The 144,179-nt window shown below is 42.5% G+C and overlaps 2 protein-coding genes across 2 annotated transcripts; both read right to left on the reverse strand.

The window, feature by feature from the left end:
• Window positions 1-20,713: 20,713 nt before the first annotated feature.
• Window positions 20,714-54,507, reverse strand: LOC147463806 (uncharacterized). Its single transcript, XM_086491245.1, has 3 exons — window positions 53,529-54,507; window positions 21,767-21,864; window positions 20,714-21,679 (listed from the first exon to the last, which is right to left on the reverse strand). Exons 1-3 carry the CDS (start codon window positions 53,676-53,678, stop codon window positions 21,094-21,096), a joined length of 834 nt encoding a protein of 277 aa, XP_086347371.1. The 5' UTR covers window positions 53,679-54,507; the 3' UTR covers window positions 20,714-21,093.
• Window positions 54,508-88,847: 34,340 nt separating this feature from the next.
• On the reverse strand, window positions 88,848-130,512 carry LOC147463807 (uncharacterized protein YJL213W-like). The gene is made up of 6 exons (XM_086491253.1): window positions 130,086-130,512; window positions 129,378-129,584; window positions 90,081-90,356; window positions 89,859-89,993; window positions 89,559-89,687; window positions 88,848-89,477 (listed from the first exon to the last, which is right to left on the reverse strand). Exons 1-6 carry the CDS (start codon window positions 130,287-130,289, stop codon window positions 89,076-89,078), a joined length of 1,353 nt encoding a protein of 450 aa, XP_086347379.1. The 5' UTR covers window positions 130,290-130,512; the 3' UTR covers window positions 88,848-89,075.
• Between the last annotated feature and the right edge of the window lie 13,667 nt (window positions 130,513-144,179).

Below are 144,179 nucleotides of genomic sequence, written 5' to 3' on the forward strand. Positions count from 1 at the left end.
CAGGTTGAAACTAGACGAGTAAGTGTAGTTAGAAACCAATTAGCATCCCTATATGAGATAAATAAGTCGCTCACAAGCTACATACTTGTGCTTTGGGGGACATCAAACAAAAAGTTTTGTCTCCTAAAAGGGCTACTTTTCTTCCTCATTTGAATAAGGGAATAGGTGCTTGATGATGCTTGCAAGGCGCATAGAAACTGTAGATATAGAAAAGATCCACCGTTAGATGCCTTGACCACCTTGCATGCAGGGAGATGCAATAGGTAAAAGAGCGTTATCACTTTCTGTCACTTGATTCTTTAATTTGCAGCAACAGCTCTCTCTCTCTCTCTCTCTCTTTCTCTCTCTCTCTCTCTCTCTCTCTCTCTCTCTCTCTCTCTCTCTCTCTCTCTCTCTCTCTCTCTCTCTCTCTCTCTCTCTCTCTCTCTCTCCATTTTCTCATTAGAAGCTGATGCAGAGATGATCTTCTCTATTGCCCCCGAGGGAAGCTGGGTAGGAGTAGTAGAGAGGAGCTTGGTGCGCCGATGATTTTGAGGCATAAAAGGTGTATATTAAAAGAAAGGGCCACGGTGAAGGGAGCCCACTATGATGATGCCTTGACCACCTTGCATGCGGGGAGATGCAGCAGGTAAAAATGCATTGTCACCTTCTGTCTTCTCTTGAAGGGACAAACCGGTATTTTCAAAGCTTGCCGTGGACCTCCATGTGGACTAAAGAGGCACGGTGGTTTCTTGATATAACAAATAAATGGTCGACATTTGTTTCTCCTTCCAAGAATGAGATGAGGACCCCTTCGTAGTTGCGTGGTACCAATCCCCACCATTGGCAAGCTATACACCCCAGCTCAAGGATAGCAATGTTTTTGCAGATATGGGAAGAGGGCTTTAGTGAGAGCCCACTTGGCACCGACAGCTTTTGCTTTGCCAATGGCTACGCTTCCATTGCCTTCATCTTCACCTTTGGAAAAAAAATGGGGGGCCTATCTTCTGCGCGCTCGCAGAGATGATGGGGGGCTCCAACCCTCCCTTTTTCTCTGAAGTTTTACACTTGTCCAAAGTGTATTGTGTCTTCTATTGTTGTAACCATGTTTATCTCTACTCATACTCTTGTCATATCCTGTAGAGTATTCTATGAATACTAGCACTATCTATTCAGTTTACTATAAGAAGAGAATGGGAGTGGTGCTTATTCAACATCCTACATTTGTTGCATGTGTGGTGTGAACAAGTGTTGTGTGTTTGCCAATGTGAAAGGTCACGCACACACAAACATCATTTGAAGCGCCATCAAGATGCAAGCATCGATGATTGCATTTGGAGAGATGCCCTCACTCGTTACCTATTGAAAATAGCACGGAACTCTTCTTTTCTTTGCCACTTGTCTAGCCAAGCAATACCAAACACGCTTCGTTCATTATAAGAAAAATTCATCTAAAACAATTTTTGAGTACATGAAGAGGGCAAAATATCCAAATTCCTAAGAAAAAACGCGGATGAGCGAGGGGCTCTTGCCCACCTTTTTCCCCCCCAAAAAATCAGATATATTGACCTCTTTACGTACTCAAAATATCCAAGTTACTAGAGGAAAAAGGGGGGCAAGAGCCCCCCAAGCATCCACACGCACACGGATAATTGGGGGCTCTTGTTCCCCTTTTTTTTTTCAAAAATTTGGATATTTTGGCCTCTTCAAGTACTCAATATATTTTAAAAAGATCCAATTTTCATGAATATTTTGTTAACTTTAGTAATTAGTCAAAATATGAGAGAAGAGCAGTGAGCGCTCTCTCATCATTTGCGCACGCGCAAAGGAATGAGGTGCTCTAGCCCCCTCGATTCTTTTTCAAAATTTTGGATTTATACCATCCTACGGGGGCCTCGATGGAGCTTGTGTTGTTTTTTTTTTTTTTTTAATGTATTCTATCATCGAATGGGCCTCAATGGAGATTTTGCATCAGAAAAAAGAGGGGGAGGAGCTAGAGCCTCCCCATTGTCCGCGCGAGCACTGATGGTCAAAAGGCTCTAAACCCCCCCTCCTTTTATTTCTAATGCTTCCTCCACAAAGCTGTGATGGCTATCAAAGAAAGTAATTTTTTTCTTTTTTCTTTTTGTAAACACTCTCCCTCAATCCACTATGCATGCCATATTTTTGTGAAATAAAAGGAAAGGGTAATCAAATCGCTTGGTCCCCCTTGTTTTTCACAAAAAAATGGTGCCTTTAACCAGAGAGAGAGAGAGAGAGAGAGAGAGAGAGAGAGAGAGAGATCTACCCGGACTAGATAGCAGTGTGAGAGGGGCAGACGGTAGTGGGATCGCCCAATGAGAGAGAACACTGACAACAAGAGAGGGATGAATGGACCGTCCAACAGGAAAGGAAGGTGGTGGGCATTCCCACATGCTTATGATAGAGTGAAAGGAAGGTGGTGGGCATTCCCACATGCTTATGATAGAGTGAACTGATAGCTAGGCACTACAAATTCTCTTGCCATTTTAGGGTATGTTCACATCACACCCCTCGATCATGGCAGGCCTAGCATGACTCACAAATGATGTAGATGCGATCACATATTTCCTAGAGGGAGATGGTTTTGTAGTGATTGTCAATGAAGGCAATGAGAGGATATTTCATATTGTATTCTTGCGTTCATAGAGTTGAGATTGGTGCTTCAAGAGTTGACTATGGATGTCCATGGTGATACCTACATAATGATGCCTATAGACACACACACACACACACACACACACACACACACAGATCTCCTCAGATCTGATTAGCAATGTGAGAGGGGCAGACAGTAGTGGGATCACCCAACGAGAGAGAACATCGATGACAAGAGAGAAGGATGAATAAGTCTCCCAACAGGAGAGAAAGATGGTGGGCATTCCCCCATGCTTATGATAGAGTGGGTTGGTAGTTGGGCACTCCACCTTCTCTCACCATTTTAGGGTACGATCCCCTCCATCACGGCGGAGCTGGCATGGCCCTTTGATGATGTAGATTTACTCACAGATATCCTGGAGGGAGATAATTTGTAGTGGTTTCCTGGAGGTCCCTTTTTACACGAGTGAAAGAAGATAAAATGATGCATTCTTTCATGGTCATTTGGACAAGTCAGCATGGGCTATCTTGCTAGTGAAGGTAAATCTAAAATAACTTGTCACTATTGTGAGAAAACTATCACTTGCTCAAATGTTGCACATGCATGATCTATTATGTGATGCCAAAGGATACCACAATGACATGTTTGGTGATCCATCTTGGGGAGGAGGCCATAATGTTCAGTTAGATACTAGGAGGACAACCCTTGAATAGGTGTATAGTCTTGTCAGCGCAATTCTAAAGATTGACAAAGAGGGTCCTAGAAAAGTACATATGCTAGTTGCTTCGACAAATGTTATTCCAATATTTGACTAAAGAAGATGATTTGGAATCGATTGATGTTGAGCTTAACCATTTTCTTGAAAAAATGATGCCACTTGTTTAGAATAGGGGATTCAAAAGAATTGTGTAATATGAGCAAGCTAAACAAGGTCAAGTTGTTGGTGATGGATATGACAATATACTAATGCTGCAAAAGAGTTATGATTTTCTATTCTTCCATGGAAGTCATTTTTTTGGTTTTTCTTGGTCAGGGTGGACCCAATGATAACTATTACTTGTTCAAAATGTCCTCCGAAGGACTTGCTTTGGGAGTTGGAACTAGTCAATAGAATGAGGCGAATAAAAAGTACATATCTGGGTTAGCAGTGAAAATTGCTATTGAGGTAGACATGTTTAAATAGATTTGTTGTCAAAAGCTATTAACTTGGCTCTTAATGTGGAGAAGAAGAAAGATGGACATCCACTCCACAGTGATCAACCAACTAACACTAATCGTAACAAGAGAGTCTTTTCTCTCCTAACTTTGACATGAACAAGAACCAAAGTTGTACCTTCTTTAAGAGACGTAGATTTGACAATTCCGCTACACCTTCTCAACCCCATGGCAACAACAACCACCACATGCAATAGAGGGGCAACCCAATAATCGATGCCCTAATCAACCTTCGAACAATAATACAAAGGTGAAATATTTTAAATGTTTTCTGTTTGGCCACTATGCACATAAGTGCCCAAACAATGTTGCTAAGAGCAATGGTCATTCCAGTGCCCAAACCAATGAAGTCGCATGCAATCCCAATGTAAGGTCTCTGACCCCAACCAAAAAGAGCACCCTTGTACCATGAAATGATCATAATGGAAAAAGTTACTATTTTTAGCAGTTTTCCGAATTCTGTCAGTGCCATGATGTTTAAAATGTTATAAAGCTTCAAAATGTGAATTAAAATAATTTTTGTGAAAATTTTCCAAATATAGTAAGTTTTTGGTCACCCGACCCGTCCAGTCTCGACCGTCTCGAAAATCTGCAACCGTACCCCGAATTTGAAAAAAATGCATTTTCGGACCGCGAGGGCTACTAAATATGGCAGGTACTCGGGCCAGTACGCCTTAGTTAGAGCTTCGTATGGAAATTTACGGCATCAAAATCCGCTTCGTATGACCCGTTTTAGCCTAGAACCAAATTTCCTAAAAATTGTCCGGGGAGGTACCCGGGGCCCGGAACTGTGTGGGAACAGGTCCCAGCCCACTCCAGACCTGCTTTAGCAGCTAGGGGGCGCCCTCTTGCTTTGTGGGAGTCTTGGGGAAGCTGCCAAGCCTGCAACTCAGTGTGAGAGTCAGTTTACCAAGCCAACCTGACACTTGGTGGGTAGGGGAACTGAACTTGCCAATGCAGAGACTGAGTACTCACTCAGATGCTTATAGCAGCACAAATCGATTTTCAGCTTGTAGGAGCCTATTTAAAGACCTTCACACACACACACACACACACACACACACACATATATGCTCACACACACACATTGCATACTCACACACCTACACTCTGGGAAGGTGCTGCCGGCACACCCACAGCTTTTGAAGGAGAAGCAAGGAGGGAGGTGCTGCCGAAATTCCCATCTTGAGGATTCATTGCATCAGAAATTTAAGAGGATTCTCAGCCCCTAATCACGGTAATTATGGTTTAATTACCGCTCTTCTTAATCTCATCATTACCCACTCATAATTCTTGTCTACTATGCCTACTTTTAGCTATAATTCTCTATAGCTGCTCTTTAAATTTTCATAGCTATACTTCAGTACATAATTATCATTCATTTAGTTAATTTATTCAGCCATTCATCATCCTTAATCAAGGATTAATGCATGATTAGGAAAAATTCTCTCTCTAGGAGGTATAGTCAATAAATTGTCAGCTAGTAATAGTGTAGATTTGTCAGAATTCAATCTTTCACTACTCAATAGTGTTGTAATTAAATTATATTTAATCTTCTCTCACATTTAGATGTGATTAAGGCTGAAAATTAATCCGTCATTAGTCCAATAAGAAGAAGGTTTTTCCATCACACATGCTGCGGTCACTTTGCACCTTCATATTGCTCTAGGAAAATGAATGAGCTTGCTTACTTCATATCTTTCGTGAATCAATTAGAAAAACTCTGAATTTCTTAATCATCTAAGCCAAGTAATTAACCTTAGAGTCGTTCCCATAAGGTGGATACAGAATTACCCTTAAAATTGCTAGGGCAAAAAGGGAAAAATCTAACCTCGTGCATAAGGAAGAGTCTTTAATAAATCTAATCCGTCGATTGGTTTGTCATGTTACTCTCGGACCTTAGCTTTTTTTTTCAAGTCTATCATTTAAGTAGTGAGAAAAATGGCCCCGGTTAAGAGAACTCGCTTCGGTGGAGCCCACGACCGCGAGGCGGGAACCAGCAATGTCAACGGAAAAGGAAAGGCTCCCATGGACGAGCAAATACCGGCCTTCTCACGGGCTATTGACGAAGAAATGGAAGAGGTAGGTCCCAATTTCTATTCAAGCTGTTTAATTAACATTGCATACGATTAGTTAGGAATGAACATATCCCCGAACATGTTGGAGAAATCCGACAGAAACCTCGGCATTGAATGCATAGTACATTTAAATATAAAGTAGGAAAGAAATGATTGATGGGTATGCTGTTTGCAAGAGGAAAGAATGTCTGCTAGGGAAAATTTAGCTCGACATGTTCATTTTATTTCCAAAGTTGAATCAGTCCTGACCCCCCCTACTGATCACAGGGGGCAGAGTTCCTGGTTAAGGGCTCTTGAATCCACGTCTGCTGGTTAAGCGGTGGATACCCACGACTTGCTTTCTATACGGTGGGAACCCACGTCTGCTGGTTAAGCAGTGGGAATGTCCATGTCGTGCTTTCTATGCGATGGACATACCTAGTTGTATGGGCAGCTAGGCGACAACGGGAGGAGTAAACTCTCGCTGGAGGGGGGATGTTGTACCTCCAGAACATTGGAATTTTAATGAATAAGTTTGAGTAGAATTTTACTAGAATACTGTCTTGGTGTTGTTTGCAATTCTGGTTGAAGGGCTGTCTTAACGAACAATGTGCTTCGGAATTAAAAAAGGAATGTTTATGTTGAACAACCTTTGTGGTAGTGATTAGGTCACGCAAGGAAGTGTGAGTGTGGGGGTGGAAAGTGGGGGCTTGGCTCAGGTTGCCAATGCCTACGAGATGGGTGGACCCGATTGGTCGGGAACTCTCTGTCCCCATAGTGCTTACTCGATATTAGTATTACTCATTGCCCCTAGAGCGGCGAATCCTCGAGAGTACGTGCCTCTGAAACATGGGAAAAAAGGCACTCGGGTTTTCTCTCCTCTTGGAAGGTGGGTCTTAGGATCGTTAGATAGTTCAAGTACGCTTTCCCTGCGAGGTGGAGCTAGATCTCGTTGCTAGTAGGCTCGAACTCGACTCACTTTGTGATGAGAGATCGTCCGCTAGTTGAATCCTAATCCATTTTGTTTGCTTCCGCTATAGATCTAGTGGCCACCAGGTTTACCATCAGATCCGTTGTTGATACGACGGGGTGGGGACCTCACACCTGGTATCAGAGCTATAGGTTTACGAACTGGAAAATGATGTTGTTTGAAATTTTAAAAACTACGGGATTGTAGGATAGCTCGTACTCAAAGCTTGAGCATGGTGTTTCCCAGAATAATGACATTGGATTTGTCTAGTGGATTGTGTCCTGAGTGATGTTAAAGAGTTTTACTCGTTGAGCTTGTCGGGATTCAGTGGGTTCCACATGATGTTTTTTTTGAGAAGTCGTTGGTGCGACTAGTGCTGCGGGCAGGTAGCCTGTTGATGCACATAAAGTTATAAGTATGGATCAAAGCTCTCGAGTAAAGTTTTTACCATTATTTATCGGACAATTTTGGATGTATTCAATGGAATTTAAATGGTGGAATGGAAAAAATCCTTTGTGATAGATGTACAGATTAAGTAGGCTGGTTAAGCCCAAAAGTTAAATTTCTTCTTGAGTATGGAAAAGCTTAGGTTCATTTGAGTAGAGTGCTATAGTAATGAGTTTTATACCATTGGATAGGCACCGCCTGCTGCTCTCTACTCGGCAGCGCAAGAGAAGAAGCTCCTCCTTAAACAAGCTCAGCCTCCAACCTTTAAAGGCGAAGGGGCAAATGTGGAAAGAGATGCAGAAGTATGGATGGAGGCTATGGATGACTATTTCGAAGCTGCGAGAACTCAACCCGATAACCAAACCATGCTTGCAATGTTCCGCTTGTCTGGTGATGTCAAGATCTGGTGGAAACAACATTGCAGGGACTTGGATATCAAGGGATCTTCCCAGTCATGGGAAGACATCAAGGCTGCTGTGATGGAGCGTTACTTACCACCCGCCTATAAAACCTTGAAGATGAACGAGTTCTTTTCCCTTCGGCAGCTGACTTCATCTGTCGAAGAATATTATTCAAAGTTTGTCACTCTTCGGAGATATGCTCCTAAGATGACATTGGAACAACAGGTAGCACGGTTCTGCCAAGGACTCATCGACCCCCTGAACAACCGACTAGAAGCTCTCAGGCCAGTAACTTTGCAAGATGCCTTGCTAAGGGCCAAACCATTAGCTAAAGAGATTCAGAGGACTACCCAAGATAGTGAATACTATTTTTCAAAGAGGGCCAGGACAGAAAACTGGAGTAATAGACCAATCAACCCTGCATACAACCATCGTCCGGTAGTAGCTACCACGACAGCTACCGAGTTTCCCAATATAAGATGCTTTGAGTGCCAGGAGTATGGACATTACAAAAGTCGATGTCCAAAAAGGATCTCCCAAACATCCGATGCTAATAATGTACCTCTGAACATCAACGGGCGAGGTCAACCAAACGGAAGAGGAGGCCGAGGAAGAGGAAACATAAGACAAGGAAGTAGAGCTTTTGCTAATGCCGTAGTGAGACAACCAACTGTGGGTGATGAAGCTGATGAGAGAGCAGCAATGTATGATGCAACTGCTAATCCTAGTGAGCAATAAATCAAGCACCAGAATCTCATCAAAGTTCAGCAGAATAAGACAAAGGATATCTTTACTTTAGACAAAGGATATATGTACCTAAGTAGTTAGCATAGAGTTTATCCAGATGTATTCTTGAGATGAGAACATCTCAAATTTCTCACGTTGGGGAGGTTGTAAGGTCTCTGACCCCAACCAAAAAGAGCACCCTTGTACCATGAAATGATCATAATGGAAAAAGTTACTATTTTTAGCAGTTTTCCGAATTCTGTCAGTGCCATGATGTTTAAAATGTTATAAAGCTTCAAAATGTGAATTAAAATAATTTTTGTGAAAATTTTCCAAATATAGTAAGTTTTTGGTCACCCGACTCGTCCAGTCTCGACCGTCTCGAAAATCTGCAACCGTACCCCGAATTTGAAAAAAATGCATTTTCGGACCGCGAGGGCTACTAAATATGGCAGGTACTCGGGCCAGTACGCCTTAGTTAGAGCTTCGTATGGAAATTTACGGCATCAAAATCCGCTTCGTATGACCCGTTTTAGCCTAGAACCAAATTTCCTAAAAATTGTCCGGGGAGGTACCGGGGGCCCGGAACTGTGTGGGAACAGGTCCCAGCCCACTCCAGACCTGCTTTAGCAGCTAGGGGGCGCCCTCTTGCTTTGTGGGAGTCTTGGGGAAGCTGCCAAGCCTGCAACTCAGTGTGAGAGTCAGTTTACCAAGCCAACCTGACACTTGGTGGGTAGGGGAACTGAACTTGCCAATGCAGAGACTGAGTGCTCACTCAGATGCTTATAGCAGCACAAATCGATTTTCAGCTTGTAGGAGCCTATTTAAAGACCTGCACACACACACACACACACACACACACACACATATATGCTCACACACACACATTGCATACTCACACACCTACACTCTGGGAAGGTGCTGCCGGCACACCCACAGCTTTTGAAGGAGAAGCAAGGAGGGAGGTGCTGCCGAAATTCCCATCTTGAGGATTCATTGCATCAGAAATTTAAGAGGATTCTCAGCCCCTAATCACGGTAATTATGGTTTAATTACCGCTCTTCTTAATCTCATCATTACCCACTCATAATTCTTGTCTACTATGCCTACTTTTAGCTATAATTCTCTATAGCTGCTCTTTAAATTTTCATAGCTATACTTCAGTACATAATTATCATTCATTTAGTTAATTTATTCAGCCATTCATCATCCTTAATCAAGGATTAATGCATGATTAGGAAAAATTCTCTCTCTAGGAGGTATAGTCAATAAATTGTCAGCTAGTAATAGTGTAGATTTGTCAGAATTCAATCTTTCACTACTCAATAGTGTTGTAATTAAATTATACTTAATCTTCTCTCACATTTAGATGTGATTAAGGCTGAAAATTAATCCGTCATTAGTCCAATAAGAAGAAGGTTTTTCCATCACACATGCTGCGGTCACTTTGCACCTTCATATTGCTCTAGGAAAATGAATGAGCTTGCTTACTTCATATCTTTCGTGAATCAATTAGAAAAACTCTGAATTTCTTAATCATCTAAGCCAAGTAATTAACCTTAGAGTCGTTCCCATAAGGTGGATACAGAATTACCCTTAAAATTGCTAGGGCAAAAAGGGAAAAATCTAACCTCGTGCATAAGGAAGAGTCTTTAATAAATCTAATCCGTCGATTGGTTTGTCATGTTACTCTCGGACCTTAGCTTTTTTTTTCAAGTCTATCATTTAAGTAGTGAGAAAAATGGCCCCGGTTAAGAGAACTCGCTTCGGTGGAGCCCACGACCGCGAGGCGGGAACCAGCAATGTCAACGGAAAAGGAAAGGCTCCCATGGACGAGCAAATACCGGCCTTCTCACGGGCTATTGACGAAGAAATGGAAGAGGTAGGTCCCAATTTCTATTCAAGCTGTTTAATTAACATTGCATACGATTAGTTAGGAATGAACATATCCCCGAACATGTTGGAGAAATCCGACAGAAACCTCGGCATTGAATGCATAGTACATTTAAATATAAAGTAGGAAAGAAATGATTGATGGGTATGCTGTTTGCAAGAGGAAAGAATGTCTGCTAGGGAAAATTTAGCTCGACATGTTCATTTTATTTCCAATGTTGAATCAGTCCTGACCCCCCCTACTGATCACAGGGGGCAGAGTTCCTGGTTAAGGGCTCTTGAATCCACGTCTGCTGGTTAAGCGGTGGATACCCACGACTTGCTTTCTATGCGGTGGGAACCCACGTCTGCTGGTTAAGCGGTGGGAATGTCTATGTCGTGCTTTCTATGCGGTGGACATACCTAGTTGTATGGGCAGCTAGGCGACAACGGGAGGAGTAAAATCTCGTTGGAGGGGGGATGTTGTACCTCCAGAACATTGGAATTTTAATGAATAAGTTTGAGTAGAATTTTTACTAGAATACTGTCTTGGTGTTGTTTGCAATTCTGGTTGAAGGGCTGTCTTAACGAACAATGTGCTTCGGAATTAAAAAAGGAATGTTTATGTTGAACAACCTTTGTGGTAGTGATTAGGTCACGCAAGGAAGTGTGAGTGTGGGGGTGGAAAGTGGAGGCTTGGCTCAGGTTGCCAATGCCTACGAGATGGGTGGTCCCGATTGGTCGGGAACTCTCTGTCCCCATAGTGCTTACTCGATATTAGTATTACTCATTGCGCCTAGAGCGGCAAATCCTCGAGAGTACGTGCCTCTGAAACATGGGGAAAAAGGCACTCGGGTTTTCTCTCCTCTTGGAAGGTGGGTCTTAGGATCGTTAAATAGTTCAAGTACGCTTTCCCTACGAGGTGGAGCTAGATCTCGTTGCTAGTAGGCTCGAACTCGACTCACTTTGTGATGAGAGATCGTCCGCTAGTTGAATCCTAATCCATTTTGTTTGCTTCCGCTATAGATCTAGTGGCCACCAGGTTTACCATCAGATCCGTTGTTGATACGACGGGGTGGGGACCTCACACCCAACCAATGACCATTCAACAACAACCGCTCAAATGGTGGACAAGTTAACTTGATCGAAGATGCTATTCTCGATGATAATGAAGAAGTCAATTACAATGAAGTCTATGATCCAAGTATCATGCAAATGAAAATTCTTCTCTAGGTATTCCTATAACTCCACTCAAAGTGAAAGGCACTGTTAAGAGTGAAGATATCACAATTCTCTTAGATGATGATAGTAGCTATGATTTTATCTATGCACGATTGGCACAACAAATTTCTCTCTCTTGATTCTCTTCACCTCACAAAGTAAAGACTATCTTTAATAATCGATGTTCTAATTGTAAAACTCAAGTTGCTGTTGAAGTTTGCATTGGTGAATTTTTACATATGCGTACATATCTTGTCGCACCACTGCATGATATTGATATGATTTTGGGGATGCCTTTTGGACATGAATTAACCCACCAATCAATTACAAAACGTGATCTTTGACTCCCACCCTTGAAAACAAAACCTACTCTATCCAAGAAAACTTGGAATATCAAAAACTTCCACTACTTTCTCACACTCAAGACAAATGAGAAATTCGAAAGAAAGGAAAAACATAACCTAGTGCTTGTAAATCAACTCTCTACTCAAACTGAAAGTCCTTATCACCTTACACACTATGACTTTATCTCATAGTTTAAAGATTATTTCATGCATGATTTGCCTCGTGGAATTCCAACTTTGTACCGTGAAGACCATAAAATTGATACTATCCCAGGCAGTGAATCTCTTTGCAGAGCATCCTATCATGTAAGCCCAATCGTACATAGGAAGATACAAAACCAAATAACAGATTTACTTGATCGAGGATTTATTAGACCCAGTAGTTCACCATACGGAGCTCCAATACTTCTTGTTAAGAAAAAAAACGGAACCTTTCGTATGTGGATTGACTGCAGGGCTTTAAACAAGATCACCATTAAGAATAGGTTTCCTATTCCCAGAGTCGATGATCTATTAGACAACTTAAAAGGGTCAAACATTTCAAGAAAAATTGACCTTAAATTGGGATACCATCAAGTTAAAATATTTAAGAAGTTTACAAAACTACATTCAAAACACGAAAAGGACACTATGAAATTCTTGTCATGCCATTTGGTCTGACAAATGCACCAGCCACTTTCACTCTATGACGAACATAATTTTTATTCACCATCAAGATTTTGTGATTGTATTTTTTTATGAAATTCTCATACTCAGTAAATCTCAGCAAGAACATAAGCAACATTTAACTGTGTCTTTGACCTTCTTTCACAAAAGCATCTATACCTAAACCCCAAAAAGAGTTCATTTTTTCAATCTAAAATTGAGTATTTGGGACACATTGTATCCGAAAAGGGAATACATGTAGACCCCAAGAAAATTGAAGCTATTCAATCATGGCTTAGACCCAAAAGCCTCCATGAGCTATATAGTTATTACAAGAGGTTTGTTCATAATTTTCTTATAAATCTCATTACTTGACTCTCCACTTAAAGAAAAACACTCTATATGCATTGACCGATTTACAAGGAAGCTCATTCATTCCACTCAAGAATGCTTTGACTAATGCACTTGTGTTCAATTCACTGACTTTAATCGACCATTGTTTGTTGTAGCCTGTGATGCTAGTGAAAAAGATATTGGTGTAGTTCTTATGTAAGATAACCATCCACTCGTATTTGAAAGTCATAAATTTAAACCCTTTGAATTTAAGTTTTGTACATATGACAAAGAATTGATTGTTGTAGTGTATGTTTTGAAAATTCAAAAAACCAGTAAACAGATAAGAAATTAAGCCTTTTACACCCTCTCCCCATTATCGAGAGACCTTAGGAACACATTTTTGTGGATTTTATTATTGGTTTTCCACTCACTGTTCACAAGTATGTTATGATTTGGATTGTTATTGATCGTTTTGCTAAACAAGCATACTTCATTCCATGCACAAAAACTTACACAATACATCAAGTTGCACTCATTTTTCTAAGCTATCTTTCCTCGTCATGGTTTCACAAAGGTAATCATATCTTATAGAGACTCCATATTTTGTAGTGCTTTTTGGACAAGGTTTTGAAAATCTTGATACTATACTTTATTTAACTTTTTCTTTCCATCCTGAGTCTAATGATCAAACAGATTTCACTAATCACACCATCATTGATTTATTGAAAGTTTATGTGTCTTCTCAACCAAAGAAATGGGATGATTACCTGCATGTTTTACAGTTTTTTTATAAAAATACTACTCCTGTGCTACAGGGAAATCTCCTTTTGAGATTGTGTATGGTAACTCTCTTCCTACTCCTGCTTCACGTTTTTCTAACATTATGCCTCCTATACAGATACTTTTATTGTAAATTCTCATGCCATTTATGAAAATGTTAATTTTGCTATCAGCATTCACAAGAACTTTACACTAAGGATGGCAATAAGCACCACAAAGCACATGGATTTAATGAAGGTGATTATGTTATGCTCTGAATTGAAAAGAGACGAATCAGTAATGTTGATACAAATGTTTTTGTAAAGCTTGCTTCTTTTTTTTATGTTTCATTTAAGATTTGAGCTATAATAAATAATGTCATATTTTGGTTAGACTTACCTTCATACAGGCACATTCACATTGCATTTCACATTAGTCTATTACAACCCTTTCAAGGACCTCTACCTACACATCATATATGAGGATCCACCTACACTTGTAGATCAAGAAGAGTAACTCATTTTTTTACCAAATAGTTGATCATGAGACCACCACCACACACACTGGCATGGTTTGCAGCCATTCTGTTTTGACTTTTAAAGGCCACCCTAAAGAATATGCTAAATGGATACCTGTTTTTTTTTTTCAAAACTTTCCAAATATTCTCCACACTTTTTATTACTCACGGTCTAGATGATTCTCTATTGAGTAATTGAGGATTCTATCCCTAGTGGGAGGGATGTTATGAGTTTGGACACCCTCAGGTTGTATGGGATTATCATTACAATTACGTAGCTAGCTTGTAATAGTTAATTATGATGATGTCTTTTTATTTTTACTAATAAGGAGATTAATATGGTGTAGATTGAAATTTTAGGAATTGAGGAGAAAGCACCACATAATATCTTTTGCCCATTTCTTATTTGCATAGTGTTTTAGTTATTGTTTCCAATATGATTTCATTGTATATATCTAGTGAGAACGCATCCTATAATGGACCATGCAAGAAGTGACAGCCACCATTCATGGACTAAAGTGTAAAGAGGGGCCTCAAATACTACCTAAAATAGATTCCATAATAAAATTAAATACTCAACTCCACAAAAGGTGCCGTGGAGTTTGGGGGACTAAGATTTTAAGCCATTCTTGTGCAAGGTTCTTCTCTCTCACTCTTATGTTAAGCTGTGTGTGCAAAAATTCTGTCTACATCTCTTCCTCTTACATGCATTCATTATCTAGTCTATTCTATGTGTATGTGTGTGTATGGTGTCCTTGTCTAGTTGTGTGTACTTGGGTTTTGGGAGAGATGGTGAGAGGTTGATGGTTATGTGTGTGAGGAAAGATTGAATAATTCAACCTTCCGTTCTCCCGCTCTCCCAACACAGCTTGGTATCTTTGTAAGGTTCCTCAAATAGAAATTTCTAGAGAAACCAATAATTGTTACTTATATTTTGAAAGTTTTTGTGAGTTGCATCCACAACTTCAAAACGGTCGCTATATTCTTAACTTGTCTTGGATCACAACATTGGCTTCATGTGGTTCTTGGGTGTGAGGTTATCCTCCTCAATGAAGTTCTGATTGAGGCTATTTAGCACAATACAATGACACTGAATGTTAATATGTGCAACAAAATGGTGTGGTCCTCATCTACAAGCTAGTCACATTTCTCTCATGAACTAGCTTTAAGTGCCTTTAGTGCACACAAAATTAAGCACACCCCTTGCATGATTGTATCCATGTTTCTAAATTCATCATACCCTAGGATGTTTTCGTTGTCTTTGACACAAAAAGCTTATACAAAATTACCTTTGTTCATGCCATAATATTTGAAATTAGCCATCCAAATGGCATGCTTTACTCTTCAACAACTTTGTCCTTTTGATGTGCCTCTCCTAACTTCATGATAGATGAAATTTCGGTCAGTGAATAATTTTGACATTGCAAATTGTTAAGTTGATTGGAATGGAGATTTTCCTCAAGAACCATGGTAGTTTCCATTGCTAAGTAGTGGAAGGATACCTTGTAATTTAGACACTGTGGAGCCATAGGAGGCCACACTATTTTGCTTGTAGAAGTTGTCATACTCAATGATAGGCATAGAGGAAGAAAAAATTGATAAATACATGTTTAGTAGCTATTGTCGCCATCAAAGTATCAATGACATCTACACCAAAATCTCACTAAAATCCTATGGAATCTTGCATCATTGTCAGCAATGCTTTTAAAAGCTCACTCGAGGATTTCAAAGCTTGAAACGAAACGATCACCAAATAATCACACTCATGGCTGAGCACCTCAAATGCAACTCTACATGCAAACTCTCTAGTTAGGCTAGCGCTCCTCAACAATGGCACCAAAAAAAGGTCATGCCCTCCTTGATGCACCTATCCCCTAAATCATCAATCTGGTTCTCTTTCTTGCCTAGTGCTTGGAGGCTACCATACTTGAGTATGAGGGTCTGCGATGCACATATAGTGCAACAATTTCTCGATCTAGCTACACAACTCAACAATAGTGCATCTATGGTAAAGATATCCCTTCTCGATCCCTCCCACTCAATCTATAATCCAACATCCAAAGAAAATGTGCACTCTTATCAATCAAGCATGGAATGTTTAAACAAGCGCATGCACACATTCAAGAGAAAACACATACAAGCAATGGAGAGAGTACTTCTTTCTACACACACAAACATGCACATAGTGTCACAAGAAGATGCAATGCACGAAAGAAAGAGTATATACACTCTATAGAAAATAGAAGAAAGTAGCTAAGGTGATAGGCTCTTCATTACCTTAACATGGTACAAACCAAGCTTGCAAGCTATGGAAGCTTTAATTTGCTTCCAAGGAGAGGAAAGCTCTTGATTAAAGATTGGGTAAAAAACATGCTACAAAGTGGCCCCTTTTTAAACTAGTTGTTTGGCCGATGCCTAAACTAGCTAGTTGCCAATGCCTAAACTAGCTAGTTGCCGATGCCTAAACTAGCTAGTTTAGGCATAACTTTAGGCATCGGCCAAACAAGCTAGTTACAACATAAATTAGGAGCTTAGGAGATACAAATTGGATCTCATATTAGCCCAAACTTCCATATAAACATCACATCACAACCAAAACCACCATTTGACCACTTGGGAAAGATTACAATTAATATGTGCAATGTTTCCCATAACACCTTTTCTCTATGTATTTACAGCTGTTAGCTCTAATCAAGGCACAAACTTGTATGCTTGCTCTACTCCCTATCCTCATGCCAAAAAACTATTACTTGACCACATTGGGCATCTTCACATTTTTTACTTTCACCAACTTGTCGCTTTGACTATGTCTTTAACCTTCCTGCAACACTTTTTAAAAATGGGTCCAATGGGGTTCCAAATAAAGCATTTAGATTCCTTCTAGCCATATTAGGCCTTGGTGCTCCACTTTGACCATCCTTATTCCATTTTATCATGATCGACCAAAACCTTCACATTGGCATGTGAGTCACCGCACAATGATGTACGCATGCTATGTTCTAATGATACTCTATCAAATTAAATAAGTCTAGGGTGAGAGCTCCCTAGAATGCATGCTATTCGCTAAGTTACAACCCTCTTACCATGAACGAGTCCATTGCCACAATGTACATGCATAGAAAGAGTAATTCCTACAAGGTACTATGTCTCCTAGAAGTTAATAAAGGCTCTTATAGGAAAAAATGCACCTTGATATAATAAGCTCCTATGAAGCGTCAAAGATCCAATAGTGGGGACTAACCTTATAGTTAACCTCTACTAACTTCACAAAAAATATCTAATAACTACTCATAGTAGGCTATGTTCTCATACACACAACCCTAGCGCTAATATTCTTAGAAAATCTTCCTTTAGAGATAGTTCAGTGAGACCCTTAGCAAAAATATGCTCCCTAAAAGATCACCCTTTTGGTTAATGCGAGTAGTGGCATCATAACTATGTTGAACATAGGAGGGAAAAAAGCACCCTATGATTGATTGTTGCTCTCCTTCAAAGCTCCCAAAAGGATCAGTAATTACAACCAAGGTCAATTGACACACAACACAGAATCTACAAAATAGCATCTACAAGACAAGACCCTCTTGTTTTACATTTTTTGTCCATATCCTCGCCAATTATTTTTCAAAGTTACAAGATTACTTTCATGAAAGTTTTTGTATCTAGTCCTCGACCTTATAGTGGACTTGATGAAGCTATCACCTTCATAATCATTGACTCTGAAGCGAGACTTGAATTGTAAAAGGATATTGAACCTATTATTTTATTATCTTTCAACATTGTAGACTTCCAAAAGGCATTTGCACAACCTTGTTTGTTTTTTAAGATATAAGGAATGTTAGTCTAAACACATGTGAAACCCCCTCGAGGCTTAGTGGCTAAGTTGACAACCACCTCATGACAATGTGGTAAAACAAACGTGAAGGCAACATTGCTAGCACCAAAAATGACAACTCACCATGTGGTACATCACAAGCACAAATGCCTCAATCACAAGTACCCAACATGGTAGTGTGTAGGTGCTCAAGCAAGGCCAAAAAGCCCAATGTGCAGCCATATCCAAGGGCCCGCTCCACCTCTCCAAGAAAAGGTAGGGGAGTTTTTGACGTGAAACATTATCATACCCAAATGTAGCCTCTTGTCTTAACTCTTGTTGTGTTTAGATCTCGATAAAAGTGACCACAAGCTCTACTTTCTAACAAGCTCCCAAATTTATATCAGAAAAACTACAACACGCATGCACATTGGTGTCCTTTGAAAGCTCGTGGAAAGCACAATCTCCACACACAAGCTACTTCGCAAACGCTCGCATAGGAGGTTTATTATAATGGCTAAAACTAAGACATCAATAACAAGTAGATACAATAATCATAGATGCAATGCAGACCGGGTGAATCAAACTGAAGAACAACCTTTGATGCTAATTGTTGGTGATCCTGTGGTTAGGGTTTAGTCCTCTAGGATACTAGATATAAACAAAGAACAAGGAGGCAATGATCATTAAAGAATAAACACAATGTTTTGTTCAAAAGAAATATTACAATGAGAGCACCCAACACCCATGGTGCTAATGATGCACGAATCACCTTGAGAGTGGTGGATAGAAGTTTATTAGGCTTCAACCCTTTGAAAGTTACCAAAATACCCCTCTAATTTGTGGAAATTTCAAAAATTCCCAAAATACCCCTGGTTGCGAGGTTAAATTTCTCCAAAGTTATAAAATTTGTAGCTTTTCATAAGAAGATTGATTGTCTATCAATACAAGATGCTAAATCTAGAATTTGAGTAGATTATGTAGGCTTCGAAGATGAATTGCTTCATTATTTTCAGACATAATTGCTTGTTTTGCAAGGTAGCTTGTGACAAATTACATGCTAAGCACTCACAAATGGATCGCAATTGTAAAAAAGGAATGAAGATTAGAAAATCTTGAACAATCAAGGTCCACAAATTGGTCAAGCATGGATATCAAACTAGGTGAATTTTGCAAAAGATAAACCAGTTTTTTTAGCAATATATCCAAACGGAGCATTTTTTGCACATTGATATCAAGGACCCTGAATTAAAGCAGATCCTAGAGTTAACATTTAGATTTTGTTTATGAATGTGTCCCTTTGTCTACGTCTGCCTAGAGTTGACATGCATGTGGATACCTACCATAGTTCTTGCAAGTCCTTACAGAAACAGCGCATGTATACATTCTCGTTCTTTACCTTGTATTCTCTCAATACAAGTCAAAAAAAAAAAAAAAAAGTCTTCAAAGGAACTCCGAAGTCGAAACGAGCCCATACTATCCGAGAAAAGTCAAAAGAAAAAAAAGTGTCAAAGCATGTATTCACTCATATCCTTTGTCTCATATTTTTAGGAACAAATCAAAGCAAGGGGTGTAAGTTTACAAGGAAAATAGGCAATGAAATCTGTGTTGAACTCCAAATTCCAAAAGAACTCACACCATCCAAGGAATTCAGAAAAAGGAGTCATCCTTAAAGCAGGATTGTGCACCTTCAACATGTTTCCAAGTTGCTTTCAGCAAGTGCTTTTAAGCCCCAAATAGCCGGTGAAATGATAAGACGTAGTATCTACACGGTTCACCACGTGCTGCAAGTCCTGTCATGAATTGGCCTGTTCCAGAAATGGAGAGATGGAGATGGAGAGAACCTAAGATTATGCATCTTGGAGGACTGTGCCAGCTACCTCCCCCCCCTTACTATTGTCCCTGGTCTTCCTTTTTTCCAAAGTGCAAATATGATGTTTACTACTAAACATGAAACTTGGAGATGCTAGACTATTAATGCATAAATCTTGGAGATGCTGACCACATTCTTGACAGCCTGCATTTATGTAGGCAAGACAATATTCTGGAGTCATTTGGGCAAATTCTCCATTTTCAAGGGTTATCTGGCAAACTCATTCACTGTGGTAACTTGAAAAATGAGAGAGCAGGTGCCTCCTCTCTTTCTCTGAACATTCAGTACATGTGATAATTCTTGATTCCTGCCGTTAACCACATAAAGCGACCAAAGGTCGCCAATGATCATCCACATACAGAAGAGCAAACCTGCTATGTCAGATTCTGAAGTGTGACGCTTGCTTCTATGGTGTAGAAACTCTGAACTCTTCAGGGAAAGCTAGTCAGCCTTGGTATCCAGTGGTTTGGTGCAGCAAAGTACATTGGCCTGAATTATGGTTATCGCTGATCCAATACGTCCCTGGATTCACTATTGCAGGTGATTGATGTGGGCAATTCAGCTGCTTGACTACTATGCAATCAAGGAATCAAGTTTCCAAGAAACCAGCAGCCTCCACCAGCATCAAGCTTTCAAAATTGTATCGAGTCACTTTATGTACAGCAGCTGACACATTTGCCTTCAATCTGCGAGGGCCGGCGGGCATTCTGCAATCATTTGCAAAATCTGTTCCCTTGTAAACTTCACATCATATGGTCCCCCATTATTTGAACAATCTAATGGCAGCTTGGTAAAAAGCAATGACCTAGATCTGCAACTCAACAGATATAAATAGACAGAATGCCAGCTCCTCCGTGATTAGCTTAAGATTTTCAGCCTCACACTTCACGCAGCTACAGTGAGGTTTGTCACTTTTACAACACTGCAGCAAAAGCTTCAAATTACCCATACACAAAGCACCTGCTGATTTACAATGAGAGTCTGTTTCGATTTGACCAAATCGGAGATTTCCTAGCAAGGCCACAAACTAGACACTGAAAACCAACAAATGAATATATGGTACATGACAGATCTTGAGCAGCAAGACCTCACCACATCTCTCTACCGTTACAAGAGGTTTGTGACAGACATACTAACATCGTCCACAACTCTACACATGGAAAGCAAACTAACCAGTTGTTTGGGTTTTGTAGGCCATGACACCACTAACAGAAATCTTTTTTCATGGCAAGACATGAGCAGAAGAATTGTCGATTGTTCAACTGCCAGCTATTGCACTACGAGAAGAAGATTTGTTGATAGTTCAAGCGCCTGATTGGGCTCCAGTTGCTGCTACATTCATGGAAGATACACCAGCTTTGCTAACAATGCCGTCATTCGAAGTGTTATGCACAGATCCGTGATGGTAAACATCATGCGAACCAGGTGATAAACCTGATCCTTCCTGATGACATGCATCATCTGACACCACAGTCACTCTATGCTCCAAAAGTTGCTGCCTATCCCCTGGCTGAAGCTCATTTCCAGGAAGCGCCTGAGAATCTTGTGGACTCGAATTTGATGATTCTCCCGCAACCACAGTCCACGCTGGGTTGTTCTTAGAAATCCCAATTGGCATGCCAGTTGGTACACTAAGGTAATTCCTTGGTTGTTCAAATAGATGATCAGGAAGGGCCCCTGGTACAAACCGGACCTTTGCCACAAGACTTATTAGAGGACCTGCCATGTGACTCCATTCTGAAAAAACTTGCAAGGAGATTCGACAAACAGGACATGTGTGATGTTGCCGCAGCCACAAGTCAATGCAAGAAATGTGAAAGGCATGGCCACACCTTGGTAAAATTCGCAGAATCTCCTTCTCCTTATAATCACTGAGGCAGATTGTGCACCTTCTCAATCCACACGATCAGGGTTAGGAACGATGAGATGTGTGTTGTTGTTAGAAGTGCTCTCTTAACTAAGTTATAGAAACTTACATGTTATCCTCACTAGAAGTAAATATATGCTGGTTATATTTGATCGTTGGAAAGCAAGTTACCACTGAAGGCTCCAAGCCATTTATGCTCCGTTCCACCTAAAGATAGCCATGCAACAATTTAGCATTGTTCCACTTGAAATAACACGCCGGCATAATAAATTGTTGCCATGCTCTGCACATTTGATACAGCGTTCAGCTACAAACACTGGCACATTAATCAACCTGAAGTTGGAAGGATGACAGGTACCATCTAAGCGCCGTAATTACTATATACATGCCTTGAAAGTTCCTAGCTCTAGAGTCACAAGGAAACGAGGGGACGGGGGTACGCCAACCCCAGGTTGGGGACAGAGGGGGACTGCATGAGACAGATGGATGGCCTGGAAAACAGTCGGGACACGCAGGGGGTATATCCCAGGGATGCGTCCCGGGTGGGAGAAGGTGAGAGCCACCTCTCAGACACACACACATCAAAGCAGGGAATATGCATGCAAAAACAAAAAACAGAATAAACAAAACAAACAACACACTAGACAAAACCCACAATGGAAAAAGATATTCCGCAAAGAGACCAAGCGCCATACAAGGGCACTGAAGCAAACAAGTTGCAGTCAGCCAGGGTCGAGGCTCGCCGCGAGGGAATGACCGGCCCACAACTGGGAAAAAGCAGCAAGCAAACACTAACATGGGAAGACCTTACAAGGGGGTGGCTGCTACAGTGGAAGCAAAAGAGAGGCGACTTCGAGGGTGGAGCTACTGCAGGCCAGAAACAAGGGGAAACTGTCGAAGGTTCAAAAGGCCACTCGGTATGTACTATATGCCCAAAGTGTGAGCTCCACATGCTGGGTAAAAAACGATGCCAAGGCCCAACAGTAGGGGGGAGGCAAGTAGAACCCATTCAACATTGCACTCTGAGCAGGCAGCTGTGGGCGATGACGACAGGCAACCGCAACTGGGGCAAACAACTCTAACGACAGGTGGGGGGAGGCGAGCAGCCACACGGCAAACATTGCGGCCAATATGGCGAGGCCGTGTAGCGTACAATCTCGAGCAAGGCGCCGCAGGAAGACCATTGTTGCTAAATTAGCTTTATCTGAAGGAAATAAAATTCTAAATGAATTATTGGATTTATAAGTGAGAGGGCTTTCTAGATTCAGACACCAGGAAAATAAATCTAAATGAATTATTGAAATTATAAGTGAGAGGGTTTCTCACTTGAGACATCCGAGTGCAGAGTAATGATGGGAGCACTCTGAAAGAGAATATCTGTAGGGCCACAAGAACGGGCACTTCTGATGCGTCGTATCAGATGGATGACAAGAAGCATCGAGAAAAAGTATTTGACCATCTGGAACGGACATCTCTGATATGTCATGGGATGTGTGATACAAAGCATCACGAAGGAGATTGTACCGTAAGTTCGGTGAGAAAGGTCTAGGTGATGGGTATTCCTGATGCGTCAAAGGTGGATGATGGGAGCGTCGGAAAGGGGATATTCCACACTCAGAAGGTATTCTGAATGGAGTTAGCTGTGCACAAGAAATGAGCAAGCACTTGAATGAAGATGGGTTTAGAGGAAACTTTGAGAAGATTTAGTTGCTTTCTAAGAAAGCCGGTTGCTTTTTGAGAAAGCAGATGCTTTCCCGTAAAGGAGTATATGTTCGCATTGCATCTATTCACAAGACTGCATCTAGGGATGCCTGGGTTATGATTATGTAAGCATTGTTTTCAGTTTATAAGGTTTTATTGAGTTTTTTGCAGGTTCATGTCATTTTTAAAAGTGGTTGGCCACCCACTTACCACAAGCCAAAAGCAAGGCACCCCCTTTCTCTCTCTTTAGGAAAATGTGATCTCCCTCTCCGTACTCTGGGCGCCCCCTTCTCTGCCGTATTCTTGCCAGGTAGGCCTTCACTATTCCTACCGGCTGCCAGAAGTTATAAAAGCGGTCTCTCTCACTCACAAGCCAATACTAAAGATTGTGACATGCTCCCACAGATTTAAACCGTCAAGATGATGCTGCGGACCCCCATGGCTGCCCCAAATGTACCGGATGTCAACAAGGCCAAGTAGGCAAGTTCCATCGTGAAGAATGGGAGTAGATCCACGGATCGGAGAGTGGTAGACTCTCGAGCTGAAATGAGGGAGTTGAGATTCCCAAGCACTTCGCATCAAAGAAAGCAAAGTTGCTGCTAAGACTTTCTACGGAAGAGGACTCTTGAATTAGAGTCGGAAAAAGAGCTATAATGCCATGCCCGGAGTCTGGAAGGTTAGATCCTCAGGCAGAACCCGGATGTAAACTGTAACGAGTGTCACAAACGGGAGCGCATAACAATATAAAATACATTCGGATAAATAGACTTTATCACTTAGTACTGAAGCCAAAGGATATAGAGAGAAATAGAGAGAGAGAGAGAGAGAGAGAGAGAGAGAGAGAGAGAGAGAGAGAGAGAGAGAGAGAGAGAGAGAGAGAGAGAGAGAGAGAGAGAGAGAGAGAGAGAGAGAGAGAGTGAGAAGATCGACACAACACTGGGAACCAAAAGATGGGCTGGTCCCCCCCCGTAATAGTATCTTTATTATTGAGGAGAAGTCTATACAAGCACTTGAACCGAACGTATTACCACGTTCGTTCTAGAATAAGACTTGATGGTTCCTGGAAGCCTTAGCTTCCGATTCCTAGGGCAAAACCCTATTCCAAGGAACTTCCGTTCCTTATTCCAAATCCTTGAGAACCAAGGTTCTCGCCTCTGGATCACACCTTCCAGACTCAAGGCATGGCATCCCTGCAACTCTTTTCCGACTCTGTTTCCAGAGTCTTGTTCCTGCAGAATAACTCCGCTTTCTTGGACACGAAGTCCTTCCCTTGGGAATTTCAACTTCCGCATCACATCTCGAGAGTCTACCTCTCTTCAATCCGTGGATCTGCTTCCCAAACTTGGGTACGAAACCCTTGGGCTGATCTGGCTCTAGTTCCTCAGAGCGCTTTTCTCTTGCAAAGGCTCATACCTTCCTCTGCTCCTACTCCCTCACTAAGAGGAAGTACACCTGCAAACAAATACTCAGAGTTCATAACATGAAAATCGTTACCTTCAAAGTCTCGACGCTCGAAACGCAACTCCGTTCTCGAAAAGCAATTCCCCGGAAGAGATCTCTCCATAGAAAATCCTCTCTTCCAATCCTACACACAAAAGAGGTGTTCTCGGGTTCCTTCTCGTAAATCAGCCCCGTCTACGAAGTTTATGGGCTGAAAACAGAGAAAAACAGCAACTTCTCGCGATGAAGACACGCTCCGTAGGCACTTCTTCGCGAGGGAACTCGCGCACTGAGTCTTGGCGGCATCTGGTACACTTGGGGCAGCCATGGGCATCACCGGCAACGTCTTCTTTACGGCTGAAATCTCCTCCTTGCAAAGATTGGTCTTCCTTCTGAGTGAGGGCATGTGATACTTTTATAGCTACTAGCCACAAGCACGAATAGCTGCTTGCGTAGAGATCGCGGCCGTTTTTTTTTTTTTTTCAAAAAAAAAAAATCTACGTTCTGCCAGAAAAAGAGAGAGAGAAAACGTTGGCTATCTGTTGCCTTATTTATCAGATGGCTGCCCACTTATTAAATGGGCAGCCGGCATATTTTAAAAATAGTCTGAACCTGCCCAAAAACTCAATAAAACTTTATAAGTTAAAAACAATGCTTTCACACCGTTTCCCAAGCGTCCCTGGATGCAATCACACGCACAATTGCAATGCAAACATAAACTTCCTCGCGGGAAAGCATTTGCTTTCCCGAAAAGCAATCCGCTTTCTCAGAAAGCATCTGTTTTTTCCTCAAAGTTTCCTTTGAACCCATCTTCATTCAAGTGCTTGTTTTTTCCTTGTGCACAATTCGAACACAGTTCGGAATTTCCTCCCGACTATGGATATTCCCTTTCCGATGCACCCATCACCCACCTTGTGACGCATCAAGAATACCCATCACCTAGTCCTTTCTTACCGAACTTACGGTACAATCTCCTTCACGATGCTCTATGTCACCCATCCTATGACGCATCAGAGATGTCTGTTCCCGGATGGTCGGATACTTCTTTCCGATGCTCCCTGTCACCCATCCGATGTGATGCATCAGAAGTACCCGTTCCTGGTGGCCTTACAGATATTCCCGTTCTCAGTGTTCACGTCATTACTTTAAATGACGCACTAGGAATACTCTGTACTCGGATGTCTCCAGTGAGAAAAGCCCTCTCACTTAAAATTCCAATAATTCATTTACAATTATTTTTTCCTTGGTGTTCCAAGCGAGAAAACCCTCTCACTTATAAATCCTATAATTCATTTTAGAATTATTTTTCTATAAGATAAGCCAATTTAGCAACATCCCTCTCACTTATAAACAGTTGTCCTCAATTGTAGAGGTCCAACTGAACTGCCGGGGAGAAATCGAAAAAATTCCAAATCTCGCTCAATGGTGAGTTGAGCTGGTCCTTTCTCAGAAGAGAACTTAAAAAATAAATTAAACAAAAATTCAATAATTCAATACTTACCTTACCGGTTCATGTCCTTCCTCTAGTACCTCGAGGATATCCTTCACCAATCATTCAAACTTACGAGCCGTGGAAGAACTCGTCATTCGCGTCTTTCCAACAGATCGAACGTTTCCTCATTCGAGAGTCTGTTAATTCTCAATCCGAGAAGAATAATCCTCCTAGCAATCAATCTAGGTATCTGTCCTTGCACATAATCCTGCGCTGTTAGTCCAGATGGTATTAAACCTCTTGTGTCCTCCCACATAGGGAATGCCCAAGTCATAGAGCATTAAGCTCGATGTCTTTCATTCACAATTTGCGATCACCTTAAAGAAAGTTCTTGTTCCAGGCCGTCGCTCAACGTAGGCGGACGGTTCCAGTCCGAAGATTCCTTGTGCACGACAGCACTTTCTTCCAATCGTTTCCTCCTGCGAGTTATTACCACCAGCAATGATTTCCCGACGCCCATTAGCGTCTCTTCCTTACAAAATCATAAAAAATGATTCACCTTGCGAGCATCAATGACGATTTGCAAAACCTCAGGCAGATAGGATTCTAGCCATAGCATTTTCTGAACGTACGTTCAAACCCGGTTCACAATAGAGCGAACCCTCTTTGATTCTTAGGGATGTTCTCCCATGTGTGGTTAAGGTAATTCTTACCATTTTAAAACGGTTGGCGACTTATATTCTTACGAACAGAATAGTTCGAATTTATTCCAGCAGCGTGTAAATGCTACTTGACCTGCTCATGGAGAAACATATACCGCAACCAAAAGTTGCTACTGTAATGGTAAAAGCACATAGCGTACTCAATGATCAACGACCATCAGAAAACCTCTTCTCCGTAGAGAAACTCAAATTCCTTCTACCAAACACATCTCAAATAGAGATTCTCGTGTCGGAATATCCTTGCGCGCAAAAAGACGCCCAAGAGAGTATAACAAACTCTCGTCTAATTCCTTGGCATAGTTCTGCATCTTCGTGTGTTATCCATGTACTCAAAAGTGTACATAATTCTTACGCTGTGTTGAGTTTCAATGAACCTGGGATTACCTTCCCTTCGTAAGATCATTAGAGCGAAGACGCTCAACCTGACGATCTCTTGGCTCAATCTTAGAGCAAAACCCGCTCATCAAATAATCTAGGATTTCAATCCTTGGATTCCTCGAGCACAGGCCGTAGTTGTCACTTGTTCCTTCCCTCGTAAAGAGAGTGTTCATTCACTTGTGCGAAAAGCACTACCATGTCTTCCATGACCGGGTAGGGGGTGTGGGCTTAAAGAGTATTCAAGCTTGATGAAAGCTTTTCTTTGCTAGAAAGCTCAGAATGGTTCCTTCATAATTTTCCTACCCGCAGTAGCAAGTAATCTATTCGGGAATTACCGGATACTAGATCAATAGTTGACCTTCCGGCTAGTTAAGCAAACCAATTCATCTCAGAAAACAATGTTTCTGTTTGATCCTGCTCTCATAAACACTCGAGAGTGGTAGTCCCGGTTAGACATAACCATATCTTGTGCAAAAGAGCAAGCAAGCACAATGCACTTTATGATTTCCTCAAAGATGTAACTTTGATTGAAAACCTGTCCTCTCACTTAAAGTTCGAGGGTCTTCTATTCAAGAACTCAGGAGTTAGATTGAATTCCCTTACTCCAAACTTTCTGTGTTCAATGTTTCCCGTCCCACCACGGGGATTGGATTCTATGTACACTAACGTGTACACTTTCAGCTTTGTACTGCTAACTCCACCATCTGTTGCAAAGTATCTTGCAGATGCATTTACAAAATTCGGACAAAAGTCCTTCGTTAAATTTGTTTATCTTTCCTTCCTCAGAGAGGATCGAGAGTCGAGCTACCTTGGCAAGAGTGAACCACTACTTGCTTTGACTCACTCGTGTTCCTATTGGGCAAACCCATCCTAATTTTCTTGGATGCCTTCCTCAAAGTGTAGAGGAAAAAAATTTGTCGAAAAATTCAGCCTTGAATTGAATCCAAGTCTTGTTGTAAGTTCCTTGCAGAGCTTTGGTATACCACCAAATACTTGCAATCCCCTTGAGGTGTTTAATCACATGCCTCATCTTCGACGCTTTTTCCGAAATTGCCGTTTGCAAAGGCAACTTCAAACTTGTCGAATCAAAGCGGTAGCTTTCGGGGCATCTTCCCTTCCGTCAAAAGTATTAAACTTGACTGGAAGTGTTCCTAGGTCTAGAGACCTTCATATCCTTCCCGGAATGACGCGATCCTAAGATCGACAAAATACTGGGGACCAAAAGATGGGCTGGTCCCCCCCCCCCGTAATAGTATCTTTATTACTGAGGAGAAGTCTATACAAGCACTTGAACCGAACGTATTACCACGTTCGTTCTAGAATAAGACTTGATGGTTCCTGGAAGCCTTAGCTTCCGATTCCTAGGGCAAAACCCTATTCCAAGGAACTTCCGTTCCTTATTCCAAATCCTTGAGAACCAAGGTTCTCGCCTCTGGATCGCACCTTCCAGACTCAAGGCATGGCATCCCTGCAACGCTTTTCCGACTCTGTTTCCAGAGTCCTGTTCCTGCAGAATAACTCCGCTTTCTTGGACACGAAGTCCTCCCCTTGGGAATTTCAACTTCCGGATCACATCTCGAGAGTCTACCTCTCTTCAATCCGTGGATCTGCTTCCCAAACTTGGGTACAAAACCCTTGGGCTGATCTGGCTCTAGTTCCTCAGAGCGCTTTTCTCTTGCAGAGGCTCATACCTTCCTCTGCTCCTACTCCCTCACTAAGAGGAAGTACACCTGCAAACAAATACTCAGAGTTCATAACATGAAAATCGTTACCTTCAAAGTCTCGACGCTCGAAACGCAACTTCGTTCTCGAAAAGCAATTCCCCGGAAGAGATCTCTCCATAGAAAATCCTCTCTTCCAATCCTACACACAAAAGAGGTGTGTTCTCGGGTTCCTTCTCGTAAATCAGCCCCGTCTACGACGTTTATGGGCTGAAAACAGAGAAAAACAGCAACTTCTCGCGATGAAGACACGCTCCGTAGGCACTTCTTCGCGAGGGAACTCGCGCACTGAGTCTTGGCGACATCTGGTACACTTGGGGCAGCCATGGGCATCACCGGCAACGTCTTCTTTACGGCTGAAATCTGTAGCAGCATCTCCTCCTTGCAAAGATTGGTCTTCCTTCTGAGTGAGGGCATGTGATACTTTTATAGCTACTAGCCACAAGCACGAATAGCTGCTCGCGTAGAGATCGCGGCCGGTTTTTTTTTTTTCAAAAAAAAAAATTTCTACGTTCTGCCAGAAAAAGAGAGAGAAAAAACGCTAGCTGATCTGTTGCCTTATTTATCAGATGGCTGCCCACTTATTAAATGGGTGGCGGCGTATTTTAAAAATAGTCTGAACCTGCCCAAAAACTCAATAAAACTTTATAAGTTAAAAACAATGCTTTCACACCACTTCCCAGGCGTCCCTGGATGCAATCACACGCACAATTGCAATGCAAACATAAACTTCCTCGTGGGAAAGCATTTGCTTTCCTGAAAAGCAATCCGCTTTCTCAGAAAGCATCTGTTTTTTCCTCAAAGCTTCCTCTGAACCCATCTTCATTCAAGTGCTTGTTTTTTCCTTGTGCACAATTCTAACACAGTTCGGAATTTCCTCCCGACTATGGATATTCCCTTTCCGATGCACCCATCACCCACCTTGTGACGCATCAAGAATACCCATCACCTAGTCCTTTCCTACCGAACTTACGGTACAATCTCCTTCACGATGCTCTATGTCACCCATCCTATGACGCATCAGAGATGTCCGTTCCCGGATGGTCGGCTACTTCTTTCCGATGCTCCCTGTCACCCATCCGATGTGATGCATCAGAAGTACCCGTTCCTGGTGGCCTTACAGATATTCCCGTTCTCAGTGTTCACGTCATTACTTTAAATGACGCACTAGGAATACTCTGTACTCGGATGTCTCCAGTGAGAAAAGCCCTCTCACTTAAAATTCCAATAATTCATTTAGAATTATTTTTTCCTTGGTGTTCCAAGCGAGAAAACCCTCTCACTTATAAATCCTATAATTCATTTTAGAATTATTTTTCTATGAGATAAAGCCAATTTAGCAACAACGAGACACCTCATAACCAAACGCATCACAAATAACATCATCTAGGAAGTGCAAAGATCGAAGAGTTCGATAGACAGAAAGATGGAGCAAAAAGACCATGACTATACGACGTACGTTCAAGCGTGGCTTATAAGGCGAGTCAAGGCGCTACAGAAAGGTGAGCATTGAGAGCTCAAAGAAAATATAAGAGTCGAAGCTCGAGTCAAGACTCGCCACTAGGGACTCAAGAGCTCAATACATAGATGCCAAAATGCCAAAATGCCAAAATGAAACATGTCAAGGCTCAAGGACCAGAAGAGCCAGTAGCCTACCAGCTTGTAGTGGTGGCGTGGAGATCATGGATGTCATCCCAATCCTCGTCTGCATCATCCTCCTCATGCAAAACTTCTGTAGATCCACATTTGTCCCCAAGTACCTCTGTCTCTGCCTCCATCTTCAACTATAGAAAGGGTTCTGATACTTTGGATGCAATCTTGCAAAGCATACGCAAGTTTGCACTCACAAATACAAGATCATTTTCTTTCTCCACGGCAAGTCGGTTTCTCTTCCTGGATGCAAGGTGGTTGTAAACACTCCACAATTGCTCCAAGCAAGAGGGGCTAACCGCTTGGCTGAGGATGCAGATAGCGAGTCGTTGAAGCTGTGGGCCATCTGAGCCATAGTCCTGCCACCACAAAACTGAGGAGACCTCGGTGCCATCAACTTGGGCATCGGCAAGCCCAAATGATCCTCGCATATGCCTGTACATAGCAAGCTGATCCTTGATTTTGTGGCATTCTTCTCGATTAGGGTGAAACATACTCAAGACCTCGTTCCTTTGCTTGATCACCTCCCCATCATGCTCCTGTCTTGTACCTTGAAACTCTGGATCCAGCACAAAGGCCGCACCATGGAGAGGATAAACATAGGAGTCCCATTTGCTCTGACAAAGCTAGATAATCTCCTCAAACCTGTCTGCATCTGGCTCAAGTGTTTGGAGGACCTCCACCATCCAATCCATGGCCTCATAAACCTTGCCAATGCAACGTTGCATGCCATCAACTACTCGAAGCACGCGGAGTACAGGCTGCACCATTTTGTCTATAGTCTTCAATGACTCCCAAAACTGGAGATCCTCTTACTTGTCTGCACATAAGATCCCTACGACTGCACCTGCATAGGATGAGGAAGTGTACTCCATACTGATGAGGGTCTGCCGCACTGCACTCTGACATTCGCATAGGCGATGAACCATTACATAGTTGTAGGCAAAGCGGGTCTCACAATACTTCAAGAGAACCTTGCCCCCTGTCCGCTTCAAGAATGCAACACGAAGGAGATTATGATTGTTGATGAAGGACACTAGCTGGAAAGCATCTGTAATGAGTGGCTCTATCCAAGATAGACGCCCTACATCCTTTAAAAGGTTGTTAAGGAAATATGCCAGACAAAATGACACTTTGATGCGGGGATACATGCCCTCCAAAATGGCGCCAGCTGTCCTGTTTGATGGCTCCTCATATGTGACAAGCTGCAACACCACCTCTCGGCCAATGATCTCTATGGTGGACACCCACTCTCCCAGAAGCACTTCGACAGATTTCCCCGATCTATGGCATCATGTGAGTGGGCAAAGTACATCTCTCCTTTGCAATAAGCCACGAGCCCGGATGGATCTCCTCCTAGTGTCGCTCGATCCATCTGCAATGAGTGTCACTCCATACTTGGCCCATTGTCGCTTCATGTTTACGGCTTCCATCTCCACAACGGCCTTCTCTCTATCAAGATTAGTAGTACGGAGGGCCTCGGAAGTGGGTGGCACGTAGCGTGGCCCGTATTCCCCAATCCGTGTGCACGTGGCCTTGAAGTAGTCCGACCTATACATGTCACAAAGGTTGTAAGGAAAAGGTAAGACTCAAGAGTCAAAAGTCAAGACAATGTTGAATGGACAATGGACATACTAGTTATGAACATGTTATGTTTGAGAACTTGGAACTTACCGAGCCTTTATGGAAGGTATATGGTCGTGATAAAAGAAGTGGGCAACGGAGGCATCCACATACTCCTCCCTTTTTGGATCCCATGATGCATCTAGAGTTCGTTGACGATGGGTTGGAAGAGAGGGGGAAGTCGTTTGAAATGACATTTGAGCCGCCGCACTACTTCCTCCAACGGAAGCTTGCGAATGAGTGGTAGAAGAAGGAAAAACCAAGTGATTGGGGTCAATGGCTTGCCGCTTGGGTCGATCATTTGCTTTGGCTCTCATAATGGCATCCTTGATCTCAAGCTCCTTCCTCTTCTCGGCGGTCACATTCTTGCAATGCCTCACTTGCTCCCCCACTATGTGAAGGAGGTGTGCTCGAACCTTGCTTGTCCCGAATTTGCGGTGGAAGCCACATAGCTTGCACGTCCATGATCATGCACCGCCGTCTTTGCCTAAGACTTCGGAATGCACCTCATCCCACCATGAAGGCTCATCCTTCTTGCCCCTCTTAACAACCGAGGGACCTTCATGTGAAGCGAAATCTTGTGCCGTATTGATGGCACTTGAGGCTTGAGCCTTGAGACTCGAAACTCGAGAAAGAGGGATGTTTGATGAAGGGATGGAGCTTGAGAGAGGGATGCGATGGAATCGTGGAGGGAGGGAGCTTGCGAGAGGGAGCTTGAGTCTTGAGAGCTTGTGGCTTCAAGCTTGAGAGAGAGGGTGAGAGTGGCTTCAAGGCTCAAGCTTGAGAGTGAGGGATATGGTCAAGTGGGGTGAGGGTGAGCTTTTAGACAAAAAAAGGAACACCATCCCCCCCCGGAAGTCTTGCAAGTTGAAACTTGAAGTTCAAGTTTGAACCACCCCCAAATGGCCTAGCAAAACGGCTCCAACAGCCTGCCCGTTTTTTAAAATTCAAATTTAAAAATCTGCCACCAATTCCCCCCAGCCGTTCACCTGTCACGTTCCGCTTCCGGAACATTTCGCCGTTCCCGTCCCCATTTCGACAAGTCAAGCCAGCTGGAACGCCGTTTCGATACAGAAAGGGGCCGTTCCCTGTGGTCCTTGTTACTATGGCTAGAAGCCTCAAGGTTTGTAGAGCCAGAACAGCCAGCGTTTTCAGCCTTCTCTCCATCAATGTTCTCAACCTTTAGCACCAGCGTTTTCATCTAGAACAGCCAGGAGATTTCAGCCCGTCGTTGCCCTCAGTGAACGCATTCAACCTTAGCCTCGTCATGGTTGCAGATTCGAGCCATCAACATCGCTAGCAATTTCAGCATTCAGTCATAGCTTCGCCGTCAACATTGTCATCGTGGTTGTCGTCGTCGACATAGAACCCATTAGTACCTCGTCGTCGTCGTTGTCAAAGAACCCCTCAATACTTCGTCGTCCTCCTCATCGTCGTCGACATAGAACCCATAAGTACCTCGTCGTCGACATAGAACCCATCAGTACCTCGTCATTGTAATTGTTGTCGACATGAAACCTAGCAATACCTCATCGTCGTCGTCGACATAGAACCCATCAGTACCTCGTCGTCGTCGCCATTGTCGTCGACATAGAACCCATCGGTACCTCGTTGTCGTCATCGTCGTCATTGACACAAAACCCATTAGTACCTCAGCAGTACCCTGCAATACCCCAGTATGCGCAGTACCCTTCACGTACTCAATAGTACCCAGCATCAGTAGCATCAATACCCATCTGCATCAACATCTCAGCATTTAGCATCATTGTATCAGCATTCTGCAAGAATAAAGAAAGTGGCACTTGAGTGTTTGGGACCCAACATTCAATGTCATCTCTTTTCTCTATCTCTCTCTCTCTTTCATTCAATTTAGTTTAGTTCTTTCAAGTGAATTAAAGTGTCTCTTTTGTTTGTGCGGAGTAGTAGACCCAAGCTAAATCCATAAACACCTCCACTGCACCTGACATTGGTATCAGAGCTTTGTGCGTGCTTCGGCTTTGTGGACTCAAGGGAAGAACCACCAAGAACCCAAAGAACCCAAGAAACACCAAGAACCCAAGCAGAACCAAGAACCCAAAGAACCTCTCCCCGATTTTTTTCCTGAAAGAATCTTCGAGTTCCGATCATGGACTTATTAGCTCCCATCTTCATTGCCATGTCTTTGAAGGAAGATCGACAGTTGATACATGACAATCCAGATCGAGTACCAAGATCTACTTGCCTCTTATGCCGATATGGAAGGAGTTGAAGATAGGATTTCTAACCCTCTTTTGCATTAGCATTCGCATGTAGCGTGCATCCACTTCCGTCCACAAGAAACCCTTGGGAATAAATCCAAGCATCCTTACCTTTCAGCTTCACCCACAATGTTTTCACGACACGAGTATTCGTGTAAGGTGCAACGGAAGTGAATGTTGAACTTTGCTCAAGATGAGTGCTCCGAACTGTGCTCAAGGGTTCCTTTTACTTACAGAAGGGAGAGCCTTCCGTTCCTTTAGTGAGAGAGTGCAATGGGCACAAACAAAGTGAATGGACACTGTGAGTGAAGATGTTGAGACTGAGAGATAGAGAGAGAAGAGAATACGACACCAGGGAAGTTGTCAAACCCTCCTCTAAGGGCCCCACTCTCTATGGCGAGAGCGGTCTACTTATGATTGCACAAATCTCTACAATGCTTGGACTTGCCGACGATGTCGACGACGACGAGACGGGCTGAAATCTGAGAACTCTAATGGCTGAAATCTGCAAATCTTTATCTGCTGAATGACTCTACCTCGGTGACGATGTCGATGACGACAATGCGACGACGACGCGTTGAAAACGCAGATGCTGAAATCTGCATTCTCCGGGCTGAAACTGTAAACCTTGATGAATCTCACCGTGCGGCGGGAAGGTGAGATCTGCGAGGTTTGGGGGTTCTACTGCGATGCTTGACTGCTGAAAACTGAAAACGCTGGTGTTCTTGATGTCCTTGTCGGGAAGGTTTGCAAAAACGCTGCGGTTGATCTGCAAACAAAAAACGCTAGGGGCTGAAATCTGTCCTTGCTGATGGAACTGCTAACGCTAGGGCTGATCTGCTATCTACTGTCGCCAGGAATCTGCAAGTGCAAAAATGCTGGCTGATCTGGTGCAAAAACGCTAGGCCTTCTGCAATGTTGAAAACGCTAGAGTTGTCGCGGGGGTTGGTCTTGCTGAGAAGTTGCCTGTTGAGCAAGGTGCTCCTGCTGCCTCTTCTGCCAAAAAGTGCTAGCGCTAGGTTTCTACTTATACAAACTTAGCAAAATTGCCCTACCTACTTTACAACAAAAGTCACTTACAAATAATAAGTGAAAAATGTCAAAAATAGGGAAATAGGTCTATGCACTGTAAAAATGCTACTAATGGGATCTGACTGGAATCTGATTGTCATGCTGTGTGCAACCAGAGGATATGCATCTAATCTAAGTGTCTGGACATGCACACTCTGCGAACAGACTCACAAAAGTGCCAGATCACTTCATATTCTAGACCGACTTGACTGAACTAAACCCTGGTCATGTTGTAGCTTGTCCACAGACACATAGGGTTGGATGTGTCACGTAACATCTCCTCCTTTTCAAAGTGAGGTACTGGTACCGAACTGTATGGCGTCGAGGGAGATTGCCAACAAATCCGGAACCCTCGAAAGGACTCTTCGCCGGCCCACTCTGAGGTGTGGGTCGTGCGATACTTGAACTTCATAAAGGTCTGCAACGCTTGCTTCTTTGGGCCGCACCGAAAGCGACACAAAGTGTGTTGTGGCTCCTTCAATGCTTCAACTTCGTCGAGAGTCATGCGTCTACCTGCTTCAAGAATCTCCGAGGATGAAAATTCTTGAAACCACTTCCAACACAAAAACATGAACATACCCATTCCATGTAAAGTGACTGAAAAAAATCTCGTCTTTCGAAAAAACTGTGCATGCAATGCAGATGAACAAAGTGACAAAGTGCCAAACCGTTCATCAAACACACGCAAACCATGAGGTCGAATCTCTACTTTCTGATCTAAATCAATCAACTGTGGCAAATCACAATGGAAATGCCCATGCTTGATTCTCAATCTTTCTTGTGCCTTTTCTGATACTATGTCATGCCAAGGAAGAGACATGGAATGTGACTTCTTTGAATGCATACTTTTCAGCTTTTCATGAACAATCCGCATACATTCGTGCTCATTCATGAGTGAAACGTGCTCAACGTACAATATGTCATGCCTAGAAAAAGGGATCACATAAAGACACTGACTAAGATACAGGAAACAATCGCAAATGAAACACTCGTACAATGAATGTTGACTAATCATTCGTACAAATAATACTTCCTGTAAGGGTTCTTTGAACCTAGGCTCGAGAGCCAAGATCGGTTCATCGTGTTTGATCGAATCTACCTGGGGGGGGGGGGGGGGGGGGGTTGTGCTGTGGACCTTGACTCGAAAGCAAAGATCGATTCTTCGTGATTGATCGAATCTGCAACAAAGTTAGCTTCGCTAGAAAAAGCATCAACTAAACCATCATTCTTGTGAACAATAACATCATCGTCATGCAAATCATCATGCTCGTGAGAAACCACATCTTGATCATCATGCAAATCATCATGGTGTCATTCAAATCATCATGCAAATCCTGTGTGTCATGCTAGGGAGAAGAAGAGACTAAGAGTCTCCTTTTCCCGAATCTCTTTAATCTTCGCCTACACATTAGAAATGAGAGAGGAAGAATGAACAACATGCTTGCGATCCAATTCTGTTTTTCTTTCTGAATACTTGCAATCAAATTCTTTGGCCTCCAAGCGTAATTGCTCGCGCTCACGCTCCATGGCTGGCATTCTTGCTTCGTGCCATGTTGTCATCATGTCCATCATCGTCTTGCACCAAGCCGCCATAGGATCTGGTGCAATCCTTGGCGTAGATGGGAAAAAGGGAGAGTCAGAAAAACCTCCTGGTGGGGAAAATTCTTCTTCGCCTCTCTCAAGCTCATCACCTCCATGCGAAGTATCCATTCCGCTTTGGGTGATGACCATCCCCTGAAGTCTTTGGTTCTTAAGTTCACGAGGAACTTGGGTTCTTGGGGGTCTTGAGGTTCTTGAGGTTCTTCTTTCGCTTGTAATATGTGTTAGAGAAGGATCTTCTCTTCACCCGAGTTCTGCTCTTTTCCACGGGCGCACCACTTGGCGGCCTTGCGCTCACACCAAGGTTGCTTTTTCCCACCTCACGTCGATTGGCCGGCCGCTAAGTGCACGGTCCGCTCTCAATGAGTGAAAAGAGGCACAAGGGAGGACTGGACAAGCCCTTCTTTCTTGGGTTTCTTGTCACTCTTCAAAAACACGATTAGGAATTGGCACGGCCAAGAGGACTTGGGTTACGTGCGACCGCAACAAGCAAAAAAAATTTCTTGTGGTTCTTTCCTTGAGTGATACAGAACACTGCCAAAGCTTTGATACCAATGTAAGGTGCAACGGAAGTGAATGTTGAACTTTGCTCATGATGAGTGCTCCGAACTTTCTCAAGGGTTCCTTTTACTTAGGAAGGGAGAGCCTTCCGTTCCTTTAGTGAGAGAGTGCAATGGGCACAAACAAAGTGAATGGACACTGTGAGTGAAGGTGTTGCGACTGAAAGATAGAGAGAGAAGAGAATACGACACCAGGGAAGTTGTCAAACCCTCCTCCAAGGGCCCCACCCTCTATGGCGAGACCGGTCTACTTATGATTGCATAAATCTCTATAATGCTTAGACTTGCCGACGATGTCGACGACGACGAGACGGGCTGAAATATGAGAACTCTAATGGCTGAAATTTGCAAATCTTTATCTATTGAATTCTGACTCAATGTTGGTGACGATGTCGATGACGACGATGCGACGACGACGTGCTGAAAACGCAGATGCTGAAATCTGCGTTTTCTGGGCTGAAACTGTAAACCTTGATGAATCTCACCGTGCGCGAGGATCTGCTGCAGGAAGGTGAGATCTGCGAAGTTTGGGGGTTCTACTGCGATGCTTGACTGCTGAAAACTGAAAACGCTGGTGTTCTTGATGTCCTTGTCGCGAAGGTCTGCAAACAAAAAACGCTAGGGACTGAAATCTGTCCTTGCTGATGGAACTGCTAACGCTAGGGCTGATGTGCTTTTCGGGGAAATCTGCTAACGCTAGGGCTGATCTGCTATCTACTGTCGCCAAGAATCTGCAAGTGCAAAAACGCTGGCTGATCTGGTGCAAAAACGCTAGGCCTTCTGCAATGCTGAAAACGCTAGAGTTGTCGCGGTGGGGGTTGGTCTTGCTGAGAAATTGCCTGTTGAGCAAAGTGCTCCTGCTGCCTCTTCTTCCAGAAAGTGCTAGCGCTAGGTTTCTACTTATACAAACTTAGCAAAATTGCCCTACCTACTTTCCAACAAAAGTCACTTAAAAATAATAAGTGAAAAATGTCAAAAATAGGGAAAATAGGTCTATGCACTGTAAAAATGCTACTGATGGGATCTGATTGGAATCTGATGGTCAGTCATGTTGTGTGCAACCAGAGGATATGCATCTAATCTAAGTGTCTAGACATGCACGGTCTGCGAACAGACTCACAAAAGTGCCAGATCACTTCCTATTCTAGATTGGCTTGACTGAACTGAACCCTGGTCATGTTGTAGCTTGTCCATGGACACATAGGGTTGGATGTGTCACGTGACAATTCGAGTGGTCGTAATTGCTCACAAGGCACAGTCAACACAAAGGCTGGTATTCTGCGACAGGAGTAAGGCTACCTAGCAACTCATATGGTCGGTGTTTACATCACAACAATAACTACATCCGCAATATCCACCCGTTTGGAGGAGTTTTCATTGGTTATGCATCCACAAGCATTAGAAGCAGTCAGCATCAAAATTCCTAAAAGAATCCAAAGATAGAGGTTCGGCAGTTGTGCCTCGCCTTTAACAAGGGGGGATGTCACGTGTGCACTTCACTTGCGCTACGTGGACATGCTTCTGCTACAGTCTAGCGTCAGTCTTAGCTTAGGACCTAGCCTGGTACCTTTGTGAGCCTCTAGTAGGACGTGCATGCCCAGGCAGGTCATAGTTGCATACCCTCTCCTGCACATGACAGCATTTTCGGCATATAGGTGTTAAGATCTTTGAGACAGATCGATATGTTGAAAACATAGATGAAATGTATAAGAAAACCAAAGTTGCCTCGGAGAAGACTCAAGCAAAGCAAAAAAGGACTGCTGGTCGCCTGTTGTGTATTACTGTTTTCACCTCATGATTGGATACTTTTCCGATTTGAGAAGGCGACGTTAAAGAAGATGAAGGGCAAGGAAAGGTTATTTTCGAAGCTCAGCATGCGTTACTATGGGCCTTTTCAAGTGCTTGATAAGATCAACAATGTTGCTTACAGGTTGAAATTGCCTCACGCTTGGAAGATTCATAATGCGTTTCAAGTAAGTCTTCTAAGACCCTTCGTGGGTGATGTGCCAGAAGATATGCTAAATGAGGACTAGCCAGAACTTGATGAAATTTTAGTTCCAGAGCAAATTTTGGCACATAAGGAAAGAATAGTTAAGGGACAGGTTGAAAGACGCTATTTGGTGAAGTTCAAGAACTATCCACCTATGGATGCAAAGTGGATGGAAGAGCATGAGCTGTCAAAGTCACCAAATGTATTGCAGCTTTACCTTGAGGCCTTTGGGTTACAGCCTACCTATGTCCCAACACAACGTGTGCAAAGGAGGGGTAATGACAGAGATAGTATATCAAATATACATATGGATTCAATGTAATAGAAGTGTGCATTGCTCTTTAAGTGTTAAACGTATAATGTTCATTTCTATCATAGATGGAAATGACAAAAGTATGAAGGTCTCATTAAGTCATTTGTATCTATGTCTTATCATCTTTCTTGCGCATAAATGTGATGATAAAAGAGTGCTGACAACACAAGATCGTCAATGGCATGTATGTATGGTATGCAATCGAGGACGTTTGCGATTTCAAGAGGGGGGTATGTCACGAGGACGTGGCAACTGCTAACCTTAGTTGTTGGTTTCTTTCCGATGATTTTCGTTTAATTCTTGCGACCCTCTTTTTGAAGTTGCAAATGGCCGAACATTGCATGGCCACTGTGAAACAGTAGTTTCACCAGCAGACGGGAAGTTGGTCGACATCGGAATTCGAGTAGTAAAAGCGTGTCTAGGTTCAGTTCAAAGTCATTTAGGCCCCCTCGCCACACTAATACGTTGTGGATACTAGGAAATTAACTCAATGGAGGCACAGTGCCAAGGTGGGGTCACCCAAAGAAAATCACTTGAGAACTGGTCTACGTTGCATTTTTAGATATGGTCCCAATGGTGAGAGATGGTCAGATGACCAGTGAGAGTCCAGTGGAAGCATCTCCTAAAATATAGGTAACTACTATTTTGGGCCATAAAATCTGTTCGCGTCATTAGCTCCAAAATGACATGAGGAACATTTTATTGCTCTACTGCAAAGTCAGCTGACGCACCAGTTGAGATATTTTTAATCTGAAGGTCCAATGCGGGAAAAAGTGCCATGTGGCGGCTCCAGAGCGACTTGCCAAGCTTGCATAAAGAGGGGACGCCCATTTCAAGAGAGAGCTGATTTTTTATCATTAAGTGACTACAGAGTGTGTGAATAGTTGGTGCAGGTGATGAAGCTTCAACGAAAAGCTTGCCTTCTCCCTTGCTCTATGTAGCGCGATGATTCCGCTCTCACGCACCTCTCTCCCCTTTTGAATACAAAAACGTGATGCCCCGCTCGAGGGCTATTCATTTGTATGTACAGTTGTGTGGATTCATGCGCGATAGCTAAGGCAAGAGCCTCTTGCACACGTGCTGAATTAGCTAGTTGCTTATCCCCCCCGCAAATACAGGTGAAGTTGGAGAGATTTCACGCGAGAAATCTCATCCGATTCTGAGGGCAAGTAGCCCTACAGGTGCAGGAGCTCAAGGACTTGCTACGGATGCGACTAGCTCGCAAAAAGAAGCCCAAAACAGACAAATACAGCCTGCTGTGTATTTTTGCAGGTTTAGGGTTTCGGCCCTAAACGGTCCCTAATACCCCCAAGAGGTCCGGGGACACGAGGGGACCCATGTGCAGGTGTTCTGGCGCATTTTCAGGGCAGAAAACAGAGAATTCAGCCTGCAGATTCTCACCAGGTTTTGCGAAGTGTTTGTATGCGTCGGGAAAGTCACCTGTTGTGTGAGGGTACTGTCTGTGAACCGTCCTAGTACAGTTATGATGCCGAAATCGGGCCAGATCATGTCATTTTCAGCCCAGATTATGCGGGGCAGCTCGTAGGAGATCATTTTTCCTCTTGAAATATATTAAGGGATGCCAGTTTTTGGGGCTTACAGGTTGTCGGCGTCTGTTCGGAGCATTCTAGCTTCCAAGCCGTGTGCGCTTTGAAGTGTTAATTCCAGTTACAGGTTTTTATTTGCAAAGGTTCTCTATGTATTAAAATAAAGTAAAGTTTCGGGTGAAAGCCTACGTCTACCGCCCTATGGGCCAATTACATCCTAGATCAAAGAAGATAAGTGCTTTATGGCCACAAATCTTTCCAAAGGATCTACATAATTCCTTGGAAGCATTGGGTACAAAAATTCTATAGATATCTGGAACAAGTCCTACTGAGGTTTTGGCTTTCTTGGAAGAGGTTGCTCTGGAGTTTTATCACCTTTGAGGGGGCAGAGATAGGAAATGTGCCCCGTGTGAAAACATTCGAAGCATCTGACTTCTTGTTGCAAAGTTCCTCGTTGGCGGGTAGTCAAGCGAGATGGTGCAGGTTGAGTCAAGGTGTCGCGAGAATCTGGAGAATTTGCGCGTGGTTGTCGAGGATTTTGTGTATTTGTCAGTTGGTCATTAGTTGTAAATCTTAGTCTTTCCTTCATGAGTTTGTAGCCAACGGCAGCATGCTCCATGAGATCTTGGATTGTCAAGACTTGCTTTGACAAACAATATTCCTATAGTGAGTGGCAATGGCAGCCCAATGGTGTAGCTCTCACACTGTCCTCCAAAATTATAAGCTTGAAGAAAGACACCAAGAGACAGGTGTCTAAAAACCTTTTGGTTGGTCTTCCATAGCCTCCGTGGCCAACATTTTCAAGTTACCCCATTCTGCCAAGCTGTACTTCAAACATGGAGGTCATATAGCTTCGGGCACAAATATCCTTGAAGCTTGGCAAGCCCTTGGAGTGTGAAGCTTGGTAGCTATAAAACTCCACCACTACATAGAATTGTCTTTGAGGAAAGAGGCGGCTCGAGAGATTTTTGATTCTTCGTGTAGTTGCCCAATGCATAGATATTGTCGAACTATTGCAAGAACTGTAAAGATTCCTTCCAATATTTCACTCCGAAAAAAGTGAATTTTACCATAGATCCACCATCCTTGAAGTCCTTGGGCTGATCTGGTGCAAGTCTAAGAGGTGGATAATCGGGGTAGGCATATGGGCTACAATTGTTATATCCAAGTGGCGGAGAGGGAGGTGGTGGCAAAGGAGGTGGCAGTAAGTAAGACTCAAAGTTCAACCATGTTTATGAAAACTCCCCCAATCGGAATATAAGAATGTCAATTGTCAAGAAAAGGCCCCTGCACTTTCTGGTACTAAAAGGGGAAAAGACTAAGGCAACAAAGGTGGCAACACGTAGTTTAAAAATTGCTGAAAGTTCTACAAAATCGGAAGGTTCTAGTGAGGATGATTCGAGAGTATGTCGCATAGTTCGTCGAGGAGGAACTACAAAACTCTGTAGAATCAAGAACCATCTTTCATGTTTGTTCCGATGAGGATCGATGTGCTCGTCAAAAGCAAAAATACTTGAAGATCTGATTCCACTGTAATAGGACAGCACCGCATGCCAACTAAAACGACCAGACTAGAAGAGACTTTTAGCGCTTTAAACAACACACACACACACACACACACACACACACACAGAGAGAGAGAGAGAGAGAGGATCCACATGATAAGACACGGAGTGGCGAAGTTCCACTTTCAGAGCACTGGCCCAAAAACCCTAGTACCCCTTTTGGTATTTCTTTATATTGCTTCACAAAGGTACAATTGTTGCAGGACTCGGTCTTTGCTTCCACACATTTGGAATGCCATATTGAGTCCCCCAAAGGCTCATATTTAAAGGCCCCTGGCCTCAAAAGCATTTGACATGAAAAGCTATGCTCCAAAAGCAACTTCTGTGAAAAGCATATGCCCAAAAGGCTGCTTCCACAAAACGCGGCCATGCGTACAGCTTGCCATGTCAACAGTACAATAAAACACGTTGGTCTCTACATGCTGCCACATTAGCACTTTTTAGGGTCTTCTCTCAAGACCAAGGTTGTCAAATGTTGGGGTTTTGATGTCCTAACTCCCTAGGGGTTGCAACGTCGCCAACTTATGACAACGGGCCTTCCAAACGTTCCACAAGATGATGCTAACTATCGTGTAAAATATCTGGTCTTTGAACTATGAATCACCCTATCTGGCCACCACAAATATTGTGCTCAAAGTGGCTCGATAATATCCATTTGTTGTCACCATGAACACCGAATCCAAGTGACAAAGGAGGCACGGTAGAACCATTGCAACCCAAGTGACAAACCCAAATTGAACACGAGATTTGCTCAGCAAATTGCACACTCTCTCCAAGTGCCATAGGAGGTAGGGTAGAACCATAATCAATGATAGGGGGACTCATCAATCTGAAGTATACATCTGAAACATGTGGACTAATGTCCCATGAATGCAACCCACGCTCCGACACGTAATCGAAATAAGAGATCCGCCTAGCTATATGCAAATCCTCGAGTGCTGACAAGTACTATTTCAAAAATGCATGCAACAAACCCTAACTCTACAACAAAGTAGGCCACTCTCTCTACTACCTCACTAGAGCAATGAGCCCAATCCTGACTATATAATTAAAAAAAAGACAATATAAAGTCCCGACTCCCACCATGCCCTATCGAAAGCTATTGCCACTTGTAACAGACTTGGACACTCCAAGTCAAGAATCAACCGTGACAGCACCAAATAACCACTTCAAAACAAGTCACAAATCACAATAGATGTACACTGGCCCGGCGGAGTTCCGTGCCTAGAGATATTGGCCCCAAAGACTGGCGCCCCTTTCACTATTTCTTTTTATATTAATCATATCAAAGTACAAGAGAGTGGCTAAGGTTTCACTCTCAGACTCTGCGTCCAGATGCTCTAAGAAGTGAAGCCCTCACCACTAATTTAAAGGTTACAAGGGATTCCCAAAAGCAGAGCCCCAAAAGCTTCAAATCAAAAGCAATTGCTCTCTCTCTCTCACAGAGACTCAAAACTTGAAAGCAAAAGCATTCATTCTCTCTCTCTTTCTCATTGCGTAGAGAAAAAGAAAGATTCACGTCGCTCATCATTTAAATAATTTTATTTTATTTTTTTTAACCTCCGCGATTTCCAAAAATTAGGGTTTGCAGGAAGTTTTAGGGTTTTTGGCAGAAATTAGGGTTTTTGTTGTCCACCACGTCATCACTTTGTGACATACCCCCCTCTTGAAAGCATTGTAATCGATCGCGATTACACCTGCAAAACCGACAAAAGCCATAAACCGTCTTAGCAGACACTGACTGTTAGTACCTACGTACTAGGAACACACATCTAGCACATGTACAAAATCGACAGTCACATCACAGGACATCACATGACATTCAACATTCATTCAGATCTTAGAGCATGATTTATCAGCAATGTAGCTAGCAATCACATCTAGGTCCAAAGGGACCTCATCGATGTCCGATTGACTAACCCCTATTGCAACCATGTCTATTCCAGATCAAGTAGACCAAAATGCTGCAATCATTTCGTCTATCAGTTCTTGCACTCAAAAGAAGTGAAGAAACAAATCAGTATCATTATCAGGAATTCCATTTCATAAAGTCATCCAGCAGAATACTGTCAGCTATCAGTATCCCTGAAGCTCAAAGAGACATCAGTGACTTTAGTATCCAAATCGAGGCATATGTTGACAAGGGAGCGGAGTGACTCCCCTCTTGTGCATCCCACTGCACCAGATCTCCGGCCAAGCTGAATTCTGGGTTTTGTTTGGAGTAGACTATGCTAAACCAAAACATCGAGGTAAAGTTTCACAATCCGAGGAGTATCTGCTAGGTCCTCCTCCTCCATCCACTTCGCATCAAATGCAGGAAAGCTCTTGAACTTAACCAAGAACCGCCTTCGGACTTTACCTTTCTTCGTATCGTTATGTGCCAAAATCTGTTCAGGAACAAGGATCTCCTCGTTTTCTTCCACTTCGAGTTGCTCATCAGGCTCCCCATCATCAAGCACATCACCCTTCACAGGTTTCAAGAGACTCACATGCAATGCATTGTGAATCCTCCAAGTATCTGGCAGTTTCAATCGGAAGGAGACATCATTTATCTTGTCAGTGATCTGGAAAGGTCCGTAGTATCGCATACTAAGCTTTGGAAAAAGCCTCTACTTTCCCTTTTTCTTTTGTTGGCATGCCTTCTCAAAACGTAAGAGCACCCAATCATCCTCCTTCAATTTCAAGTCGCGACGATGGCGATCCACTGCCTTTTTCTATCGTTCTTGAGACTCCTGCAAAGTCGCGCGAACCTTGGCAAAAGCCATATCCAAATCTCGCGAATATTCATCCGCTTCAAATATCTAATCTTTCGTGCTCAGGAAGGATGGAACCTTCGCAGCACTTTCAACAATCTCACATGGCGTCTTCCCCGTCGAAGAGTGTATCGTGTTATTGTAGGCAAATTCCACCAAAGGTAAGTTCTTTTCTCATTGTGTCTTCTGATCCGCGATACAAGACTTCAATAAATCTAAAATCACTGAATTGACAATCTCGAATTGCCCGTCAGTCTGCAAGTGGAACAATGACGAGAACTGCAACTACGTGCCAATGTTCTCCCAAATTGCCTTCCAAAACAAACTCATAAATCTGGGGTCTCTATCGGAGACAATCGTCTCAGACGTAACATGCAATCGGAAAATCATCGTGATCATTTTGTGTTCTCGAGAGATAAAAAATGAAATCCATTTCAATACTTTTCCAGGGGCGGGTGGGTATGAGTAAAGGCTTTAACAATCCCTATGCCTTCCTATATCTGTGTTGTCATCTCCGGCCTAGAGAACAATCGGCTCTCGTAAGCAATGACATGGCCTTCTTGCATCAAGACCGCACCCAGACTACGACCACAAGCATCACAATATACTTCAAATGACTTTGCAAGTCCGGCAAAGTCAAAACTGGTCCCGTAGTCAATTTCTCTTTCAATGTATGAAAGGCAGTCACTTCTGTATATCCCCACGAGAAAGGGACTCCTTTCTGTGTCAAGATATGCAAAGGGGAAGCAACCTCTGCAAACTTTCATATGAACCGCCTGTAGTACGAACATAGTCCCAAGAAGCTTCTAACTTCATGGACATTCCTCAAATCGGGCCAATCACGGATAGTCTCTATCTTGGCCGGGTCCATTTGCACTCCTGTTGCCTGCTGACACAATGTGTCCCAAAAAGTGTATCTCTGGTAGGAAAAATTCACTTTTCTTTGCATTAATCACTAACGTGTGATCTCGTAATGCCTGAAAGACTTGAAGCAGATGATCTCTGTGTTCTGCCTCATTCTTGGATAAAACAATGACGTTGTCAAAGAAAGTGCCAACAAATAGCCTGTACTCTCGAAAAAATCTTGTCCATCATCCAGTTAAATGTCGCAAGAGCATTGGTTAAGCCAAAAGGCATCACCAAAAACTCAAATAACCCAAAAGTCGTCCGAAAAGCTGTCTTGTAGACGTCTTCCGACGCGATTCGCATCTAATGATATCCACTCTTCAGATCAATCCTGCTAAAGCACGAGGATCCCTGTAACCTATCGAGTATATCATCGATCCTAGGAATCGGAAATCTGTTCTTGATGGTGATTTTGTTGAGAGCTCTATAATCAATGCACATTCTGCAAGATCCGTCTTTCTTCAAATCCAACAACAGTGGAGAGCAATACGGTGAAGTACTATGCTGGACTAGACCCTTTTCCAAGAGGTCTTTCAGTGGGTTTATAATCTTTTCATTTTGTACTCGGCTCACACGGTAAGGTGGCCGATTCGGTGGCGTGCTTCTAGGTATCAGATCAATGGTTTGATCTTCAGGTTCTCTAAAAAGCAATCGGCATGAGTGTGGAGAAAAATCTTGGCGTTCTTTTGATCAGATCAAAACATATTCAACCTTTATCCATCGTTCAGTTCTCTCCCAAAAGAATGAGTAAGAAATTGAAGTTCATCAAGTACAATCTCTAAGCCCTTCATTTATCAAAGTCGCTTTCTCGGCCCGGTAGTCAACCACGGCGTAGTTCTTGTGGTACCATGGGATCCTGAGTAGAACGTCACTCGTGTGCCTTGAACACCCTTGTCATTGCAAACGAAGTTTGCCAATGCTCGGTGTAATGGCAACATCCCATCCGGATGCCAGTCGAACTACCTCCGCCTGTGGCGTCAGTCTGTCGGGCATAATTTCCAAATCGAGACGCCAATTCCAAGTGAAAAGAACTTGGCCTTGGCTCCTTCAAAAGAGCCTCCTGATCCTTCACTTTGCCCCAAAAGCGGCAAAGTTTGTACTTTCATTCATTAGATTCGGTGCAGGTTCCACGCCATGTGGTACCGGTTCTATTTTTCTATCTGCTTTTTCTGCCACGTTCCTCAGCTGCTCTCGAACTTTCAGGCTTGTCGTCGTTCTTATCATTCTGTTCTTTCTGTGCCTTTTTAGGGCACTTCGCAGAGATATGTCCATGTTCCCCGCATCCAAAGCACTTCCCCTCTCTAATGAAGCGAGCTCTCTCCTCAGGAGTAAGCTTGGGTCGTGCATCCTTTTTCTCTGGGTTGCTCTTTTTCTTTGTACTTTCATTCCCAAAAATCTGTTCAGCTCGTTGTGTCATGGCCTCATCTGTGGGGTAGGTCAGACTGCCAGAGTGAATGGCAAAGCCCCGCTTCGCATGACTCATCAACTCCTGAATAGAAGCTGACTTCGGTTCCAAGCAGTGATCTCGGATCTCTGTAGGTAGGCCCAAGGTAAACCGCTCAATCTGTTCGGGTAGAAAAGAGCTCCAGAATCTTTCACAATAAGCATTGATTGTATCTTTCTTGGTCATCCGAAGATTGTTCCAAGCAGCTCGTACATCTCGTTCATATTCTTGCGTCAACCAAGAAGAAATAAAAAGCTTCTTAAATTTCAACCATTTAACTGGCGCAGTCTTGTTTAAAAGAAGAGTGGACCACCAAGTACGAGCATTCCCCTTAAAGTAAGAGGTAGCTCTCCGAATCTTGGAGTGCTTTGAATAGCGTCCTCCCGCGAAAGCGATATCAAACTGCTGTATAAAAGACAAAGCCTTCGAAGCATCTGAGTATCCTAAGAAAGTATCAAACTTGATCGAGTGGCCACCTTCCTTAAACTCTCGGACTTTCTTGCTTTTATCTTCGAGAAAGTCATATTGGTTGGCTTTGTAAACATTCTTCTTGTTCGCATAAAAGTTTCCGTCATCGGAATCTGAGCTGTCTGTAGACGAGTCCTCGGTAGAACTGTCAGTCTCTGGGCGAGATTTAGCCTTCTTTGCCTTTCTCTTGCCCTTTCCGAAGCGTTGCTTCTTGCTTCGCTTTTTACCTTTTATGTCTTCTTCGCTCGAATTCAAGGAGCTAGAAGAACTGTCAAAAGAAGAAGAAGAACAAGAACTGGGTACTCCTTCAAATTGAACACACTTCTTCTGCTTCTTTGCCTTGTCAAAAGTCGACTGACGACCCAAATAACCTGGAAAGTCAGTGCTTTTATTTTGCTTTCTGCCATGCTTTTTGGCTTTCTTCTGTGCGTCAAAAAGCTGAGCAATCCGTGCATCAACCACCTCTTCTAGTTCCTTCTCTGAATATTGTTTGGGATCAGAAGGTTTCTTGAAAGCAGATTTCGAGGGTGGTGTAGTGGTTTTCTGCCACTGTGCATGCACTTTCTGAAAAGAAGTCTCGCTCATATATTTTGCCAATTTCCGATCCTTCGCAAAACTGAGCATCATCTCTGTTGCATCGCCGATCAATTGACGACGCTCCATCTCTTGCTGCTCCGCCTGAGTAGGCCTAGGCGGGCCATACTCCGTGTTGGAATCTTCGTTGTGATCCCTGCCCGCATCTCCAAATGCAAAGGGAGTCGACTGATCATTGCTGCCTGAAGCCATAGGTGCTGCAAAAATTGGGGATCGGATTTCCGTAGAAGAGAAATAGGCCGTGCTCTCATACCACTATAACAGACTTGGACACTCCAAGTCAAGAAAACCGCGACAGCACCAAATAACCACTTCAAAACAAGTCACAGATCACAATAGATGTACACTCGCCCAACGGAGTTCCGTGCCTAGAGATATTGGCCCCAAAGACTAGCGCCCCTTTCAATATTTCTTTTTATATTAATCAGATCAAAGTAGAAGAGAGTGGCTAGGGTTTCACTCTCAGACTCTGCGTCCAAATGCTCTGAGAAGTGAAGCCCTCACCACTAATTTAAAGGTTACAAGGGATGCCCAAAAGCAGAGCCCCAAAAGCTTCAAGTCAAAAGCAACTGCTCTCTCTCTCTCACAGAGAGTCAAAACTTGAAAGCAAAAGCATTCTCTCTTTCTCATTGCGTAGAGAAAAGCAAGATTCGCGTCGCTCATCATTATAATTATAGATATAAATAAAATAAAATAAAAATTAAAAAAACCTCCACGATTTCCGAAAATTAGGGTTTCTGGCAGAAATCAGGGTTTCTACTATCCACCACGTCATCACTTTGTGACACCACTCCCCTCGATCCTAATAAAGCTAAGAGATCCATACCCATAACCACAAGGATGAAGCCTCCTTTGCTGGAAAATAAGGGTCTATACAATGTCTCTTCCCCTTGGCACCAACTACTCTAACCGGCTACCAAGGAGAATGTGGTAATATGGGGTCCTAATAATTGAAAAGGATGGAGATATGACAAGAACCATCCTATGGGAGGGCCACAGTAAAAAGTAGTAGGAGGTGCTTGACTAAGATGGAAATCCCCTTCTCATCAAAGTAAGCCCACCAACCCACATGCTCCCGCATAGCAACAACACCTCAAAGATTACAACTTAATAGAAAAAGGACTCAAAAATTCATAACCCTTTTGCTTATTTACATCCACTTATAATATGTTTTCCTTCTATAAGAGGAGCTGAGAGGACCTATGACATAGCTTCCTTCACAAGGATTGCAAAATAGGGGAGTCACATTCAAAATGCGAGGCATATATTGCAAGAACAATAGGGTATCATTGGCAGACTCCTGATCTACAAATTTGGTGCCTCTGCTAAAGGCATAGTCAATCAAACCTCTGGAAGTAGACTAATAAGCTCCGAGAAAAACTCTGCCACAAGTAAAAATAAGTATGGTGCTACTAAGCAACCCTATCCCACATATCTAAATCTGCACCCAATGAAGCCTCCAATACTCACTGCACTCGTTGCCGAGCAGTATAGAGCAAAAACACCTCTAATCCAAGCCTACACAAACCCCATCCGGAGCAATGGGCCCTCCAAGAAGGCCCACCGGCCACTTAATTCCATCGTATGCCTTCTCAAAATCAAGAAGTAGTGCCAGAGGAGTCCGAGTGGATCTTGCCCACTCTATTGCTTGATGAAAACAAAGCAGAGTGCATCTGTCCTGAACAAATCATGCCTTCGAGCCATGAATAAGATCCTATAAGAATGGGCACAATCTGGCATTATTCATCTTGGCCAAAATCTTATACACCGAAGGGAGAAGGGGATCGGCCTCCACGACAGAAGATAAAGTGGTGTCTCCTCCTTTGGGAATAAGATATGAAACAGATGACCTAAACACAAATATATGTCCAAACGTAAATATATCCTGACATCCTCTCAACAACCGCCCATGCAATGCATCCCAATGTGTCAAGAAGAAGCCTCAAGTGAGCCCATCCTCCCCTGGGCAAGTATATGCATCCAAACCATAGTTGCAGGAAACACCCCAAAATGCCCCCTTTAAATGTGGGAAACATCGAAACACCACATGACCTTCACAAACACATTTCCTATTCAGAAACATTTCAAGATCTTCGAAACGATTGCCACGTGGCGTTTCAAAAGGTTTCAGACAAATGAATTGCAAAGTTTCGAACGGAGGAGCCGGCTGGCCGCTCTCTGAGCATAGCAAAAAATTCCTTGTTCATCCTATCTGCCAGGGAATGGCCATTTTCAGGTCCCCGTTCCCATCCCAACTTCCCGTTCCGGATCTCCATTCCGTGTTTCAAATGTGAGTATCTGAAACAGGGAATCGCATTTCATGCATGTTACCGTTCTTCATTCCCCGTTCCGATTTCCCGTTCCGGGTAACTATGCTTTGGATATCCAACAGATACCATGGCATGATGGGAAAACTCAAATCTCACCCCCTAAAAATGAAGCTCCAGTGACAACTCTACATGCCTACCTGCGAAAATACAGGAGAAGACTAGATTCACCCTTAAAAGAAAGTGCAAGGAATAGACCCATGGTAGTCACCCACAAGACAATATAACCATCAACTCCATCATGCATAGTATTGACTAAATACCACGACATCCCCACTAACATCGTCAATGCCCAATAGTGGGTGTAGAACTATGTACTAACATATGCTCCCAAACACAACACATAACACGCACACATGAGCATACATCAACACAAAGTTCCGCATACTGAGTTTCCCTCATGGCTCCGGAGATCAAGGGCAGACTCAGCCATAATGAAGCCTAACACTAAAAGAAGCATTAAATCGGGAAAATTAGTACGAAAATGAGGTAGTTGATGGGGCATACGCACCACAAAAGATAGAAAGAATTAGCACAATATGTTCGTAACTCGGACAAAAACTTCACAATGTGAAGTTTACATGCCCGCTATGCAACTTAAAAATATACCTGGACGTCTACCTGCAAAATATGTATCCTAAGAATACTCAAAGCTTACTTATGAAAACCACCTCTATGGTATTCCAACATCAACAATTATGTGATCATTTATGTAACCTTGGCTATAAGAGCTTCTAGAAATAGAAGTGTATAAGTCATTATCTTCATCCATATGTTGAGTGGTCGATGTCTCTCTATCTCTCACTTCTCTCTCTTCGAAACCTACTTATGGAAACCACTTCTATGGTATTCCGACATCATCGATTATCTGTTGTACCTATGTGACCTTGGCTATAAAAGCCTCTAGAAATAGAAGTGTACAAGTCTTTTTCTTCATCTATATGGTGAGTGGTCAATGTCTCTCTATCTCTCACTTCTCCCCTTACTACTTATTTTACATACCATGAACTTCATTTTATAAGCCCTGATTCCCAAAAAGACCAACAGCAACTTATTTTTGCAAGCATTAAAAGCACATAAAATCAACAGATATCTTTAATTGTTACTCAAAGGCAAAATAATTATCTGCTTCCAATAATTGGCCTTGAAAAGCATCTCAGCGCTAAATCAAACACATCAGCACCCGATTTACTCGACTGTACGTTGCCTTATCATCAGGCACATCAAGATCCGTCATACAGTCAACCCTGTCAGCGCCCGTAAATCACAGCGCGATTTGTGAGCATCTGTGCTCAAAGTTGAGTCTTTCACTTTGGTACTGGTTCTGCGCTACTCTTCTGACTCTCTTCAAGCCTAGTGCAAGCATGCCACGTCATCACTTTGTGACATAGCATCACATGAGTTGCAAGATGAACTTTCTACCTGTGATTGGGGTTTGACACACCAGTTCTAGAAGTCCTTTTTTTCTCTACTCCAAATAGAATGAGGATAGCACCCATGGGCAACAAGTACATAGAAATGAACCAATTCCCTTCCAAACTATTGGCAATGTTAATTCAAGGTTTCCATGCACTTTAATAAATTCATCATACTAGAACAGGAGAACATTCGTTGTTCTGTTCTGACATATGGACTTTAACAGGAAAGCATGGATCCAAAAACAAATTAAAATCCAACCGCCATGACTCTCTCTCTCTCTCTCTCTCTCTCTCTCTCTCTCTCTCTCTCTCTTTGGACGCATCCTCATGCCTTGCATCCTAGTATTTTCCCCCTTAGAAGCTAAAAGAGAAGAGAAGAAAATTACGAAGAAACCAGAGGAACAAAGCTAACCATGCTGCGCGAGTCACTTTGAAACATGTCGAGAGGATGGCCATTTTGCCGGGAGCGAGAGCAGAGGAGGCGGCAGCAGATGACCATAAGAAAGAGAGCACTGAGGACAAAGCCAAAAATGGTGATAGCCAAGTTCATGCTGCTGCTCATTATAATGTTGTGGGTGGAAACTCTCTACAAAATCAGTGCCGGTTCTGCTGCTTTGTGTGGGCATCGGTCAGGTTGATACATTATGTTGGGTAATAATCTGTTCTGAGATCTAAATGCCATGGAACCCATGAGGGCAACTTGAGACGGTGCAGCCCAACAATCCTCCCTTCGAAGCCGTTTGAACGAATCTAATAGCCAAATCATACTTCTGAGTTCATGTCGATAGTTGAAGAATAACGTCAGAGTTCAAGCACGCAGAGAGAGAGAGAGAGAGAGAGAGAGAGAGAGAGAGAGATGCCACAGCTGCAATCTATTTGTGTACTCGCATAGAATGAGACATGTGAAAGCAGCCTGGAGAAATAAAGATGATTGTAGGAATGCGTGGCTCGTGTGTTTGGATGTGAAAGAGAGGTGGGAGCAGACAAAGATACAGTGAAAACTAGAGTAGGAATCTGAATCTGTTCTGTGAGGTGCATATTATGCTGTGCGTGTGCCAATGTGGGCGGCGCGCGCGCACGCGCGACAGAGAGAGAGAGAGAGAGAGAGAGAGAGAGAATCGGTATGTCGCTACTACATAGTCGGGACTGCTGTAAGTAAGAACGACGAGAAATCAAGAGGATCTGCGTGATGGAATGAGAGAACGTGGATCTTCGGATGCACCAAAGCAAAAAAATAAAATCTTCAACCAGAGACCAGCGAGCTGTGAGAGAGGAGGGCTGGAGGGGGAGAGAAGAGAGAGAGGGAGCTGTGTTTGAGGAAGAGCTGATGATGAGTCATGCAAGTGACGGTGTTTTTGCTCATCAATCCTATCAACATTTCATTGATCATTCATTGTAGATGGATAGTGTATCGGAGACCATACCATAGGTATCGCCGTCCCCCTTCTATCCTAAGAATCCTATACGAAGGTAGGTACCACCTTCAACCTTGTCCTTCAAGGACTTCTAAAGGTGAGTCTAACGCTTATGTTCTCATCCCTTTTTTGTAAAGGCAAAGGCATAACTATTCTTATGTTCTTAGCCTTTTTGTATAGTCTCTTCGTCAAATTACTATTGGGTCTATTTCAAACAAATTGAATTATTGTCTTAAAATTCCTTGTCTTCCCCTCCCCCCCCCCCCCCCCCCAAAAAAAAAAAAAAACTCTTCCTTCCTCTCTAATCTCTATCTCTGCGTACATTTATTCTAGTTCTTTATGCAGCTTGAAAAAATAACGAGCAACGAGTTATGTCACATGTCGATAAGTTGCTCCGTGAACGTGCACACTCAGACCTCTGTGTGTGAGTGAAGAACTGAGAGAGAAAGAGAGAGACGCGCCACATTACAGTTCTGAGAGAGGGCGAGAGAGGTTTTGCACCGTCGTGTGTGCCTCCCCTTCCCCCCTCTCTCTCGAATTCTATTTGCCACACCCACCCCTGTGCACGAATATCAGGCTTTCGAATGCCTCTTTCTGTGTGAGACAGTGAGAGAAAGAGATACACATGCTTTTGAAAAATCAAAACCTGTGTTGTATGCGCAGTTCGAACACCATTTGTGTGTGTCTACGCATTTCAAGCAGGTGGGTTCACAAGGGAAGCTATTGTGTGTGTGTGTGTGTGTGAGAGATAAGTTGTGAGTAGCTTGCTGAGCAGGCAACTGCTAAACTGCAATTGGGCTGCCACAATCTCTCTCTCTCTCTCTCTCTCTCTCTCTCTCTCTCTCTCTCTCTCTCTCTCTCTCTCTCTTTGTGTGTGTGTGTGTGTGTGTGCAGTTACCGCTTTTACACTATGTTGTAGCAAAAATGGTATGATGCTAGCCTTTCCCCTGCAAGTGTGGTGGATTGGTAGAAAGATAGCATCTTCCAGATTGTCTGTGTGTGTGTGTGTGTGTGTGTGTGTGAGAGAGAGAGAGAGAGAGACTCCTAAAAAAAGGTAAATTGACTAGCTTTATAGATTGTACACTAAATTTTGTAGGATTTTTCACTGTCAAATTAAATCTCAAAATTTGTCAACCGATTTTGAGCACTGCTCTCGCCAATTTTGTAGAGGGAGATATATTTTTCACACTTCTCTCGGGCTCTTGGAAACTTGACACAAAGAAAGCTCTACATTGGTGGCACTCAAGCAGTGCATTCAGGAGTGCAGATAGTGCATCTCGCACGGAGGGATGGGCAATCGAGAGCATGGACCATGCCTCTCACAAGGCGGGGATCACATTTGGGTAACGAAGTAAGCTTCCATGCAAAAAAAAGTTTACATCAAAGCAATCATTTTCTAATTAACAATATAAAAAGCATTATTTTCCAATTTCGGCCATTCTTTGTGCATCAATAATGCACAAATTCCAATTTCATGCAAAAAAAGCCACATGCATGAAAACAAACAATCATGCACCCACATTCTCAATCATGAATACATGATTGCAGACACAAAAAGTCACATAACTTCTTTTCTAGCCTATTCAATCAAAAGAAAATACATTGTTTTTTAACTTCACGCGTTGTCCGCTAGAGATGGCAACCAAAAATAAATGTTGCCCATTATCATGTAGCCTACCCTAGAAAAATTGGATGGGTTAGCGTTCAACTGCAAGCATCACCTGAAGCCTAACATAGTTCACCCCCGCCTATTGTGTTCCATGTGCCAATTGTACATGCACCCTAACTTTGTAGAGAGAGAGAGAGAGAGAGAGAGAGAGAGAGAGAGAGAGAGAGATTACCCTTGGCCCGTGACAAAGAATATAGTGGGCATGACGTCAAGGCGCATGAGAGGAGGGGGTTCACGCTGATCACAGGTTAGCTAGCGCGTGTGTGTGGAGAGAGAAAGAGAGAGAGAGAGAGAGAGAGAGAGAGAGAGAGAGAGAGAGAGAGAATCATCGATAGGGAGCTGAGTCAGTTGGCATGGCTACCAATTGTAAAGTTCAATCTCCACCAATGAGAGGGTTTCCTTGAGGCTTGCCTAGAGCCATGCAAGATCGACGATTGGATGCAAGCAAAGAGTATCTCCAGGGCTAGAAAAATACATTTTCCCTAATCAGTGAAAATAAGGGCAAACTGGAAATTCTCCCAATTTTTAGGTCAAAATTTGAAGCTTTTGCCTAACTTGAAATTCTCCTGGTTTTTAGGTCAAAATTTTAAGCTTTTGCTAATAATTACATTGAAACTTGTGTCAATTTCCTTGTGTTTTTAAAGGCAAGCTCAAAATCTAACCGAGATTTTACAATTTCAGCCAATTAAAATACATTAGAGCCCGGTTTTCCTCTGATACTAAATAGCTTTGTAGGAGCCGTGTAGGGAGGGTAGATCTGAGAAGGGGAAGAGGGGATGGGAGAAGCTTGGGCGGAGAAAAGTCTGTCGAGTCAGACGGAGGGTCCTTGGGATTGGAGGAGGAGGAGGAGGAGACATGGGCATGGTTAGGGGGTTTGGAAGCAGAGGCAGAGGTAGTGGCTTGGGAGATAACGATGGTGGCCAAGTGGGAGTCACTGACAAGGGCGGAGATTCAAGTGTTTCAGGTGTAGGAGGGGTGGGTGGCGGTACGGGAAGTCTAAATATCATGGTGGTTGGTTTTGACATGGCCACGTGTCCTACAACTGCCCCTCCCTCCCCAAACTCGATCATGCATTCAATCGCAATGAATCAACCCATTCACAAACAGGGGTCGTGTGTGTGAGGCTTCCCCAAGCAACGAGAGAGAGAACCTTTGGCTTCATCTCCAATACCGTTGCAACAATCTCGAAAGTCACCCACAAGCCCCCACTTACTTCATGTACAGCTAGCCCCACACCCTACATTGTGGATGGAAGGAGATCAACGGTTGCTTCAATTGAAGGACGCCTTCTTCTTGGCCGCGGCAACGCGCGGGTCACATACTAGTCTCATATGGATTAAGTTTAGTCTCACCGTGAATTCTCCACCCATGTCAACTCTTTCTACAATCCTTGATTAGCATCTCAATGTGAGTTATCCCTCTTATGTCAATGTCCACTTTGACTAGCAACCATATACTAGTAGTCTTATCTTGAGTTCTCCCATCCTCCTCACTATCTCACACCGGCATGGGCATGAGGGGATAAATGGCCCATGCCCATTTTGGGGATCAGGTGTGATTTGAGCCATTCGATGCGCTCTGTGTACATTCAAGAAAATAGGTAAACTTGGGTGCAACAAAACTTCACGCGTTGTCTGCTAGAGATGGCAACCAAAAATAAATGTTGCCCATTATCATGTAGCCTGCCCTAGAAAAATTGGATGGGTTAACGTTCAACCGCAAGCATCACCTAAATCCTAACATAATTCACTCCGGCCTATTGTGTTCCATGTGGCAACTGTACATGCACCCTAACTTTGGAGAGAGAGAGAGAGAGAGAGAGAGATAACCCTTGGCCCTTAACAAAGAATATAGTGGGCATGATGTCAAGGCACATGAGAGGAGGGGGTTCACATTGATCATAGGTTAGCTAGCGCGTGAGAGAGAGAGAGAGAATCATCGATAGGGAGCTGAGTTAGTTGGCATGGCTACCAATTGTAAAGTTCACTCTCTGACAATGAGAGGGTTCCTTGAGGCTTGCCTAGAGCAATGCAAGATCAACGATTGGATATGAGCAAAGAGTAGCTCCAGGGCTAGAAAAATACGTTTTCTATAATCAATGAAAATATGGGCAAACAGGAAATTCTCCCAATTTTTAGGTCAAAAATTTAAAGCTTTTTCCAAACTTGAAATTCTCCTGGTTTTTAGGCCAAAATTTTAAGCTTTTGCCGATAATTACACTGAACCTTGTGTCAATTTCCTAGTGTTTTTAAAGGCAAACTCAAAATCTAACTGAGATTTTATAATTTTAGCCGATTAAAATACACTAGAGCCTGGTTTTTTTCTGACAGTAAGTAGCTTTGTAGGAGCCGTGTAGGGAGGGAAGATCTGAGAAGGGGAAGAGGGGATGAGAGAAGCTTGGGCGGAGAAAAGTCTGTCGGGTCAGATGGAGGGTCCTTGGGATTGGAGGAGGAGGAGGAGAGATGGGCATGGTTAGGGGGTTTGGAAGCAGAGGCAGAGGTAGTGGCATGGGAGATAACGATGGTGGTTGGTTTTGACATGGTCATGTGTCCTACGACTGCCCCTCCCTCCCCAAACTCGATCATGCATTCAGCCCCAATGAATCAACCCGTCCACAAACAGGGGTCACATGTGTGAGGCTTCCCTAAGCAACGAGAGAGAGTACCTTTGGCTTCATCTCCAATACCGTTGCAGCAGTCTCGGAAGTCCCCCACAAGCCCCCACTTACTTCATGTACAGCTAGCCCCACACCCTACATTGTGGATGGAAGGAGATCAATGGCTGCTTCAATTGAAGGACACCTTCTTCTTGGCCGCAGAAATGCGCGGGTCACATACTAGTCTCAGATGGATCAAGTTCAGTCTCACCGCGTGAATTCTCCACCCATGTCCTCTTTCTGCAATCCTTGATTAGCATCTCAATGTGAGTTATCCCTCTTATGTCAATCTCCACTTTGACTAGCAACCATATACTAGTAGTCTGATCTTGAGTTCTCCCACCCTCCTCACTATCTCACACGGGCATGGGCACGAGGGGATCAATGGCCCATTCCCATTTTGGGGATCGGGTGTGATTTGAGCCATCCAATGTGCTTTGTGTACATTCAAGAAAATAGGTAAACTTGGGTGCAATAAAACTTGTAAATTCGGGCGCCCCGTCCCACCCACCCTCTCCTCCCCCGAATTCAAACCTAGACGTCGCCTTTGCAAGCCTAACACCTTAACAACCTCACCTGTGCATGCTGGTTGAAAGCATTGGGAGGGTTTCTTCTATGATGAACCCGTTGATTGTAAATTTGGGTCAGTTTAGTAAACTCGGACAAATTGGTAAAGTCGAGGTACACCACAATATCGACGGCCCATGATGCTCGCACTCCTCGAAAAAGGCATGGACCATTGATCCCCTCTTGCCCATGCTCATGAGATATAGTGCTGAGGTTCTCCCACCCATATCAACGTCTTGCGCAGAGCTAGAAAACTTTGTGTGTGTGTGTGTGTGCGCGCGTGTGCGTGAGAGAGAGAGAGAGAGAGAGAGAGAGAGAGAGAGAGAGAGAGAGAGAGAGAAACCCTAACTTGCAGCATTCATGGTGCCAACATTTTCCATAATAAAGCATTCACAAAGAGACACAAAGAGAGAGATTGTGTGTATCTCCAAAGATATCCTTTTTTCCAAAAACAACCTTACCTACTTATACCTTTGTGCATTTATGTTTTATAATATATTTTACTAGTGAAAAATAATAATTGAGTCCATTATGTGCGCTATACACCCAATGATATCATGTATTTAATTTGGAAAAGCCAAAATCCTAAAACTTTAGATAAGCGCCTCGTAGATTCTTTGAACATGCCTCTACCCTCGCCTCAGCCTCTTCCTCCATCTCAAGCTCAACCCTCTAACTGCAAACCTTGCCACCTTCAGCACGGCCCAAATCGTCCATCCACCTCCCTCGGTAAAATGCTCCCTCTCCTACTACACTCACGAACGCAACAGTCGATGACCTAAATGGTTGCATGAAGAACCAACAATTCAACCTACTAGGAGATCCAAATCATGAAAGGATGGGGGAAAAAGGGGGGGGGGGGGGGGGGGGGGGGGCTGGCTGTGAACAAACAAAGGACCAAGAATGAAGAGAACCACAAGGCCACCGAGCTATGTGAACACCATAGATTTGCATCCCAAATTGACCCAGCAATGATGGTTGGGCTCTAGGCTCTCGACAAAGTACCCCTTCTACTCCACTTGCTGAATCAATCTCTCTCTCTCTCTCTCTCTCTCTCTCTCTCTCTCTCTCTCTCTCTCCCCAACTCTTTTTTCGTTGTATCCAATTGCTTTATTTTTTGCGGGTTGATTAATACCAAGTAAGCACTCCACATGGAGCTTTCCATTTCTTCTTTCCTCAATTTTGGAAGTTAAAGCACTCATATCATCAAGCCCTTTTCCGTCATCACACCCATGCCCATGTTGAGCCCACAACTAGTGTGAGCTTCTCAACCCTTAGTAGTTGATAAATGATTATATAAGGTCTACTACTCAAGGCATCAGCTACAATATTCTCTTTACTCGGCTGGTATTGAATGGTAGGTCAAAAACCTTGCATAAAAGCAATCCATTTATAATGATTGTCCACAATCAAAAGTTGAGACAATATATGTTATAATGAATTCAGCAACCATCAAATAATGCTTTTAGATTTTCAATGCATGAAAAACAACTTTCAATTCTTTTGTCATACATATTGTGTTTAGGACTTGGAAGCTCTAGATATACGACTTGCAATTGCAAGTGGATGCTTATCCTACATGAGAACTGTGTCGATACCTTTTCCATTTGCGTCAGATACAACAACCAAAAATGGTTCTATGAAAGCAAGGCAATTGCAAAATTGGTGCATCATTAAAAATAGTTTTGAGTGCATTAAGTGAACTTTCATGTTATTTAATCCAAACGTATTGCTCAATAGCAAAGTCAAATAACGAGCTTTGTATGAAAAATTACGAACAAACTTTCTGTGTAATAACTGCAAAGAATTAGAAAAGAACATAATTCATGCAAATTTTTAGGCCTTTCCCATGACCTAGTTGCTCCTCTCTTCTTTTGATCAACATGAATGTCTTCTTTAGGAATGCATCATGAGTATTCGATGTCAAACTGAAAGGGAGTACTCTTCTCTATATTCGAGTACAATGGATTTTGTTTAAGTAAGTCAAACACATGCCTTAAAGTTTCTTTATGCTCTTTTTCACACTTACTAAAGACCAATATATCATCAAATAACACGATGACAAAATCTTGATGATAAATAAAAGTTATGTTCATCATGTATGTGAAAAAAGTAGGCTCATCAGTGTGAGACCAAACGTCATGACAAGAAATTCATAGTGCCCTGTTTCAGTCTTAAATCCAATTTTGTAAAAGTCTTCTTTAATTAGTTAGACTTTATGATGCTTAATCTTAAAATCAATTTTACAAAAAACAATAGCCCCTTTCAATTAGTCAAGTGTGTCATCTAGTCCTAGAATTGAAAATCTCTTCTTGATAGTGATCTTATTTAAACCCTATGGTCAATACACGTAAAAAAGAAGGTTCCATTTCACTCTTGATAAGAAGTATTGGAACCCCACATAGTGAGCTATTAAGCCCCATGAATCTCCTATCCAAAAAATCTTGAAGTTGGGTCTGTATTTTCTTATGTACAGTAGGATTTCTACTCAATAAGGTGCTCTTTAAAGTGGTTAATTACCAAAAATGATATTTATCCTATCGTCTTCACATCGTGAAGATGGCACTCTAGGAGGCAAATCATGCATGAAACAAACTTCAAATGTGTGTGTAAATTATAGTGTGGCTTTTATGGTTTAGCAGACACTTCGTTAACAAGCACAAGGTATGTTTTATTCTATTTTTAGCCTTCTTAGTTGGTGTGTGACATAGAAGTGGAATTTTTTAATGCTTGAATATAGCTTGGATGTAAAAAAAATATTGCATGTAAGAGTGAGATAACATGTTTTGTAATCAATTGGTAGGATAAATTCATGTGTCAAAATGGCACAATCAAAATCACATCAATTCTATGCATAGGTGCGACCAAGAACCGTGTGTGTTTGTGAAAAATTAGCATTAGAAATTTTAAGTTCCACTTGCTTTTTACAGTTCTAATGGCTAAACAATAGGCCTTATATTGTGAAGAGACATAATGAAGAAAGAGTTAATGTGCAAGTTGTGCAATAAAAAATTGTGGCTACTACCATCAACAAGCAAAATTGCGACGTCTTCTCTTGTATTATGTCCTTCAATTGAGCAAAGTATGAGGAGAGATAGAGGCACCAGAATAATTTCTTTGATTATCATCATAGTCAAGAGCATACCCCTCACCACATTCAAGTTTAGCTTTGTAATGTGTTGAAGGAGCTTCATTAATTAGGTTGAGTGTTGCACCATTGATGCGGTTGTTATCAGATTTTCCATAGCCTTTATATAAGTTGGTTGGACATTAATTAGCATAATGAACAAATTGAAGACACTTAAAACACTTCACCTTCTTGGAGCCATTAGAAACTTGATCAGGACTTTAAGCTCGTTGAGGATTGGTGTGGATATGCATCTAATGACGAGATATGAAAGGGCTATCAAGCATGTGTATTTAGAAGAAAGTATGCTTTTTATTCTTATTCTTCTCAAAATTAGGAGTAAAACTAAGCTTTGAGGTCTTGTTAGTAGCTAAAAATTCAACATTCTAGTGATGTTCTTCATTCTACTTTGTAGCATTGAGAGCTAAACTGAAAGCTGTAGAAAAATCTTCTAGTTAAATCATATCCACCTTAGCACTCGGTTGAGGTGCTAAGCCTAGTGTTTTATATTCTTCTTGCTAACTATTGGAAGTGTACACACACACGCACGCACGCACGCGCACGTGTGCGGCAATGACATCAACGATGATGCAAGCAATGACACAAGCAATGATGCAGGCGATGACATAGACGATGATGCACATGATGACACAAGGATGACATCAACAATGATGCAAGTGATTTCATAAGCGATGATGCCGTCTTCTAGAGTCTTCTAGAGCGTTCTTCCAAGATCTTTCAAACTTTCCAAAATCTCCTTAGTGATTTCCTATAGGAAACTCAGGAAGATCGACTCTTAAGCCTCCATGACACACACACACACACACACACACACACACACACACACACACACATAGAGAGAGAGAGAGAGAGAGAGAGAGAGAGAGAGAGAGAGAGAGAGAGAGAGAGAGAGAGATAGAGAGAGAGAGAGAGGACTAAGAAAAAGAGATGGAACTTAACTCAACTAATCCATGAAGAATGTACAAGAGATGGATCATATAGCCACAATGATACGCAATGTGACCTCAGAGACTATGTCACATAGGGATGACCTCAGGCATAGGGTGATAGCATAGGATAGTATCCCATAGAACTAATAAACCCCCCTTCAACTCATTGGTGGAGCTAACCATTGAGATGACACTAAACTCAACAAAAGGATGATTGGTGCATTAAAATGGTCCAAAGTTGGCATGGACATCATAGGCTCAAAGGTGATGAAGCACCAACAAACTTCAAATAAACTAACCATACACGGCCAATGGGATCAGAGGCATGTGTTCTGAACAAGCAATGGTTGGGCCACACACATTCTACATTAGACTCATAGACCTAACAACCCCCTTGAGTCCAATCCTTTAGGGAGATGAATGATACAAAAGTGGTCTCAAGGTATAGCTCAGGAAAATTCAAGGGAAGTAATGCATGGTCGGTCTTACCACACGTCAAAGACATGGGCATCGTTTAAACTCAACAAACACTACAAGTGTACAAGGTACGTAGGAATAAGATTATTGCATATAAGCCCGAGAATTCTCACTATTAGATGAGTCTTCAAGAACCTGCACTTGCATGGCCTTCTCCACTTTATCTTCAAGCTATGCAAAAACCAAATGTGCATGGTGTTGGCCTTGTTCTTTCTTGAGCTTCTTGAAGCAATTTCTAATCTATGACCTAACCTTTTACAAGATGTGCATCCCATGATTTTATTCTTTGAAGTGAAATCCTTTGTAAAAGAGTCCAAGTCACTAGTCTTCCTCTCGTGTTTATCCATAAGACATAAGATTGGCAAACAATTCTTCATATGCCACTTCTCTACCAACTTTAAGTGCAGTTAGAGTCTCCATAAATTTCTCCTCTTTGATAGGAGTGTTTAACAAAATTGACTTTTTATCATCATTTTCATTAGTGCCAGTGTCAGCATGATTGTGGAACAAGCTAACTCGTCAAGCTCTTCCCACTCATCTTCAGCCATACCTTCTGGTCTCTCCCCTTTGAGCTTCAGTGGCTTCACTTGTTTTTTCTGCACCAAAACCTGCCAAATCTGCTTCTTTCAGAATGGAAAGTTTGTGCCATCCAACTTCTTTATGTTGTAAAGAGTCTCACTCTGAGAAGACGCCATATCTGCCAAACTATTTACTTCTGCGAAAAATCCGACAAATTTTCCCTTGTAAAGTGGCCTCTAGAGGTACCCAGTAAACAAGCTGTAAAAAACAAGATGAACACCTTTCCTCAGGAACTGTCAGTATTTTAAAATTTTTTGACAGAGTCTCCCCTGTAAACTGAGCTCTGGAAACCAAAAGATAGCTCAAAAAACAACCATAAATAGCTGACTACTGACAAATCTAAGAATCTCTGTAATATGCTATCCCGTAAGCATACACTGTCTCCTGTCTGGGCGATGACAAAACCTGTATCTGTCTCAAGACTGAACCCTGAACAATGCCTCAACAGCCTGACGCATAAGATGCAATCCAGTGTCTACACAAAGTCATACATCCTATGGGATAAAAGTCGCTGAAGAGGATGCGTGTAGAGGGGAACTCCAACAACCTAATCCACCTCACACTGGGTAACCTAGCCCCCAGTGCTTGGCTTCAAAAAACCTCACACATGACCCTCACAGATGGCTTAGCAAACTGCCTAGAACTAGCATACATCCTACAATAGACCAATCACTGTCCTATGACCGCTGCGGCGGCCTGTCTGCTAGCGTGACTCACAACTAGCAGACCCACAATCACAGTACATCAATCTGCAATACATGCCAGTGGTGTCAAGCCGTCGTATGGCCACACCTCCCCTGGAACTTGGCAAGCACAAGAAGTAGCAATGCAGACTGCAATATATATATTTGATGATATATATGTGTACTTGGTCTATAGATGATGCTTTGAAGACGAATGAGTGATGTAGGTCGATGCGGATATTGATGCCGACCACCTCCTGCTTGCAATCTACACAAGACGGGTTTCTTTGCGGTTGAAACCTATCTTCTGATGTAGTGCTCAGAACGAAATTCTGAGGGCATAAACGGCTTCGAAAGGGGGGTAAAATTGTAGGTCACCTTTTGGAAATGCTCCTGGAACGCCGAGTGTGAATTTCCAAGCTCTGGATCTAGAATCTGCCTGAAAAGTGTGCGCGCACAATTACGCAAATACGCACTGAACCATGGCTCTGATACCAATTGAAGTTGCGGAGCGGATCGTGGATCAACTCACACACACACACAGAGATACACAGAGAGCTTACACAGTACGCAGAGAAGTCGTTGAAGGGTTATCTCCCAAAACCTTATTATGCACAAAAGAATAAGTGAGTATATACAAAGAGTTAGTGATAAGTGAGTTAGGCGGGCGGGCGGCCATATCCGTATAAGAGGCCACTTGGGCTTTAATCCCAACACACTCTAGCCCCATTGATTCTGATCACCCTAATTTTAGCCTTGATTATGTTGGAATTAGGGTTGCAGAGAAACGCACACAGCTTGGAGAAGATAAAGGAAGCTCAAGGCACACAATAGAGAGTGTATTACTTAGTGTGAAATGGAAAGATAGATAGCCCTAGAGTGATGGGCGTATATACAATGCATGGGGGTAAAAACCTCCTAAAGAGGGAAAAAAATGCCCCAGCGGTCCTAGTGCATTCACACACATCACCACCACATGTATAAGGTAACAAATCCCCCCTGGACTGATGCGGTAAACGAGAGCTGGCACATGAGTAAAGGGAAGTGCCATGCCTTGAGGACATGATCAGTCCACAAAGGGGAGTAAGCCCAAAGCTTTGTGGAAAGCTTCTCACTTCTCACGAGACAATGCCTTTGTGAAAATATCTGCAAGGTTGTCCTGTGTTGGCACATAAGCCAAGTTGATCTCTCCTGCTGAGAGCCTCTCCCTGACATAGTGGTAATGCACCTCAATGTGCTTTGTGCGAACATGAAAAACTGGGTTCCTCGCAATTGCCAATGCACTCTGACTATCAGTGTAGATAGTGTTGGCAGTGTCCTATCCAACACCCAAATCAGCCATAAGACGTATGAGCCATACACACTCAACCGTAGCTGTGAAGACTGCCCCGTACATGTACTCAGCCTCACAACTCAAAGTGGCCATAGTAGGTTACTTCTTGCTCAACCATGATATACATGTACTGCTAAGCATGAAACAAAAACCACTTGTGGACACTCGTGCGTCAAAACAACCAACCCAATCCGAGTCTGAAAAAGCATGTAAGTCTGGCGGCAACGATCCCCCCTTGGGATAAAACAAGCCAAGATGTAAAGTGCCACTAAGGTAGCGAAAAATCCTCTTGACAGCCTACCAATGCTTAGACCCTGGGCTATGCATAAATCTGCTGACTTGTGAGATTGCAAACTGAATATCCGACCTCGTGTTGCATACATAAATGAGGCATCCAACAGCAGTTTGGAAAAGAGTGACATCAACAGGAACGCCATCATCATGTAGACTCAACTTCAAACCCGTTTCCATAGGAGTGGCAATAGGTTTGCAATCCTCAAGTCCAAACTTACATAGCAATGTCTCTATGTAACTTTTCTGACACAAGGCAATACCATCATCACACTGCTTAAACTGTATACCCAAGTAATGATGCAACAGTCCCAAATCTTTCATCTTGAAAGTAGCATTCAAATCAGCCTTAAATTCAGCAATATGTGACTCATCGGGACCTATGATCAGCAAATCATCTACATATAGAACCACAATGAGAAGTACATCATCCTCCCGCTTTACATACAATGTGATTTTTTCTGTTGGACTGTTACGAAAGCCTTGTCTGACCAAATGAGTGTCAGCTTTTTCATACCAAGCATGAGAAGATTGCTTCAACCCATGCAAATCCTTCTTACATCTGCACACTTTGTCCTCTTGTCCTTTCTTGACAAAACCGCGAGGCTGCGTTACATAAACTTCCTCAAATATGTCACCATTCAAGAAAGTAGTAACAATGTCTGATTGATGTACATCCCAACCAAAATGAGCTGCCAATGCACATAGAAAATGCACAGTAGTCATAGAACAACTGGGAGCAAAAGTCTCTTCATAATCTATGCCTTTTTGCTGTGCATAACCCTTTGCAACAAGTTGAGCCTTATGGCAATCGATCTCACCATCTGGCTTGTGTTCAACTTGTAAACCCACTTCGTACCAATGGCCGTTTTGCCAGTAGGCAAATCACATAAAGTCCATGTGTCATTTTCTATAAGTGCATCATAATTAATTGCATGGCAACCATCCAATTTTTTGAATTCTCCGCTTCATCAAAAGACAGAGGTTCCTCAACATCATGTAAGCTAGACACAGCCAAAGCATAACAATTTGATGCATAATATGCATGGTGAGAGCCTGAACGAGTACGACTAGACAAAGGTGCATCCAATTTACTGTCACGCAATGTATGCACCAGCCATTTTGGAATACCTCTAGCCTGCTCATTTTCAGCCCTTTTCTCATCAAGTACATCATGTACATCTGTATCAGTAATAGGCTAATCTGTAACATTTTCAAAAACCCCCATAGGCTGTACATTTGCCTCATTAGAATTTACATTCGTATTTCCACCACTGAAAAGAGGCAACAAAGTGTCATAAATGTCCTGTGAGCTTACATTACTATCTCTAGTACATGACAACAAGGGCTGGACAGAATCTTCCACAAACACTACATCCCATGAAACCAGAATACGCTTCGTTTGCGGATGATACAACCTATAACCTTTGCTTTCAGCACTATAACCAACAAAAATACATTTGACAGTCTTTATCATCCAATTTTCTGCATTGTGTTTGTGGCACCAAAGCATATGCCAAACACCCAAAAGCACGCATGTGCTCTATAGAAGGCTTTCTATCATGCCATGCTTCATATGGAGTAATAGACTTCAAAGCTTTCGTAGGACACCTGTTTAGTACATAAGTGGCACACATGATGGCCTCAAGCCAAAAAGAATGCGGCAAAGCTTGACTTTTGACCTTACATCGTACCATTTTTGTAAGTGACCTATTTTTCTTCTCAGCAACACAATTTTGCTGAGGTTTATAAGGCACTGTACATTGGTGTTTTATCCCACGACTAACCATAAATGCATTAAATTCATGAGACATATACTCCCTCCCTCGATTAGAACGGAGGGTGCCCATAGTACATTTTAAGACATTTTCAGCCATAGCCAGAAATTGTTTGAAGCACATAAAAACTTTGAACTTCGCTTTAAGCGGAAATACCCATGCATGCCTGGAGTAATCATCAATGAAAGTCATGAAGTAAAGGTAATTAATTGCCCAAGGACGGAGTTTGCATGGGCCCACAAACATCACTATGCACAAGCTGCAACCTGCATGTGTCCCTAACTGAACCATCCTTTGAAACTTCAAACGCTGCATCTTACCCAAAATATAGCCTTCACAAACATGTTTGACAGGTGCTTCAAGAGGCGGAAAAGAAGCAACCATATCAAATTTCTGCAAACGCAGCAAACTGGCAAAATTCAGATGAACAAAACGTGCATGCCAAAGTTTTGCATTTGAAATAGCCCTTGAATCTACAACTGCATTTGCAAAATTTTGTCCACAGTTGTCATACAAAGTGAGCTTATAAAGCCCATAGCACAAAAGCCCAGATGCAACAATTTCATCACCGAAACTGAGATCATGTACTGTACATCTGTCATCCACAAATTTGACTACAAGTCCAAGTCTAGCAAGTGCAGATACAGACAAAAGATTCTTCTTGATCCCAAGTACATAAAGTGCATCAACAAGTGTGAAAGAACTGCCATTTGTAGTAGTAAGCACAATCTTTCCAACTCCCTAAACCGGATAAGAGGCATTGTTGACACAAGTGATGTATTCCCATGAGGGACATACTCGAGAGAGGTGAACAATTCACGATGTGAGGTAATGTGCTTTGTAGCACCACTATCGAAATATCACACATGTGAATATGCAGCAACTGACATGCATGCATCATGGACAACAGGATTGTAAGTGCACTCTGCGCTAAAAGCCCATTCTGCATCAACATCAGCATCACAGTCTCCTTTCACAGAAGACTCAACAATGGCTGCATTTGTAGTGGAACCAGCATTTGCAGTGAAACCACCCTCTTTCTTCTTAGCCTCTTTGGCCTTCAAGTTAGGACACTTCTTGATCAAGTGATCATTAGCTTTACAATAATGGCAACACATCTTCTTTTTGCCCTTATCACCAGAATTGCCAGACAAAGTGCTGCCAGCAGAAGCATTGGGAATAGAAGTTTTGCCATCCGTAGCAGAACCATAAGAAGTGGCTGCACTGCTGTTATCACCCTTTCTTTGAGAAGCAATAAAAGCATGTTCAATTGCACGTTGTCTAGTTCTTTTTTTAAATGGAAAGTGACTCTTGCAATAGCAATGTGCATAATGCATCAAACTTGACAACTTCACGATTTCCTTGGGTCATAAGTCTCCAAGTGCTAGCAAAAGTCTGGTAAGAATCTGGTAATGCATCAAGAACGGTCTGCACAAGGGAACTCTCTAAAATGATTTCACCTGCACAAATAAGCTGCTCATTAATATCCTTGACACCAGCAAGGAAAGTGTCCATATCATCTTCCTCATGCATAATCTTTGACTCCAGCTCTTTACGAAGCAAAGCAATTTTAGCCTCATTGCGACTTGCATAAAGACCAACCAAAGTATCCCAAGCCTGTTTTGCAGATTTTACTGAACGAATGTGAGGAAAAATGGTGCGCTTCACAGACAACACAATCAATGCATGAGCCTGCGCATCCTTTACATCCCAACGAGATTGTTCTGCCGTAGGCAAAACAGCTCTAATAGCAGCAATCCTTGCAGCAATACCTACCACATCCTCAACATCGCCTGCATCCTCAAAACCACGACGTACATCAATGACCTGCACAATATTCCAGACGCCCTTTGACACAAGAACATGTTGCATCATGTAAGCCCACATAGGGTAATTGTCCCCATCCAATCTGTCCTTAGCAGAAAACATCTTCAACACATCTGTGTTGTTGTCAGCCATGGTAAATGTTGCACCTAATGTGAAAACTGCCCGAAAAGAGGAGAAACAAAGCGGGAACAACACGTGCTATATAGCACAAACCGTAGAAGAATGTAAGGCACCTGTTATGCAAAAAACGGCACTGACAAAAAAATTGCACAAAAAGACAAAATAGCCTTTGTAGTACTGCTTGTAGTGGAAATAATGGCCAAAATGAGCCGTGAATAAAAAATCTGAGCAGACTAAGCTTTACAATTTCTCTCAAAAATTTTGTCGACCTGCGAATGCTTGCCAATGCTCACTGAAATCGGAGAAAATGAGCAGGTGTGTGCTGGAGCTACTGGTGACGAAGCCCGGGAGGATGCAACCTGTTCTGATATCAATTGTTGGAATTAGGGTTGCAGAGAAATGCACACAGCTTGGAGAAGACGAAGGAAGCTCAAGACACACAGAGAGTGTATTACTTAGTGTGCAATGGAAAGATAGATAGCCCTAGAGTGATGGGCGTATATACAATGCACGGGGGAAAAAACCTCCTGAAGAGGGAAAAAATGCCCGACGGTCTTAGTGTGTTCACACACATCACTACCACATGTATATTGCAACAGATTATTAGATTGGTTCCTAGGTCGCTTTGCTTCTCCTTGTGTACTACCAGGGGCTACCACCAATGGCTGACCTTGGACTTGGAGGAGATAAAGGGGGTTGATAATCATCATCATCCCTTTTATCAGATGTTCCGTCTCTAGAGGCCTTGTCTTATTCTTGCTCAGCATCTTCATCCTCATCCACACTGTGTGTAAGATGCTCTATCAGTGCCCGATTAGACAATGTGGCTATATCAATTTCAGTTTTCCCTTCCATATCTGTCTTTATGGTGCTGACTAGGTTTTCTAGGTCTTCATAATTCAAGATCAAATCTCCATCTTGATAAAGAATATCTACTATGGATTGGTAGATATACTTATCCAAAATGGATTGCTTCAAAACTTTGTGCACCTCCTTTAAACTATTAAGTGCCATTATCTTCTGATTGAATTGTGTCCTCTGAGCATTGTTGTCTCTTGTTAGCTTTTCCATTTGTCTACACTGAGAGTTGAGTTTTGATCTTTCAAAATCTCAACTTATTTGAAGTGCTTTAATAGCCTTTGTGCTCTCTTCTTGTTTACATTGCAGTAATCAGAAGCTCTTTGACACATATGTTTTCTTTTCATACTGCTTTAGACTGAATGACTTCCCTTTCAAGTTTTGTTTCAAGATGAGTAACATCAGATTGTTTAATGGAGCTTTGAGCATCCATCATCTAACCTATTGCATTCATAATGGTTTTCTAACCTGTCTAGATGGTGGAAACACATCCATTAGTGACTGTGTCTCTGTCCGTTCATAGGTGAGGATAGGCATCTTGTAGGGAACATGTAACTTTTTAGATGTATTTACAACTAAGTTGTCCACCATGGGATTCTTTTGTAAAGCCTGCAACTTGTCAATTGATGTTTCCCTTATTGAAGAATTCACACCGCAATAGTTTGTTCAGATGTTGTGGGTTGGTTAGGCTTCTTTGGAACTTCATTCATGGTTACTGTTTGGCTTCATTTTTGGGTTCCTAGCATCACAATCTCTTTATTTGCCAAAGTCTCTTGGGTTATACCATCAACTAACAATGTAGTAGAGTGCACAATTGTTGTTTGAATTGTTTTAGTTTGAGCTCTAAGTTGTTCCCAAAATTTCTTTGTAATCTTTTACTTTTTTGATGCTAGCTTGGATATTGTGGCTTCTGGTAGCGCAAGATCCCTCTTTTTCCCTAATATGACTAGAGCCATCTCTTCTACAATCTATCCTTGTTGAGTTTACAAATTAGCAGTGTGATCCTTAGGTGTTGTTCCTCGAATAATCTTTACCAAAACATTTGTCTGTTGCTCTTAGAATCATTGAGCTCTATTGTATCTTTACTTGGTGCCAATTGTACCACTTCCAGTTCTTGTGCTATATTTTTTGTCTTTGCACTTCCATTTTAGTCTCTGTCTGATTTTTTTGTGCTAGCTAAAGTTTGAACTAGCTTTTATACCTGATCTGATAACTAACTCCAAGTCTCCAACCTGGAATAGCTATCAAGATTCAAAAGTGACCAGCTTATCCCATTTCCCAATTTATCATCAAGATACTCTGATAAAACCCCATTTTTAAAGCCTAATGGGGAGGTAAAGGGGTGATGGAAACCATGGGTGATTATTATCCAAGCTCACAAAGTCTCATTTTGGAGATTATACCATTACTAAGTAAGTTTTTCTATTCAATTGTAACGTGTAAACCTGGGTTATTAACCCAAGTGTTATGTAAATGGATAGTTTTGTCATTGAAAGGGTAAATTAAATTTCTTTAAACGTAGTGCATAATAATCCCCTAGTTCTTGGAGCTTTGTGAGTATCAAAGAAGACACCCTTTCTCTTTTTCTCTCTATAATCTTGTGTGGTCTTGCATGAAACTCCCTCCCTTATGCAAGGAGGTAGATCTATTGCATAGAACCTCTTTGTTTTATTGAGAATTTCTCATGTCTTGTTTAACTTCTAGCTCAAGTTTTATATTTTTTTTAATTGCTTGCTTATGTCATTTTCTTGTGCATGTATGTTATCCTCTTGCCATTATACTAAGTTGTGCATTACAATTGAATAGACATATGGGATTGGAGAATACACAATCCTTGCATGTTAAGACTCTCCTTTCAAATAGGTTGATGTTGTATCTTCCTCATCTTCATAATTACATATAGTAGCATTGGCTACCAAGAAGTTAGGATTTCAATTCTTGAAACGGAATTTTAGAGGAGAGTGATTCATTGCATTGGCATTGATGCGATCGGGTTGAGCAATAAATCATGCCATGGTAGGATCTCTCTTTAGCTCACCAGGTTAGCCATTGAGCAAGCTAACCTCCAACATTGGAGATATAGGTTAAACAAGCCTACCTCCTAGGTTTGATGATTTGATGCTACAAGAGCTGCACAAACTCAATAATGCATTTGCATTTTGTGGTTGTGAAAAGTATTTGTGGGCTCAAGTCGTTTTCCTAGCAAAAAGATCCGCGCCAATGCGGTGTTGTTTAGGGCCACAACCCCGTGTTTAGGGCCAATCACGATCTCCTCCAACCTGCTAGTTGTATGCAACATGAAACGTCCTACACTGACATGGTATATTCTAGGGAAATGCCCCTGTTGTCTTTACGTTGGTGATAAAAAAAACGATATTGTGGGGGACACTTACCTTCTCGATGGATGTCTCTTGGGAGCCATTACATTTTTTGCGGATCCCCATCAATCGTGCCATTGTTATACATGCACCCTCATCCTCCTCAGAGACATTGGTGAGAAACTTAGAGTTGAATATTATAAAGCTTAGTTGAATTTTTTTTCAAAAAACATAATATCTTTAGCTTTTGTTAGTGTTTTTTTCTCATCACAAAAATCACCAAATGGGATGAGAAACCTGAAATTAATTAAAATATGGAAGAATACTATGTTTATTAAAAATTATAGAGTTTAGAAAAGGTTGGGGATTTTGAGCTAGATAAATAAAGGACAAAAGAAAGTATTTTGTGGGACTCGAAATTGCTTTTGCTCTAAGTTTCATCGTTTTCACACTTAACATCAAAAAGAGCGTGGCTCAAATAAAAAGGCACTGTTAGTTTCTTTTTCCAAGAGATTGTCTCCTTTGCAAAAAGTTGCCCGATAAGAAAGAATTTGGTTATAGTTTTCCTTGCGATGGCCCCGTGGTGGAGCTTGTACAATGGGTCATCATATCACTATTTTTGGTCCTAAGCGTAAGCAAAAACTTGTGCCAATGTTTGATAACCGGCATCAAAATATCACTCTAAAAGCTTTAAAAGAGCATTTTGAGTTGGAAAATGATAGCTTTTCTTCGTGTCCATTGACATTGCTTGGTGAGCGAGTGAAACTTGAACCTGCATGCACTGATGCAAATGAGTTGTTTTACCTATTGGATCATGAAGCCTCACACTTTTACAAGGTGCTTTGTGATGAACAACCATCACCAACATTTGTTGGCTCAAAAGAATCTCCAATCATAGTTGAAGATTGCAATGTATGCACCAAAAGTGTACTTGATTTTATTCGTTCTCTTCCTTTGCAAACAAATCTTTATATTTCACTCTCATCTATTTAGAATGTGATTAAGGTTCTAAAAATGCCTACTTTCTATTATGAATATGTTACGTATGAACTTCCTCCTCACAAAGATAACTTTGCTATGTATGGGATGGAGCAAAGATTCAATGGACATGTTTGGATAGAGTATGTAACATTCAACAATGATCTATTTAAGGGAGCTATTTGTTTTAGCCGATGTGGAGGGAATTTGAGATGTGCCAATCTAGAGTGTCCATACTTAAAGGAAGGAAAAGATTTAATGAGTCCCAATGGCGAAAAATTAGCATACGCTCCAAATACAGGCCATTTAGATGTAGATAATGCAAGACTTGCACAATTTCATTATCGTCAAATGCATGAGTGAATTAACACATGTCTGATAGTTAACTATTGTATTTCTATTGAAAAGACCAGTGTTACTAGATGTATATTGCATTTAGGTTTTCATAAACGCCCCGTTGTGGAGGGGAAGAGCAAAAGTGCAGATAAGTCAATATATGATGCCCTAATGCATAGAGCTACCTTTGATACTCTCACAACTACCAAATAGTATGAGAGAAAAACTAGAGAAGAGCTCATAATGGATAAGCTTATATCTCAAGCCACTACTATTGACTCACCTATGACAGATGGAGAGTTCTCTAGTTTTCTTGGTTTTGTAATCCCATTGTTAGATAAGCGGCATTTGCAAAGGACCTTGGAGTTCGCTAAACAAGCAAAGTAATTACATGTGTTGGTTTGGAGTCTATCTTGACTTCAAAAGCAAAATCAAGATATCAATTTCTTCATAGTGTTCTCTTTCTAGGGTAGCTTGGACTTAGACAATGGCCTCATATATTTAAGATGTCTACAATGGGGCCAGGAGTGATGTTGATTTAGTGAACTGTATGAGGGCGAGAGGGAATTTGCAAGCTATGTGGGTGCACTTTAATAATGTGCATCATGTAGAGGGTTCGCTTGCTACATCGACACATGTTTACAACCCGTATGTAAGAGAGTTGCTAACATTGGCAGTATGTGAGTTTATTGTGGAAAACAAGCACGCCCATATAGAATTTTGGAAAATGCTTAATAAGGTTGTTGTTGAACATGGCTATGATATGCCCTAGATATCTCTTTGCATATGTGCCTTTGATGTGTTCATTTGTATTCTTTTATGCTCTCAAAAGTGATCAATTTTATCTACATATGTACAAAGATAAATTGATTTTTGCGAAGAACTATAAGTAATTTATAGCGCATGTGCATTTCCTAAGGATACAAGATGTATGTGCAAGGTAGTCAAATATTTGTCTTACTTGATTCCACATAATCTGGTCATTTATTAGTCAAAACTCTGGACCACCTTTAGATCTTACCAATTCAACTGGCATTCAGATTTCGTATTAAAGAACTCTAGAGTCTATCTTTGGAAGAGTTGTTAAGCTCCAACTTGTTCCCGAACATTCTTAGTGTTTTTGTCCTCTGGCATGTGACGATTTATTTGTTCAATGAAGATTCAAGTATTCTATGAAGGCTTTTTTTTTTCAAATTTAGAAACCCATTCCATATTCTAAACAATAACATGAAAACACTAAAACACAAGGCTTGAAATAGATTCAACTTCTTCCATTAGGCAGGCCTTGTGATCTCATTGCTTATTAATATTTTGTTGGTATGATACCTCGATGGACTAGAGCAACTCACATGCTTTAAGCCTTAAACAAAATTGTTCGTGAAACTATTTGTATGGAACCTGAACAATCCTCACTACTACAAATATATATATCTATTTTGTACTTGGTAATTATGTAAAATGATTTTATTACCAACTTCTCTTTTCTTATCTACGAACTAATTCCTCACCTCACATCTAGCAATAAACTGTTAATGTATTCTTCAAGTTGTCAAAATGTTAGAAAAGCACCATTGAGTGCATCCAATGTTCATCTTTTAAGCATTGTTTTGCCAAAAGAATAGCAATTGTACCACGTATATACGGTAATTTTCTAGAATAAAGCTCTTGTAACACTAAGCTTATGATAGTGGGCTCACTATTATGTGGCACAAATGTTTTTCAATATATCACTTCAACGTGGAATGTACATTTGTGATGGAAATGAAAAAATATTGCCAAAGAAATGTTCAATTCATTGCTCTTCAAACACGTCGAATGTTGGCTATGATAAAAAGCTTTTTGGTAAGATTTTCTTTTTTTTCAAAAACAAAGAGGTGTCTAGGTGGTTCTCGGTTGATGAAATGGATTATTTTTTGTAGCATTTTTAGGGTTTTAGTAATTTTTGTGTCATTCATTTGGAAAAGGCTTTTGAAAAGTACATAGATAATGTGATTGGAAAAAGTAGGCTATATGGGCAATGTACCAAAAAAAAAAAAAAAAAACCTTCTACAAAATAAAGCTTCCTTCCACAAAATTCTAAAGAGGAGGAAGCTTTGCTAAAGAAAAAGACATAAAGGTTTTGGGTTGGTGGAGGAAAAGTAAAAGAGATAAGAAGAGGATCTAGAGAAGTCAGTCCTAGATTTGTTTCCATAATGGAAACGTGATGTGGAACACTGTCATAGCAAAAGACCATGAAAAGTGTTGATATCATAAAAGTAAAGCCAAGGCGCATCCAAGGACTCACCCTTCCCTTCCTTCCTTGGATTTCCACCCTTACACTCTAAAGTAGCTCATTTGTTTTTGTTTTAAATAGGCTCTAAAGTGGCATATTGCTATTGTGCGTGAGAGTATCATATCATGCATGATGATTATTCATCTCACGGAGGGTTTTGTTCTTTATTTCTTTTTTTCCTTCGCAAAATCTCTCTCAAAACCACACACACTTTTTTTTATTGAATAGCGCAACATAAATTTGCCAACAAATGATTAAATATGCTCTCACTCTCTTTTCTATAACTTTAAATTCCTCCATGCGTCTAGCTCATATAAAGCTAGATTTATGCACCGAGGTTTACAAATGAAGTGATTATTATTTTAACACCACGGGTGTTTATTTATATGTGTGTGCGCATGTGCATGCACACGCACGCTCAGAAAGTAGAAGAAGAAAAGTATAAAGCAGCATCCACGTCCTTCTCTTGACACAAATCAAGCTGTAGCCATAATTTTTGGCATTTTCCATTGTTCTCACCATAGCATTGTAAAGCAACTTCTTGTAAAGGACAGGGAGAGGTGCAAAATGTCCATACTTATTATTCTTTCCTACCCATTCCTAAAGAGCAAGAATTTGTTGAACTACATAAGGAGTCCTTAGTGAAGGGTGGATTTTTGGGTGCAAATCTAGACCGTTGGAAAAAGCTTGTCGATTAATGCCACATGACAAGCTAATGATAATTTTAAATTATTTTTTATAGGGCCTTGTGAGAGCGTGTGACATTTGTGTACTTTTGTCTTTAAACAGGGACATTGAGTTTTGTGTCGAACATGATTTTTTATGCATTTGGAATATATTATTGTAATGTAAAATAGCTCATTGTTACACTTTAAAAAAAAAAACATAATACCGTATTGTGACACTACATGTTTAAAAATAATAGTGTCGTTTTTTATTTTTCTCAAAGAAGTTTTTTATTAAGAAATTCTTGTCCATAGCCTTATGTAGACCATAGTGAATTTTCACCTTGTTATATTACAAACTAGGTGGCAATCTATCTATTGACAAATCATTTCTTCATTTATGGAAGTAGCACTAGTGGCATATATGATGCAATGTGTCTTAGTATTGTTGGAATACTGTGTAGGGCCTTGATGTATATATACCAATCTATTGGGTTGTAAGTTCTAAAATTTTGATGATTGATTGTGACTAAATAAGCTCATTGGGATGGTCGAGATGTGCACGCTCACCCATGCCTGAACTACACTCTCTATTTCATACATATATTTTTAGCAAAAATAAAAAAAAATATGTCGATATTCTAGCTACTTTGTATTCACCTTGTAATGAGGCAAAAAAGAACTTTTCTACATAAGCGGTTAAAAAACAATAGGGAGGAGACTAAATAAATACTTTTTTGAAAAGTTTAAAAACATTAAGGAGTAATTGATGTTGTTGGCATTGTTATTCTGGACAGTATTCTTGTGTACATCGTTGTTAACACATTTGTATCAAACTTCTGTTCTCACTTGGAGACTTGTGTTTGATGCGAGACTTGATGCTTTCTAGTCAAAGAAGAAATGCAATCTGTCTACAGGATCTAGTGTCAAGGTAAGAAAAAGCTAAAATGCATTTACTATAAGAGGATTAATCATATCATCAACTAGTGAGGCTTGTAAGAAAAAGGAAAATATAGCCATTGCCTTTGATGCACATTATGCTATTGTTGAGCAACGTACTATCATGTATGCAACAATTTCTCTTATCTAGGAAGTTAATTGAAAAAATTGCATCTACTACAACAAATGGCTACTCTTAACAAAGATGTTCATATTTTATTTCTTGTATATGTGTAGTAAAGTTTTTGGATGAAAGATGTACTATTTTATGATCTTAAGTTGGTGATATTATTGGATTATGTGAAGGCTTTGTTCCGTGTGAGCTGTATAATCTCAATGTATATGGGAAATGAGTAGTAAGGTTTAGGATGCCACAATTTCCAATTTAAAGACTATCACAAATGCAATGCTTTGGTATGCACATCACAATCTTTTCAGGTTAGTCATCTTTTGCGGATATGGTTGCCTTGTTGCTCCCTCTTGAAACACCGTCTGTACACGTATGTCAAGGATGTTTCTTGGGCAAAATGCAACAATCTAAGGTTTCAAAGAACGACTCTTTCTTGGCTCATTGAAAACGGTAGCTTGCCCATACTAACATTTGTGGCATCATGCATACTCCATACTTGACAATCATTTGTAATTTGTACCTTTCATTGATGATTACTCAAGGTATGCATGTTGAGGTGCTTTTATGTGTTTCAAGAATTTTTTTCTTATTGCTAAAACTATATTTGCTTGGATTGTGGACACCTTCCATCCCTATCATAGGGGGGAGAATGAATATGAAAAATTTGTTGTATTCTTGAATGGTCATGGATAGAAGACAATGTACATGGTATACCTCTCAAAAAACTTTGGCGTTTCTATTAAGGAAAAATAGGTGACTTCCAGAAATAGCACTATACATGGTCAAAAGCCAAACTTATTTACATGTTTTTTGGCTTGAGGTTGTCATTTTTTTCTTCCTAAGTATTTAAAAAGTGTCCCAATAAAGATCCACAATCTAGCACTCTGGTTAAGGCCTATGCTTTAATGTTTGATCAACAACATAGAAAATTGGTTGCAACATCGTCAATGGATTTCTTGCTAGCTAACACGTAAAAAGAAATTGCTATAAATTGTACAAGTGGTTCAGACCAGTCTTCTGGTTGGCCTATCCCAATCCACCACCTTTGGTAGTTGTATACAACTATTGATACTCAAGACACCAAAATGAATATTGAAATCACTTATATATCAAATAGCAGTTTTTCTCTACTCAAGATGCATATTACTACACTAGAAGGTAGCAACCACAACCATTATAGAAGCACTACTAGTAATTAGCTTTAGCCCTTTCTCTTCCGTTAACAACTTAGTGGTTATTAGCTAATAGCATCCACTTCTTGGCCTTAAAAGTGAACAGATCAAGGTCTCCAAGTTTGAAGCTAATATGAAATTTTTTGATATGTTCCTCTGTAAAAAGTGATAAGATAGTGACCACCTACATAGATGACTTTGATCAAGACCATAGTGGTCCCATCCTCCCCAAAAACAGTTCAAACACATCCAAATTTTTGCTTGTACCTCTCGTTGCAGAAAGTGAAAATCAAACTTTCCCACGCAATCTGTTATGCCAACACGGTTTTAGCAAAAAGCTCTCTTCTAATTTTCTTATTGACAATCCATACCCACATCTTGGGGGTTAAGGGCTTGCAAGTAACATATTAGGTTCCCATGGGCTTATAATGGGTACTATCATCTCTATTACGCACTCGTTACTACACAACAACCATGGCTACCGATCATAGCAAATTTGAAAGTAAGCATGTCACACATGGAAGAAGCATAGGATTCATTGATGCTCTAGATGGAAAAAGACGGTAGAAAATCCTACGGCCATGAGAGGCGTAGGGGTTCATGAACCGTATAGGAAGAAGACATGTGGAAAAATAGGAGTAGAGGAGTGAAAAGAAAAATTGTATGTAGTAAAATGTGTGAACATGGTAGGCACTGAAGTAGTAGTTGCCACACAATTTGAAGAAAAGGGCCTCATCTATGTTGATTCTAAGTTGCATCCTCAAGCTAAACATGTCCTGCCATTGGTAACAAGCTCAAAGGCAAAGTGATAGGAGGCCAGTGCACTGCAAATTCCTCCCCTCATAACTTACAAATTAGGTATACTAACATTTTGAGAAGAGGAGCAACTACAATAAACTCCATGGCACCACTAGAGTTGAAGTGACTCACACACAATAACTAGGAGCATTTTGAGCCAATAAATTAGTGGTAAACCATCAATAGCACCAACTTCTTGGACAAAATATGGTAGCACATGCATGTGGAGGATGAAACTTGTCAATCTAGCTGATTTTGCATAGGTTTACAACCTTGCAAAAGAGCAACATTAACAAAATGAGATAAATCTTAGATGGATGCAAATAAATTCATAACATCAACAAAACTCCACATCTTGATGAAAACTTTGACTCTTTGTACCTAGTCCAAGGAGGTGGCTTAGAACTTCTATTAAAGTTGCTTTAACACTGGTTTGAATGAAAGCATCCATCAATAATGGTCCCATCTAGGGTACAACTTTCATGAAGTGGAACCCTACTGTAGTGCAATCCAAGAGGCAACATCCATGATAGTAAGCTCATTAAGAACTTTTTCTTTCAATAGTTAACACACTTGGTATATATGCAATCAAAGCATCTCCAAGAACCACAGAATGTTAAACAAGTAATTGGCTAAGGCCTCAACATTCAATGATAAACCACCCATGATAGAGATAAACTTTTTAAGGGGAGGAAATAAACAAGACCAAATGAACCAAGTACAGAATGAGGACAACAATAACAAGCAACAAAGAGAAGAAGAAAACCAAGGTGGACAAGCAACCAAACAAAGTTTTGCTATTACAATTTTGAGGAGCATATTAATTTTCCCTTCACCGCAATTGTACTATTTTACAGATAACCTCGTAGTGCCTGGTCTTGAGCATGGTCATTACTTTGAGGGGAGGATTTACGAGTATGCCATGAGGCATCCTATGAGTATGAGCCTTTTAGGCACCCATGAGTATGAGCCTTTTAGGCACCCATGAGTATGAGCCATTCAACCACATGGTGTATCGTTCATTTTTGTACCACACCACCACTTTGGAGTTGTACTACACCACTTGTAAAGCCTTTTTTTAATGTGTACAATTAATCATGAATGTCTCTTTTCTCTATCCACCCGAATCTCTCAAGTGGTATCGTAGCCACATGAGACTTAGTAGCTTGTTATTCTACCAGGATAGAATTAGCCCATTATAATAATCCTTCTTGTTAATCATCAAAAGATTAGTTGTTTGAAGGTATGGTTTTTAGTCCCTTGAGCCACTGTTCTCCTTGGGTAATCAAATATCGATTCACTAAAAGATCAATTTCTTTCATTGGTGTTTGGTTTCCTCCCTTTCAGCAAGTGATTCCAAAAAACTATCTTCTCATCACCTTCTATAACACACAACTGGTGCATTTGATTTATTCTCATTGATTTTTCATCAATTGATGTACTATTGGTTGATTGGCAAGATTACTAGTAGTGTAATTTCATAGCCTCTTTGTGTGTATATGTCCTATTTGTCATCTTTATTACTATAATTTAACTTGGAAAACCTAGGTGCTCACCTGATTGAGTTTTAAGCCTTGATTTTTTAATTTTCAATTAGTCCCTAATCCTTGAAACTTGGAGTTAATTCCCCTAATCTAACCCCTATCATTGGGGGGGGGAAGGGGGGGGGGGGGGGGGGGGGGTGCATGTGTGTGTAGGCTGCTATGCCTAAAATACGCTATCTTATTTCAAATCCTCCTAGAACCAAGGGCCTCTTGCACATTTGGCTACACATGTGATACCCAGTTTTGGTGAGAAGAGGTGGTGGGCTTTAAAGCTATAAAAGTGTTCCAAATTTTATGAGGAGGAGGAGATGGGTAGAATTCAATCTTGGGATTCAAGTGGGCTAATCCACTTTGATATTTGCAATTGGCAAATCTTGTGGTCACCATGCAAATGCCAATTCTCTACAATTGGGCTTATATTGACTATTGGCCCTATAGACTATTGTTCCTACAGACTAGTCCCATCTATCTTGTGGTGATATCTCTTATATAAGGGTGCATTCCCACTATTCATATCGTGTCCTTTCCAACAAAGAAGTAGTGTGCACAAGGCTGATCAAAGGCCTTTTCCCACGCATCACACATAGAGGAAAAAAAGATTTATCTCTCTCTCTCTCTCTCTCTCTCTCTCTCTCTCTCTTCTCCTCCTCCCATATACACCACTTGTGCACCAAAATCACAAGCTAAGATGGACAATTATGTTGTGATGATATGAGTAGTGAACCATTTGTGAGAGAATTAGACATTATCATCTTTAAGATGACAAGATCTTCCTCACTAGAAATTTTATTGTGTACTACCAATGATGAAATGACTACAAAGGGGGCTACAAATCTTTTAATTGTATGTCACACATGAGAGAGATTTGTTTAATGGGAGAAAATAAAGAAGATCAAATGAACCAAGTAAAACCAAAGCAACAACAAGTAGCAAAGAGAAGAGGAGAACCAAGGTGAAAAGTACCCAAACAAAAGATCAGCTTTTATGTTTTGAAGACCACATTATTTCTACCTCTACCTCACTCAATTTATACTACTTTAAAGATAGCACGAGTAAGACTCCCGCCTTACATTTCAAAAATTGTACTGTGAATTCTCTTTTAATCTACAAAGTATAGTTATAGATCTAAGCTTAGCTTCAAAACTTTTCAAAACAATCAACATAATATAGGTGGTTATATGGCATAACCATAAACTCCATCATGGATAATATTGAATATTACAAAATCCCCACTAACTTCATTGATACCCAATAGTGGGTGCAAAAACTATACCAAAATTATGCTCTCAAGACACTACATACCATTGTCGTCTAAAGTAGAATAGGAGACCGTAAAACTAGATCAATCTAGGAAAATCCGAGAGTCACCAAAAGAAAATATAATTATCTTCAACTCCATGGTGGATGATACTAACTAAATACCATTTCATTCCACTAACTTGATTAGTGCCCAATAGTGGGTGTATAAAAATGGACCAATGTATGCAATCAAGCTGGAACCCAAGCCCGCTCTATGGAAAGATTGATTGTAAGGCTATAAACAACATCTACACGTGAATTTTCCCAAAAGAAGGTAAAGACTCACAATAGTCAACCATGAGACAATATAACCATCAGATCCATAAATCATCAGCTTTGTGGTGGGTAGTATTGAATAAAAACTGCAATATCTCAACTAGCTTCATCATGTGCCCAATATCAGGTGCAAAAAATGTACCAATGCAAGACACACCACTCGAGGACATGCTTTAAAAAAATGTTCCCCATGGCCATTCTAAGACCCTCAACAAGATCTACCAAAAGGGTGTGCCAAAGAGGCATGCAGGGTCCTTGTAGGCCTCGTTGTTGCACCCTTATGGTAGCTCTTGTTGAGGACCACGAGGGTCTTAGAATGGGCATGGGGCACTTTTTTAAAAAATCATGACCTTGAGCGGTATGTGTTGCATTAGTACAATTTTTTGTGCCCACAACATTGGGCAATAATGAAGCTAGTGGTGATGTCGTAGTTTTTATTTAATACTATCCATGGGGCACTTTTTAAAAAAAATCATGACCTTGAGTGGTATGTGTTGTATTGATACAATTTTTTGTGCCCACAACATTGGGCAATAATGAAGCTAGTGGCGATGTTGCAGTTTGTATTCAATACTATCCATGATGGAGTTGATGCCTAATGGAGGTATTGGTTATTTTGTCTCTTGATTGACTACCATCAGTCTTATCTTGCACTTGCCTTTATGACTTAGCCTTTGGGATTGTCCTAGATTCATCTAGGTTTATGGTCTTGTATTCTACTTTGAACCACAATGTTCTGGGGAAATTCACATGTTTTTATGTTCCTACAATGAATTTTGCCATAGAGGGGGCTTGGATTTCAAGTTTTTGCTAAACCTTTTGATGCTATGTCCATATTGACTCAAACCTCTATTGATTTGATGAAGGGTTTAGATGTAGTTTTAGGCTTGCCCTTCTCAGCATGAGAGTTTCGTTCATGATCAAGAACGACTCTCTTGGAATACACACCCTTAGCTATTCTACTTTCCCTCCTCTATGGGCTCAAATGGCATGATAATGAGCTTTGGCCATCACAGTGCCAAAGATAATATTAAAGGAGAGAAAAGCTTGAAAGAAGAATAATAGAGAGTTTCAAAACCTCAATAGAGTGTGTTTGGAATCCCCTTAGCACATAATTAAGATCCTCCAATTTTTGGCAAACATGAATACAAAAGTGATTTCCAAAACACAACCTTTTTTTGGCTTTGGGGGTAGTGCTCAATGGGGTAGACATAAATAAAAGGGTAAAGGGGCCAAAAGGAAAGTTCACCCCTTCATAAATTCAAGTCAAATGAGTCCTAAAAAACACTCGATGAAGCTTTTTTTTAATTAGCTTTAATTAGAATTGATATTTGGTATTTCAACTCGTAAAGAACTTGAAGAAACCATCTAAGGTTGCAAATAGGGGATTTAAGAAGTTGATTACAAAACCAAGAATGTTACTATATCTCATAGTTGCACCTTGAAAGCCTCTACCAAAACGCTAGCATTGCTAATAATCAATGTCGCTCAGCTCCCTACTAAACATATCTCCACTCTTATAGATCTCTACTCTTATCACCATCACAACTAAGTATATTGTAAGCTTGTTAGCTATCAACTAAGTCCACTGCAAGCATATGGTGTTTTCAAATGAAGCTAAATCCTTTTTGTGCATCCTTAGTAGAGCAAAGAGAGTGAGGAGGAGTTAGAGGTTAGCAAGTGAAGAAAGCAAGGCAAGCTTTACATATGTATGTATATATTTATTCATACAATACCTCTATTTTGAACTTTTCAAATACCCTCATTTATTTTGAACCTCAAACTAATCATTGCCACAAACTTCCAGCACTTAAAAAAATATTGAAAGGTGAAAAGACAAAAAAGTTTGGCGCTACAATAGGGACCCTTTAGCGGCTATTATTCACAAGAGCATGTTTCCAAGAGACAATGTGTTAAAATGAATAAACATGTTACAATGTTGTCGTTCCCCCATCGACACACCCCCCCATTGATTCTCGTCAACACACCCGTCGTAGCCGCACCGCTTGACGCACACGGCCTGTCAGCCCACTTCATGATACAAGGCACCTAAAGTCTCCCCATTGAAGTCACATAATCTATACAAGAAACAAGCATACTAGTAAGTTCAAACTCTAGTTTATATGTCAATAGCATTGATTTTAAAAAAAAGTTTCATCTTGCAATGGCCTTATTAAGCAGGACCAAAGAAACTTACTTTTTTTTGCAGTGCTTCTTTCTATGCAAAGTCTTGCCATTAGATTGACACAACTTATACAAGAATCAAAGCAAATTACTAAGTTCAAGCTTTAGTTTATGTGAGTAGCAACAAAGTTTTGTCTTGTATTGGCATGGTCAAAGTGTACCTTTACAATATTACTTGGCCACTCTTGTCCATGTTGCAAGGCATCCTAAGCCTTTTTGTTAAGTTGGCATGATTTGTGCGAAAAACAAAATATACTGCTAAGTTCTTTGCAACAAAATGGTCAAAAAGACATTGAGACAAAACAACTTACTTTCTTTGCCATTCCACTTCATTCCGCAAAGCATCCAAAGTCCTCCCATTGACTAACATGATTTGTACAATAAATAAAGTGTATTAGTGACTAGGACACCATGCTTTTGAAATAGTCATAGTCCTTCCAACAACATGATCAAAGTGGTATCAAAAGAGACTAACAACCTACATGAAGTAGTTACACGTGTCCTTACTCTTCTTGATGCATCCATCGTGACCTTTATGAGGGTGCAATGCTTCATTACGTGCAATTGAAGCATCAAGAGGGAGATGAAGGGGTGCAAGAGAGAGATAGGAGAAGAGAGGGTAGAGAGAGGGGGGTAGAGAGAGAGAGAGGGGCTTAAAAATAAGGTTAGAAAAATAGAGGCCAAAAAGTGATTTTTTGATATAGATATACATTGGACACGTTTTAGAGGAAAAGAGGATTTTCTCAATAAAATTTTGAAAACGGTCATTTTTTGCCATCCCTCACTCAAGTTTTTGCTTATGTGGCAAGTGGTGATTTTTTTTTGGAGGGAAATCCAAAGAGAATATGTTTTGAATAGAGAGCATTGATTGGCTGAAAAACAGAAGCTGAAAATGAGTTTTGGATACGTACATATATACATATATATATGTATATATACATATATATATATGTATATATACATATATACATATATATATATGTATATATATATATTATAGTTAGGGCTATGTAAGGAAGCAAAAATGAGTTGATCACTTTTACCCTGCTTGAGAAGGGAAGCAACACATAATCCCCCAATGACACCTTCCTCAGGTCTCTCTTTCGACTTGACTAATGCTTGTCGACGTACATTTGGAACATTTTGGAGTTGCTCTTCATAAGAGATTCATCAATTTCTACATCAACGGTAGTCTACAACAAATGTAAGCAAGAAGGAGCTACAGAAGGTCCTCTATCTCCCTCTCTACAACGCTATATTTACAAAGGTCCTCTATCAAAAATATTTATTTACAGAAGGTCCTCTCTATCTCAAAGCTTTATTTACACCAACACTATTTGTATTACAAGCATCGCTGAAATTAAGAACGTTGAAAAGTAGCAACTTAAAATAGCTTCTAAAAGCCTTAAAAATGTGTACGACATTTGATAGGCAGCATGCCCAAAGCACTAAGATGCTTCTAAAAACCTTAAAAGTGTGTACAACATTTGATAGGCACTATGCCTATAGCACTAAGCATCATGCCTATAGCACTAACATGCTTCTAAAAGCCTTAAAAATGTGTACAACATTTGATAGGCACCACACCTATAGCACTTCCTACAAGCAAGCAATGCCAACAAGAGCCTTTTGAAAAGTTTTCATAGGAGGCCCATAATGGTGGGAAAAAAAGTGAAGTGATCTGTTTTGAAAGATGTTGCAGAGCTCTATGAGTCTCTTCATGAGCCAGGTTGTTGCTGAGATCAAAGAAGAAAATTATGCCCATTGGATGAAGGGGGGGGGCAGGAAGGGGGTCTTCATAGTATCAAGCATAGGCTCGAGGAAGGACATGCTTTCAGACAGCAATAAATTCCCTCCCCTATGAACTTCATGCGGCTACTACTTGTCTTGTCCCCTACCGGAGCTATTCTTGATTGAAAAATATGAAATTTTGTATTAAGTACCGTATAGTAAACCCTATGTACATTTTGTGTCTATCATAACACATACTCCTGGGCTTTTAAGGGAGGAAAAAAAGAGCTCATTCATATTTTTGACGAGTCTTATGGTTCAAGACTCCTAGGATAAAAAGTTATCCTGGCGTGTGCTTTCTGTCCACGCAGGCACTTCTCAGGAAAAAACTTGTATAAATCCTTATTAAAAACGTAATTCGTTTTGAATTCTAGTGTCCCTGCTTACTACACATTAGAAACAAAAGAAACTAAGTTTAAAATACTAATATTAAGTAAATTTTGGTATTTTGAAGCTCTTCTCAGTTAGTGCAATTATTATTCAGAGCAAACTCACAGAAAAAACGTAGCTTTGTATGCAATTCAATTAATTTAAAAAACTTCGTGCATGATTTTGTCATGTAAATGAAAAGTTAATAGGTCTAATTGTGTTTTTCCTAAACGAGCTAACTATGATTTGCCAGTAAATACTCACCAACAAAAAGGTTCTGCCCCACTACATTATTCTTCGATCTCGAGTAAAAAGGAGAAAATTCAAGAGTGTACGGTTTAAACAATGTAAAAAACCTCTTCCTTTCAGTTTGCATACACAGTAATGGGTAGAATTCATACATATAGATATAATTGGTTGAGCATAGACATAGTCTCTCTTTACAAGAATATCTGTACAGATGGACATGGCCGCACGGAATTGCGGACCAAACAAATTCAGGAGTGAAATAGACTATGTTGTACCTAGCTCCATTTTATGCAAGAGTTACTAGGTACCTCAGCTGCCTTCAAATTGCTTGATTATGCATCCAGTGTCCAGCACTCTAGGAATCAAAGTCTTGGAGCTAACTATCTCACCTTCCTTCACTATCATGGTCATGTTGTTAGGATCTAGCATCAAATGGATGTCAGTAACAGGATTCTTCTCCAGGACAAGCAAATCACCGTAAGCGCCTTCTGCAATCACGCCCACTTTACCTTCCATGCAGAAAAGTTTGGCACATGTTGACGTGGCTGACCTCAGGATGGAAGCAGCTGATAGCACTTTCGATCTCAGCTTGAACTCCTCCAGTTGGTGATCATGCATAGAGCCAAGAAGGTCAGTTCCAAAACAGATATTAACACCTGTTTCCTCTGCTGAGGCCAAAGCTTCAATCCCACATTCAAGAAGGTCGGCCACCTGCACAAGTCATAACACAAACAACTTTTAACAGGAGAAAATTCCAACGAAAACAAAATTCGGTCTTAAAGCTTTAGTCACCTTGTTTACTATTGCCTTGGGCATCCCTGCAGCCTCACCATGACGGCATATACAGTCATATGTGACCAGCGTTGGAACAAGAAAAGCACCCTTACTTCTCATCAAGTCTAAGCATTCATTGTCTACAAACTGCAACCGAAACCTAGATTATTTGATAGGCTAGCGACAAAAAACATAAAGACTCACCAAGAGAGGTCACACACAAAGCTCACAAGCTTTCTGATGAAAAGAGATTTCCAATGCAAATACAGTTCCATCACAGAGAGAGTTTGAAGTCTAGTTCAACCGGTTGACGTTTACATTTCCATGTTCAATGCTTCGTATACCGAGTTCCAAGGCTCGCTTGACAGAGGCTGCAGTGTATGCATGAGCGCAGACATATGCTCCAACATTCTTAGCTTCTTCTACAACTGCAGATATTTCTTCTGCGGAGAACTGCATTCACAACGTTCAGTTAGGACACTTCAAAGGAAATCTCGCATGTACATTCTGGAAACGACTGCAGAATAAATCCATTGTAACCTGAAGATTTTTCACGTGATCAGTAGGAGAAGCCACTCCTCCAGAAGCCATAATTTTCAATTGACTGGCTCCCTTCCTTAGTTCATCTCTAGCCGCTTTTCGTACTTCAGGTACTCCATCACACACCCTCCCAAGATTGACTGAGCTTCTTGAGCAGCTGCAACCACAAAGTTGGTCTTCACTTGGCAGGCGGAAATCACCATGGCCACCAGTCTGCGAGAGTGCAGCGCCACTAAACAATATACGAGGACCAGGAATAGAGCCTTCTTCCACCGCCTGCAAACACACTCATAGCAACTTTATTTCTTGTCAACGAAAGGTTAGTATGACGAGGATAGCGAAAAGAAATTTGTTCTCCCTTCTGGGTTGCATGAACTAGACTGAGAAGTGCTCCAAGCGACCTCACTTGCCCTCGTGCAGCCTCTCTGGTGTGTTTCAAAAAGTTTGTCCAGTAAAACCAGCAAGGGTGTCATTGTCAGGAAAACATATACAAGAAAGCCCAAGATTGTACGAGCCATGATCTGGATAACAGAAGCATGAACTCAAATCCAGGAAACTCTATAAGGCAAAGGGTCATGCAATGATGTACCAAAGTTGTGCATGCATTGTGGTAGAACTTAAAAGACAAGTCAATACAAAGAAATGATTCGTGTGGCCCATGCATATGGCCATTAAATATAGAAGCAATTTGACCAAATATATAATCTATAACATGTTTTATGAAGAGTGTAATAGGAGGTGATGTAACAATATCAGTCTTTGTAAATAATTAATTAATTTACTAAAAAATAATTATTTTGTAAATAATAAATCTTTTTACAAAAATAATTATTTAACTAATTGTGTGCGCATCAGAATAGAATTAGTATTTCTATGGCCTCAGGTGTGCGTAAATGCCAACTAGAACACCTCACGTAGACCCTAGCAAAAAATACCCTAAAGCCTTAGTGATTGGGAAATCGGCCTTCAAAAGGGGTAGACGGTAGCCTCAGATTTTAGGCTCAGAAAAATTATGCGGGTCAGTGCGAGCACAGGAATGAGATGGGGTCCTTAGAACAATAATCCTAAGGCCTTCATTAGTTTTAATAAGGCCTTAGGATAAGTAAGTTAAATTAACTTTAACTATTTGTGCTCGGGCAAGTGGCCGGACAAGTGTGAACAGGTAATGCAAGAGCAATGCCCGTGCAGCATAGAAACTTTGTTGTTCTCGTGGGAAGAATTAATGTTAACATTTGTGAGTTAGTTGCACATTGTTTTAGTGACTTGGGAACTTTTAAAATTTAAAAGTTGAAGGGTTTTAAAGTTTTGTCGGGGAACCTTTGATGTTCTCGAGGGAAGAATTAATGTTAAAATTTGTGAGTTAGTTGCACATTGTTCAAGTGACTTGGAAACTTTTAAAATTTAAAAGTTGAAGGGTTTTCAAGTTTTAAAAGTAAGTGTGTCAAGTGGCCCACTTACTCATGCAATCTCTCTCTCTCTCTCTCTCTCTCTCTCTCTCTCTCTCTCTCTCTCTCTCTCTCTATTTAAGAGCAACACCCCTCTCTTTAGGGGTTGGCAATGCTCCTATCCCTAATGTGAGCGTGCTCTACGCGGTGAAGCTCTCCATTAGAGCTTGAGAGCAGCCCCTTGTGACATATGTAGTAGTTCTGAGCTCCCATTGTCTAAAACAAGGGCTCTCACAGCCATAGCCACCTTCTCGAGAAGTTTTGTCGCAAGAAGTTGCAGCAAACACTCTCTTCCTAGGACGTAATGGCTGTAATTTCTCTGTTTTCAACCCCTGATCATCTCAATTAGGGCGATTTTCAACAGAGCACTTATAGAATTTCAGTTTTCTCTATTTATCCTACGCATACACAAAAGTTTGATGCAATTCCATCGCCTCCGTTTCAACATTAGAACGTGCACACGTAATAATTTCGAGTTATGTGCAGAAAATTAAAGCAAGCGTATCGCGCATTTTGCTTGTTTTCTCTGGTGTTCATTGCATGAATGATTAAGCATGAAGGGCACCAGCTAGCGGAAGATAGACTCTCTTCTATGAGAGCTTCCAAGAAGGTTTTTTGGAAGATAGACTCTTGTTTGTGAGAGCTTCCAAGGTTATTTTGGAGGATTAACGTTTTTAATTAAGAACTTCCAAAAGGTCTCACAGAAGAGGAGAAATCTTCTTAGGAGATAGAGAGTGGGTACACTTTCTCAGTCAGTAGCAAGAATAGAATTGAGAATAGGTGTTTGCTCCGTTCCTGCGCTTGTAAAGATTCTCCCTTGGTAATAAAGATACTCTCTTTATTTGGGGGGGGGGGAGGGCGGGGGGGCTGCCCATCTTTTGGTCCCCAATGATGTATCAAACTTTTCTCTCAGCTCTCAGTTCTCTTGAATTTATGATTTTCATTTAAATGTTAGTTTACGCTTCCGTCTTTGTGACAAATGATGAAAGATTAAATTTGAGGCTACACGAGATCACCAATTATCCTCTCCCGTAGGGTGGAAAGAAACGCCCGAACCCCACGAGCCACACCCAACAAGAAAGAAATCCATGACCATATGTTTTTTTAAAATAGAACAAAGGACCTTTGGGAATTCTTCTCAATTGCAAGCTACGATTAACCTGTAGCCCCCCATTATCATGCGCTAAAAAACACTTCAGCTTTCTATGGCAGAAAAGAAAGCTAACATCTAAACCGAGTGTCTTCCACCAAGACTCAAATTCCTCCCTCTCTTTCTATAATTGATTGCCTTTTGCACTATTTATGATCTTCAAGGCAAAGACAATAGCATTTATTTGCAGATGCTCAAGGACGAAGTTGTCAATCCAACCAAGGCTCATTCGACTCCACAAAAGGAAGAATAGGAAATGATGTTATTTACTGAGTGGCTTTTCACAAAGATTGCTATATCCACAAGGAATTTCCAGAAGTGCACACAGACCACTTGCTGGCAAAACATCCAAAGTGCATGATCCCAAATCAACCAATCACCTTTCAATGGCCAAATGGTGTTTTTCGAATTGGCTAGAATATTTGTATGCCATGCATCACGACAATAATAAAAAAACTCAAGTTACCATGAAAGAGCATCTCACAAAGGGCATGCAATTGATGCCTTTATGTGCATCTTGATGTTCATCCACTCGTTCTTAAATGACTCGCCATTTTGGACCAAGGCTGAACGAAATACCTTTCCAACAAGAAAGTCCGCTACATGCTATTACATGATTTTTAAAGTCTCCAATAGCAGCTCCTCCCATATGCTTTGTTCGAATCATACGCTCCCTCAAACAAACTAAGAAGTTCCTTCTTGTGAAAGTGCTTTCATTTTGTTGCAAGAATCAATACACTGAGTACGTAAAGTGAGCACCTTATATGACCATGGAAGAAAAGGCTTAAAGTAAAAAAACATTGGCAATGTGATAGCTTGACATGCAATGGTTACACTTTAACGTCTAGGCAAACCTGAAAAGGTGCTTGCATTTTCCGGGACATAAACTTACAAAAATTGGATCCTCGAACCCTGGAGGTTGTTCCACATAAACCTCCTCCTCTCATCACCATTGAGGAATGCCGAAACAACATCCATCTGAAAAACCGGCCACCTGAAAAAGGCAACAAGGGCAAAAAAGTTCCATATAGTCGCCATTCGTACGATCGGTGCAAAGGTCTTCTCGTAGTCTACACAAGGTTTTTGGGAGAAGCCTTTGGCAACTAGTCTTGCCTTGTGCTTGTCCAAAGAACCATCACATTTGTACTTGGTCATGCAGACCCATTTGACACCAATCACTTTCCGCGCCGAGGAACCAACACCCAAGTGTTGTTCTTCTTGATGGAATCAAGTTCTTTCTACATAGCCAGCTTCCACAACGTGCCTCCTCAACTATAAGACGATCTTTGTCCTTAATCACTGTAGACATCAGAGCATAGTTCACCTGAAGTAAAGGCTCATCCACCTCAGCAAGTCGAAGTCACTACGAGCGTCGTGTGGTACCGGCTTCACGCCAATTGGATGGAAAATCTGAGGTTGTTGCATCTCGCAGAGTCTCCAATAGCCACTTCGGCAACTTGTCAGGCTTACTCCCCGTGGGAGGAGCTATAGGTATAGCTGGCTCTAACTCGGCACTATGATGAGAACCACTATCATCTGCATCATCGAGAATGGGTGCATACTCCTCCGAAGCCTGAGGGACAGGGGTAGGAGAAGAGGGTTCATCAATAGGCAAATCAAAATCCGGGTCTCCAAGTATCCGCAAGTCGGAGATTGTTGTGAAGGCTTGGGAGCGGAAGCCTCCTCTAGAGGTAAGATCTCGTCGAAGGTAACATCACGACTGAGTACAACATCCTTCTTCTCGAGATCATAAAGTCGATATCCCACATAAAGTCGATATCCCACAAAAAATATTCTCCGGGTCTTGGGGTCAGACTTCCCTCTTTGCTCCTTCCGTACATGGACATAGGCATCGCTCCCAAAAATTTGAAAATGAGAGACATCGGGCTTCTTACCAAAATAGGCTTCAAATGGTGTCTTCTTAGGAACTGAATAGCTTGGAGATTGGTTTATGGTGTGGACAGTTGCCGCCAACTGCCTCGGCCCATAAGGACTTTGGTAAATCTCGATGCTCAAGCATGGTCCGTGCCATTTCTACCACTGTCCTATTCTTCCGCTCCACAACTCCATTCTCTGAAGGTGAATTGGTATTTGCAAGCTCTCGCTTGATGCCATAGTCCGTACAAAACTGAAAAAAAACATTGGAGGTAAACTCCCCACCTTTGTCCGATCGAATAGTCTTCAACACTTGAATGCTTTCTGTAAGGTGCAGCGGATGTGAATGTTGAACTTTACTCAAGATGAGTGCTCCGAACGATGCTCAAGGGTTCCTTTTACTTACGGAAGGGAGAGCCTTCCGTTCCTTTAGTGAGAGAGTGCAATGGACACAAACAAAGTGAATGGACACTGTGAATGAAGGTGCTGAGACTGAGAGATAGAGAGAGAAGAGAATATGACACCAGGCAAGTTGTCAAACCCTCCTCCAAGGGCCCCTCTCTCGATGGCAAGAAAGGTCTATGCTATTGATTCACAATCTGATACAAGGGGCTGATGCAATGAGTCTAAGTGTTGCTATGCTGAGGCCAACGATGACGACGGATCTACTGTAAAACACTGGTTTTGCTGCTGGTTTATTGCTGAAGAAAAACGCTGCCTTGCTGCTGCTTTTACTGCTGAGAAACACTGATCCGAAAGGCTGGAAACGCTGCTCTGCAGGGGGCTGAAAGTCAGAGATCTGTATGGGCTGAATTCGCTGACCTGCAGGGCTGTAAACATGCTAGCCTGGCTGGGTCAAAAACACTGGTGCAAAGGCTGCAAAAGCGCCGTATAAGTCTGTTGAAGATCGCCAAGGTCATGGGCTGAAAACGCTGGCTTGATGCTTGAAAAACGCTGAAGTGGGGGCCTCCAAAACGCTGGGCTTTGATGGTTCTTGCTTGAGAAGTGCCTGTTGAGCAATGCTCCTGCTGCCTCTTCTGCTATGGAATGCTAGCCTAGGGTTTGCTTATATATTACCTTAGCAAAATTGCCCTACCTAGTTCCCAACAAAAGTCACTTTAAATAATAAGTGAAAAATGTCAAAAATAGGGAAATATAGGTTCTGTGCGCTAGAAAATGCTCCTGATGGATTATGATGGATTCTGATGGAAATGCTGATGATCATGTTGTGTGCAACCATAGGATATGCATCTACTCTAAGTGTCTGGACATGCAAGGTCTGCGAACAGACTCACAAAAGTGCCAGATCACTTCCTATTCTAGATTGACTCGATTGAACTGAACCCTGGTCATGCTGTAGCTTGTCCACGGACACATAGGGTTGGATGTGTCACATGACATCCCCTCCTTTTCAAAGTGAGATACTGGTACCGAACTGTATGGCGTCGAGGGAGATCGCCAATAACATCCGGAATCCTGGAAAGGACTCTTCGCCGGCCCCCTCTGATGCGTGGGACATGCGATACTTGAACTTCATAAAGGTCTGCAACGCTTGCTTCTTTGGGCCACACCAAAAGCGACACAAAGTCTTTTGGGGCTCCTTCAATGCTTCAACTTCGTCTATAGTCATGCGTTCAACTTCTTCGAGAATCTCCGATGCTGAAAATTCTTGAAACCACTTCCAACACAAAAACATAAACATACCCATTCCATGTAAAGTGACTGGAAAAAATCTCGTCTTCTCTAAAGACTGTGCATGCAATGTAGATGAACAAATAGACGGAGTGCCAAACCGTTCACCACACACACGCAAACAATGAGATCGAATCTTGTCTTTCTGATCTAAATCAATCAACTGTAGCAATTTATAATGGAAATGCCGATGCTTGATGCTCAATCCTTCTTGTGCTCTTTCCACGACTGTGTCGTGCCAAGGAAGAGACATGGAATGTGACTTCCTTGAATGCAAACATTTCATCTTTTCATGAGAAATCTGCATACATCTGTACTCATTAATGAGTGAATCGTGCTCAACATACAATATGTCATGCCTAGGAAAAGGGATCACATAAAGAAGCTGATTAAAATATTAGGAAACGATCACGAATGAAACACTCGTACAATGCGTGCTGACTAATCATTCGTACACATAATACTTCCTGTGACGGTTCTCTGGACCTAGGCTCGAGAGCCAAGATCGGTTCTTCGTGAGGGGGTTCTTTCTGAGGGGGTTCTTTGGACCTCGACTCGAGAGCCAAGATCGGTTCTTCGTGATTGATCGAATCTGAAATGAGGTTAGCTTCACTAGAGAAAGGATCAACTAACACATCAACCTTGTGAACAATCACATCATCTTCATTCAAATCATCATGCTCGTGAGAAATCACATCTTGATCATGCAAATCATCATGCTTGTCATTGCCATTTAATTCATCATGCTTATCAGTATCATTCAAATCATCATGCAAATCCTGTGTCATGCTTTGGAAAAGAAGAGACTCAAAGTCTCCTTCTCCTGATCCTTTGCAATCTGTGCATGCACACTAGAAAAGAGTCGAAACAACTCTTGCATCTGTTGGGCTCTCTGTTTGGCCGCCAAGCGTGCTTGCTCACGCGCACGCTCAAAGTCGGCCTTTCTTTCTGCTTGTCTTGCTTCACGTTCTAACTTTATGTTCATCATCATCATGTCGAAAGCCTTTATAGAAGTTAGTGCAATCGAAGGGAGAGGGTTAGAAAAACCTCCTGGTGGGGAAAATTCTTCTTCTCTACTTTCATGCTCATCACTCTCATGCGAAGTATCCATTCCGCTTCAAGTGATGACCATACTCTGAGATCTTGGGTCCTTAAGTTCACGAGAAACTTGGGTTTTTGTGGGTCTTGGGTCCTTGGGTTCTTTAGGTTCTTGAGGGTCTTGAGGTTCTTACGGTTCTTCTTTCGCTTGCAATCTGTGTTAGGAAAGGATCTTCTCTTCACCCGAGCTCTTCTCTTTTCTGCGGGTGCACCCCTTGGCGGCCTTGAGCTCACACCAAGGGTGCTTTTTCCCACCTCACGGCGATTGGCCGGCCGCTAAGTGCACGGTCCGCTCTCAATGAGTAAAAAGAGGCACAAGGAGAGGCTGGACAAGCCCTTCTTTCTTGGGATTCCTGTCACTCTTCAAAAACACGATTAGGAATCAACACGCCCAAGAGGACTTGGGTTACGTGCCACCGTAACAAGCAAAAAAAATTATGTGGTCCTTGTGGTTCTTTCCTTGAGTGATACAGAACACTGCCAAAGCTCTGATACCAATGTAAGGTGCACTGGATGTGAATGTTGAACTTTTGCTCAAGATGAGTGCTCCGCCTTTTACTTACGGAAGGGAGAGCCTTCCGTTCCTTTAGTGAGAGAGTGCAATGGACACAAACAAAGTGAATGGACATTGTGAATGAAGGTGCTGAGACAGAGATAGAGAGAGAAGAGAATACGACACCAGGCAAGTTGTCAAACCCTCCTCCAAGGGCCCCTCTCTCGATGGCGAGGGAGGTCTATGCTATTGATTGCACAATCTGATACAAGGGGCTGATGCAATGATATACCTAGATGAATCCAGGATATACCCAGATTCACCCTTGAAGGAAAGTGCAAGGTATCAGTCTAAGTGCTGCTATGCCGAGGTCGACGGTGCGGACAACGATGACGATGGATTTACTGTAAAACGCTGGTTTTGCTGCTGTTGTACTGCTGAAGTAAAACGCTGCCTTGCTGCTGGTTTATTGCTGAAGAAAAACGCTGCCTTGCTGCTGGTTCTACTGCTGAGAAACCCTGATCCGAAAGGCTGGAAACGCTGCTCTGCAGGGGGCTGAAAATCAGAGATCTGTATGGGCTGAATTCGCTGACCTGCAGGGCTGTAAACATGCTAGCCTGGCTGGGTCAAAAACACTGGTGCAGAGGCTGCAAAAGCGCCGTATAATTCTGTTGAAGATCGCCAAGGTCATGGGCTGAAAACGCTGGCTTGATGCTTGAAAAACACTGAAGTGGGGAGCCTTCAAAACACTGGGCTTTGATGGTTCTTGCTTGATAAGTGCCTGTTGAGCAATGCTCTTGCTGCCTCTTCTGCAGTGGAATGCTAGCCTAGGGTTTGCTTATATCTTACCTTAGCAAAATTACCCTACTAGTTCCCAACAAAAGTCACTTATAACAATAAGTGAAAAATGTCAAAAATAGGGAAATATAGGTTCTATGCACTAGAAAATGCTCCTGATGGATTCTGATGGAAATGCTAATGATCATGTTGTGTGCAACCAGAGGATATGCATCTACTCTAAGTGGTCTGGACATGCAAGGTCTGCGAATAGACTCACAAAAGTGCCAGATCACTTCCTATTCTAGCTGACTTGACTTAACCGAACCCTAGTCATGATGTAGCTTGGCCACGGACACAAAGGGTTGAATGTGTCACGTGACACTTTCCTTCTCCACAAGAGTACGCCAATTCTTGAGGAGGCCAAATGCCTCGTGCTTGTGCTGTAGAAAATATACCCAAATATAACCGCTGAAATCATCCACCAATAACATGAAATAGAGAGCTTGCCGAGGGAAGGGGTCTGCATAGGTCCACAAAGATCGGTGTGAACCAACTTCAATACGGCAATGGCTCGACTTGTAGCAAGCCTCGGGATAGATTCTCGATGTTGTTTCCCACGAATGCACGTAATACATTTCCAATGCTTACTCCCAACATCTGGTAAGCATGTAAGCAATATGCTCACGAAAAGCAAGCCGAAGAGCATCACTGTTCAAAGGACCAATGTCACGTGACACATCCAACCCTATGTGTCCGTGGACAAGCTACAGCATGACCATGTTTTAATTCAATCAAGTCAGTCTAGAATAAGAAGTGATCTGGCACTTTTGTGAGTGTTCGCAGACCGTGCATGTCCAGACACTTAGATTAGATGCATATCCTCTGGTTGCACACAGCATGACAATCAGATTTCCATCAGAACCCATCACACTGCATAGACCTATTTTCTCTATTTTTGACATTTTTCACTTATTATTTTTAAGTGACTTTTGTTGGAAACTAGGTAGGGCAATTTTGTTAAGATAATATATAAGCAAACCAAAGTTGGCACTTTCTGGCAGAAGAGGCAGCATGAGCACCTTGCTCAACAGGCACCTTCTCAGCAGAACCCCCCAACATGGCCTAGCGTTTTTGCAACACAGCATCAAGCTAGTGTTTTTGCAAAACAGATCAACCTTGGCGTTTTTGCATTGCAGAGCAGCTTCGGCATTAGCAGACACAGCAGAACGACTTCACGACAGTAGATCAGCCCTAGCGTTAGTAGATTCCCCCCAGCAACAGAATTCAGCCCTAGCGTTTTTGGAGCAGCAAGACATCCAGTGCTTTGCAGATCTTCGCGATAGAATCAGCCCATAGACCACCGTTTTCAGTTTTCAGCAGTCAGTTTCCATAGCAAAACCCCCAAACCTCGCAGATCTCACCTTCCTACAGCAGATCCTCGCTGCACGGTCAGATCCTGCGAAGTTTGCAGATTCAGCTCGGGAAACGCAGATTTCAGCATCTGCATTTTCAGCGCGTTGTCGTCACATCGTTGTCATCGATATCGTCATCTACATAGAGTCAGAATTCAGCAGATAAAGATTTGCAGATTTCAGCCCGTCTCGTCGTCATCGACATCGTCGGCAAGTCTGAGCATTGTAGAGATTTGTGCAATCATAAGTAGACCGCTCTCGCCATAGAGAGTGGGGCCTTTGGAGGAGGGTTTGACAACTTTCTGGTGTCGTATTCTTCTCTCTCTATCTCTCAGTCTCATGCACCTTCATTCACAGTGTCTATTCACTTTGTTTGTGTCCATTGCACTCTCTCACTAAAGGAACGGAAGACTCTCCCTTCCGTAAGTAAAAGGAACCCTTGAGCACAGTTCCGAGCACTCATCTTGAGCAAAGTTCAACATTCACTTCTGTTGCACCTTACAACCAAACCTGTAATGCCAAAGATCACGCGTGGTATCCATGTCGATGAAGAAAGAGCATGGAGCCTATAGAGTCTGTTCTCTACCGAGCCCCCTTTGACCTCCTTGCCGGATTGCCAATCCCGAATAGATACCGAATCCTTTGTAAAGATCACCTCCATTGTAAGGTGCAGCGGAATGAATGTTGAACTTTGCTCAAGATGAGTGCTCCGAACTGTGCTCAAGGGTTCCTTTTACTTACGGAAGGGAGAGCCTTCCGTTCTTTAATGAGAGAGTGCAATGGATACAAACAAAGTGAACGGACATTGTGCGTGAAGGTGCTGAGACTGAGAGATAGAGAGAGAAGAGAATACGACACCAGCGACGTAAAACCCTCCTCCAAGGGCCCCACTCTCGATGCGAGGGTGGTCTACTATTGATTGCACAATCTAGTACAATGGCTGATGTAATTCTAATGGGGCTATGTCGAGGTCGACGGTGTGGACGACGAAGACGAGGCTAATGCTGAAATCTGAGCGCTTGAATGCTGATTTAATGGCTCATGAAGACGTTGGCTGCAAGTCCCTTTCCGTCACTGCTTGGCTGTCCAAAAATGTTGCGGAAAAACGCTGCCTTGCTGGTCGCTGGTTTGCTGAAAAACGTTGGAATCCTTTGGCTGAAAACGCTGGAATACCTTGGCTGGAAACGCTGGAATTCCTGCTGAAAATCGTTGGTTGTAGGGCTCCAAAAACGCCAAGTTGAAGGGGGGGTCGTCTTGCTGAGAAGGGTCTCCAAAGGCCTGCTGCATTGAGTGTCTGATGCTCTCCTTCTTCTTCTGCCAGAAAGTGCTAGCTTTGGTTTGCTTATATATTATCTTAGCAAAATTGCCCTACCTAGTTTCCAACAAAAGTCACTTAATAAATAAGTGAAAATGTCAAAAAATAGAGAAAATAGGTTTAATGCACTGGAAAACTCCCTTGATGGATTCTGATGGGAATGTTGATGATCATGCTGTGTGCAACCGGAGGATATGCATCTATCTAAGTGATTGGTCATGCACGGTCTGCGAATAGACTCACAAAAGTGCCAGATCACTTCCTATTCTAGACTGACTTGACTGAACTGAACCCTGGTCATGCTGTAGCTTGTCCACGGACACATAGGGTTGGATGTATCACGTGACATCCCCTCCTTTTCAAAGTGAGGTACCGGTACCGAACTGCATGGCATCGAGGGAGATCGCCAATACCATCCGAAATCTTGGAAAGGACTCTTCGCTTGCCCACTCTGATGGGTGGGTCATGCGATACTTGAACTTCATAAAGGTCTGCAACGCTTGCTTCTTTGGGCCGCGCCGAAAGCGACACAAAGTCATTGGTAGCTCCTTCAATGCTTCAACTCTGTTTATGAACGTAGGTCCACCTTCTTCAAGAATCTCCATGGCTGAAAATTCCTGAAACCACTCCCAACACAAAAACATGAACATACCTATTCCATGTAAAGTGACTAGGAAAAATCTTGTCTTCCTCAAAGACTGTGCATGCAATGTAGATGAACAAATAGACGGAATGCCAAACTGTTCATCAAACACACGCAAACAATGAGATCGAATCTTGTCTTCTGATCTAAATCAATCATCTGTAGCAATTCACAATGGAAATGCCCATGCTTGGTGCTCATACTTTCATGTGCTCTTTCTACAACTCTGTCGTGCCAAGGAAAAGACATGGAAGTGACTTCCTTGAATGCATACTTTTCAGCTTTTTATGAATAATCCGCATACATCCATGCTCATTCATGAGTGAAATGTTCTCAACGTACAATATGTCATGTCTAGGAAAAGGGATCACATAAAGACGCTAACTAAAATACAAGAAACGATCACGAATGAAACACTCGAACAATGCCTGCTGACAAATCATTCCAACACATAGTACTTCCTGTGCAAGAGCCAAGATCGGTTCGTCGGGATCGATGGAATCTGCCTGTGGGCGTGCTGTGGACCTTGACTCGAAAGCCAAGATCAATTCTCCGTGATTGATCGAATCTGCAACGAGGTTAGCTTCGCTAGAAAAAGCATCAACTAAACCATCATCCTTGGGAACAATCACGTCTTGATCATACAAATCATCATGCTTGTGAGAAAACACATCTTGATCATCATGCTTGTCATTGTCATCCAAATCATCATGCTCATCATTATCATTCAAATTATCATGCTTATCATAATCATGCAAATCCTGTGTGTCAAGCTTTGGAGACTAAGAGACTGAGATAGTCTGCTTCTCCTGAATCCGTTCAATCTTCGCCTACATATTAGAAATGAGAAATGGAGAATGAACAACTTGCTCTCCACGAATGACAATGGGAGAGTCACTTTTGGCATTGAAAGTGAACGGATTTTCCGCCCAATCAATGAGAGGGTTATGCTCACGAAACCATCAAATGCCCAAAATCATCACATCCTGAGAGAGGAGAGACAAAAAAATTTCTACAGAAAGCAGCTTGTTGAACTGTAAACAACACATCAAGGCACTCTTTCGTGATGAGAGAGTCCATACCGGGAGCGAAGCCAGAGACCTCAAGAGGAGATTTCTGACTAACCTCTAGGCGGACTCTCTCAACAAGAGAGGGACTAATCACATCATGCATACTGCCTGGGTCAAACAATATGACAAAACGCTCCCCCGTCATATGACCATAACATTTAATGAGAGACTCATCAATGGGAGGGTCATGAGAAACTCGGGGCACACTCGTGTTGCCATTGATTGCATTGACAGAGGAAGTGGGTTTTGTGGATTCTTTAGATTCATTTGATTCAAGCTTAGGACATGTTCTTTTTATGTGACCCTTAATGTGACAATGAAAACAACGACCTTCCTTAGAATAAGTGCTTTGCTCTTCCAGCGTTATGTATCCTCCTAAAATTCCTTGTGCTACCTTTTTAGCAATTTGTTAGCTTTACCCTTAGGTTCATTGGAAGAGTTCTTTTTTGAGAGACTATTGGAAGATTCGTCAGAAGAGTTACCGTTCTTGCCATTCTTACCGTTCTTACCGTTCTGAGGGTTCTGAGAAGTCTGAGAGGTACTTGTGGAAGTCTTGTCTTGCTTAGGCTTTCCCATGTTGTGCTTCATCTCCTACGCGAAAGCAATCGCTACCGCTTTGTTGAGATCGATTGAATCGACACCTCGACATCATCCTTGATATACTCGTCCAATCCATAAAGGAAGGCCTCCTTGCGCTCCGCTTCCGATTTGCGTAATTGAGTGCCGAGCTGCAAAACACGATTAGAGAAAGACATAACTGGCATACCATTTTGCTTGAGACCGAGCCAATCGTCCTTCAATCGTGCTAGGTACTGTGGTGGCATAAACCGCGCCTTGAGCTTGTCTTGGAAATCGGCCCAATTGAAGGAAAGAGGCGTGAATTCGTCGGCTTCCTCTAGGTGCGCGGCCAACTGTGCCTCTTGCCATGCGTGGTACCAATTTATGGCATCACCAGCAAGGTACATGGCTGCCGTCAAAACCTTGCTATTTCCTGTCTTCTTAGTTGTCGCAAAATAAGCATTAAATTGATGCAACCAAGAATGAATAACCGTGGCATCCATCTTACCATCATTACTTATAGAGTTGGATCTTCTCTGTGACTGGGTTGTTGGAGTCCGAATCTCAGCTTGCGCCACTTGATGAACTACCAACATCTTTGGCTGGCTCGGACTTCGAGGCGAGAACATGTCGTACAAACTCTTGCATGCGTTGTTCACTCTGTGCCGCACGCTCTGCCTGTCTTTCTTCAGCCGCCAAGTGCGCTTGATCACGCTCACGCTCCAAGGTTTCTTGTCGGAGTTGGCGTTCACGCTCCAAGGCTTCCTGTCGTTCTGCTTTTCTTTCTAGTTGTGCCATCGCAACGCGATTTCTTTCTTGTTGTTGTGCCATCTCCATCATCGACTTAACCAACGCCTCCATAGGATTTTGCGTCGGGGAAGGGTCAGGAAAACCTCCATGGTGGTTTTCCTGACCCTTTCCTGACCCTATGCGAAGTATCCATTCCGCTTCAGGTGATGACCATACACTGTGATCTTTGGTTCTGAAGTTCACAAGGAGCTTGGGGTCTTGTGGGTCTTGGGTTCTTGGGTTCTTGGGGGTCTTGAGTTCTTGAGTATTGAGGGTCTTCTTTCGCTTGCAATGTGTTAGAGAAGGATCTTCTCTTCACCCGAGTTCTGCTCTTTTCCGCGGGCACACCCCTTGGCGGCCTTGCGCTCACACCAAGGTTGCTTTTTCCCACCTCACGCGAGTGGCATGCCGCTAAGTGCACGGTCCGCTCTCAATGAGTGAAAAGAGGCACAAGGGGAGGCTTCACAAGCCCTTCTTTCTTGGGTTTCCTGTCACTCTTCAAAAACACGATTAAAAATCGACATGCCCAAGTGGTCTTGGGTTACGTGCGACCGCAACAAGCAAAAAAAAAATGTGGTTCTTTTGGTTCTTTCCTTGAGTGATACAGAACACTGCCAAAGCTTTGATACCAATGTAAGGTGCAGCGGAATGAATGTTGAACTTTGCTCAAGATAGTGCTTCGAACTGTGCTTAAGGGTTCCTTTTACTTACGGAAGGGAGAGCCTTCCGTTCTTTAATGAGAGAGTGCAATGGATACAAACAAAGTGAACGGACACTGTGCGTGAAGGTGCTGAGACTGAGAGATAGAGAGAGAAGAGAATACGACACCAGAAATGTTGTAAAACCCTCCACCAAGGGCCCCACTCTCAATGGCGAGGGTGGTCTACTATTGATTGCACAATCTAGTACAATGGCTTATGCAATTCTAATGGGGCTATGTCGAGGTCGACGGTGTGGACGACGAAGACGAGGCTAATGCTGAAATCTGAGTGCTTGAATGCTGACTTAATGGTCATGAAGACGCTGGCTGCAGGTCCCTTTCCGTCACTGCTTGGCTGTCCAAAAACGCTGCGGAAAAACGTTGGAATCCTTTGGCTGAAAACGCTGGAATACCTTGGCTGGAAACGCTGGAATACCTTGGCTGGAAACGCTGGAATTCCTGCTGAAAATTGCTGGCTGTAGGGCTCAAAAACGCTAGGTTGAAGGGGGGGTCGTCTTGCTGAGAAGGGTCTCCAGAGGCCTGGTGCACTGAGTGCCTGATGCTCTCCTTCTTCTTCTGCCAGAAAGTGCTAGCTCTGGTTTGCTTATGTATTATCTTAGCAAAATTGCCCTACCTAGTTCCCAACAAAAGTCACTTAATAAATAAGTGAAAATTGTCAAAAAATAGGGAAAATAGGTTTCATGCACTGGAAAATTCCCTTGATGGATTCTGATGGGAATGCTGATGATCATGCTGTGTGCAACCAGAGGATATGCATCTAATCTAAGTGACTGGTCATGCACGGTCTACGAACATACTCACAAAAGTGCCAAATCACTTCCTATTCTAGACTGACTTGACTGAACTGAACCCTGGTCATGTTGTAGCTTGTCCACGGACACATAGGGTTGGATGTGTCACGTGACATCCATGCCAAGCTTGCACACCTCGTGCACACACTTAAGATGAAATGCCAGCTTTGGAGCATAAAGTACCTTGGAGGTATGCATATCTCCTCTGCCGTCGAGAATGAGCTCCATGGAACCCTCGTTGTGAATAGGAATTTCAAATTTGTCGCCAATGAAGATGGTACCACAGTGTCGTCGCATGTTGGACAAAAGATCCTTCGAAGATGTCATGTGTCGTGAGGCACCACTGTCAAGGATCCAATCGTGATTGTCTCGACCCGCAAGAGTCGTCATGGCCTCCGATGTCCCTGAAGAGTTTGTCAAGGGGAGAATCTCCAAATGAACAAAGGCCGGAGACTGAACCACTGCCGTCGAGAAAGTCGAAGCCTCTCCAACTCGCTGTGGACACTTCCTCCAATAATGTCCCTTCTCACCACAATTGTTGCAATGTCATTCTGCCTTCAAGGCGTCACGCTCGGCATCACTCTTCTTGTCTTTGGTGTTGTTGCTTTTCTTCTTACCCTTCTGTTTCTTGTTGTTGTCAGAAGAACCGGTCAAGGCTTCGGAGTTGACTTCTTCCCTGTTTTGAACCGCTCCTCCTAGTCCAAAACCATTGGAACTAGCTCGTCCCAAGTGATAGTATTCAGCCGACCACTCGTAATCAAGGAAAAATAGAAGTTGCTTCTCCCAAGAAGAAAACTCCTACTACTTCCCTGCATACTACTAAAGAGAAGCCCCGGTTCAAGAAGGATAATCGCAGATGTCACCGCAAGATGCGGATTTTCAAATCGGGTGACAAGGATGTAAAGTTTGATAGCTACACAGGACAGAGAGATATCTCCAAGGCACCGTCTTTCATCAAGCAGTTTGAAGTTGATTTGCCAACGGAAACTTCACTGAAAAATTCAAGTTGCGTCATGTTGGGATGCATCTCAAGGAGACTGCAAAGCAACTGGTGGCTAGCCAAAATTCTGGATGGTACTCGAGCTAGAACCTAAGCTCAATTCAAAACTGAATTCTATGAACAATTTCTTCCACCTGATTTCGAGAAGGAAAGGAATGGGATTGGCTCGCCCAGAAGGAACAAGAGAAAGTCATGGCTTATGTTGACAAGTTTTGGTCGGTTCTTCTGAAAGTTACGCCTTTTATGAAGATTTCCGACAAGGAAAAGATGCGAAAGTTTGAAGCAAGTCTTCAACCACGCTTCGGAAGAGCGTGACGGTGTACCCACACGACACCCTCCAACGGATGATGAAGTCGACAATTATTGCCGAGGATTTACATTCCACTGGTGCCCCAGACGGATGGAACATAGCACATATTGTGCAAGGCAAAGAGCGGTCTATGATGACCATGGCAATCAAGGCAAAAACCGTTCCCCAAAGGACCCGGATGAGCCTAAGAAGCCAGAGGGTACCGGAAAACGGCTTAAGTATCTCACGCCAAACCAAGTACAGACCTTCAAAGAACAAGGAAGGTGCTTCTATTGTGGTGAAAAAGGACATATGAAGCTCGACTGCCTTGTTCGGCAACAACGGCAGGAACAAGCATCTTTGGCGAAGGAACAATCGAAGAAGGAACCCACTCCACCAAGCTTGAATTCCATTCATGATGTGCAAGGGAATACAAAAACCGAGAAAGGGAAGCGCCAGCTCCTTAAAGGTTGGGGATCTGTGAATAACCAACGGGTGTTGATCCTCTACGACCCTGGATCGACAGACAACTTCATCTCACTTGAAACTGCAGAACGCTTGGGCCTTACACCGGCTCAACTTGGAACTCCGGTCACTTCCGGATTGGCATTCGAGGGGTTGACCACCAATGCAACTCCCGTGCAAGGACAACTCAATCTCCGGATTGGTGAATACAAGGACCGCGAATGCTTTTTCTGATGGCACCTATCGAGGGATGTGATATCATCTTGGGTATGCCATGGCATTACCATATGCAACCAGTCCTAGATTATGTAGAAAAGACCCTCGCTTTTCAACATGAGGGCAAGAACATTAAATTTTTTGCTGATGTAGGGGATTGGCTATTCCCTATTGTAAGCCATATCTCCATTAAAAAGGAAATAAAGAAGTGCATTTCTGCTTACTTGATTTTCGCACGTGAAAGAGATAAAACTAATGAGGGTTTGCTCTCTAGTTTGGAAATTCAACGTTTTCAATTTCTTGAAAAGTATAAAGATTGTTTCACAGATACTCTACCAGACAAGCTACCTCCGGAACGTCCGGAAAATCATCACATTGATCTCGTACCAAGTAGCTCTCCCCCAAACCTACCCCCTTATTGGATTAGTCTTGCTCAACAACAAAAAAATTTGAAGCAAGTCAACAAGCTTCTGGAAAAAGGTCTAGTACGACCGAGTACTTCGCCTTACTGCTCTCCAGTTCTACTGGTGCAAAAGAAAGACGGCACGTTTCGAATGTGCATAGATTATCGATCTCTAAACAAGATCACTATCAAGAATCGCTTTCCGATACCCCGGATTGATGATATTCTCGATAAGTTGCAAGGAGCAAGCATCTTTAGTCGCATTGACTTAAAAAGCGGGTATCATCAAATACGCATAGCCCCTGAGGATGTCCATAAGACTACCTTTCGCACAACTTTTGGACAACCAATGGTCCTACCACATTCAATTGAATGATGGATCAAATTTTCAGCCCACACCGAGCTTTCACAGGAGTGTTCTTTGATGATATACTCGTCTTTTCAAAGACCGAGGAGAAACATCGGAAGCACTTGGACATAGTGTTTCAGGAATTGCGAAAGCATGAGTTTCATGTGAATGCAAAGAAGAGTGAGTTCTTCCTCACTGAGATACACTATCTCGGCCATATAGTCTCACACAACCAAGTGAAAATGGATCCCACAAAGATCCAAGTCGTGCAAGATTGGCCAACTCCCACTACGGTACATGATGTATGAAGTTTTTTGAGATTGTGTTCTTACTATCGAAGGTTTATCCGAGGCTTTACTCAAGTAGCAAGACCACTTCATGACCTAACAAGGAAAAAGATCCCTTTCAGGTGGAGATCAAGACAACAAGGTGCCTTTGATAGGCTAAAGTACCTATTAAGCCATGGACCTATTTTGATAGTGTCAGACTTAAGGAAACATTCAAGATTCATTGCGATGCTTCAGGTGATTGCATCGGTGCAGTGCTTAACCAAGAAACCCATGCAGTGGCTTATGAAAGTAGACGACTTAAGGATACAGAATTCCATGCCTCGATCTACGAGAAGGAACTTATGGCTGTGATCCACACCTTGTCTACTTTGAAGCATTATCATCTAGGAGCAGATTTTGTGATCAAAACCGATCAGCAGAGTTTGCGGTATTTTCTTACGCAACGGAAATTATCTGAGAAGCAAATGAGATGGGCCAACTTTTTGTCCATGTTTCACTTCCAGATCCTCCAAACGGCTGGGAGCAAGAATGTGGCTGCAGACGCATTGGCTAGATGGCCTAGGGTGAAGGCAATTACTTCTGTGTATCACCAAGAACTGGAATTACTTCCAGAGTTGTATCCGAATGACCCAGACTTCTCCTCCATTTGGAATAAGTCACAAATCGGAGAGGATGAATATCCCTACTCTATTCGGGATGGTTACCTCTATCACCACCAAGCAATTTGCGTGGCAGAACCATTGAGAAAGAAAATCATGGAAGAAGCACATGCTTGACCTTATGCGGGTCATCGGGGAATTCTCCTTACAATCTTAGCATTGGAAAGATAATTATTTTGGCCAAGTCTTAAAGCAAACACTGATCAATATGTCAAGGAATTCTTGGTTTGCCAAAAAGTAAAGTATGCTCAGCATAAGACGCTTGGGTTACTCCAACCTTTACCTTTGCCTAATCAACCATAGAAGAGTATTCAATATTGCCATGGATTTTATTATGGATCTCCCAAAGACTCAAACTCGAAATGATGCGATCTGGACCATCGTGGACCGATTTAGCAAGCAAGCTCACTTTATTCCAGTTAAGAAAACAATCAAAGCAAACGCTATGGCTAGAATTTTTCTAGCACAGATCTTTAAGCATCATGGGTTGCCCAAGTCTATTGTGAGTGATCAAGATCCTCGCATGACAGGCAACTTTCGGCGTGCCTTGTTTAATAACCTTGGCACAAAGTTGAATTTTTCTTCTGCATATCATCCTCAAACGGATGGACAGAGTGAGATCGCTAATTTCACAGTATTGGATATGTTGAAATCTTATGTGTCAGAAAGACAGTCTGACTGGCAGAAGTATCTGCTCCTTGTTGAGTACGCGTATAACAATATCGTGCATTCATCTACGGGGAAAGCACCTTTTGAGATTCTCTATGGTAAGCCTTTGCTTCCACCGATCCTTGTCACTAAGGATAAGATTTTTGAAGCAGATGAATTTGTCCGGGATTTGGACACGGCCTACGGGCAAGTTAAGAGAGCAATTTTGCGCTCTTAGGAAAAACATAAGAAAGCTGCAGGCAAGCACAGAAGGAATCTGGATTTAACAATCAATCAATTTCAAGTTTGAGAAGGAAAGACTAAAGAAACAAGCGACTCATAAAGGGAAAGTGGTAAAACTTTCCAATCGCTATTATGGGCCGTTTAAGATAATTGACCAAGTGAACGATGTGACATTCCGATTAGACTTACCATCTAATTGGAAGATCCACAATGCTTTCCATGTTAGTTTACTCCGGCCATATGTGAGACCACCTCCAAGTCAGCCTATTGCTAAGGAGCCTCCCGAGGTTGAGGAAACGGAAGAAATACTCCATCCGGAGCAGATCATTCATGTTAGGTGCAGCAGAATGAATGTTGTATTTTCTCAAGATTAGTGATCTTTATTGCTCAAGGTTCCTTTTAGTTCTTAGGGAAAGAGAGAGCTTTCCGTCTTGTAGAGTGTTGTGGTCACGAACAAAGTGAGTGGATATTGTGCGTGCAAGTGAATGAGACTGAGAGAAGGAGAGAGAAGAGATACGACACCCGAAAGGTTGTAAAACCCTACTCCGAAGGCCCCACTCTCGTCGGCGAGAGTGGTCTATTCTTTGATTGCACAAAAGTGTACAATGCGTATGCAATGGACTATGCAACTTGGTCTATGCCAATGACGATGACGACGATGGCTGAAATCAGAGATCTTCTAATCGCTGAATTTCGGGACTGTTTCGGTGGCTGAAAATGACTGTTTTGGCTGCGTTTTCTTGGCTGAAAAATGAGGTTTCTTAGGGCTGAAAACTGATGGTCTTTACGGGCTGAATCTGCTACACTTTAGGTGAATAATGGCGGTCTTAATTTGCTGCTGAAATCCAAAAACGCCAGGGGTTGAAATTGGTGCTTCTGTCGCCGGGGTTCTGCAAATGCAAAAACGCTAGGCTGATCTGCTGTGTCGTGATGACGCCGGGGCTGATCTGCTGTGCACAAATCACCAAGGCTGATATGATGCAAAAACGCTAGGTCTTCTGTGGAGAAAACGCCAGAGTAGTTGCGGGGGTTGGTCTTGCTGAGAAGTTGCCTGTTGAGCGGGAAGCTCCTACTGCCTCTTTTGCCATTTAGTGCTAACTTGGGTTTGCTTATATAGAAACTTAGCAAAATTGCCCTACCTACTTTTGTAGGAAAGTCACTTAAAACTAATAAGTGAAAATCCCAATAAATAGGAAAATAGGCTAAATGCACTGGAAAATTCCCCTAACTGATGCTAATGGATTTTGATGGGAATTCCGATGATCATGCTGTGTGCAACCGGAGGATATGCATCTATGCTAAGTGATTGGGCATGCACGGTCTACGAATAGACTCACAAAAGTGCCAGATCACTGCTAATCTAAACTGACTGGACTGACTGAACCCTGCTGTTGTGTAGCTTGTCCACGGACACATAGGGTTGGGATGTGTCACGTGACATGCCCTCCTTTTCAAAGTGAGGTACTGGTACCGAACTGTATGGCGTCGAGGGAGATCGCCAACATCATCCGGAATCCTGGAAGGGACTCTTCGCCGGCCCACTCTGATGTGTGGGTCGAGCGGTACTTGAACTTCATAAAGGTCTACAACGCTTGCTTCTTTGGGCCGTGCTGAAAGCGACTCAAAGTCTTCTGTGGCTCCTTTGATGCTTCAACTTCGTCTAGAATCTTGCTTCTTCCGTCTTCAAGAATCTCCATGGCTGAAAATTCCTGAAACCATCTCCAACACAAAACCATGAACATATCCATTCCATGTAAAGTAAAGGAAAAAAATCTTGTCTTCTCTAAAGACTGTGTATGCAATGTAGATGAACATAGAGACGGAGTGACAACCCGTTCATCAAACACATGCAAACAATGCGGTCGAATCTTTTCTGTTTGATCGAAATCAATCAACTGTGGCAAATCATAATGAAAATGCCCATGCTTGGTGCTCATACAATCATGTGCTCTTTCGAAAACTGTGTCATGCCAAGGAAGAGACATGGAATGTGACTTCCTTACATACAAACTTTTCAGCTTTTCATGAACAATCCGCATACATTCGTGCTCATCCATGAGAAAAACGTGCTCAACATACAATATGTCATGCCTAGGAAAAGGGATCACATAACGATGCTGACCAAAATACAGGAAACCTTCACGAATGAAACATTCGAACAATGCGTGCGTATCAATCATACGAACACATAATACTTCCTGTGATGGTTCTTTGGACCAAGGCTTGAGAGCCAAGATCGCTTCTTCGGGATCTATCGGATCTTCTTGTGAGGGATCTGTGGACCTCGACTCGAAAGCCAAGATCGATTCTTGGTGATTGATCGAATCTACAACGAGGTTAGCTTCGCTAGAAAAAGCATCAACTAATACATCATCCTTGTGAACAATCACATCATCTTCATGCAACGCATCATGCTTGTGAGAAATCACATCTTGATCATGCAAATCATCATGCTCGTGAGAAATCACATCTTGATCATGCAAATCATCATGTTGGTCATTGTCATCTAAATCATTATGCAAATCATTGGCATCCAAATCATCATGCTTATCATTGTGCTTCATGAAAATCATCATGCAAATCATTATCAATCAATTCCTCATGCTTGTCATCATGCAAGTCATTGTCAATTAAATCATCATCATGCTTCACACAATCATGCAAATCCCGTGTGTCATGCTTTAGAGAAGAAGAGACTGAGAGAGTCTTCATTTCCCAATCTTGTTGCATCTGTACCTGTATTCGAGAAAAGAGTCGCAACATCTCTTGCATTCTTGCTTTGGTCTCGCGATCAAATCTTGCTTGACTTTCTCTTTCTTCCAAGTTGAACTGACGCTCTATGGCTGCCATTTCTTCTTCGTAGGCCTTTCTGTCTGCTTCTCTTGCTTGGTCCAACTCCTCCATAGGAGTTAGTGCAATCTTTGTCGTAGATGGGGAAGGGTCGGAAAAACCTCCTGGTGGGGAAAATTCTTTGCCTCTCTCATGCTCATCACCTCCAAGCGAAGTATCCATTCCGCTTCGAGTGATGACCATTCTACAATCGTGGGTTCTTGGGGTCTTGGGTTCTTAAGTCCACGAGCAACTTGGGTTCTTGCAGGGTCTTGGATTCTTGGGTTCTTGAGGTTCTTGAGTTCTTGAGGTCCTTGATTCGTGAGAATCTAGGGTTCTTGAGGTGTTCTTCCGCTTGCAAATCGCGTTGGAGAAGGATCTTCTCTTCACCCGAGTTCTACCCTTTTCTGCAGGCGCACCCCTTGGCGGCCTTGCGCTCACACCAAGGTTGCTTTTTCCCACCTGCATCGATTGGCCAGCAGCTAAGTGCACGGTCCGCTCTCAATGAGTGAAAAGAGACACAAGGGGAGGCTGGACAAGCCCTTCTTTCTTGGGATTCCTGTCACTCTTCAACAAAACACGATTAGGAATCGCCACGCCCAAGTAAACTTGGGTTCGTGCGATCGCAACAAGCAAAAAAATTCTTGCGGTTCTTGTGGTTCTTTCCTTGAGTAATGCAGAACACTTCCAAAGCTCTGATACCAATGTTAGGTGCAACGGAATGAATGTTGTATTTTCTCAAGATTAGTGATCTTTATTGCTCAAGGTTCCTTTTAGTTCTTAGGGAAAGAGAGAGCTTTCCGTCTTGTAGGGTGCTGTGGTCACGAACAAAGTGAGTGGATATTGTGCGTGCAAGTGCATGAGACTGAGAGAAGGAGAGAGAAGAGATAAGACACCCGAAAGGTTGTAAAACCCTCCTCCGAAGGCCCCACTCTCGTCGGTGAGAGTGGTCTATTCTTTGATTGCACAAAAGTGTACAATGCGTATGCAATGGACTATGCAACTTGGTCTATGCCGATGACGACGACGGTGACGACGATGATGACGACGACGACGATGACGATGGCTGAAATCAGAGATCTTCTAATCGCTGAATTTCGGGACTGTTTCGGTGGCTGGAAATGACTGTTTTGGCTGCGTTTTCTTGGCTGAAAAATGAGGTTTCTTAGGGCTGAAAACTGATGGTCTTTACGGGCTGAATCTGCTACACTTTAGGTGAATAATGGCGGTCTTAATTTGCTGCTGAAATCCAAAAACGCCAGGGGCTGAAATTGGTCCTTCTGTCGCCGGGGTTCTGCAAATGCAAAAACGCTAGGCTGATCTGCTGTGTCGTGATGACGCCGGGGCTGATCTGCTGTGCACAAATCGCCAAGGCTGATATGATGCAAAAACGCTAGGTCTTCTGTGGAGAAAACGCCAGAGTAGTCGCGGAGGTTGGTCTTGCTGAGAAGTTGCCTGTTGAGCGGGAAGCTCCTACTGCCTCTTCTGCCATCTAGTGCTAACTTGGGTTTGCTTATATAGAAACTTAGCAAAATTGCCCTACCTACTTTTGTAGGAAAGTCACTTAAAAATAATAAGTGAAAATCCCAATAAATAGGAAAATAGGCTAAATGCACTGGAAAATTCCCCTAACTGATGCTAATGGATTTTGATGGGAATTCCGATGATCATGCTGTGTGCAACCGGAGGATATGCATCTATGCTAAGTGACTGGGCATGCACGGTCTACGAATAGACTCACAAAAGTGCCAGATCACTGCTAATCTAAACTGACTGGACTGACTGAACCCTGCTGTGGTGTAGCTTGTCCACGGACACATAGGGTTGGGATGTGCCACGTGACAATTCATCATCAGGAGCGGCCACTTAAGTCCGAGAAGATTACATGGAAGTATTTGGTAAAGTTTAAGAATTATTTTGCTCTAGGTGTCAGTGGATGACCGAGCAGGAATTAGCATCCTATCCGGAGATTCTGGAAGGATATGTACAAGCAGTGAAGCACTACAGTTGAGGATAACTGTTTAGAAGCCAGAGGGATGTTGCTTAATGGACTATTTTCTTATTTTCTCGAGTAATTTCTTCTGATTGAAATTAGGATTTTTAAATATGTGCACTTGAACTGTAAGGTTAGGAACTGCAGATCTATTGGAATTATTAAAAGCCATCAGGAACGGAAAACTCTGATGCGTCATATGATGGGTGACATTAAGCATCAATTTTACCGTTAGTTCGGTAGGAGAGACCGGGAAACGAATATTCCTGATGCGTCACGTCATGGGGTGACAGGAGCATCGAAAAGGGAGTATCTCGTTGGTCTGGCAGGAAACCCGAACTGGAAAGAGGAATACGCGTAAAGACGCAAGCATAAGAATAAAGATGGGTTCTAACAAGCTTTTCTTAAAAAGCAGAATATTTTAACGAGTTTTCTGGGAAGAGCATACGCTTTTCCGCGAGGAATCTGTCTACATTGCATTTGTGCATGTGGTTGCATCCAGGGATGCCTGGAAAGTGTTGTAAAAAACATTGTTTTTAACTTACAAGGTTTTATTGAGTTTTTGGGCAGATTCAGACCACTCTTAAAATATGGCGGTTGTCACAAACTGTTGACGTGTCAAAGCCTTGAAGAATGGAGTCAACTTACAGATGTCAACCAAGGGGCCTAAACCCTAAGAAGAACAAGTAACAGAAGAAGAAGTCCTACCAACTTATGGAGACCCCCTCCGATGGGGTCCAAGTGACTAAGGAATTAAAGTAAAGCTGAGAGTGGACTCTCTCTCTCTCTCACACACACACACACACACAAAAGACGCGCAGAAACTGATGACGTGGCTGCTGTACGGATTTCCGATTTTTCCGTTGACGCTATTGATGTGGCAAATTTCCGCAAAACGCGCTAACAGTGCTAACGTGGCAATTGTACGGAATTCCGTGATTTACACTAGCAGCTTTTTGGCATTGCTTTTGGACCAGAAGCTTTTGAGTTTGAAGGCTTTTCATGTAAACTGCTTTTGGAGCCTAGGGCCTTTAAATATGAGGCCATGGGCTCATTCTCTAGCATGCTTCTTGGAGAAAGTGCAAAGTCTGGAGTACCGTCTTGTACCGTGTTGATGCAATATAAAGAAGTACCGAAAGGGGTGCCAAGGTTTGGGGCCAATACTCTCTGGGGTGGAATTCCGCCACTCCGTATCGAGTGTCGTCTCTCTCTTTCAGTTCAACTGTTATTGAAGTGCTAAAAGTCTGTTCTTTTCTATTGGCACATGGTGCCCGTCTTGTGACAGTGGTATCAGAGCATCAGGCGTGTGCTTTTCTGAAAGCATACCGGTCCTACAAAAGAGCAGGCAGAGCAAGATCGCACTTCCAAAGCTCATTCGGAATTTTAGCTTCGTGCTCTGACCCCGGACTTATTAGCCACTCCCACCTTACTTCATCGCGCATCGAGCGCACTCCCGTCTTCACCGCTCATGTCTTACAGAGACTTATTAGCCACTCCCACCTTACTTCATCGAGCATCGAGCGCGCTCCCGTCTTCACCGCTCATGTCTTACAGGGCATAAGCCATAAAGATCACTTGCAAAAGAAGGATCCAAGATTTGTTTGGAGTCACTTCTTTTTCCTTAAAAGCAGTGCCATGCAAATGTTGATGTCTATAGCTACCAAGCCGCAGACTCCAAGGACTTGGCAAGCTTTCAAGAAAATTTTTGTCCGACATTGTATGGTTTCTGACATCTTCCTTCGGGCTGCAACTTTTGGCAGAGTGGGGTATCCTGAAATACTTGCCATGGAAACCCTTGCAAATTATATCTTGAAATTTCTCGACATCTCTCAGTAGATGTCTCTTTTCAAGCTGATAACCTTGGAGGTCCAGTGTGACTGCTATGTCTTGGGACTACCATCACCGCCACAGGAACACTGTCTGTCCAAGAGCTTATGGAACATGGTGCGGTCAACTACGACCTTATGGAAGGAACCTAACCCTAATTTTTGGTGCAGGTTTCATGATAAAAAGTCAATTGACTTTTCGAGCTTGACTGATGTCGAGATTGCGATTGTTTGAGAACTTGTTTGGTGATCCTATTTGAAATTTGTTTGAAATGGATGGTATCTGTTTTGAACTATCTTGGTACCGATTTGAATTGTTTGACTCTGGTTTTAATACTGGTTTCAATGATTGGTGATTTTTACTCCCCGGTGAAGTAATGAGAAATGATGTTTGATAATGCTTGTTCATACTCATGGCCCGGACCCTTGTGGTTATTTGTGGGGGGAGTATTGAAATGTTTGAAAAGTGTTGTTTTTACTCATGGCCCGGACCCTTGTGGTTATCTACGAGGGGAGTATTGTTGTTGTAACTCCCAGCCCGGACCTGGATGGTTATGCGGGAGGAGTATTAAGAAGTCTGAGCAACGGTTACTCTCAGCACCTCCAAACGATGCAGGTTGCGGTCTGCGGGGCGTTTGGTTGTAAAAGGCCTCTATCTCTCCCAGCCCGGACCTTTTAAGGTTATGCGGGAGGAGTGATGAGGGAGTCGTTGAATATCTCTCGGCCCGGACCTTGTTAGGTTATGCGGGAGGAGTGTTCATCGGCGGCTTTATGTTTCTATGTTTTGTAACATGCATATGTGAGCATTTGTGTTGCATTGTGATGTGCCAACCACTGAATATTCCTAATTGCATGAGATTGGCTGGATATGTAATTTTAGTGCATCAAGACACTCGAGGAAGATCAATGCGGTTTGGGTGTGATGGCTAATTTTACTACGCCGGAATATCAAGAGTTCCAATCTAGACCAAAGGAGAAGCCAACTCCTTGATCAAAAGAGCCGAAAGGAGAAGCCAACTTCTTGATCAAAAGAGTCGAAAGGAGAAGCTAACTCCTTAACAAAAGAGCAAATTGATTGTCCCTCGGAATGTCCCTCGGAAATTTTTGAGCTAACTTGAGTTGTTTTGCAGACATGTTGTAATCGCGGACGATTACTCTCTTTCAAGAAGGGGAGATGTCACAAGCTACTGATGTGTCAAAGCCCTGAGGAATGGAGCCAACTTACAGATGCCGGCCGAGGGGCCTAAACCCTAAAAAGAACAAGTAACAGAAGAAGAAGTCCTACCAACTTATAGAGACTGTCACAAAACGGGAGCATACACGAGCACTTAGAAATCTGAAAAATAAAATACTTTGCAAATGGGAGAGAAGGGAGAAGATCGCCACAGTATTGGGGACCAGAAGATGGGCTGGTCCCCCCTCGTCAAGAGTATTCTTTATTCAGGGAGAATTCGTATACAAGCACGAGAACCCAAGGAAACCCCTCCGTTCTGTAATCTTAGACCCGAAGGTCGTTCTTTCCCGTAAGGGACTTAGGCACAAGGCCGTTCTTTCCCGTAAGGGACTTAGGCACAAAGCCATACTTTCTCGTAAGGGACTTAGGCGTGAAGCCGTACTTTCCCATTAGGGACTTAGGCGTGAAGCCGTACTTCCCGTGAGGGACTTTCCCGTAAGAAGCGAGATTCCTGCAAAACAAACCACACAAAGCAACAACTCGCAATGCGTATCAACAAATTATACCTGTCGCTCCTTGCTCGGAAAGGCAACCTCTATACTCAATCATCACACGAACACTTGCAGATTTCCGTCGCCAGCACTTGCTCTAGGATCCTCAGCGCTGGGACTTCTGTTGCTCCTTGCGTTCTTCCCAAAAATTGAACGTTGGCTGCCTTTTTATAGGCCCGTGCACCCAGCGGAAATAGGGCACAAAAGCAGAAGCTCTGGCGCTTCTAGAGAGAGGAGAGAGAGAGCTCGCTGTTTCTGGCGCTCCTAGAGAGAGGAGAGAGAGAGAGAGAGAGAGAGAGAGAGAGAGAGAGAGCTCGTTGTTTTTCAGCCCATCCGTACAACTTGCGTGGGTTTTTTACGTAAGCTTTTGGGGATGCTTTATTTTATTAATAAAAGGGACCGGTCACTTAAAAGTGGCCGGCCACTTTTTAAAAGAAAGTGTGAACCTGTTCAAACTTTAAAAACCACTCAGTGAGTTAGAAACAATGCAACACAAACACATTCCAGGCGTCCCCGGCTGCAGAACACGGGCACAAATGCAATGCAGACACAGACTCCTTGCGGGAAAGCATATGCCCTCCCGCGAATGTTCCTGCTTTTCGTAAAAAGCTTCATTGAACCCATCTTTATTCTTGTGCTTGCGTTCTTACGCGTATTTTCTTACTCAGTTCGGATTTCCTCCTTAGCCTACGAAATGCCCCCTTTCTAATGCACCCGTCACCCATCCTGTGACGCATCAGGGGCACTGGTAACCCGGCCCTTTCCACCGAACTTACGAAAACTCCTTCGCGATGTTTACCGTCACCCATCAAATGACACATCAGAGTTGTCCGTTCTTGATGGCATTTCCTGTAGCTACAATCTTTTAACAGTTCTTAGTGTACACAATAAAATATCCTAGAAAAAGAAATTAATCATTAAAAATAAGAAAATAGTCCAATTAGCAACATCCCTCTGGCTTCTAAACAGTTGACCTCAGCTATAGTGCTTGGACATATACCTCCAGTATCTCGGGATAAGCTGCTAATTCCTCCTGCGTCATCCACTGAGCATCTAGATTCGAATAGTTCTTAAACTTAACCAAATACTTCCGCGTTATTTTTCCGGACTTGAGGGGCCGCTCTTGATGACTTACTATCTACTCCGGTTGGAGTATTTCTTCTGTTTCCTCAACCTCTGGAGGTTCCTCAGCACTAGGCTGACTCGGAGGCGGTCCCACATACGGCCGGAGTAAACTCACATGGAAAGCATTATGGATCCTCCAATTAGGCGGTAGCTCTAATCGGAATGTGACATCATTCACTTGCTTAGTGATCTTAAACGGCCCATAATAACGGGTAGAAAGTTTTACCACCTTCCCCTTATGAGACGCTTGTTTCTTAAGTCTTGCCTTCTCAAACTTGAGTAAGACTAACTGTCCGACTGTTAAGTCTAGATTCCTCCTGTGCTTGTCTACAGCTTTCTTATGCTTTTCCTGAGAGTGTAGAATAGCTCTCCTAACTTACCCGTAGGCTGTGTCCAAATCCCGGACAAATTCATCTGCTGCAAAGATCTTATCCTTAGTTAAAAGGATCGGTGGAAGCAAAGGCTTACCATAGAGAATCTCAAAAGGTGCTTTCCCCGTCGATGAGTGTATGGTATTGTTATACGCATACTCGACAAGGGGCAAATATTTCTCCCAGTCAGATTGCCGGTCTGACACATAAGCTTTTAACATATCCAATACTGTGGAATTGGCTATCTCACTTTGCCCGTCCGTTTGAGGATGATAGGCAGATGAAAAATTCAACTTCGTACCAAGATTATCCATCAAAGCACGCCAAAAATTTCCTGTCATGCGAGGATCTCGATCACTCACAATAGACTTAGGCATTCTATGATGCTTAAAGATCTGTGCCAGAAAGACCCTAGCCATATGATCTGCTTTGATCGTTTTCTTAACTGGTATAAAGTGTGCTTGCTTGCTAAACATGTCCACAATGGTCCAGATCACGTCATTTCCAGTCTGAGTTATAGGGAGGTCCATGATGAAGTCCATGGCAATACTTTCCCAAGGTTCATTAGGCACAGGCAATGGTTGTAGCAACCCAGGCGTCTTATGCCGATCATACTTCACTTTTTGGCAAACCAAGCATTCCCTGACATACTTATCAATGTCTGCTTTAAGGCTAGGCCAAAAGAAATATCTTTACATTGCTAAGGTCGTAGGGAGAATACCCCGATGACCCACATAAGGCGAAGCGTGTGCTTCATCCATGATCTTCTTTCTTAATGGTTCCGCCACACATATGGCCTGATGGTGGTAGAGATAACCGTCCCTAATGGAATAGGGAAACTCATTTTGTCCATGATGTAGCTTTCCCCAAATGGTGGAGAAGTCTGGATCATTCGGATACAAATCCGGTAGTGCTTCTAATTCTTGGTGATACACCGAAGTGATAGCGTTCACCCTTGGCCGCCTAGACAATGCGTCCGCGACCACATTCTTACTCCCAGCCGTGTGAAGGATCTGGAAGCGAAACATAGACAAAAAGTTTGCCCATCTCATCTGCTTCTCAGATAGTTTCCTTTGCGTAAGAAAATACCGCAAACTCTGGTGATCAGTCTTGATCACAAAATCCGCTCCTAGAAGATAGTGCTTCCAGTTGGATAAGGCGTGAATCACAGCCGTGAGTTCCTTTTCGTAGATTGATGCATGCAACTCTGCATCCTTAAGCCGTCTGCTTTCGCAAGCCACTGCTGGCCTTCTTGGTTCAGCACTGCTCCGATGCAATCGCCTGAAGCATCGCAATGAACCTCAAATGGCTTCCTTAAGTCTGGCACTATCAGAATAGGTCCATGGCTTAGCAAGTACTTGAGCAGATCAAAAGCTCCTTGTTGTCTCGATCCCCATCTAAAAGGAATCTTCTTCTTTGTCAAATCATGAAGTGGTCCTGCTACATGGGCAACTCCTCGGACAAACCTTTGATAATTAGAACATAATGAAGCTACGTACATCATGTACCGTAGTGGGAATAGACCAATCTTCCACCACTCGGAACTTGGCAGGATCCATACTTACTTGATTGTGAGAGACTATATGGCCGAGATAGTGTATCTCTAAGAGAAAGAACTCGCTCTTCTTTGCATTCACATGCAACTCATGCTTTCGCAATTCTTGAAACACTAGGTCCAAGTGCTTCCGATGTTCCTCTTCTGACTTAGAGAAGATGAGTATGTCGTCAAAGAATACTCCCGTAAAAGCTCGATAAGGGCTGAAAATGCGGTCCATCATGCAATTGAACGTCGCAGGAGCATTGGTCAAGCCGGAAGGCATTACCAAAAATTCATAGAGTCCAAAGGTTGTGCGGAAAGCACTCTTATGGACATCCTCAAGGGCGATCCGTATCTGATGATGCCCACTCTTTAAGTCTATGCGACTAAAGACACTTGCACCCTGCAACTTATCAAGTATATCATCAATCCGAGGGATCGGAAAGCGATTCTTGATCATGATCTTGTTTAAAGACCTATAGTCTATGCACATTCGAAACGTGCCATCTTTCTTCTGCACCAGTAGAACTGGAGAGCAATAGGGTGAAGCACTTGGCCGTACTAACCCTTTCTCTAGAAGCTCGTTGACTTGCTTCAAAATTTCCTCTTGCTAAGCAAGACTCACCCGATAAGGGGGTTGATTGGGAGGCGAGCTACCTGGTATGAGATCTATGCGGTGATCTTCCGGGCGTACCGGAGGTAGTTCATCAGGGAGTGTTTCCGTGAAACAATCTTTGTACTTTTCAATAAATTGAAAACGCTTGATGTCCAGACTAGAGAGTAAATCCCCACTAGTTTTATCCTTCTCACGTACAAAAATCAAGTAAGCAAAAACACACTTCTTCATTTCTTTCTTAATGGAGATATGACTTACAATTGGGAACTGCCAATCTCCTACATCAACATGAGTCTTTATTTTCTTACCCCCATGATCAAAAGTGAGGGTCTTTTCCACATAATCGGGGACAGGTGTCATGTGGAAGTGCCATGGCATACCCAAGATGATATCACATCCCTCGATGGGTGCCATCAAAAATGATTCGCGGTCCTTGTACTCGCCAATCCGAAGATTGAGTTGTCCTTGCACGGGAGTTGCATTGGTTGTCAACCCCTCGAATGCCGATCCGGATGTAACCGGTGTGCCAAGCTGAGCCGGTGTGAGGCACAAACGTTCCACAGTATCCAGGGAGATGAAGTTATCCGTGGATCCTGGATCATAAAGAATCAGTACTCGATGGTTGTTCAAAGACCCCCAGCCCTTCAGAAGCTGACGCTTCCCTTTCTCCGTTTCTGTGTTTCCTTGAACATCTGGAATAGAGTTCGAGCTTGGTGGAGCGGGTTCCTTCCTTGCTTTATCTTGCCTCGTAGGGGCGTGTTCTTGCCGTTGCTGCTTTAGCGGGCAATCCGGTTTCATATGTCCTTTCTCGCCACAGTAGAAGCATCTTCCTTCCTCTCTGAAAGTTTGAAGTTGAGTAGGAGAGAGATACTTAGTTCGCTTGCCATTGCCCTCTGGCTTCTTAGAATGATCATAGTCCCTAGATGGAGGACGTTTTCTTCCTTGGCCCCCTTGGTCATCGTAGACCCCTCTTTGTCTTGCACAGTAAGTGCTTCATTTTTCTGGGCGTCCCAGTTGAGTGCAAATCCTCAGCAATGATTGTTGACTCGATCATCCTTTGAAGAGTATCATGCGGATACACTTTCATACTCTTTCGAAGCTACGGTTGGAGACCCGCTTCGGACTTTCGTTTCTTTTCCTCGTCGGCAATCTTCAGGAAGGGAGTGACCTTCGGAAGAACCGACCAATACTTGTCGACATAGGTCGTTACTCTTTCATGTTCCTTCTGGGCGAGCCAGTCCCATTCCTTCCGTATGTCCTGCTCGAAGTCAGGCGGAAGAAATTGTTCATAAAATTCAGATTTGAATCTCTCCCAAGTTCTGGCCTAAGAACCTTCCAGAATCTTGGCTAACCACCAATTACTTGCCGTCTCCTTGAGGTGCATCCCCACATGGCGTAATTTGGATCTTTCTGTGAAGTGCCCGTTGGTAAAGGCGACTTCAAACTGTCTGATGAAGGATAGTGCTTTGGAGATATCTCTCCGTCCGTTGTAGGTTTCGAACTTGATGTCCTTGTCGCCCAATTTGAAGACTCTCATGCGTTGTTGAAACTTGCGACCATGCTTCTTGAATCGAGGCTTATCTTTAGGTTGATGTAGGGTAGTAGTAGTAGCGGCTTCCTTCTTTTGGCGAGAAGATTGAGAAGTAGAAGTATAATCAGGGGAGTAAGATGGAGATGAAATAGAGATGTCCTTGCTCTCGTCTAACAAAGAGAGTGCTTTTTCCTGGCCTTTCCTTGGAGTAGGCCGTTCATTCCGATCCGAAGATCCTTTGTGCACCTCGACACATTCTTCTTCTCTTTCCTCCTGTGGTCTCACGCCAACAGTGTGGTCTGGATGCCCGGCTGCATTGGTTCCATTCGTTTTCTTCATTCCGCCCAAGAGCTTTTGGACATCTGGCAATAGTAAGATTTGTTGCAAATCCGCAAGCTGAGCTTGCACTTGTTGAAGCTCCTCTTCAACGCTTCTCCCTTGGCTCGACATGGTTCTTCTCGTTCTTCCCGGAATCGTCCTTCTTTGCAGAGAAAGAGAGGAGTCCGAGCTCTGATACCACTGTCACAAAACGGGAGCGTACACGAGCACTTAGAAATCTGAAAAATAAAATACTTTGCAAATGGGAGAGAAGGGAGAAGATCGACACAGTATTGGGGACCAGAAGATGGGCTAGTCCCCCCCCGTCAAGAGTATTCTTTATTCAGGGAGAATTCGTATACAAGCACGAGAACCCGAGAAAACCCCTCCGTTCTGTAATCTTAGACCCGAAGGTCGTTCTTTCCCGTAAGGGACTTAGACACAAGGCCGTTCTTTCCCGTAAGGGACTTAGGCGCGAAGCCGTACTTTCTCGTAAGGGACTTAGGCGTGAAGCCGTACTTTCTCGTAAGGGACTTAGGCGTGAAGCCGTACTTTCCCATTAGGGACTTAGGCGTGAAGCCGTACTTCCCGTGAGGGACTTTCCCGTAAGAAGGGAGATTCCTGCAAAACAAACCACACAAAGCAACAACTTGCAATGAGTATCAACAAATTATACCTGTCGCTCCTTGCTCGGAAAGGCGACCTCCGTACTCAATCGTCACACGAACACTTGCAGATTTCCGTCGCCAGCACTTGCTCTAGGATCCTCAGCGCTGGGACTTCTGTTGCTCCTTGCGTTCTTCCCAAAAATTGAACGTTGGCTGCCTTTTTATAGGCCCGTGCACCCAGCGGAAATAGGGCACAAAAGCAGAAGCTATGGCGCTTCTAGAGAGAGGAGAGAGAGAGCTCGCTGTTTCTGGCGCTCCTAGAGAGAGGAGAGAGAGAGAGAGAGAGAGAGAGAGAGAGAGAGAGAGAGAGAGAGAGAGAGAGCTCGTTGTTTTTCAGCCCATCCGTACAACTTGCGTGGGTTTTTTACGTAAGCTTTTGGGGATGCTTTATTTTATTAATAAAAGGGACCGGTCACTTAAAAGTGGCCGGCCACTTTTTAAAAGAAAGTGTGAACCTGTTCAAACTTTAAAAACCACTCAGTGAGTTAGAAACAATGCAACACAAACACATTCCAGGCGTCCCCGGCTGCAGAACACGGGCACAAATGCAATGCAGACACAGACTCCTCGCGGGAAAGCATCTGCCCTCCCGCGAATGTTCCTGCTTTTCGTAAAAAGCTTCATTGAACCCATCTTTATTCTTGTGCTTGCGTTCTTACGCGTATTTTCTTACTCAGTTCGGATTTCCTCCTTAGCCTACGGAATGCCCCCTTTCTAATGCACCCGTCACCCATCCTGTGACGCATCAGGGGCACTCGTAACCCGGCCCTTTCCACCGAACTTACGGAAACTCCTTCGCGATGTTTACCGTCACCCATCAAATGACACATCAGAGTTGTCCGTTCTTGATGGCATTTCTTGTAGCTACAATCTTTTAAGAGTTCTTAGTGTACACAATAAAATATCCTAGAAAAAGAAATTAATCATTAAAAATAAGAAAATAGTCCAATTAGCAACAGAGACCCCCCCGATGGGATACAAGTGACAAAGGAATTAAAGTAAAGCTGGACTCACACACACACACACACACACACACACACACACACACAAGACGCGCAGAAACCATAGTTACCCGGAACGCCGAACGGGAACGGCGACGGGATCCCCGTGGAACGGGGGAACGGCTAGGGGTTCGGAACGGGAACGGCGCAGAACGGGAGGTATAAAAAACACCCAAATAGTGCATTTTTTAGCTTCTTGTGTTTAAATACAAGGAGTATTAGAGTGCTTTGACTCTACTGCTCACAAAAAACTCGTTTTGAAGACCATTCAATCTTGCTATGACTAGATGATGTGAGAGAGAGAGAGAGAGAGAGAGAGAGAGAGGGAGAGAGAGAGAGAGAGATTTGAGAGAGTGGGAGGGAGAGGAAGACAGCTTGAAGGCTTAAAGCCTTGAGCCTTGAGAGAGTGAGTCTTGAGAGGGAGAGATCTTGAGAGTGTGAGAGGGAGAGAGCTTGAGCCTTGAGGATTAGCTTGTGGAGAGAAAGGGGGAGGGGGGTGCATTTTATGAGTCCTTGAGGCCTTGCACACTTCAAAAAGAAGCCCAAACATTTACTTCAATTTTTTCAATTTTTGCCAAATTTGTTTGTAGCCGTTGGCCGTTCCAGGGGCATTCCGGAACGTTTTCGGAGCGTTCGGAACGTTCCGGAACGGCCGTTCCCGTTTGCACTGGCCACTCGGAACGTCAAACGTTTCGAGACGTTTCGGAACGTTCGGGAAGGGAACTGCCCCCCCGGAACGTCGGAACGGGGGCTAGGGGGCGTTCCCCGGTAACTATGGCAGAAACTAATGACGTGGCTGCTGTACGGATTTCCGGCTTTTTCGCTGATAGTGCTGACGTGGCAGATTTTCATAAAACGCGCTAACAGTGTTGTCGAGGCAGTTGAACGGATTTCAGTGATTTACGCTGGCAGCTTTTTGGCATTGCTTTCGGACCATACGCTTTTGAGTTTGAAGGCTTTTCATGTAAACTGCTTTTGGGACCTAGGGCCTTTAAATATGAGGCCATGGGCTCATTCTCTGCAGGCTTCCTGGAGAAGGTACAGAGTCTGGAGTACAGGCTTGTACCGTGTTGATGCAATATAAAGAAATACCGAAAGGGGCGCCAAGGTTTGGGGCCAATTCTCTCTGGGGTGGAATTCCGCCACTCCGTGTTGCGTGTCGTCTCTCTTTCAGTTCAACTGTTATTGAAGTGCTAAAGGTCTGTTCGATCTGTTCCCTTCTATTGGCACGTGATGCCCGTTTTGTGACACCAACCGCCCACTTAATAAGTGGACAGCCACCTGGAAAATAAAGCAACAAAACCACCCAGCGATTTTTCTCTCTCTATTTCTAGTAGAACAGTATTAAATAAATAAATATATATATATATATATATATATATATATATATATATATATATATATATATATATATATATATATATATAACCGCCGCGATCTCTACGAGGGCAGCCTCTGCTCAGCTATTCCTGCCGTGGCCAGGAGCTATGAAAGCATCACATGCCCTCACTCAGAGGGAGGAGTTGCCAGCACCAGCAAGAGAAGACTCTGCCGCCAGAAGATGCAAGAGATCGCGAGACTTATGAAGCACGGAAGTCGCTTCTCCCGCGCAAGAGCGACAAGTATTCTATTGTGGATTTGCCATACGAATTGTTGTCTCGTGTTTGTGTGTGTTTGCAGATACTTCATCGCGAAGGAGAAGCAGGAAGGCTTCGGTCTACCCTTAGGAATTTCGGAAACGCAATTCGGAAATTGTCTACGGAGTCTCGACTACGAGTAAAGGATTGAGAGCTCGTCTCTCGGATTTCCCCTCACGAGAAGGACTGACCATCGAGTTTGAGAATTAGAACGGAGGGGTTTTCTCTGGTTTTTGTGTTTGTAAAAAGATACTCTCTAATAAAGGATTCTCTTTAAGGGGGGGACCAACCCATCTTCTGGTCCCAAATACTGTGTCGAACTTCTCCCTCAACTGTGTTTAGTTGAAAGATATTTATTTTCATCTTGTTAATTATTCGTGTGCGCTCCCGTTTGTGACACTTACGTTGGTACAAAATTTCACCTCATGTCCGGGTACTCGAAGAAAGTGTGCCCTCACTTTGTCATGCCCCCCTTTCCACGTGTAAAAGCATAACTTGCATACCCATGCACGAGAAACTCTCGCCGCCAACAAGGTGCCCTCCGAGGTCACTTCATCCCACCACGACCATTCCTTCGTCTTTTGAGTGTTGCCCGCTTGAACGGAGGGGGTTGAACGAGAAGAAGAGACCATGGATGATACGAGAGAGAGAGAGAGAGAGAGAGCACTTGTGCGGCGAGCCTTGTAGCAATGAGAGCTTCTTGAATCTTCAATGGTGAATGCGTATCATGTAGGCTTGAGCCTTGAGAGTTCGAGAGAGATAGAGGTAGGAAGAGTCAAGACGAGAGAGAGAGCATTGAGAGGGGGAGAGGGAGAGACGAGAGAGAGAGGGTAGAGGTTAGAAGTGTAGAACAATGCAATGGTGCATTGAAGCATTCACTTGTATGTTAAGGGAAGGGGTGAGGGTGTTTGCATTATATAGGCCCTTGCTCACTTTAAAAGAATCCAACGTTTATAAATCTGTCCGTCTTTTACTATTGGCCAGAAAAATGATTGTTGACCTGAATCCGGCCGTTCGGCCTGCCTGCCTGCTGTCCCGTTTCAACCATTCCGATCCGTTCGTCCCCCCATTCCGGTATCAGCAAACCTCCCAGAACGCCTAGCCATTCCAGGACATTCCCCGCCATGGCTATACCCCTAAATGCCATTCCGGCATTCCAGCCCCCTAAATGAGCGTTCCCCGGTAGCTATGATTGAAACACACATTTGACAACAAAGTGAATGAAACAAAGGGCACAATATTGAACCAGCTAGAATTTCCGATAAGTAGCTTGTTCTGGATTTCAAAGCCTTAGTAGGATGTACTAACATCTACCCACTTGACTATGGGACAGGGCACGCTTTTTGTACTTACATTGTGCTCACTCTTCACAATACTTCTGTATGGCACTCATTACATGTAAACTCTGGATCTAGTTTATCAAATTTTTTTGATACATTTATGTACAATGAAAAGTTTAGCTCTTTCTTTGCTTTTGTTCAATTGAGAAGTTGAACATATTCAAGTGAACACTTACTCATCATGCCAGTACTCTCTCCGGGGACATACATTAAAAGGTCGACCAACCATAACTAGTTTTCCTTTTAAGACACAATAAAGCTCCATGACACAGACGAGAGATGCTAGGAAGCTCCGCCTGGCATCGCAACCTCGATCACTCTCAAAAGACTCATTTTATAATTGAAGTAACATTTAGAAATCGACCAGATGTGAAATAAGAGGTTACCTTTGCAAGACCCCAATCACAACCTCCAACATCTCGGACTGTCGTAAAACCTCTCAAAAGCATTTTTCTTAGAACCTCCGTTGCTCTTGCAAAAACTAAGGATGGAGGAATTTGAGTAAGCTCATGTAAATCAGCCGTCACTGCAGTCACATGGACATGTGCATCACATAGGCCTGGCAGTACATAGCGCCCTCCAATATCAATTACCTGTGAGAACATCGTTAGCAATATCGCTGAATAATGATTTCATTAACAAAAGAAAAGGCACTCAAAGCTAAAATTAAAGTCCTGGAAACAATAAATTTACGTAACAGCCTCTTTAATGAAGCCACACTAAGTGGCTGGCCAGCTTCTTGAAGAAAATGATCAAAAGTGCCACAAGCATCATGATTCATAACAAATTCTCTTTTGATCCCTTGATTAATTAAGCACTAGCTAAACTAAATACCTGTTGGAAAGTGCGCTAAATTTCCTTGCTTTAAGTTAAGCTACAGTGCTTACTGGTGTATTTGGCATTTCTAAGCCCAAAAAAAAGGTTTTCTTGAGAATTGAAGGAACCCCTTCTTTACAACTGTTTCAATGGTTACTGAACAGTGTTCCAATTCTGTTGATCCTCATTATTTCAGCTATACGAGATACAGGTAATTGCTCAATCTATACCGAAAACCTTTAGGGACCGTAAATGGGTCTGCACACGTGAAGAGGTACCTGAGGAGGGATGACAGGAGTGGGTCCCATGTACTCAATAACCTTGTTTCTGATGAGGATGTGCACACCTTTATTAACCACCGGCTGCGAGCCGGGCTCGCCCAGCTGCACTACAGAGCAATTGCAAAGCAACAGACCTCCATCGCCAGTTCCAGTACCATTCACGACTAGATTGGATTTGTTTTGAGCCACACTCGACGCCATTACTCGTGCTTGAGCTGTTTAGTGAGATTTCTGCAAGTGGCAAATGAGCTCCACGGCACAGCTCTGTCTTTTGTCAGCTGTAACTACACGTAAACTAGGCAAAGCCGTTCCTTCTTCTGTCTTCTCTAATTGGCGGCTCTGTTTACATTTGTGAAACCTAAGATGGCAAAATAAAGGCACGCCAGAGTCCGTCATTCATGCTCTTTAGCTTAGCAGCAAATCAATCCCACATTTTCAAGAACCGTAACTCATAATAAGGTAAAAAAGAATTTTTTTGAACAGACTCCAGAAAGGAGATCATTTTTCAGTCTATGAGACCAAAAACAACAAAAGTACCCAAGCCTTAACATGCATAAAGTTCTCAGAGAAATTAAATGTAAAACCTCTGAGGAAGAAGAAAAACCTGTGGGAATGATGCTTTGCTATATAGTATTCAAGTCAAATTGAAGGGAGCAACATGAAAAGGGTAACAAGGCCATCTGATAGCTTCAAACACAATCCTTCTTGGTCCAGCAGATGCCAACAAAAGCAGGCCAAGCATCTTCTTAAACTCTCTCTCCCTTACAGCAGTCTAATGAGTATAGCAGTAGTATGCAAGGCATTCCTCAAATCTCATTTTCTTGAAAGGAGAAAACAAAATAAAATCCTCAGTAGGCTCAACACCATTTACAGCTTCAAGTGTGTGCAAAGTGACAACATAGCATATCTATGCATGAGCTTTGGAAGAATCAATCCAATACTTGAGAGTCAGACAAAGAGGGGAAGAGTAAAGTCGATGTTCACAGAGGGTAGCATCGTAGTATCAAATCCACTTAGATATGGATAGTATTTTCAGCACAGTGCAAATTATTTAGAGCTGCATGTTTGATCCATGAAGGAGGGGAAAGTGGAACAAGGGAAGAGAGCGAGAAAAAGTTAGAGGCAAATAACTCCACATCATTTCCCACGCCACCAACCATAAAAACCATAAGGGAAGTATCCCACCAAGGTTCCAGGTAAAAGAATCAAGGTACCCATAAGACAATTTAACCATCGGCGACATTATGCATAGCATAAGCCCAATTCATCTGATGAGGGAAATGTAGGTAAAGACTTATGGTAGTTATCCCCACAAGAAAATATAACCATCAACTCCATCATGCCTAGTAGCAACTTCTTAGCAAAAGTCAAATGCCAGAAGCATGAGAGTTCCTTTTTAAAAGAAAACATGTAGTGATAGCCAATAGATTGTAGCCGAATGAAGCAATCACAACCAAGTGAAGTGACCAAGTGTTGTGTGTGTGTGTGCTGTCCCACTTTTACCTAAGCATCATACTAGATCTTAAGGCAGTAGGTCCATTGAGTATGTGCCTACCGCCTTATCAAGTTGATGAGAGTAAAAAAGTCAAGTTTGAAGCTAAAAAAGATGTACCACGTCAAAAGTCCATGAAGAAAGTGAAGCAAGTTTCATGAAAACAATATCTAATGATGTCTTCAGAGAAGATTGTACTCTAATAGGAGTTTTAAGGCTTTGTCAGCCAGTAGAAAATAGTGTGGATGTCTATCGTAGTCTTTCATGGATGTTTTTCGTTATTTTTGCATGTTCCTGAACGTCGTGGATAACCCTCATATGAGTTGTCCGTTTAAAGGTAGTATGTTCTTGAAAAAATAAGAATTAAATTAATTAAAGATGGTGAGTAAATTTGGATTAACTTGCAACCTAAAACCGGCAGAGCCAAAAGACTACAATAGCCTTTAGCGGGAACCCAATCTATAGTCAAAGAAAGACCACCTAACACTTGTGAACCTTACATGGAGTTATAGACAGTGGGTCAATCAAAGCCTGTAGACAAAAAATCATCTAAAGTCAATGTCTCGATCCACCAAGTTACCTCGAAGGACCTGTGTCTAGGACGTATGTGTTGCTATATTTAACTTAATACATATACACAAAAAAACATGTCGCTCAAAAGACAATTGGCTTTAGATAATTGGACAATGATTTATACAAAAACGACTCAATATTACAATATAATAAGAATTAGGCATCATTCCAATGATCCTAGTATACAAAAATAATAGAGCTGTGGAGGTCATCCTGGTTGAAATCAGTAGGGTCCTTTGAAGTTGGACACCAGGTAAGCTAAACCATTTTAAGTAAGGATAGGATTCTCACTTGCATCTATATAAACAAGAAAATAGATTCATTATCCTTGAATACATTTTATAGGTGTCAACAAATCTATCACTTGTTATCCTTGTCCTCCTTAAATAATTTAACTTAAATCAATGTACTAAAAAGTTTGTTAAAAAAATGTATGTATTAAAAGTGTGCAAAGTGTGAAGCATCAGAAGGGTTTCACCCTTCCGATGAAAATGGCAATACATACTTGTCTATATATTTTTTTGAACCACTAATAGATCGTTTTTCCTGGATAGATTTAATATAGTTTGTTTTTACAAAAGTCATATGTTGTTTTTGAGATAATCAACCCAATTTGTTTGATTTTAAAATAATGAAGCCTAATTTTCTAGGGTTTTATGAATATAGAAACTAAAAAAATCAAAGAAATCACTGTCTTTTTGAGATTTACCCTCCTCAATCCGTGTGACAAAAGACTGTTAGTGGGTCGCTGTGACGACGTCTACAGCATAGCTTTCTCGCACTAACATAATGTCAATACTCAAGGAAAGTGACTCGGATGGGGTACGGAGACTCTTTGAGAGCGTCAATCTCAAGAAGTGAACCTAACAAGCTAACATAACAACTCTACAAGCAACTCAATCACTAAATGATCAAGAAAATCTGCCTATGTCCTTTCTCACAGCTCTAGGTCATCACGCCATTTTAGCACTCGAATGGACTTGAAATGCAACGAAACTTTAGGAGGAGGTCTAGGACACCTAGGGAAACTATCCTACCGAGTCTGGTCGCAATCCGACAAGGTACCAAAATCACGATCCATCATGAAAAAGGTCATGAAAATTGCAATAGAACATGCTAGAAATGTCGTCCTACGGTCTAAGAACACTCTCTTATGGTCAAAATGACTAAAAACAATGATTTAAGCACTCAAATATGAAGATTGGCTCACTAACGTATAGTTACGAACCTCAACAAAACTGACGATGCTTACACTTGAATTAAAAAGCGAAGAGAGAGGAACACAATGCAAGTTTCGGAAATGAAATCTGTTTACCCATTCATTAGTTGCGTCAATTACAAATTGGAGCAGCTCGTAGCTTGAGCGTCTGTACAGTAGAGCTCTTTTCTTCTTCTAAAAATAAGCCTCTTTTCACATTAAGGTTATTGACCTTTATACCTAGGACATTCTAAATGGCCAGTGGCCGATTCACACAGACCTTTACAAATATCATTACAACATTACAACTCAGGGGATTGATCCACTACTCTTAATCAGGATTTACACAGAGTATTACTACACTAGCTCGGAAAACAAATAGAGTACAAATGTGGTGTCTGGCTACGTGTCCACCCAATTGGGCGCCCGTTTGATCTGTCCTCAAACATACATTCCCCCCTTCATAATTTGTGTCGTTCCTCGACACGACCTTGTGCAGTCTTGTCATAGGGTTATCTTCAGCTTTGTCTTCAAGGTTGGTCTCCAGCTTGAAAAGTGCGTTGTCGTAGATGACGCTCCCCCCTTCCTTGAGTGATTCATATCTGTCATGTTGTTGATACGTGATTTGATTTTTAGTTTTTGAGGTAACTTTTCTTCTTGTTGTGCATTTGCCTCTTTGTTGCCAATCTTAGTTGTCGTAAAGGTGGATGTTGATGTGTCTGAGCTTGTAGAACCGATCCTCTTTGGGGCGTGGACTTTATGATGGATTTGCTTTCAAGGTCCACTGCAATTTGAGTTTTCCACAATAGGTAGCCAATGTTGAAGCACTATGTGAGCTACGTATGGTTATTGTGAATAGCTCTCTTGCTGAATTTTTCATTGCTTGTCGTTGTAGGCCATTCTTTGACTTGCCATCATTTGATGGAGCATTGCTTTCAACCTTGGAGGAGATAAAATATTCTCTTGATAAGCATATGGAGACCTGAATTTTTTGCTCCAAGTCGTTGTCGATTGATTTGGGTAGACATTTCCTTATCATTGATGTAGAAGGAATTATACAAGAAGTTGATGATGAGGGTTTCTAGATTAGGGTCTTAAAGCTGGATGACCAAAGGTAAAAAACCAGATGGAAAAAAAGTGCCTTTGGTATACGCTCTTATTGAAGTTGAGCCTTTGGACTTGAAGTACCTGTCATGCAAGGTGAGTGCTTGGAAGAAACAAAGGAAGAGTGCCTAATGCAAGTGCAAACTATGGGACACTCTATATGCATATGAAAATTTGTCAAACAAAAGCATGTAATGTAAGAGATGGAATCGATGGGTGCTTCAAGGAACAAATGTAGCACATGTGACATCAAAGGACGTCTCAATAGCTTCCATGTTTCCAATAAAGGTTTTTGATGTAGAAGCTTCTCCCCTCATACCTCACTGTGATGAGTGCGTGAGTGTCTTTTGGACTTCCTCCTTCACTTACCACTATACTACAATGACTTTGACTCTTATGCTCACTTATACCAGCATGAGCGACACAACGTAATTATGCTCAACTCTTCTAGCTTGAGCAGTACCTAGAATAACTAAGATGCTTAGACCACAGAGAATATTCCATGAAGGTTTGGGACTAATGCCTCGCTCATTTTGTGGCTTAGCTACCCGACTTTGACTTTTATGCCATGTATTTTTAATGGCGACTTGGACTTACCTGTTCAAGGCCAGAAACCCAATTCCATAAGTTCTAGAAATTTAAGCCTCTTCCATTGTGTTAGTCTTTGGATGCCACCATTTTGTCGAGTAGGTTGGCATATTTTGGCTCCCCTTAACTTGCTTGTCGTATGTTCACACTGCTTTGTGAAACAAGTTCTTCAGCTGATGTAGAGACTGATGAAGCCTTTGCTTTATCTCCCATGAGAAGCGGTTGAATCTGTGTGTGGATTCTTTGTGATTGAGTTTCCATGAACGATTTCAGAACCCATCTTGTTTTTGGTCCTTGTGTGACGTCTTTTGTATTTGCTCCTTTTGTTGGATGACTTGATGGAGACTAGGCTTCGGTATCCAGATTTGATCATTTCCTTTGTAGAAGCCTTGACTTTGGAGTTGATGACGAGGTATCCATCTAGAGATTGCAGCAACCTTGTTGCAATTGGCTTCTGTTGGATGTTGGTTGTCTTTTCTTGCTTTGGGGTAGAAGCTTGTGCTGCATGATTTTTCTTGGTTGTTCTAGACTGAGCTACAATTTTTGGTAACCATATCTGTGTGTTAGTGTCATAAAATCCTTGTGCTTTGAGTAGCTTGACTGGAATCATCCGCTGCTTCACCTGTCTGTGTTGGGTAGCTATGTCAAAGTCTGACTTCGGCACCCATACTTGTCGCATAGCCCGCTTGGAAGGTCTTTTCTTCTGCCTTTTTTGGTTTTTCTTTCTCCTATTTGAGTTGTTTGTCTTGCGTTTATAGCGCATCTTGTTTTGTGTAGGACATGTTGGTTAAGGTGGGCAGGTCCAGGCTGTTACTTTAGGCTTTTTGGCCCAAACATTAGCGTTTCCTTGGAAGTAGCCCTGAGCTGTGATTGACTCATTTGATGCTACCCACCCTGTCACCTTTTGTTGTTGATGTTGAACTTGTGCTTCATGTATCTGTGCGCTCCTTGCCGCACTGTCGAAGCAAGGGACTTGCCAATACACCGTATGCGAGCCACAAACGGCTCCAAGCACACAACAAGCCTAAACTAGCAAGCTCAAGGAAACAAAGGGTGTGTCACTCACCGCTCTACGCTCGCCTTCGTGGTGGATTCCTCGCCGCGATGAAGAAGAAGCTGCAGTCGTGCCGCACTCAATCGCTTCGCCGCCGTCGTGCCTTCGTAATGCTCGATCGCACACACACTCTCCCTCTCTCTCTCTCTCACACACACACACACAAGGAGGTGAAGAAGAAGAAGATGGAGATGGAGCAAGAGCACTCTTCAATTGCACAAATGAGAGAATGAGTAAAAATTAGGTTTAGTTGGCTTTTATAGGAGCTCACCCCATTCACACTTGGGCGCCCATGCTTAACCAACTAATCCCTTGAATGTCCAAGTTAAAGTGCGCCTCTCATCGACGATCACTCTACCTTTCCCTATTGGACCGACAAGCCCGGTACTTGACTCTACTTAAATAAATAATACAACGTTTATAGATCATAGGGTGTCCGTGTGCCGTGAGGGTTAACATGCCCCCCTTCCTGATGTAGATTCCGTCCTTGGAAGCTATTGAGTTGAAGCTGGTTCGTCGAGGTGGAAGAGCATTTGAGATGAATGTCCTTAGCCTTCTTCAGTCACTGCAAAATCAAACAACATTGGCACAGTAATTGCATTCTCTTAAAAAGCATATGCAGTTTTAGGTAGACACATTGATTGGTCAAAGAATTTAAAACAATTTGGTAGCAATGAACATTAAATTGCAATGTAATCAAATGCATAAACAGATGTAAAGGTAGAAAATTAAACAAGTTTGGGGTCGCTAATTTGACGGTCAAAAAGCACTAGAGATCGAATATTAATACCATGGGTAAGCTTCTTAATTTTCAGTGGTCAATTAAGTTGTTTAATCGCGAGAGCCAAGTATTCATGTTCGAGGGCTGACTAGAGGCTATATCTAGAAAACCTTGTAGTTAAGCTACCATAAAAGGAATTTCTCATGAAATCATCGCCTGACTGATTACTTTTTCTTTGACCCCCCCCAAGTCTTTTCACATTGATTCAATTATGATGTGTGTGCTTATTTTGTATGCCTTGGGTTTTTTGCTTCTCAAGGAAAAGCGCCCACGCTGGGAACCTCTAGGGCTCTAGTACCATAGGCGATACATGTGAGTGAAGTACCAATTCAAGCTGAGATTTCTCTTCCAGCTTAAAATTTTACATTGTGGCACTTTGATTTTTTGCTTGTTCATTTTCAGCATTTAAATTTTGTAACTTTGGGGGGTCATATAACATTGTTACACTCCCCAGGCTCATCACATTAGTAAACTCCCTTTATGATACTTAAGCTAAAGGTCACTAGGGTTAAGCCCACTAGAAAGCCCTAGTACATTTCATACAATGCTGCCTAAATCGGATTAAGAACCTAAGTAACCATTGCTTATTAGGAAGGCATTCCCCATGGTATTAAGAGAAGATCTCTAATACCTAGCTTGGTCAAACTAGCTTAGTCGGACTGCTTGATTTTTACCCCTAAACAAGTGATTATGACAAAACATTACATTGAATTAAATGTTTGATACTAAGCAAATGCGCTGAGTATTATGCTACCAATCACAATCAAAGCAGACAATCATAGATGCAAAAAAGATAAGGGCAATGCTAATGGACAAGAAACACCTGTTTGTGTCGATGGTCGCGCTTGATTTGAAGAGTGAACGAGAGAAAGGTTCCATGAAGGTCCAAATCCTATCAATAGCAATACGCTCCTGTACACACTATGAAACAAAAGGAATACCTCCAGGAGGCACATTAGTGGGAAAAGAGAACTTTGCTAATCTCTCAACTCTAAAACAGGAACACTCCTATCGTACTAATCTTACCTACCCTCCATCACTCAAGTGATGAGGATCAAAGGTGTTTCATGGCATAGGTTCTGTTTCACTGTACCAGATGTGACATGTGTAGGTCTGAGTCAATGTTTTGACTTTAATGTGCATACTCGTTTGCTAATTGCTCTTGCTCTTTATTTTTTTGTTTTTTGTGAGTATAAAGCTTTATATGTACATTCCCTAAGATTGGAGATATAGAGGTCAGGGAAAAAGGTTGAGAGGGAAACAAGTGAATGATGGATGTCCACAAACACTCCCCCCTTCCTTAGGTAGATCATACCGTTTGAAATGAGCTTGTCACCCTTTGAAACCAATTGCTCCAGTTGGTAATAGGTGAGGATTTTTGCCAGTAGTTTTCTATTACCCTAGGTGCCTCGTCAAGTTGCAAGGGTGGTAAGGTACTCTCCCAGAACTTGAAGTGGTTCATCAGGTGATTCGTGAACACTGGGAGGTGTGGATTCTTTTGTAGCTTCATGGAGGTCCACTACTATAGATGGAGGCTGTGTAGAAGCTTTTACCTCTATGGATGTATTACATGAGGAGCTAGAATCTTCATGGGACTCCCCCCTTCCTGAGCTAGGTGGATCAATTCGTTCTTTCTTTGGTACCCAAACTAGCTCGGGAGCGGGTGTGTAGCATTCTGTGATTTTTTCCTTTCCACAATCATTGATTCGTTTTGGAACTACGGGATTGGGCTCACTTGGGTCAGGTGTTAGGTAAGAGCACAATCTACGTTTTGGTACCCAGATTTGATCATTTCCTTGATAGTAGCCTTGGGCTTCCAATAGTCGTTTAGGGATCCATCGCAACATTTTCTTACTTTTCTTGGAGCGAGTGGTACGTCTCTTACAAGGCTTCTGTTTTTTAGCACTAGCTATGGTCACTAAAGAAGCTTTAGGGACCCACTTGTATGTTTTCTTCGTGACATTAGGATGAGTCTTGTCGAAAGCGATATGCATTGCTTGTAGCATATTTAAGGGTATAGGAATTTCATCCCCCTCAGGTGTTACCCAGGTCGTCCCCCTATTTCCCCAAGTGTCTATGGTTGATGCTAGGTGTACCCAGTCTACGTTGTCTGATTCCGTCATACCCGGTAACACATCCATGTAAGGAGAATCTTGGCCAATGTCTGTATCCTTCTTACAAGTGTAACAATATTGTAGTGGGGCCGAGTGAACTGTGGTGTCAGAGCGATGATCAATAATGGTTTTACTCCCTAAGGGGTGTACCTTACCAGTCACCAAATCCACTCTAAGGACAGAGTCTTGGAATTGCAAATAGACATGATTTTTAGACCAATCGTGAACCATTTGTGCTTCCCTCATGAATGGTCGTCCTAAAATCATTTCATATGACATAAGGTGTTTAGAGAAATCCATTACAATGAACGTATGTCGTACCTTGTGTCCTAGAACTTTGATCTTAAGATCCTTGAGCATCCCCATAGGTTTGGCTATGTTACCATTTGCCATCTTTACCACAATGTTAGTAACACTGAGGCGGGGTTTTCCCATGGATTCCCAACAATCTTTTGTAACGATGCTAACTCTCGCACCACCATCAAGAATTCCCTTTATAGTTAATCCCTTGGTAGTGATGGGTAGGGTCGCATTAGACTCGTCGCCTTCAAAATACTGCCCTAATTCGTTAATGGGTACCTCAATCACAGACTCGTGTCCATCTAAGTCAAGTGATTGCACATGATTTTCCTCATCAATCATAATCGAGTCAGGCCTATTTGGTTGCGCAAACTGCGGTAATCCCGTTCGTAGCTCTGCGTTAAGGAATGCTCGAAGTGCAAGGAATAACTCAGGATCTCCATACAACTTTGCTATGATCGTGGTTTGGACCTCAGAAGACATGAAGTCCACTAGTTTGGCAACATTTATTGGCGTTTTGCAGGGTGTAGGTCCTTGACTAGGAACTGGTGAGGATGGAATCTCATATTCCTCAATGGGATCAGGTATTCCTTCGTTAAACATCCTTTCCAACAAGAAGGGTGTATGCTCACTTTCTGATGTCCCGTCCTCACTCCCTTCTTGGATGATACTAGATATGGCTAACGGTCTATGGTTCATGTGGGGTGGATGAACTTGCGTGGGAAACATTGTGTCATGAATTTTGACATGCATGGGTTCTGGTTCTAGTTTCCTTTGAGTCTCCTCCACTAAACCTCTTAGATGTTTCACCTGCTCAATCTCGTCTACTGGGTTTGGGTACGTCCCAATCTTCTTTTTACGATTCTTCCCTTTTTGCCCTTGCGATTTATCTTGGGGGTCTTGGATTGGATTTGGAAACACTTGTGGTGTTTTCAGAGGCTCCTTATGGTTTTCTCTTGTTCGGTTTTCATTTGGTTCCATGTTACGGTTTTCTTTGTCGGTCTTTCCCTTTTTGGTATTGGTTCTAGTCTCCATTGTCTCGACTGAATCTGAATCATCCTCGAGGTCATTCATATACACGGGGTCATCTCCTGTTCCTATGTTTGTTTTGGAACTTGGCTTTGAATTTTCCGTATTCTGCGACTTCTTCCTTCGTGTCTTCTTTTTCTTTGCTTGGATAACTGACGCGGTATCTCTCTTTTCGAGGATATGTCCTGGCCCTTGAAGCATGGACCGTGTAATCGCATAAGCGGGTGCGACGGGTGGTATTGGCGATGTCACACTAGCAATTTCGACCAAATTCAGGGGTGTGATTTTAGGCGCATTTGGGTTATAGGGGCATTGGGCAATCAAGTGATCTATGCCACAACGATTACATGTGAGTATTGGCATTGCAGACGTGCTCCCTTGATTCATTTGCATCTGTGCAGCATTCTTTTGCAGCCTAATAGGGCACTCCGCTACTCGATGTGGTCCACCACACTCGTAGCATTGAAGAGGTGGCCTCCTAGCCTGGGTGTTGATATTTTGACCTCTGGATGCGAGAGCAGCAGCTTGATAAACCGGCTTGACTTGTCCCCAACAATCTTCCATGTAGTATATAGGACATTCTTCCAATGTATCAAGTCCGTAGGCAATACTAGTGTCTATTTCCTCCTCACAACCATCTGCATAAGCATTTGATGGCTCGCAACCCACTTGGTTCATAGGGGCGACTCTTGGATGCGGGGGCTGCGGTCCTAGCACAGGAGGTGGTAGCGGTGTAGCTTGTACAACATTTTGAGATCTAGGGACCATGTGTTGCGGTAGTTGCTCAACAGGTGGAGTAGGCATCAATACAAGAGCTCGAGGCGCATCCGTCCAGGCTACAGGTGGTCTATTTTCCATCATACGTTTGATCATTAAACAATCCTTAGCTTGGTGACCATACCTACCACATGCGTTGCAAGTTCCATTAAATTTTACTCTAAACGTAGGGCACTCACTAGTGCTATGTGGACCTAAGCAAATGGAACACCATTGTTGCTCCCTTCTTGGATACATGTGACTATTTAGAGGGGGTCGATTATCCTTAAGAGACTCTTGGATTGCCTTGGTGAGGTCTGTCAAGAATGTCTCAAATACCTTTGGCTCATTGGCAATGGGCTTTGCAGTCATGGGTTCATACTCAATGGCTTGTGAGCTAGTGGATCTCGTGTCAGTAGACACCCTCATGCCTGCTATCATCAAGTTGTCCTCTAATTGGATTGCATTGGCAGTGACATCTTCCCAAGTTGTGATACCTCTAATCACTAGTCCATTATAGATTCCTTCATTCCTCAACCCTCGAATGAATCGATCAAGCAGTTGGTTATTGTTGAAGCGCTCATTTACAGGGCAACGAGAGTTTAAGTGCTTTAGACGACTAATGAAGTCCCTTACTGACTCTCCTTCCTTACGTTCGGCCTTCTGTAGCTGAGATGCTACACCCCAAAGCACACCTTCTCGTATGTACTCCTTTAGAAACAACCTTCGAAGGGTAGGGTACATTGTTTTCTCGTCCACCCTTAGGGTCCTATACCAATCTCCAGCCTTCCCACTTAATGTCAAGCTTAAGGCATTGCACTTATGTAGTTCGTTGCGTTCCCCTAAGGAATCACATACTTGTTCAAACACTTCAATGTGTTTTCTAGCATCTTCGTCCCCATTGAATTTTTGCGTGAGTTTGGCAATTTGTACTGCCTTACTTCTAGGCTCTCTATCAGATGCGTGACGCATATTTTCCGCGATAGATCGACCTATGGTTTGAGCAAACGCTGCCAAGTCACCTATGTGAGGAGGCAGGGCTGGTGGAGGTACTCTTGGAATCATATGTGGGAGAGGGACGGGTGCCGGTCTTGGCATATGTGTGGATGATGCAGGATATGGAACATAACCGGGCATAGGTCCACTCGGATAAGGACTAGGGAGCGGCACTCGAGGAGCATAAGCAAGTGGTACAATTGGAGGTGTGGGGGCCATGTGTGCATAAGGGGCTAGAGGCACATATGGTCGAGGCCCCATATTAGGTACTACGACACTAGGTAGTGGCACTGCGCTAACCGTAGATGTCATCGGTACATTCTCTGTTAGGCTTATCCCTGGAGTGAGCACTGTGTTTTCCTTAATAGAGGGTTGAGCCAAGTTAGGGAAGCTAAAGTTTTCGCTCGGAGGCTCAGATTGCATAGAGACCCCAGGTGAAATGACGTAAGATGGGTCCATGGGGCTCATTAGAGGAGTCTCCATTTGTGATAGAGTAGGCTGTTGAGCCTTGCTCGTATCCAGAAATCTCATGGGGCCAGTTGAGAGTATTTTTACCCCTCGGTTTTGCCTTTCTGATTGAATAATGCCATGGATAACATTACAGATCATTTTCTGTTGATCTTCGATGCTCGTGGCACTAGAGGTGGATTGTACAATCTCTATCCATCCTACATGGTAGGCATGGCCAGAGTGTAGATCCGTCAACACCTCAGTGTGGAGGTCGTATGTCCAGTGATCATTAATGAACAATCCTTCTAGAGTCGACGTGTTAACGGTTTCTTGTGAGGTAGAAGCAATGTTGCTCCCCGTGGTTTTACTTGTCACCAACGGTACTCTAGAGGGAACTTCTGAAGGAGGCAGCTCAACAGGGCCTTCTTGGTAAGAAGTTGGCAGGATATCCACATGGACACTCTTTGGGGGTGTGGGGTCCACGTGCGATGTGAAAGGAGATTCCACTTCCCCACCCCCTTCGCGTGCTTCATCTGCATCAGGTTCCGAGCGAGTAGCTCTACCTAATGTTTCCATGAAACGGCTAAACATACTAGTACTAGGCTATGGAGCTTCTGGAGGTGCATGGCCTTCTCTCTCAGTGTTTTGGTTAGGGTATGCTTCCATGATTTCTGAGTCGGAGGAGGAATCACTAGCGGCTATTTTAGGGTCTTGGGTGGTGCTACCTTGTGTCTCCGCTGAGGGTCTAGAGCTTATCGTGGATGGGTAATGGGTGTCCGTATGAACAGAGGCACTCTCAATATGCTCGTGTTCTAGCACCCGCCCAGAGCGTAAGTGCATGTGCTTTTGATACCCTAAGGTGTCAAAAAGCTGCTCTAGGAGGCCTTGTGACTAGTTTTTAGCGTGTTTTTTGTTTGTTTTTTTGCTAGATTTTTTAGAGCGTGTCGTGGAATGGGCCGTGTGATAGCTCGAAACGAGCGTATCGGTCAGAGGGTCATGCCGTGCTTTACAGCCCTCCGTTTGGTCACTCTATGCCCTCGGAATCCCTAAAACTGTCAATTTCCAGTAGGGAACTAGGCCCAAACTAGAAAGTCTAAGGGTGCAAGTGGGAAGAGAAAGGAGGAGAGTGGAGGACTTGTCCCACATGCTCTCATTCTCTCTTGAGGGAGTAGGGTATATATATAAGAGTGAGTTTAGTATATAGTCATAAGACTGAGGACTGGGGCTTGAGCTTGGGCTTGGGCTTGGGCTTGGGAAAATGATCCCGATCCCGATCTACCTTTTATACAAACCAACCCGCCCGTTTTAAGTGACTTATTTTCGAAAAATTTCGCCGCCCGCTCACTCGCGTTTTTAATTTCCGATTTTTTTATTTTTTTGGAGAAAAACAAAAAAAACTTAAATTTTTTTTCTTTTGGGTGCAGAAAATACAGAAATTGAAAACACAGATATGCAAAAATTGCAGAAAACGCAGATATGCAGATAATTGAAAAACGCAGAAATACAGAAATTGCAGAAACAATGCAGAAAATGCAGAAATTGCAGAAAAAAAAACGCAGACATGCAGAAAATTGCAGAAATTGAAAACGCCGAACTTGAAAATGCAAAAATTGCAGAAATTGAAAAAACGCAGACAATAGCAAAAATTGAAACTTG

The sequence above is a fragment of the Adiantum capillus-veneris genome, chromosome 2, assembly GCF_014529385.1.
Source record: "Adiantum capillus-veneris isolate H3 chromosome 2, ASM1452938v2, whole genome shotgun sequence".
Taxonomy (NCBI): domain Eukaryota; kingdom Viridiplantae; phylum Streptophyta; class Polypodiopsida; order Polypodiales; family Pteridaceae; genus Adiantum; species Adiantum capillus-veneris.

What these genes read in the sequence shown, in the direction of transcription:
- LOC147463806 (XM_086491245.1), bottom strand. Translation starts at nt 53,678, where the DNA reads ATGAGCAGCAGCATGAACTTGGCTATCACCATTTTTGGCTTTGTCCTC. An exon ending in AAAGTGACTCGCGCAGCATG is followed by an intron (nt 21,865 to 53,528) that starts GTTAGCTTTGTT and finishes GGCTATCTTTAG; the next exon opens with GTGGAACGGAGCATAAATGG. An exon ending in ACTTCTAGTGAGGATAACAT is followed by an intron (nt 21,680 to 21,766) that starts GTAAGTTTCTAT and finishes TGGATTGAGAAG; the next exon opens with GTGCACAATCTGCCTCAGTG.
- LOC147463807 (XM_086491253.1), bottom strand. Translation starts at nt 130,289, where the DNA reads ATGGCGTCGAGTGTGGCTCAAAACAAATCCAATCTAGTCGTGAATGGT. An exon ending in GTGATTGGGGTCTTGCAAAG is followed by an intron (nt 90,357 to 129,377) that starts GTAACCTCTTAT and finishes GTGTGTTTGCAG; the next exon opens with GCGGTGGAAGAAGGCTCTAT. An exon ending in ATCACGTGAAAAATCTTCAG is followed by an intron (nt 89,994 to 90,080) that starts GTTACAATGGAT and finishes TTGTGAATGCAG; the next exon opens with TTCTCCGCAGAAGAAATATC.